This window comes from Panthera pardus, unplaced genomic scaffold, assembly GCF_024362965.1.
Source record: "Panthera pardus isolate Hobbes unplaced genomic scaffold, ASM2436296v1 HiC_scaffold_3, whole genome shotgun sequence".
NCBI lineage: Eukaryota > Metazoa > Chordata > Mammalia > Carnivora > Felidae > Panthera > Panthera pardus.
In genome coordinates this window covers 55,501,820-55,645,809 of record NW_026526876.1, presented here as the reverse complement: position 1 = coordinate 55,645,809, position 143,990 = coordinate 55,501,820, and the positions used below count along the sequence as shown (strand labels likewise).

The window sequence follows — 143,990 nt, the reverse complement described above, 5'->3', positions numbered from 1 at the left end:
GGCCTTTGATTCTTTCTCTTCCCCAGAACTGGCTGAGTTCCCAGGGTTGAAGTTGCCTTGAAGTCTGACTGCTGAAGGAGAAAGGGAGTTTCTGTCCATTTTGTTGTCAACTCAATCCAGAGTCTGAGCTGGTGGCATAAAGATTTCAAACATCCTGGATAGGATTTCCTCAACTAGATTGTTTTCGCAAATACAAACATGAAACTGGGGAGAACAGCTACTGAAGAAGTCCCGATTCCAGGCTCGAGGTGTGTCGAATGTTGGGCACCCAGAAGAGGCCCAAACTTTAGGGGGGCCACAAACCAGAAACATCTCCCCTGGATTTGGGGGCTGGTGTGCAGTTACCCACATTTTTATTTTGCCAAGTAAGAATATAAAATCTGGGGCACCTGGGTGGCTTACTCAGTTGAGGGTCCGACTTTGGATCAGATCATGATAATTTTGTGAGTTCGAGCCCCACATCAGGCTCTGTGTTGACAGAGCTTGGAGCCTGTTTTGGATTCTGTGTCTCCCTCTCTCTCTGCCCCTCCCCCACTCATTCTCTGTCTCTGTCTCTCTCTCTCAAAAATAAATAAACATTTAAAATTTTTTTAAAAAAAATCAGAACCACCAGGGACAGCTCAATGGCTCAGTAGGTTAAGTGTCCGACTTCTGCTCAGGTCATGAGTTTGAGCCTCGCGTTGGGCTCTGTGCTTACAGCTCAGAGCCTGGAGCCTGTTTCTGATTCTGTGTCTCCCTCTCTCTCTGCCCCTCCCCTGCTCTCTCTCTCTCTCTCTCTCTCTCACTCTCTATCATTTTTTAAACATTAAAAAAAATTTTTTTTTAAATCAGAACCACCATATAAGACCATTCTCATTTCAGAAAAAGATCACAAAAAAGGCCATCTTTTTCCAATTAAGTGGATTTAACTTTGTATAAAACTCACCGTGTTGTCCTCTGCTTTTCCTATTCTGCCATGGCTGGGGTAAAGCTTCGTCACGAACCTGTCAGCTTACCAGCCCATGTAAAGCACCAGCCAGGATCCAGACTCAGGAGCTAGATGTCAGAACTCCTGGGTTCAGGTTCGGGTTTGGAGCAGCTGCTGTTGCATGGGATGGGGCTGGGGATCCCCGGGCCAGCTGGGGCAGAGACACAGCCTGGCTTTGCATCCAGAGCCCGCCTCTCACTAATTGTAGGGTCCTGCAGAAGGCCCACGTGCCTCGGTCTCTCCCACCTAAAATGGCAGGGACCACCACACGCACCCCCTCGTGGGTCTGTCATGAGGACGTGTACCCAGCACCCAGAGGCTTGCTCACTCAGTGAGCAAACTGGCTCCCCACCGTTCCTTGCAGGTCTGTGTATGTTCAAATAAGTCCTGGGGCCAGGAATGACCCTTGGGGACGGGAAGATCCAGGCCGGGGAGCAGAGACATAGTGGACGGGACTCCTGGCAGCGCAAGGTCGGGCTGACCCTACGGCTCCAGCAGCCCAGCGAAGTCCCAGAAATCATACCCCAGCCCGTTTCCCCTGCGCTGAAACCTGACTTAACAAAGGCCCTCCAGCCGGCACCTGGACAGAAGAGAGGAGTGTGGGTAGGGGTGGGGGGGGCTAAAACCCCTCCCCCCCACACACACACTGACATTCTCTGTCCTCTGAGCAACAAAGGACCTCTGAACACTGACTCCGGTCCTTTGAGCATGCATGCACTGCACACGAGGGCACGAACATGAATGTGTCCACCTGCACAGGTATGTGCAGATGTGTGTACACGCGTGTGCATGCGTGTGGTCACGGGTGCAAGTGTGGCTGCGCATGCACAGGTGCTGTATAGAAGTGTGTTTGTGGAGACCTGCATGAGCACAAAAGAACTTAAAAGTTGGTTCTGACCTGTCTCTCTCTCTCTCTCTCTCCCTTTCCACTCATTCTTCCCTTCCTTTTTTTCCCCTTCTCCCTTTGCTGGGAATAAAAAAAGAAAAGCCGCAGAGGGGACTAGAAGAGGGCCGGGGGACCTGGGGGTCACACAGACCTGGGACTGAATCCCAGCTCCGCCATTTCCCATCCCAGGGACACCAAGCCTCAGTGTCCCATCACGGGATACGGGTGTTTGCCTGACACCAGCGCACCACAGGCAGATTCGTGCATTCAGGTGGTGGGACCGAAGCGTCGCAGGCTCTGGGGTCAGGAGGCCGGGTTCGCAGCGCATTCTGTAGGTTTCTAGCAAGGTGACCTCGGGTGGTTTCTCACCCTCTCTGTGCCCAGTGTCATTGTCTCTAAGAGAGCTCAACTTACGCAGGGGCTGTGAGGGTTAAGTGAGCCGTGTGTGTACGGAATGCTGTCAGAACAGCGCTAGGCACGCAGTAGGAGCTTTGTGATGGCAGTTCTTAAAATGTGTATCGAGAAGCATTTAGAGAAAAAGAGAAAACAAAAAAAAAAAACACTTAGACTTTTTAGGAGGCACGGAACTGTTCTAAAATTGGATTGTGCTGATGGTTGCACAACCCTGTAAATTTACTCAAAATCATTAAATCGTACACTTACCATGGTCGTTTTTAGAGTGTATAAATTATACCTCAATAAAGCTGTTTTTTAATAAAGCATTTAGAGCCAAGTTGCAGAATAATACATGCCGTATTGGTGCCATTTATAAAAAGTTTTAAACTCTATAAAACAATACTTCTTGAATATAAATATGCATAATAAAAATATCAAAGGCAGCCCCAGGCAGACCCACATCAGCTGCATAATTAAGCTTGCCCCTGGGGCGCTCATGGGACCCAGGAAGGGGAAGTTATATCTGTGATATTTTACAGTGTTGATATTTTTATTTATTTTACTTTTTATCTTATTTTGGAGAGAGAGAGATCAGGCTGGGGAGAATGGCAGAGAGTGAGAGAGAGAAAGAGAGAGAGAGAGAGAGAGAGAGAGAGAGACTCAAGCTGGCTGCCTGCTCAGTGCAGAACCAGACTGGGGGCTCCATCCCGCAACCTTGGGATCATGACCTGAGCTGAAACCAAGTGTCAACACTTTAACGGACTGAGCCACCCAGGTGGCCCTTATAGTTCACTTTAAGTTAAAAACCCTCTCCAAAAAAAAAAAAAAAGAAATGTTCATTTTGTTGAGGATGGTTTTGGGGTTTGTTATGTTAATCTCTACACTCTTATGTATTGAAATTCTAAATACTGAGGGTTGTATAAGTAATTAGGCTGGGGGGGGTCAACACACTGAAGCATGCAGGAGGGGGGCAGGGCATGGAGCATCCCTTGGTCCTCTCTCCTCAACCAGGGAGGTCCTGTGGTTGTCTTGGCTGTCCTCAGTCCCCATGGGGGCAGCTGGGACGAAGGGGCCCCTCAGCCTGTCCCCCAGGCTCCCAGACGCCCTGGGTGCTGGCAGACAGTTGGCAAAAGGGCCTCAGACAGCCTCCCTGATTTACCAGGCTCTCCACGTCTCCCTGCTGATGGATGACCTGTGCTTTTCCTCTCTCCTCTCTCTAAATGCTGCTGTCTCCAAGGCCGCCCGCCCAGAGTGGGAGGGCACACAGGCAGGGAGGAGCTGGGCCGGCTGGCTGGCGGGGCCTCTGCTGGTCTTCCTGCCTCCTTCCGCTCAGCTGCCCTGCCTGGAACCCCAAGGTGTCGCCCACAGGCGGATCTGGGCCCGTTCGGCCAGGGCCACCTATGTGCTCAGACCCCTCCCTTCAGCCACTGTGAACTCCACCAGCCAGGGGCCAGGCACAGTGCTAGATGCCTGCCTACAAGGAGCTCCCTGACAATAAACAACAGGACCGGACCACAGAGGCTTTGGTAGAGGCTCTCTAGGAGACCGTCTTGAGCCAAGATCTAAAAGGTGAGAATGAGCCCCCCATGAAGTGATTTGGTGCAAGGATATTTTGGAAGAGGAACTGGCTAGTGCAAATGTCCTGAGGCAAACCCACACTCAATGTCAGCGGGCCTGTTCAGCAGAGGGTAGGATGAAGGAAACTAAATGGATTTCTCCTCAAGACTAAGTGCCCTCTGCCAAGGCCCTGTGGGAGGGGGTCAAGGTATAGTCACCATCAGGGCCACCAGAACCCAGGCAGGGCCAAGGGAAGAGCCTCAGGAAAACTCCACTGGCTTAATGGGTGGGCTTCGAGCCCTGAGCCCGAGGCTGGGCCTAAAGGGACCCCAGGTAGGGGTGCTTGGGTGGCTCAGTCGGTTAGGCATCTGCCTCTTGATTTCAGCTCAGGTCATGACCTCACACTTCATGGGATCGAGCCCTGTGTCAGGCTCAGCACTGGGAGCATAGAGCCTGCTTGGGATTCTCAGTCTCTTTCTCTGCCTCTCTAAATAAATAAATAAATGAATAAACTTAAGGAGAAGAAAAAAAAAAGCAAAGTAATATGAATGAATGAATGAATGAATGACCCAGATGGCAGGAGAGGGGAGACCCATGCTCCCAGCCCCTCAGGCAAGGGGAAGTGCAGAGCCTCAAGCCCTGTCCCTGACTCAAAGTTACTGTATGACCTTGGACGGGTCAGGTTAGCCTCTCAGGCCCTCAGGTTCCCTGTTAGTAAAGACGTGCCGTGCTTGTGGAAGTCTTACCTGCCCCCCAGCTTCAGAACCCTGGGAACATGATTGATTCCCAGGCCCCACTCTGGGCCTGCAGCCTGGGCTCCCTAAGGGTGGGTCCTGAGACTCTCCCAGAGGGTTCCAAGTCACATCAATCAACACCGCCTCACCTCGAGGACCACAAAGATGGAGCCGTCCCCTCCAGCTCCTCAAGAAATTCGACACCGCTGGGGAGACCGACTCTTAAACCCAAATCACGCGATGTGTGATAAGCTCGGTAACATGTCACAGGCACGGCCACAAGGGGGTATCGTGGAAAGAACACCTGCGTCGGCTTCAGGGATGAACAACACCTGAGCAGGGCATTGAAGGCAGCATAGGAGCGTGCCGAGTGATCGGGGAGGGGTGAGGGCAGCGGGCAGAGGCACGGCAGCCCCGCCGATGGGTATGTTTGGGTGCCAGACCGTGCAGCGGGAGAGGCGCTGGGCGAGCCGGAAGAAGCACTTCATTTGTCCCAGACTGTGGCTCTACATACATGTGCCACGAAGTGCTCCCCACACTTGCCCAGAAGCAGGCGGAACTGGCGGGTCAGCAGCATCCAGGGGCAGTGTGACACTCAGCAGGGCATCCACCCCTGTAGGGCCCCCCTGCACACCCCAAGCTCCAGCTGACTCAACCACAAACAGTTGTGCAAACAGCCACACTCTCCCACAGCGACGACGTTAGTGCAGACCGGGCCTCCTGCGAAGACAAACTTCTGCTTCCTCCACCCCCTTTGCTGAACTCTTTCTCAGCCTTGGGTTTCAGGGACCCAGCAGGTGGGGGCAGGGGAGGCGGGGCGGCCGTTGCCGACCCCACTCCCCCACTCAGACCCTGGGCTCTCTGGGTGAGCCCCAAGGCCTGCCCTACAGTAGTGCGGGCCCCAGGGCAGTTGTCCCACGAAAGGGGAGGATGGACCCAGAGCTGGTAGATACCATATGGAGGATGTGAAACAAACCTCATTCTGACTCGAGACCCCCCCCTAACACGTGCAAAGAGCTGGGTTATCTTCAGCTTAAATATGTGTGGCAAATTTGGCCTGTCGATGGGTGTTGTAACTGTCACAGCCCGGGGTGACAGGGCTGAACACATAGGGGCTGGTGATGGTCAAGGGCATGGATTCTGGAGCCAAACCAGCCTGGGCTCAACTGTTGGTCCTGCCTCTTTTTAGCTGTGAGACCTTGGGCAATTGACTTAACCTCATATGCTTAATGAGAAGTATTTTATTGTAGTAATTATATGTTTATTTCGATGCGCAGTAGAGAAATGTAACCAGCACATCAGTTTCCATCACAGACACTGTTGTGAGGACAAAGCACGGCTGAATATTTAAAGCACTTTTTAAGCAAATTGATTTTTTTAATGTTTATTTATTTATTTTGAGAGAGAGATCATGTTCACAAGTATGGGAGGGGTGGGGGGGGGGGGGGCGGGGAGAGAGAATCCCAAGCAGGCTCCACGCTGTCATCCTAGAGCCTGACTCAGGGCTCAGTCCCACAACCTGTGAGATCAGGACCTGAGCTGAAACCGAGAGTCGGACTCTTAACTGACTGAGCCACCCAGGTGCCCCGAAGCAAGTTGGTGTTTAAAGAAAAATGTAAACAACGCAGGCCCCAGCTGAGAAGCTGTCTCACAGGTGACAGAGCTTAGGGAACGCCAGTTTAGGGGACCGCTTGGCTCTGTGTGGGACTCTCACAGGGCACCAAGGGTTTTCAAACTGTTCTTCAGACCTGGAGACCCCAGAAGGCTGGGACAGGTGGAGATGCATGGCCTGTCAGGTGACAGAGTAGTCAGGAGCAGCAGGGGAGCGTGGAGGATGCTACTGTGTCCTGTGAGAACAGGACCAGCGCCCCGCCTCTGGTGTCTGATCCCTGGGCTGCACATGTGATTTAGGAACTGACGTGACCACAGGGCATGGCAGGGCCCAGGGTGTGGCCATGGGGGAGTGTGGCCGAAATGAAGCCGCCGGGAAGGTGGTTGGCCGTCGAGGGGTCCAGGACTGGGTCCATTGTGTTGCCAGGCAAGGGCATCAGGAGCCATCAGAATGACAAGGGAGGGCAGTGTGTGTATCAGTGGAGGCTGGGATGCAGCCTGTTGGCAGGAGCCTCAGAAGGATTTGGGGGACTCCACTGCCAAGGGATGGAAGAGGGCAGTGAAATGGTTGGGGAGGCCTGGTCATCCGAAGTCTTGTTTAGAGAAAAGCAAGAATCTTTGAGACACAGGGACAGGGCTGAGAGGGAAGCCAGCAGTGGGAGGGAGCCTGGGGCTAGGGAAGCTCAGAGATGCTTGAGCACCCAGGCCCCAGGCTGATGGGGACAGTCCCGCTGGGGAGTTAGGCGGTACTCAGCCAAGGCCTCAGGAGCCGCGGCCTCTGCCCAGAAGAGCCCCTTCCCCCCACCCCCTGCCCCGGAAGTCACAGTGCCCTCCTGTGGCGAGTCTTGCCTCGGTTGGTCCTGGTGCCAGCTCCAGTCTCCCACTGTCCGGCCATGGAGCCAGGATCAGGATTTGTCTCAGGGGATGGAGACACAGGCAGTGATGTTTTCAATAATTATAATTGGTTTATTGAGGTGTAATTGACATATATTCATGCAGGGGTACAATGTCATGATTTGCTATTTGTATATATTGTGAGATGATCACCACAGGAAATCTAGTTAAGATGTAGTTAGAATTTTTTTTCAAAAAGAAAAAGGATTTTTTTTCTCGTGATGAGAACTTTTAAGATCTACTCTCTTAGCATCATTATTTTTTAATGGTGCCATTAAAAAAAAGTTTACATTGTGGGCTTATTTTTTTCCTACCTTTTTTATTGTGGTAAAATATACGTAACATAAAGCCTACCATTTTCACCATTGTTAAGTGTATGATCAGTGGGTTAAGTATATATTCACAATGTTGTAACTATTTCTAGAACTGTTTCGTCTTCCCAAAGAGAAGCTCCATACTCATTAAATAATAACCCCCCGAGCCTCTGGTAACTTCTATCTACTTTCTGTCTCTCTTAATTCACCTATTTCAGGCTGATTTTTTTTGGGGGGGGCGGGGAATTAGTAATGCATGTAGGTAGCAAAAATGCACAGAGCAGAAAAGTTTCCCTGCCCCCCAGTTCCCTTCCCAGATGAACTATTTTATCAATTTCTTTGCTCTTTCGGGGGTATCTTAGGCATATATGAAAATATACATGTGTTATATATCCTTTTATTTGCATGCTGTTTATGCCTCTTTTTATTTAACCATACTTCTGAGATGTAAAGTTTTCTAGCACATCAGAATATCAATATAGCTCCCATATCAGTGTGCACACAGCTGCCCTGTCCTTCTTGATGGCTGTACATTATCCCACCATATGGGGGACCCATTCTGCATTCAACCTACCCTGCTATTGATGGAAACTGTTCAATTCTGGGGACACCTGTGTGGTTCAGTCAGTTAAGCATCTCTTTTTTTAATTTTTAATATTTATTTAGTTTGAAGGAGAGAGAGACAGAGCATGAGCAGGTAGAGGGGCAGAGAGGGAGGGAGACACAGAATCGGAAACAGGCTCCAGGCTCCGAGCTGTCAGCACAGAGCCCGACGCGGGGCTGGAACTCAAGAGCCACGAGATCGGGACCTGAGCCAGACGGAGTCGGAGGCTTAACGGACAGAGCCACCCAGGCACCCCAAGCATCTGACTCTTGATCTCAGCTCAGGTCACCATCTCACAGTTCGAGCCCCGTGTCAGGCTCTGCACAGACAGTGCAGAGCCTGCTTGGAGTCTCTCTCCCTCTCTGCCCCTCCCCCCTCGTCCCACTCATTCTCTCTCTTTCTCAAAATGCGTAAATAAACTTTTTAAACGTTAAAGAAAAAACTCTTCAATTTTCAATTTGCTCCATTTATCTGTTGACAACACACACCCACCCTTCATAGCAAAGGTTCGACAGTAAAAGCCAGAAGAAGAAATTAAATACAATGAGATGCCCTCTCTCACCAGTCAGACCAACAAAAACTCGAGTCTGGCAACACCGAGTGTTGATGCGGATGCAGGGGAAGCAGAACTCTCACACACAGCGGGTGGAAACGGAGATGGCCACTTTGCACTACTTGGTCAAGCCAGGGATACGTATGTGCTTCTGCCCAGCAATTCCCTCTCCAGGAAACGGTTAACGACACTGTCACAGGTGGGCCAGGAGACAAGAATAGCCACCATAACAGGTGTAGAGTAATAGCAAAGCATGGGATTCCACCTAAATGTCCAGCGATAGGAAAACAGAAACAAGTTGTGGTGTGTTCACAGAGTGGAATATTGCACTGTGATGAAAATTAAGTATAGACAGCCACATGCATCGGCAGGACTAAATCTCACAAACAATGGCACATGATAAAATCAGTTGAATGAGGATACATACCATATGATCCATTTATATGAAGTTTTTAAAATTTTTTTAATGTTTATTTTTGAGAGAGAGCGAGCGGGGGAGGGGCAGAGAGCGAGGTAACACAGAATCCGAAGCAGGCTCCAGGCTCTGAGCTGTCAGCACAGAGCCCGATGCAGAGCTCGAACTCACAGACCGTGAGATCACGACCTGAGCTGAAGTCAGACGCTTAACCGACTGAGCCACCCAGGCGCCCCTGAAGTTTTAAAACATGTAAAACAATACCACGTATTGTTTACGGATGCATATGTCTTTAGTAAAGGTAAAAATGTGTGCATGGGGCGATGATTATCGAATTCCAGATAGTGACTGCCTCTGGAGAGAGCAGCAGGATCAAGGAGGACTATCGGGGCATTTCAAATGCATCTGTAATTTTTTTTTAATGTTCATTTATTTTCGAGGGAGAGAGAGAGACAGAGTGAGGACAAGCAAGGGAAGGGCAGAGAGAGAGGGGAGACACAGAATCCGAAGCAGGCTCCAGGCTCCGAGCTGTCAGCACAGAGCCCGACCCGGGGCTCGAACTCACAGACCTTGAGATCATGACCTGAGCCGAAGTCCGACGCTTAACCAACTGAGCCGTCCGGGTGCCCCTATAATTTTTGTTTTGATTGTGCTAATTCTATTTTAGCTTCTTTGAGGAGCCTGTAATGTTTCGCTTGTAAGCTGGCTGGTAGTTCGGGCAGTCTTTACATTATCCTCCAGGCCTTTTTCGTACAACTGAAATATTTCATACATTTTAAAAGTAGAATGAGTTAAAATTGGAAGCCACCATTTGCACTGTTAATACCTTTTGGATCGCATCATTAATATAAAGCTGTTTGAGGGAACATTTGTGGCTGTTGACCTGGGTTTCAAAATTGCCAGTTAGGGCTCCTGCCCATTCTAACCCACTATAATGCTGAGATAGCCACCACCCCACCCCACCCCCCGTCCTAAAGACATTCAGACAAGACCCTGGGCTCCAGCGACCCCCAGGCCTCTGGGGGCAGGGTGGTGAGGGCACTGCCTTGTCTTCAGGCTATACCCCTTTTCCTCCCGCAGGTCATTTCCGGAGCAACCCCTGAGGATTCAGCGTTATCCTTTGCTGGCATCTGATCTCCTCCCACAGGCAGCATGATCCCAGACTAAGCCCCTCCTGGCAGGTGAGCTCTCACTAGGTCTGGTTGCCATCCGTCCGGCAGCACAGGCCACACCCTGCCGGGAGGGAACGTGTGAGTGTGAGTCCTGGCCCGGCCCCTTGTGACCTTGGACCAGGCCCTCCATTTCCACCAGCCTGTTTGCTCACATGGGACGCGAAGCGGGCGGGGGAGGGGCTCACAGATCTGTGGTCCGCACACCACTGCACAGGTGTCCCAGAAGGGGAAGACGATGACCGTCTCTGAGCCACTTAGCCCGTCACGACAGCTCCAGGAGCGTTTGACGTCTGCAAAACAACGTCACCAGGTGTCAGCTTTTCCTCACGGTAGACCTAGTCCTAGTAAATGTACTGTGACCAGTGTCATGTGTTTATGAGAATGGGCATAATAAATTATCACGTCAAGTTCGCCCCTCGGCAGCCACAGGCTACAACCGCTAACACTTCCGGTGACTCGTTTCCTCGGACTTCTACCAGGCTTCCTGAGCCGAGGCCACTGTGTGGGGCAAGGAGGAGGCAGCGATGGGCCAGAGTGGATGGCTCCCACGTCCCTTCCCGATCTGCCCTCCATCCCTGGAATCTAAAGAAAAGGGGGGCTTCATTCATCACCAGGCGCCCTGCAGCACGTAGCACGGGGCCTGTCACAGAGTGGGTGCTCAATAGATACTTGGTAAACAGTGGATTCTCAGGAGCCCCTGGAAGGCCTCTCCATCAACCAGCCACTGTGCTTAGAAGTCCTCCATCAGCCCCTCCTCTGGGTAAAAAATTCCTATGAATATAGAGAAGGTTCTTTTAGCACAACCTTCTCCTCTTCCAGTAATCAGAGGAGAGTGGCAATTGGGGGTACACGTTAGGCCAGGCCAGGGAGGGCCCTTCCTTCCAGGGCACGTGGATACCAGCCAGAGATGCCAACCAAGGACATGTGGCCGAGTGCCGAGTCATTTCCTCTAAAATGCCCATCGCCTGCTGGAAGGAAAGGCTTTAACTGGTCATTCTCAGCCAGGAAAGAAGCCCCAGTGCCCAAAGTGGTGTGTGTGGGACTTTGCCAAAGCACTCTAGAAATTCCAACACCCACCCCCGCCTGGGTGTTGCACAGTGAACAGCGTGGAGGTAGCAAACCAGGTTGAGAATCACTGTATTAAACCTTAGCACCTTCTCACCCAGCGATTCCCACAAAAATAACTGTGAATAAAAATAATCCAGGGGCGCTGGTTAAGATGCAGCCTGAGTCTTCACGTACATGCGTATCTGAGTCAGGGGGTGTGAGATAGGGGCCTGGAATCTGCGTTATTAAGATGCATCCTGCCGGTACAGATGGCTGGGCCATCCTTCGAGGAACCCGCTTCTACTTCATCGCACAGGGGCCTTTGGGGGGAGAGGGGGTGCTCAGAAGCCTGTTGGGAGAAGCAGGTGGAGAGGAAGCGTGGGCCCAGGATTCCTGAGAGCTGTGACCAAGGGCAGACGGTCCCACTTAACTTTGCTAAGGGCCGGTCCAGCTGCCACCATGGAAGGCAACATGATTGATGGGGCCTGGACATGTCCAGCCACCTCAAGATCCCCATTCATGCCAGCCAGCAAGTACATTCGCCTCTGCCTGCACTTCCCCCCATAGCCTCACCTGGTCCGGCAGCAGACAGGAAGAGGGCGGCCAACTGCACTTCACTGGCAGAGAAACTGAGGCAGGCACAGGGCATATGGAGATGGTTTGCACCAGGAAGGCAGGGGCAAAAGAATTACGGCGGACTGAGTGCCTGTTGCGTGCCATCCATCCCCATCAGCATTTCTCACACACTTGTTCGTGGCCTCCCCCACTCCACCACTGAGGGGCCTAAGTTAAGCAACTTGACCAAAGTCAGACACAGTTAGGGGCCAGGAGACACTGGCTTTTGAGTCCAAATTTGCCTGACTCCCCAGCCCATACTCTTTGTAGAAAAATGGTCACCTGCCCGGATAACACCAATTCTGTCCCTCCAGGGGGACCCTGCCCCTTCTCGGTGGGGCTCATAGCTGGATGAACTCAGACCGTGGAGTGGCTCTCCACTCTGCCACCTGCCAGAGGCTGGTCCCACACACTCCTCCCCTTTCTCCAGCGGGCATCCCGGGGTTCCCCAACTCAGTGCTTTGGAGGCTGGGCTTTCCACCCCACTTCTTCCCAGACTCTCCAAGAGCCAGCACCTGCAGGGCCAAAAGCTGTGAGCTGATCCTCCAAAAAGCCACACCCACAGAAGGTCAAGAGGCCAGAGGGAGAGGTCAGCCCCCTTCTGTCCCCACTCCCAGTGAACACAGGGGTATACCTTTGATGTCAAAAGGGCACAGGGTCAGGGGTCAGGATATCCACTCTCATTCCCAGACCCTTGACTTCCTGAAGCCTCAGTTTCCCCGGATGTAAACAGGGGACAATACTCTCTTGCTCCTCAAGTGAAGGACTTATGAAATGATGGCTCAGTGTCTGTACTTTAATACCCGTATCATTACATAATCACTTTATGATGCAGCTACCTCTGGCATAGAAGTCACTCTGTGCCTATTTAAGAACTAATCCCCTTAAGCATTCCCAGAAATGAGAAACCCACTGTGTTAGGCTTCCAGGCTTTCCTGGCCTTCCCTTGGCCTCTGATTCTTGGAAGGTTGATTTTTTTCTCCTACCGGGTTCCCAGATCGTCCTTAGGGAGCCCCCAGGCTGGTTCATTCCTATTGTAACCACTGAGGCTTGGCCACCTCTCCCCGCCCCCGCCCCCGTAACTCTGGGAAACGAGGTTTTACCTGTGTTTCCAGCTCTGCTCGGACCCCTCAAGCTTCACAGGGGTGGAGAGGAAGACGCAGAGGAGGGGGTGCGTGGAAGCTTCAAAAAAGTCAGAACACCTGGGTTCTACTCCCAGCTCTGCTACAAGCCAGCAGTCACTGTGGGTAAGTCATTGTGCCTGAGCTTTAATCTCTTCGCCTGAACATGGTAACAGTATGCCCTGTCTACACCATGGGGTAATGTAAGGGATCAAAGCGATGGCAGCTGGAAACGGTCTTGATATAGTCATGCCGACTATCACCACCCAGTGCAGAACTTACCACAAAACAGCGTATGGTTCTCCATCATTTCTCACCAGTGAGTCTTGTCTCTCAAGGGAAGGGAGAAGAGAAAGCCAACCCTGTCGAGCACCTCTGATCTGTCATGTTCTATGCTGGAAGGGGCCTCCCCATAATGCTGTGAGGTTGGAATTAGCCCCATTTCCCAGATGAGGAAACTGAGGTTCAAAAAGTTCAGATGATCCATCAGGATGTAGCAGCTGGATGTGATGAGAAAGAGCCTCCTCTCTCTTCTCTCTGTTCCCCCCACCTCTTTCAGTGGGTTATGGTGGAGGGAGGGACACAGGCTTGGGGCTCTCCTCATTCAGACTCATGGAGGGGACCCAGTCAAGAAGATAAGCATTTCTGATATGTCAGAAGCCAGGCAGTAAACAGGATTCTGCCCAGGCCCAGGGCTCTCTGGAGACACACCTGTATAAGCAGCAGCCATTCCCAACAGAGCTCTGTTCCCGGAAAGTTCTGGGCTGGGCTGCCGAGATTTGTTTGGTTATCTGACCATGTGGGAGGCTTGAGCAGGTGGGCAGGCCACGCCCTGCCTCCCCACTTCTGCCTCATCCATCATCACGGGGCAGGTGTCTTCTGCCCAGGCCATGTCTGCCCTCCCCCCTCGGGACCAGTCTGTGGTCAAGGTTCTCACCCATCCTATCCCCATGGGGAGAGCGGGGCGAGTTCCTCAAACTATTCACTAACCAAGTGAGGGACTGACTCCGGGTTACGGAGAGTGTGTGCTTGTATGTGACCCGAGAGGAATTGTGAACAGCAATGACCTTGGGCCACTGAGGATGTACGTGCCCTACCAGCGTGTGAGCAACACACGTTGCTCACACACATTCCTAGGAGCGTGGCTGTGTGTCCTGCTAGATGGGGGTGGAGGGGGATGCCCCGAGTCCCGTGATCACTTCTCTGGGTGTGTCTGTGTGTGTCCTGTTAGGCAGGTGTGTATCGGGGGGTGAACGGCACCCGCAACCAACTCTGTGTGGGTACATAACGTTTGCGGATGTGTCCTGCAGGTGTGAGCCAGCGGACGCTTCTGCCAAGCGTCTGCACACGCTTCTGTGTGCTTAGAGTGACTTGGCACCCCCGCGTGTGTCCTGTGGGAGGGAACGGAACCCCACAAGGGCTGGGACAAGCGGGAACGTGCGAGTGTGCGTCCTGCGGCTCCCTGCTCAGCCTCCCGGCGGTCCTGCCCGTGTGCGCGAGTGGAAGGCGCCCGGGGCCCGCGGGTGTGCGCGCGCCGGTGCCAGTGCGAGTGAGTGCGGCGCCGTTCGCTCGCTCCGCTCCGCGCCCGCCCGCGCAGCCCGCACACTCACACTGCTTGGTTGCTGCCGGGTGACGCGGGCTGGGCCCGCCCCCCGCCTGCCGGCCCCTGGCACTCACTCGCCGGCCGCCGCCGAGCAGGCAGCAGCCGCGTCAGGGCCGTCCGGGGGGCGCCGCCGGCGATGCCCGCAGCCCTCGCCGCGCCCCGCCGGGCCTGCTGAGCCGCCCCCCACCCCCCGGGCCGGGGCCGCGCCGGGCCGGGCCGGGCCGCGCCCGGGCGGGGCCGCGCTGCCTGCATGACCCTCCGGCGGCGCGGGGAGAAGGCGACCATCAGCATCCAGGAGCATATGGCCATCGACGTGTGCCCCGGCCCCATCCGGCCCATCAAGCAGATCTCCGACTACTTCCCCCGCTTCCCGCGGGGCCTGCCCCCGGACGCCGGGCCCCGCGCCGCTGCGCCCCCGGACGCCCCCGCGCGCCCCGCCGCGGCCAGCGCGGGCCGCCGCAGCCCCTCCGACGGCGCCCGCGACGACGACGAGGATGTCGACCAGCTCTTCGGAGCCTACGGCGCCAGCCCGGGCCCTAGCCCCGGCCCCAGCCCGGCTCGGCCGCCCGCCAAGCCGCCCGAGGACGAGCCGGACGCCGACGGCTACGAATCCGACGACTGCAGTAAGTTTCCAACTCGCCGACTTCCCGCCCCCTCCCCCGGCCCGGCCTCTCGCTCGCTCCCCGACCTCGCGGGTGCCCCGGCCCCCTGCGGTCTCCCCTTTCGCCGGCATCCACCCCCGCCGGTGGCGGCCCCTCGCCCGCTCCGTGCGCTCTCCGCGCGCCCTACAGAGGCAGCCCCGAACCCCTCCCTGACCCGCACTGGAGAGGTGGGAAGTTTGGGGGCGCCCCCTGGGGGTGTCCCATTTCCGGGGCCCGGTTCTCGGAGCCCGCGCCGCGCCCCCTCTCGGCCCGCTGGCGGGGAGCTCCGGCGCGGGCGGCGGCTTTTGTTCCGGGGAAGGGCGGAGCTGCGCCCCGGGGAGACACCAGTTGCTGCCTGCCGCGCGGTCCTCCCCGCTTGGGAACCCGTTGCGGGGCCGGCCCCGCAGCCGAGGGGCCGGGCTGGGGCGGGAGGTGGAGGGGCCCGGGGCCGGGCCGGCCTCCCGAGTGGGCCCGGCGGCCCGCAGAGCGCGGCGGCTTCGCTGGCGCCCGGGCCGAGCACCAAAGGACCGCGGGGCCGCTTGTCCTTTGGAAAAACCTTGGCGGTTCTTCCTCCTGTGTCCGTGGACCCTGCCGCGGAGCTCTCCCGGGCCGCCGACCTTCGCCCACCTGTTACGCCCGCTTTCCACCACCAGGAAGGGTCACCCAGCACGCGCCTCCTCCTCCCGGGGCTGAGCCTCGAGCCCCAGGGAGTGGGCAAGCGCGGGGGTCCCCGGGCCGAGGCCCGGCCGGGGGGAGCTCCTCGCCTTTCCCGTCTCTGACGGTGCCTGCCGCGCCCGACCCGGGACCTTAGGGGAAACCGAGGTGGAAGAGGTCGCCGCCTGGTTCGGAAGGGGTTGGCACGAGACCGGGGTGGGGCTGGGGGGCAGCGCTGCTCGCTAGGGTCCCCAGCCGAGCTGTAGCCCCAGTCGCGTCACTGTGAGACCTGCCACACCAGCCCTGCCAGGGATGTGGACCTTTCCACGCAGGGGTCGCTCGCAGGCTTCGCCAAGGCCCGCTCAGCTGAGTCCCCCCAACAACCGCGTGCTGCGCCCGCGAAGGTGGCTGCGCCTGGTTTGGGCGCTCACAAGGGCCTAGGGCCGGCGGCCTGGAGTTTCCCCAAGCATAAAATGTGCCTCTGGAAGCTGAATGTGGAGGTCGTCAGCACCACTGGGGGAGGTGGCCCACCGCTCATTGTCCTACCTAGGGAGGCCCTGGAGGAGAGAGCTGGAGGAGGCCCCACCTCCATCCTCCAAGGGGAGGAAAGTGCTAGGTACTTTCAGTGGGCCTGGACCGCAGCACTCTGGTCGGAACCTGGTGTATTGAGGCCTTGCTGTGGGGCATGGACGTGGGAAGCAGTCCTCTCCCCCTCCCCTTCCCTGCCAGCTTGGGGAAATTGGGTCGTGGGAGTTGATTGTCCTCAGGGCTGTGCCCTGGATCTTCCCCACCCTCAGCTCCTGGCACCCTGGGCAAATCGCAACCCCTTACTTGCCATGCATCTGGGAAGGACCTAACTGGGACCCAAGTCACCCCTTTGGATGCCATGAATCCAAAGCCACCTCCAGAAGAAGGGTTAGGGAACCTGTTGCCCTTCCAACATCTTTCCTGCTGTGCCAAGGGAGTGAGCTGGCAGGGCAGGGCTTCCCCATGAACTTCAGGGAACCCTCCTGGTGCCACCAAGGGCCCTCTGGATGACAGACTATTATGAGGTGAGAAATCTTGTCATTTTTTTGGGCTCTCCCTAAGCCCCCAGGCAAGGTGGCCCAAAAGTCCCAAACTCAGGCCAGCTGCCTCATCTCCAGTCCATCAACTCAGCAGCCTGTCACTGAGCACTGTCCCAGCAGCAGAGAGTGGGGCAAAGGGAAACAGGACGGGGTCATGGGAACCAGGGAGCTCACGTGTCCCAGCAGGGGACAGACTCAGTTGAGGTGGGCAATGCGAGGCCATCCTGAACACAGCCTTGCCAGCCTGAACTGTGGGCTGGCCACACCCATGACACCAGGCAGTCTGTTGAAAAGAGCTAAGGAGGAGGGCATATGGCTGAGCCACAGCCAGCTTGGGCCCCCTTGTCCCCTTCCAGGAGCAGCCCACCCCAGACTTGGATCCCGTCAGTGGCCGAGCAAACATCCTAGGCATGGGAACACAGAAAACTCGGCTCCTTCCTGTGGTGGGACCAGGCTGGGGGTGGAATCGCTCTTCAGCAGATACCCCAGGCCGAGGCCCTCTCTCAGCCCTACCAGCCAGATCCCTAGAATAAGCCTAAGTGATTCAAGCCAGATGGTTCATTAGGGCTTTAGCCAGGGTTATGCTATTTGCTGCCCTAATTATTGGATTATCTCTGTTCTAACAAAAAGAAATTAGGGCGGTTGCTCTGTTGTCCAAGGCTGAGAATGAAGTGCTGTGTATTTATTCAGCCTTTCCCCCTCTTCTCTTTAAAGCCCATCCTTTATTAAGGCACCTCCAGGCACAAGCACAAAATTCACATGTTCCAAACTGATCTAATAGGGGGCGATGGTGGGGAGAAAACGCAGTGCACGTTGGAGTTACAATCTCCCTTCCTCCCACGGGTCCGAGGTGTGGCCTGGCCAAGCTGGGCTGGGCTGCCTGCTGCCCTGGAGAAGGGCCCCGGGCCCCGCCCTCTGCATGTGCTTCTCCCCTGCCGACGCCCTCCCACCCACTCTCCACCTGGGAGACCCAGGCCCTTCTTCAAAACTATAAAGACTAGAATGTCCAGGTTGCAAGTAACAGCAAACTCAAAGTGCCTTAAACAGTGAGGACAGTTGAGATCGTGGGACCCGCAGGTAGGTTTACACAGTGTCCCATCAGCAACCTTGGAGGTGATGGTTCTGCCCCCCTTTCCACTCGGCCATGCTCTTCTCTTCGTAGGCTGACCTCCCTCCCGGTGCAAGGCGGCCACTTCAGGTCCAGGTGTCACATGTAACAAGAAGATCCTAAATTTGACAAGGGCGAGTTTCCTTGCCCATATCTCGGTTCGAGGGTGAGGACAGCTCTCCCAGAGTCCCCAGGAGACCTGTCCTTCTGTCTCATTGGCCAGAATTGCATCACATGCCCGTGCTCACACCTGCCCCTGCATGATTCGCCCTGGTCTGGGTCAGGAGCGATGCCCCTGGAGGCCTGGAGCGAGGATGCAGTGGAGGAATCGCTGTCCCGAAGGCCCTCAGCTGGCAGCGTTTCCTGGTCCCTGCTGGCTGTGACTCCCCTTCCTTTGAGCCCAGTCATGTCCTGCTCGCACCATATTTCTATGGATTCAACGTTACAAGACCAACTGTACGGCCGGCACTGTGCTGAGATTCACGAATGCCCGAGACACAATCTCTGACATGAGGGATTTCACGGAAACCGAGATGCACAAGTAGCCCCGCAGTGACAACAGGGAGGCAGGAACCCGAACGAGAAACGCTAGCATGCACAGAGTTTACCCACAGAGAAGGCTCTGCTCTGAGGCTGGGAGAAGGGAAGAAGCAGGCTGGCAGAGTGGAAGGAGAAAAGAGAGATGCTCCTGGCAGAGGGAGTGCCGTGTGCACAGGTAGAGAGGGGTAGGAAACACAGCCCGGCACAGGTGCCTGTCAAGTGGCTCAGGACAAGGTGGTCATATCACAGAGGGCCTTCAGTGCTACACCAAGGAGGTTAAACTGAGTCCAGGAGGCAGTGGTGAACCTTTGAATAATTTAAAGCAGGAGAATGATTAGACTTATAAAGGTCCTAAAGTTCTAATCCTCTGCCCCAGAGCTGCTGGGAAACAGAGACTATGGCTCATTCTTCTTTCTACTTCCTGAAGTTCTTGGCTCAGTGCCTCAGTTTTCCCAACTAGGAAATGCTTTCAACTCGGGCTTGACCATTTTTCTGTGGTTCTTGCAATAGTTTTTTTTTTTTTTAATTTATTTATTTTTGAGAGACAGAGTGCACGCAGGGGAGGGGCAGAGAGAGAGAGGAGACAGATCCAAAGTAGGCTCCAGGCTCTGAGCTGTCAGCACAGAGCCTGACATGGGGCTCTAACCCACAAACCGTGAAGTCATGACCTGAGCCAAAGTCAGACGCTCAACTGACTGAGCCACCCAGGTGCCCCTTGCCATAGTTTTTTAAAACTATTTGAGAGGCTGACATTTTTCTTCAAAAAGAAAAAAAAAAAAGAACAACCAGGGCAGATTTCCTATCCCCAAGGGTGTACGGGTGAGGAAAGTCCAGGTGCAAACCAAGGTCAAAATGATGCTGTCAGTCTCCATCAGCAGAGCAAAGGGATGTTTGGCCTTAGAGGAACTGACAGGGGCTTGAGCCTGATTTTCTCTGAATTAGCCCCATTAAAGCTCTATAATTATCGACAGGCGGGTGACAACTCTCAAGGGCCCATTAGTGACCAACCCTCATTATTTTTCCAAGGATGTAAACTTTAGCCAGGACACGTGATTTGAGTGGGTGGAGGGCAGGACCCAGCGGCTCACACAGACGAGCACCTTCACCTGCCCTTAGGGCCCTCCTCACCTGCACCGTGAGTCGGCTCCTGGACGGCAGCCCAGCCCTCCCTCGTCCCCGAGAGCGACTTGGCTTTTCTCTCTCTGTTTCTCTGTTGCGTCCTCCTAAGGTTTCAGCCACGCAAAGTGGCAGACAGAAAAATTGGGGGAAACCATTAGGCTTTAATTTTTTTTTTTAACGTTTATTTTATTTTTGAGACAGAGAGAGCATGAATGGGGGAGAGGCATAGAGAGAGGGAGACACAGAATCTGAAACAGGCTCCAGGCTCTGAGCTGTCAGCACAGAGTCCGACGCGGGGCTCGAACTCATGGACCGTGAGATCATGACCTGAGCCGAGGTCAGACGCTTAACCGACTGAGCCACCCAGGCGCCCCACCACTAGGTTTTAAGAAAGGAACTATCAGGATGGAAGTGAAGAGGCCTGGATTCTGCTTCCAATTCTGCTGTGCAACCCTGACCAGGTCACCTCCCCTCTCTGAGCCTCATTTCCCTGAATGGGAAATGAAGACTTTGGACGATAAGATCCCTGCCCAAGAGATCTCCACCACCAGCAAGTTTCTACCAATGGTGACCACGCTTCTATTTACAAACTATTCTTTTTAAAAAAAAAACATTTATTTATTGTGAGAGAGAGAGAAAAAGAGTGCATGTGAGCAGGGGAGCAGCAGAGAGAGAGGGAGAGAGAACCCAAGCAGGCTTGACTCGGGGCTCAATCCCACAAACCCTGAGACCACGACCTGAGCCGAAATCAAGAGTCGGACGTTTAACCGACTGAGCCACCCAGGCGCCCCTAAAAACTATTATTTCTTACAAAGCTTCCGTTGGAGTTCAAAAAAATTCATCAATCCTGCAGCCGTGGGGGAGGGGGGACCGCACTGGGTGCGCTGTTCCTTCCTGGGCATTGATAACAGGTGCTGGTTTCCCCGGGCAGCGTCAGCTGTCCCTAAACAGGGATGTCTGGAGAGCCGGTGAAAGGGGCTCTTCTCTTCTGGACCTAAGTTCCCCAGTGGGGAGCAGGTAGCCCCACCGTCTGGCTGGCTGTCCTTCTCTGAGAGTGGGCAACGGGCAGAGATCGTGGGGTGTGCATTTTAACACGTGGGCATCACACCCAATCCCCGCTCCCTTGAACAGCTGGAGAGCAAGTTGGTTGGAACGGACCGGCCATGTGGATTGAACATCTGCTCCCTGCCGGTGTCACCGGCATGGCTGAGGCAATGGTCCCTCCTCTCTGGAAGCTCATGTCTGGCGGGAGACTGGACCTGGGGAGGCCTGAACCGAACAGCAGACTGATTTCCTGTCACGTAGAGCCAACAGCGTTGGAGAATATTCTAAAAGCAGGGACCTGGAGAATCCGGGGCCCGTGGCTGTGTGCGCTGTTACAGGCGTGGTGATACGAACCTCGCTCACAGCACCCCCACCCGCCCAGCTGCACAGATGGGAGCCAGGATCCAGGCCGCAGCCAGATACAGTTAGCGCTGAAGCACACGGACTCTACTGACGAAAGCGCCTTAGGCGCCACTCAAGCCCTGTTGACTCATAGTTTGGACACAATTCTAGTATAGATTCTCCCCTGGTTTCGTGGAACAGACAGGGGACTATTGAAAAGGAGGGAGAGCTGTGTGTGCACCAGAGGCAAGTATTCTAAGAGGAGTTTCAGGCTGATGGCCAAGGAGGAGGCAGAAAAACGAAGAAAACGGTATCTGTGGCCATTTGTATATCCTGTCCACAAAGGCCGGGAGGGGAGTGATCCAGTTTGGAACGAGTTCATTCCAGAAGGCGTCTCGGAGGGGCAAGTACAGTTATCTAGAAAGATCGCCAAAATAGATCTGCTCTTTCTATAATTACATACTGAGCATTTCCGGTCCCCCAGGGGCTGCGTTAAGGCACAATGCTGTGAGGTGGGCTCTGTTGTGTCTCCATTTTGCACATGAGGAAACTGAGGCACAGAGAGGCAAGAAAAGCTATCTAAAGTCACACCGCAAAGAAGCACAGTACAGCCAGGACTTGAACCCGAGGTCCAGCGTCAGAGGGTGGGTCTCCTACCCCACGTGCGCCCCTCCCAGGCAAGGACAGAGACTGGGCTGGGTGCCTTGCCCTGTGTTAGGAGCTAGGGGGCAAGACTAATGCGACTCAGTGCCATCACCTCAAAATGAAGGGCAGCTGCACACGCATGGCCCTTAAGTTGCCCGTTTCTCTGCCAAGCCAAACTTAGCCATGCCCCGGCCCCTGCACGAGCCCAGGGGTCTGCAGGCATACGGTCCCTGTGGATCCACTCCACTCTGCCACCATAGTGCCAAAGGAGCCGTGGACAAGATGTGAAGAGATGAGCCTGGCTGGACTAGGCCAGTGGGCCATAGTTCGATCTAGAACCGTGTTGGGTGCCGCTGGCCGGAAGAACAGAGCCCCGCCCTCCCCCTAGCCTCACTCCACCCACTCAGCCCCCCGGACCCCGGTCGGCCTGTGGTTGGAATGCCTTTCCCCCAGCGCCACTGTGTACAGCCAACCCCTAATCATCTTATATGGCTCAGGTGAAGCATCACCTCCTCCAGGGAGCCTTCCCTGGTGGCCCCAGTTCACATCCTTAGACCCCTATTGCTCCTCGCTCACCAGACTCTGTTAGGGTAGATTCTTTCCATCTGTTTCTCCTATTAAGCTCCGCTTTCCTTGGGGCAGGAGCACCGCCTTATTGATACCCTCATCCCTAGAAACCAGCTTATCGTAATACTGTTTGGTAAAGAATGAATGAATGAATGAATGAATGAATGAATGAATGGCGTGCCAGTTGACCGGCCCGTGTCTGGGTTTCTAAAGACATCCTGTGAATTTGCATCTTACTGTCCAGAGACTCACCCCTGGAGGCCTGCTGCTCACCCACAACCCCCGCTTTCGTGCCAGGAGCCACGTCAACACGGGAGGCCACAGCTGCTGTGTGTGATTGTCCCCCAGGGTTGCAGCTGCACCCAATTATTGCCAAATGCTCTGCCCAGCCCTAGAGAGTTGCCTGCTGCCTTTAAAAGGCTTGCAGCTCAGCAGCGCGAGGACCTAGGTGGCTCCTTACTCCTTCGCAGGGCCCCCCAGCGGACCAGAGAGAGGGGGGAGCTGCGGCCCCAGGTGTTGCTGGGGAGTGGGGGGGGGTCAGCCAGTCAGCCTGGCCAGGACCCACAGCCTCTCAAAGCCGTGTCTCCTCTGACTTCTCCCACAGTCCTCGTGACCCTTCACGGGTGAGAGAAACTGACGCACAGAGCCAAGACTGGCAGTTGCACGAGGACGGCAGGAGGACAGGAACCTTTAGCTGAGTGCCCTGTACCCTGGGCACACTGGGCCCAACGCCGGACCAGCCCCAGGCCCAGCACCACAGCACGGGGGTCTGGGCTGTGGGGCCTGCCACCTGGGTTTGACTCCTGGGCCGCTACTCGTGGTGACCGGGGCTGACGTAGCCTCACTGAACCTCGGCTCCTCTGTCCTCTGGAATGTGAGGAGGACATTGCTCGCTTCCTAGGGCTGATGGGGCTAAGAGGCTGGGTGGAGAGATTGGATGCAGTAGGTTCTTGGTCGATGGCAGTCACTGTGGGCACCTGGTCCCACCACCCAGGGGTGGATGATGCTCCGCCACTGTGTGGCCAGTGCGTGACCCGAGCCCCCTGTCCGCAGCTGCCCTGGGCACGCTGGACTTCAGCCTGCTCTACGACCAGGAGAACAACGCCCTGCACTGCACCATCAGCAAGGCCAAGGTAGGCCCCCGCCGGCTCCCGCGGTCCCCGGGGTCTGGGGCCCTGGCTGGAGTTGGGGGGCGGGGGCGGCTGAGATCCAGAGGCCCATCCTCCCCACTGTTTCCTGACTGGGCCCTGTGGCACCTGCATCGTGGGTGCAGGGCAGGGAGGGAATTCTGGCCTAAATCCTCTCCGCTGCCCCAGAAGGCCTTGCCGGGCCAGGCACTCAGGGAAGGAGTAGAACAAGGAAGCAGAAAGCGAATGAGAGAAGGAAGGCACAGGTTGGGGGCGGAGCTGGGGAGGGGCTGTGGAGGGAAGCAGGGGAAGCGGAGAGATGACAGGTATGTCCTGCTAGACCGAGAGGGTTTGAATTGGTTGCCTGTGGCCCCTGAAGTTCCCAACACCTGGGCAGCCCGAGAGTGGGTGGGCACCCATGCCCTGCTCCAGGCAGGGGATTCATCTCCCATGGGCTCAGCGCCCAGCCTTGCTCTCCGGTCTCTGGGTTGGGGCTGGGGGCGTCTCCCGCCTCCGGCTGGCAGGCATCAGCTCTCTTCTTAGCCATGCTGTTCCCTCCACCCCCCGCATCGATTCCTCTGGGAGGAAGGTGCCAAAGTTGATGTTCTCCCGCAAGGTAAGGGTGGTAGTACAGCCTAGTGGGACTCCCAGTAGAACCGTGGAGGGGCCTGGGCCCAGACCCCTCCCTCAGTCCCAGCCCGGGAGCTCCTCTGCCCCTCAGCACCTTCACCCGTGGCTCTGCCCACCCCGAGGGACAGGCTGCCTGTCTCAGCTGTCACCTGGCCTGAGCCAGCACCCTTAGACTGCCATGCAGGGGGAGTAGTGTCCACTTTGGGCCCGGGGCCCTGATTGGACACCTAGAAGCCGGCATGTGCCATCCTGGCCCCGACCCCCCTCGGGAGCTGCCCGGGCTGAGATGCAGGGGCTCCAGACCTGCCCTTAGGAAAGGAGCTGAGAACCTGGTGATCCGCAGCCACGCCAACGTGGGGTGCCAGCTGCAGGGCCCGGGCAGGTCCCTTTCCCTCTCCTTCCACCCAGCTTTGTAGAGGTGGTCCGGGCTTGGGAACTGGGAGCAGGCACCTGCTGCCAGGCCACTCTGGTCAGAGCCACCTAGTCTCTTCTCCCTCCCAGACACCAGCCCCTCCTGTGCCGTGTGCCCTGCCTTCTCTACCAGGGGGGAGAGGGGTGATTGGAAGCCCTGACCTCTAATCTCAGCCCCCCTCCTCCCCAGCTCTCCAACCCAAACCGGGGGGGTGGGGGTGAGAGCCTCCATCCTCCTTGGAGGTGGGCCTGGTCGTGAACGGCCGTTCATCTGTGATGCCACGGGGTTGCGAGCTCAGCCCCACACAGGCCACGGCTGCCTCCCTCCATGCCCAGGTGCCACCGCGGAAGAAAAAAAATACAATTTCCAGAAACCAGAGCAGTCATGAGGTCTGCTAAGACCCTGTCCGCTTATGGTTCCATTGGTTCCCTGGCTGTGCACACTTGACTGAAGGCTCAAAGTTAGCGAGGGATGCCATCTTGTGGAAGGACCCTCCAGGGCCAGCCAGGACGTGTGGCCTCCTTGGATTCAGGCGGGCAGGGAGCGGTGGCAAATCTGGAGCAAAACCGAACCTGGTCTCCAGGACCCAGAACGTTTTCCCGTGGGAAAGAGGGAAGCCTATAGATGAGCAGATAGAGGGTCACGTGGGCAGAGGGTCAGTGAGGGAAGCCGTGGGTTCAGGGAGCAGGAGAAGAGGCATCCGGAAGAAGGAAGGGCCTCACCAAAGCAGGATAATGAGGCCCTCATTCAGAGAAGGGTGAGTCACCTGGCCTCCATGATCTGGAGGAGAGAAAAGCTGGTCTGACGAAGACTGCCCGTGACGCCTGCCCTGGGCCAGGACGTGTAGGGGGAGGGGCGATTGCTCTGGCGCTGAGCCATCCTCCCAGTTCTGAGGGCGTGGGCTCAGGGGTCTCTGCAAAGAGGGTGGTGAGGGGACCCAGCCAGGAGGCCTGGGCAGGAGGGATGCCTGCCGACCCCGTGCCCCGAGGCCCTGGCTGCTCTGTGTCTCCAGCTCCCGCTTCACACCTTTGGCTGTACCCCCTCCACTCAGGGCCTGAAGCCGATGGACCACAACGGGCTGGCGGACCCCTACGTCAAGCTGCATCTGCTGCCAGGAGCCAGTAAGGTGAGGGGGTCCACCCCAAGGCTGCCAGCCGGCTCCCCCTGCTGCGACAGGGGCCCACGCTGGGCTTGGAGCACCCAGTGAGGCGTAGAGCTCCCCTGCCCCCTCACAGCCCAAGCAAGTTGATGGGACCTCAGTCACTTCCCTCCACCCAGAGCCCCCAGTCAGCCCCACAGCTTCGTGGTGCACCTAGGAAAAGGGAACTCTTTCTGGAAAAGACTTGCTATTAAGCCCAAAGCTCAAGGTGACCCTCCGCACTAGATAGAAGGTCTAGACTTTCTTACGTCTTACAGTTCAGTGTCTTGTTTTTAATTTCACGGGAGAGAGGGTTAGATAATCTTTTCAGAGTTGGGTGTGGGACCCACAGACTTTTCAGGGGCAGGCTGTGTGGACCCCATTGCTGGTGGGGGGGGTAGGTTGACAGGAGACTAGCTCTGCTTCTAAGAGGACACCAGCGGGAGGCTGGGGCACACAGGACACGGGGCACCAGAGCACGAGCAGCAGAGCCCGAGGGCTGGTGGTCTTGTCCTGGCCTCTGCTCTAAGAAACCAAGAGTTTGGAAAGGACTTCCTGGCGTTCAAGTGGCCTGCTAGGAAGAGACTGTGATGGAAATGCCCTCCGGGGGAGAGGGCTGCCCTCGCCCCTGACTCTTCCCAGGCCAACTAAGCAGGGAAGAGGCTGAAGAGCCATGGGCTGCTAGGGCCCGAGTTGGGTCTGAGGCCCAAACCCCCTATGCCAGCGTGTAAGGGCTGAGGCTCCCCAACCAGTCCAGGAGGGCCACCTGGCAGAGGCGATTAGTCCCGATTCAGGAAAGCAGGGCTGCAGGGGAGACAGCAGTGACCAACCACCTGTGCCTGGAGGCGCTGGGCCACCACTCCAGGCCTCAGTGTCCTCCTGTTACAGGTAGGGCCTTGTGACCAGGGGAATGTCCCCAACTCAGAAGTGCGATGGCTGTGAGTCCCTAGACTCACAGGAGCTAGAATCAGCGGTACCAGGAGGCTGAGTCGTAAGGACCTTCCCACACACACAGGAGCTCCCGCGTAGGGCAGTGTTTTATAAAAAGCCGTTGCCTGATCAAGAAGTCTCCTGAAAACCATGCTGAGAAAGAGGTTTTATTATGCCCTATTTTGCAGTGGGAACTTGACGCTCCCAGGGGGCAAGTAACCTGCTGGGCTCCACAGAGCTTGGGCAAGGACAGCTGGGATTGGAGCCCGGGCCCGCCTGACCTCCTAGCCTGGCTGCGGTGGCCAACCTCAGGGGGAGCCCGTCGTGGGGCTGAGTCCCAGGTGGGCAGGACAGATAAGGAGTATAAAAGAACCAAGAGCTATGGGAAGCAGAGGGAGGAGTGGAGGCGATGGGGCAGCCCGGACCTGCCGCCCCACGGGCATTTTCTAGGAGATGGTGTTCCAGGTACAGGGAAGGGCCTGACCCAGGCAAGGAGGTGGGTGGGAGAGAAGCCGGCCCCGTCGCCAGGCTTCTCGGCAGCCCAGTGCCAGCACCTCCTGCAGAAACACAAGCTCGGGGCCTGGATGCCGGGAGCCCCCGTTTTAGTTTCCTAGGGCTGCCCTAGCCATTTGCCACCGACTTCCTCGCTTGCAGCACGCATTTCTTCTCCCCCAGGGCTGCGGCTCCCATGGGGGTGACACCCAGCATGGCAGGGCTGCAGGAGAGGCCATTTCCACCCTTTTCCAGCAGCGAGAGGCCGCCCACCCGCCCTCCATTCCTCCCTCCACCTCCCACACCGGCGTCTGCCTGTGACTTCTTCCCTCCTCGAGTGTTGTTCCCCCTGCCTCCCCCTGCCTCCCCCTGCCTCCCCCTGCCTCCCCCTGCCTCCCCCTGCCTCCCCCTGCCTCCCCCTGCCTCCCCCTGCCTCCCCCTGCCTCCCCCTGCCTCCCCCTGCCTCCCCCTGCCTCCCCCTGCCTCCCCCTGCCTCCCCCTGCCTCCCCCTGCCTCCCCCTGCCTCCCCCTGCCTCCCCCTGCCTCCCCCTGCCTCCCCCTGCCTCCCCCTGCCTCCCCCTGCCTCCCCCTGCCTCCCCCTTCTGCTTTCAAGGGCCCTGTAATCACATTGCATTGAGCCTGCCCGGATCACCTGGAAAATCTCCATGTTTTATTTTTTATTTCTAAAGCTTATTTTTTGAGAGAGAGCTTGTGTGTGCACATGCACACATGAGAAGGGGAGGGGCGGAGAGAGGAGGAGGGAGAATCCCAAGCAGGCTCCGCGATGTCCTCACAGAGCCCAGAGCGGGGCTTGACCCCACAAACCGTGAGGTCCTGACCTCCCCCCACTGAGCCACCCAGGCGCCCCAACCTCCATGTTTTAGCCAGCCAATTTAACAGCCTTCTTCCCCTAGGCCTACTCAGTGTTGGGGACCCAGCAGGCCTGGACTCCCTGACACTCACAGCCTCGTTTCTGCTCTCACCAGGCAAATAAACTTCGAACGAAAACTCTCCGAAACACTCTGAACCCCACATGGAATGAGACCCTCACTTACTACGGGATCACAGACGAAGACATGATCCGGAAGACCCTGCGGTGGGTGAGGGCCCCAGGCCCCTTCCTCACCCACGCCCTGCCCCAGCCTCCCCCTCGGGCTGGCCCTGCCGCCCACGTCCCCAACCACCCTGCACATCCCTACGACTTTGAAAGCGAACGGAGAGTACCGCCCACCCGGCCCCCACCTCATATCTGAAGAGCTGGCTTCTTGTCCTCCAGGATCTCCGTGTGTGACGAGGACAAATTCCGCCACAATGAGTTCATCGGGGAGACGCGCGTGCCCCTGAAGAAGCTGAAGCCCAATCACACTAAGACATTCAGCATCTGCCTGGAGAAGCAGCTGCCGGTGAGTGGGGGATGGGGCTCCACAGGCTATCTGGGCTCCCCCCCCTGCTTGGCAGCTCAGGGCCAGTGGCATTTATTGAGCACCTACTATATGCCTGACCTGGCTTCAGGTGCTGGGGAAGCAGACAAAAATCCCAGCCTTCGTGGAGCTTGGACAGGAGCTGGATTCAAAATGAGGGGAGTTACCCAACAGAGTCTAGGTTAGACAGTGCTCAGGGTCACAAAGGAAAGCACGAGTGGTCAGTGGTTTAGATGGAGGTTTGGGGAATATTCCTGGCAGAGGGAATAGCAGGTGCCGGGTCTGTTAGAGGCACAAGCAAGAGGCTCACTGCGTAGATCAGGGAGAACAATGGGACTGGGTCCTAGGAGGGGAGATCAGAGGTTGGTGGGGGAGGAAGCTGGGAGGGACTCTTCACCGTGAGCGAGATGGGCCGGGGTGGGGGGGGGGGGGGGGATGCCACGCAGGGGCTAAAGCCTCTGTTTTAACAGGCTCCCGGGGCGCAGGCTCGGAGGGAGAGGGGCTGAGGGTGGGAAGAGCCGTGGGGGGATGAGTATGACCCAGTGGCGGGGCGGGTGGGGTGCACAGGGGAGGGAGGAGTGGGTGTGCTGGTAGATCAAGCATCCCTGACATCGGGGGGTCGAGCGCCTGGAAAGATCAGAGGTCACTGTGATGTGGAGGGCCATGGGAAGAGCCACTGGGGATGCTCCGGGAGCACGACAGGCGTGAGGTGCCTGTGAGACACCTAGAGGAGCCTAAAATTAATCCTTTCCTAGAAATGGTCAAAACCAACTTTGCCCCCTGCTGTCCGCTGCAGCTGAGCCCTCCCAACCTCCGTCCATCTGTGTCTCCCTTTCCCTCTCCTCCCTCACCGCCCCCCCAATCCCCTTCCCAGCTCTTGGAGGCCTGGCCTTCACCCTGTTCAGAAGAGCTGGTGGGAGGCATTGGCCAGGGGGCCCCAGGACCCTGAGACCCTCCAGCAGCCTAGTGTTGAGGGCACAACCCTCCTTTTAGGGCATTTTCCCCCCAGAGGCCTGGGCAAGGGGAAGGCTCGTCCCTGGTAGGGCCCGGGCCCTGGGACAAATGCTCCGTGCAGGCTCGCCCTAGTCCAGCCCTGGAAAAAAAAAGTCAGCCCGAGGCCAAGATCCCAACTCTGCCTTTTTGCATAACCTGATCAAATTTTATTCCCTCGTCACATTCTTTCCAACTCCTAGACATTTGAATGATGGATGGAAATAACCTTTTTTATTTGATTACGAGTCACTAGCCCAAACCCACTTTTTCCGAATGATCTATGTCACTTCTAAAAGGCAACATCAACCCCTAGTATGGCTGTGTTCCTGAATTGTGAACCCTGGCATGACAAACCGCTGTGTGGGGATGGGAGCGCGCAGGGATGTGGGTGCGTGTGCAAGTGTGTGTGGGCACGTTCTCAAGTAGGTGGAGCACATGCGTGTGTTCACGCACGTGGATGCGTGAGAGTACGCGCGTGCCTGTGCTTGGGGCGTGATCAGGGTGTCGCCAAGCCTCGCTTGGATTTGCTAGTCGCTCGCTGGTCCGGTCTCAGGCACGCGGTAACCAAGGAATGCGGTTTAAAATCAGTGCTCTGGCAGTAAAGACACGCTTTGATGGCACATCTTAGGTTTTACGTGGTCTGTGAACATTATTCGTTCTCAGTAAGTACTGAACAATACCCGATCCAATGGTCTTCCTATGAAACAACCCAGTGTATAATGAACCCCGCCCCCCCCCAAAAGCAGCTGAAAATCTGCTTATCTATATCATTTCATGTTCACCCGTCACCCAAACTAGCACAAGTCCTCTGTTTACTGAGCCCATCACACACAAAGCACCAGGCCCGAGTGGCAGACGGTTAAAACCCCCGGGGCCTGGTCTGGGCCGTTAATAATGGCCATCCAGCGCTGTGTCGAGAAAGATGCTGAGGCCTCTTCTGAGCTTAGAGTAAATTCGGTGGCCAATTAGTCCTGTCTGCTCTGGGTGTGGGAGTTAGGGGAGGTGGCCCTTCCCTCACCTCACGGGAGTCCCATCTCCGGAAAGGTGTAGGCATGAACCCCTGCCAATGAGGAGCCACACGGGACGTCACTTGAGTGACAGGTAGAGGACCGTCGTGGGCAAAGGGATGTGGCTGGGACTTCAGTGAGAGGAGCCTACCAGAGAGGCCCAAGGAGGGACCCTGGGGCCTCTAGCTGGGTGTGTCCAGGTGGATGGAGGGTCGGGAGAAGAAGTTCCAGAAGAGCGGGAGCCGGACAGTGGGAACCGTGCTCTCAGGAGGGTGGGGAGTGGAAACCCTCAGGCTAGTCGGGGCGGGGGTGGGGGGGGCAGATGGGGAGACCTACGGTTGAGGTCTGATCCCTGAGGCAGCCCCGGGCAGGGGCCAGGGCAAAGGAAGGGACCCCTGTTCCGCTTGGGGTCGGGAATATGTCGAAGCTGTATGCGGGCTCTCCCCAAGGGGGCTTCCCCCTGCACCCTGAAGGCTCCAGGAAGTACCTTCGGGGGGGGCTGAGGCCAGGGTGACCCCTCCCCACCCACCGGGCCAGCGGACCGCTTCAGTAGCCCCTGGCTGCGGGAGAGAGTGGGAGCGCGTGAGGACGGCCAGGTGACTGCCTGCCCCGCAGGTGGACAAGACAGAAGACAAGTCCCTGGAGGAGCGGGGCCGCATCCTGATCTCCCTCAAGTACAGCTCGCAGAAGCAGGGCCTGCTGGTCGGCATCGTGCGCTGTGCACACCTGGCTGCCATGGACGCCAACGGCTACTCGGACCCCTACGTGAAGACGTGAGTGAACGGCCTGGGCCAGCCATCTCCTTCCCCCTTCACCTCACGGGACGGGAGCGCGGCGTGGCAAGCGCTAGAGCGTCTCCCGAGGCAGGGTGGGCACCACACCCCCAGGAGTGTGTTCTCTTCTTGGCCACTCTGTGGGTTAAGTCTGACCAGCCCTGTCTCCCAGATGAGGAAGCCGAGGCCTGGAGAATCTGAATGGCTTCCCGGGTCACGCAGAGAGAGCATGGTTGTCTCCTGACACCCCATTCGGGCTTGCCCTTGACTGCGGCCTCAGGAGGGGCCGTTAGCAGGTTGGAGGAGGGGCCGGGCCTGGCACGGGCATGGAGATCCAGAGCAGGAGCTCTGCCAGGACTAAGGGCTGCCCGTGTGTGCCCAGCCCCGTGCCCATCAGGGTCCACCCCGCCCTGCCAGGGGGCCCATGGCAGTGCTGGAGAGAAACTGTAACTCGGGGCGGGGGGGGGCGTGCAAGGCCATCATGCATCTGTGCCAGGCTATACAGTGACCCTAGCTTGGAGGGGAAGGCAGGAGCTGGTGGCCCTGCAGACAGGGAGGAAGCGGGACACACAGCGAGCACCGTCCGTGCTTTGGGCCTGCTACAAATAAATGACGGATGTTTGCTTTCACAGTGAGAATTTCTGGAAGGGTGGGACGCGGGCAGGAATTTGGCTCAGCAGAGGGGAGGCATTCCTGTTTAGGCAGAGGAATAGAGGAGCTAAACCTAGAAGAGGGATGAGCCTTGCCTGAGGGGATAGTGAGGAGCCCCAAGGGCCATGGGGTGCCTTGACACCATAGGGAGGCCAGGCCTGCCACAGGCACAACTCTGGGGCCGCCTACCATTCCCATCGGCCTCCATTCTATTTCTGTCACTTTTAAGGTCCTATTATAGGGATGCCTGGCTAGCTCAGCCAGTGAAGCGTGTGACTCTTGATCTTAGGGTTGTGAGTTCGAGCCCCACGTTGGATGTAGAGATTACTTTTAAAGATTTTAGGGGCAAAAAAAAAAAAAAAAAAAGATTTTAGGGGCGCCTGGGTGACTCAGTTGGTTAAGCATCCCACTGTTGATTTCGGCTCAGGTCACGCGTGATCTCATGTTTCATGGGATCGAGCCCCGCTTTGGGCTCTGTGCTGACACAGGGGAGGCAGCTTGGGATATTCTCTCTCCCCCTCCCTCCCCCCTCCCTCCCCCCTCCCACATAGTCTCTTGCTCTCAAAAATAAGCAAGTAAAATGGGGCACCTGGGTGGCTCAGTCAGTTAAGCATCCGATTTCAGCTCAGGTCATGATCTCACGGTTTGTGAGTTCAAGCCCCGCGTCGGGCTCTGTGCTGACGGCTCAGAGCCTGGAGCCTGCTTTGGATTCTGTGTCTGCCCCTCCCCTGCTCATGCTCTGTCTCTGTCTCAAAAATAAATAAAACATTAAAAAAAAAAAAAAGTAAGCTTAGGTTAAAAAAAACTAAGATTTTAAAGTAAGTAGGATTTTCTTTATTATAAAATGTGGTACAGCCACTCTAGGAAACCATCTGCAGTTCCTCAGAAGTTAAACATGGAGTCACCACGTGATCCAGCAAGTCCCCTCGAGAGCTGGAAACACACGTGCACACGAACACTGGTACATGAATGCTCACAGCAGCATCAGTCACAGGGGACAAAAGGAAACCACCTAAATGTCCGTCCGCTGATGAGTGGATAGACCAACAGTGGCATAGCTACACAGAGCGACGGGATTCAGCCATAAAACTATGGCTCTGCTAGAACCTGTACAAACCTTGAAAAGACCGTGCAAAGATTATGCTAAGGGAGAGAAGCCAAACACAAAAGAAGCCACACGTTGTAAAACTTCATTTATACGAAAGCCTTAAATAGGCAAATATGGGAGCTCCTGGGTGGCTCAGTCCATTAAGCGTCGGACACTTGATTTCAGTTCAGGTCGTGATCTCACAGTTTGGGAGTTTGAGACCTGCATCGGGCTCTGTACTGACAGCGCAGAGCCTGCTTGGGATTCTCTCTCTGCCCCTCCCCTGCTTGTGATCTCTCTCTGTCTCAAAATAAATAAACTATGTATATATATAGGCAAATCCACGGAGACAGCGAACAGATTAGATTGGTAGTTGGCGGGGCTGGAAGGAGGTTGGGGGGAGATGGGGAGTGACTGCTAACAGGTACTGCATTTCTTTCCCAGGTGACGAAAATGTTCTAAAATTGACTGTGATGGTTGCCCAGCTCTGAATATACTAAAAACCATCTTTTGTACTTTATTTTTTTTAAGTAGGCACCATACCCGACATGGATCTCACGACCCTGAGATCAAGTCCTCTGTTCCACTGACTGAGCCAGCCAGGCGCTCCCAATTGTATGTTTTAAAACAGCACGTTATATAACGTGTGGATCATATTTTTTTTTTCGAGAGAGAGAGAGCACGAGCAGGGGAGGGGCAGAGAGTGAGAATCTTAAGCAGGCGTCACGTATAGCACAGAGCCTGACAATGGGGCTCGATCTCGACTGTGAGATCATGACCCGAGCCGAGATCGAGAGTCGGACACTTAACTGACTGAGCCACCCAGGCGCCCCTGAATCATATTTTAGTAGAGCAACTATTTAAAACTTCAATGCCATCAGGCCCAGCAGCAGGGCCAGGTATAATGGGAAGCTGACCTGGGTCACATGGTACAGGGGCTACTGGTTTTCCACATAAACAGTGATTTGAGGGGTGCTGGACTCTTGATTTCTGCTCAGGCCGTGATCTCACGGTTCATGAGTTCGAGCCCTGTGTCAGGCTCCATACTGACCATGCTGAACCTGCTTTAGATTCTCTCTTTCCCTCTCTCTCTGCACGCCCCCGCCCAAGGCTGTGCCTCTCCATCTCTCAAAATAAATAAGAAAATAAGGAAAAAAACCAGTGATTTGGATCCCCACCTCACTCATTAGCAAAACCGTGATTTCCAGTAGATTAAAGACTACTGTGAGAGGAAATACCATAACCATCCAGAAGATAATCAGGAGACTCTCCATAACCACTGGAGGAAAAGTCAGCCATATCCAGTCAACTAGGCAAATGTGGGCCCCCTGTGGCTGCATTATCTCCCTCCCAGGTTTGTATCCTAGAAACCCACGTACGGGTGAGAGGCTGATTTTTGCAGCATTGCTCGGCATAGCAGTACACTCGAAATAGCCACGCGTTCATCAGCAGAAGAATAGATTAATAAAATGCGGCATATGCGTGTAATGAAGTAGCGTGCAGTTAAAATGAATAAATTCAGGCTAGATAAATTAACATGGACAGCTATCCAAACATGCTGATCCCCAAAGCAAACTTGAGAACAGTGTTTCTGAACATCTGTAGATCTCAAATATACAGCGCGATACTGTTTCTGGACATTTGTAGATCTCCAGCCCTGCAGAGAATGTCCTAGCAGCGGTGGTCTCTGGGGAGGCAGGGAGAAGGGGGAAGGGACTGGGGAGGGCAACAAAGTGCCTTCACTTGTATCTGGGGTGCTAGAGCTCCGGTACGGGAGGAAAGCCAATCCAAAGCCAAAGTGGCGTGAAATCTGAAAATCTGGCTCTGTGTCTACCTGCCAAGTTGACAGGAATTCCGGGTTCCTATGATGGATTAAAAGTCAGATTTAGTGAGGTATAATTTACACGCTGTAAGTTTCTCCCCTTTTGAAGTTTAACTGCTACATACAATCTTGTTCTCACCACCGCAGTCAAGATAGGGAATACCTCTGTCACCCCAGAAAGTTCCCCCAGCCCTAGGCAACCACGGATTTGTTTTTATTCCCAACAGTTTTGCCTTTTCCAGACTCTTTTTTAAAGTGCATTTATATTCATTTTGAGAGAGAGAGCGCGAGCGAGCACATGCATACACAGGAGGGGCAGAGAGAGAGGGACAGACGGAGTCTCAAGCTGTCTCGGTGTTGTCAGCACAGAGCCTGATGCGGGGCTCGAAGCCACAAACGGTGAGATCATGACCTGAGCTGAGATCAAGAGTCGGATGCTTAACTGACTGAGCCACCCAGGCGCCCCTCCACACTTTCTTTTAAAGGTAACCTTTCAGCATGTTGCCTTTTAAACCTAACTTCTCTCATGTAGCATAACGCATTGGAGATTCACCCACATGATCACGAGCACCCGTAGTTTGGTCTTTCTTATTACCAGATAGTCATTCATCACCTAGAGAAACCACAAGTTGTTGCTCAGTTCCCCTTTACGTTGAAGCACGTTTCGGTTTCCTTTTTTTTTTTTTTTTTTTTTTTTTTTGAGTGTAATTGACCCACAACGTTACCCTGTCACCATACAATGCTATTACAATACCTTTGAGTATATTCCCTATGCTGTGCCTTTTGTCCCTGTACACATTCCATACCTGGAAACCTGTGTCTCCCACATCCCTTCCCCAGTTTTGCCCGAACCCCCACCCCCACCCCTCTGGCAGCCACTGGTTTGTTCTCTGTGTTTATGGGTCTGTTTCTTTGTTCACTTGTTTTATTCTTTAGATTTCACATGAGTGACTTCACATGGTTTTTGTCTTTCTCTGACCTATTTCATTTAGCTTCGTACTCTCTAGGTCCATCTATGTTGTTGCAAATGGCAAGATCTCCTTCTTTTTTATGGCCGAGTGATATTCGTGCGTGTCTGTGTCACCTCTTTATCCATTCATCTATCCATATCTTGACTGTTGTAAATAATGCTGCAATGAACACACAGGTACACGCATCTTTTAAAATTAGCGTTTTCATTTTCTTTGGATAAATACCCAGTAGTGGAATTACTGGATCATCTACTATTTTTTTTTTTCCACATTCTATTTATTCGCTATTGAGGGATAGTTGACACAGGATGTTACGTGAGTTTCAGGTGTGCAACACAGTGATTCAACACGTGTATATATTATGCTTTGCCCACCACAACTGTAGCTACCCTCTGTCACCATACAACGCTATTACAATATCGCTGATTATATTCCCTATGTCGTGTCTTTTATTCTCGTGACTTACTCGTTTTACTGGAAGCCTGTATTTCCCCCTCCCCTGGGTATTTTCTGAGGAACCTCCATACAATTTTCCACAGTGGCTGCACCAATTTACATTCCCACCAATGTGCATGAGAGTTGCTTTTTCTCCACATCCTTGTCAATACTTGTTATTTCTTGTCTTTTTTATACTAGTCATTCTGACAGGTGTGATGGTATCTCGTGGGTTTGATTTGCATCTTTCTGATGATGACTGATGTTGAGCATCTTCCCGTGTTTCTGTTAGCTAGCTGTGTGTCTTCTTTGAAATAAAAAAACAATCTATTCTACCCACTTTTAATCGGCTTTTTTTTTAGTGTTGCACAAATTCTTCATATATTTTGGATTTAACCGTGATAATGGATATATCTTTTGCAAATTTCTTCCTTTCAGTAGGTTGTCTTTTCATTTTGTTGATGATTTCCTTTACTGTGCAAATAATCTTTATTTTGATGTAGTCCCTATAGTTTATTTTTGCTTTTGTTTCCCTTGCCTGAGGGGACATTTCTAGAAAAATGTGATGGAGGCTGACGTCCGAGAGATTACTACTTCTGTTTTCTTCCAGGAGTTTTATGGTTGCAGGTCTTATATTTAAGTCTTTAATCAATTTTGAGTTTATTTTTGTACAGGGTGTTAAAAAAAAAAAAAGTGGTCCAGTTTTCCCACTATCACTTATTGAAGAGACTATCTTTTCCCCACTATATATTCTTGCCTCCTTTGTTGTATATTAATTGACCATATAAGCATGGGTTTAACTATGGGCTCTTCAAGGGCACCTGGGTGGTTCAGTTGGTTAAGCATCAGACCCTTGATTTCACCTCAGGTCATGATCTCACAGTTTGTGAGTTTGAGCCCCATGTTGGGCTCTGCACTGACCGTGCAGAAACTGCTTGGGACTCTCTGTCTCCTTCTCTCTCTGTACCCTTCCCCTGCTCGCTCACTTGCTTTCAAAATATTTCAAAAAAAGAAAGAATTATGGGCTCTCTGTTCAGGTGCTTAACTGACTGAGCCACCCAGGTGCCCCTGTTTATCTTTTTAAACAACAGCCCTTAGTTTCACTGGTATTTTCCTGTTTTTAAGTCTTTACTTCATTTATTCTACTCTGATCTTTATTATTTCCTTCTTTTAACTTTAGGCTTTGTTTGTTCTTTTTCTAGTTACTTTGGGTGTAAGGTTAGATTGTTTGAGATTTTTCTTGTTTCTTGAGGTAGGACTGTATCTCTGTCAATTTCTCTTAGAACTACTTTCACTGCATCGCAAAGATTTTGGACCATTGTGTTTTCATTTTTGTCTCCATGTATTTTTTTAATGTTTGTTTATTTTTGAGAGAGAAACTCAGAGCATGAGCAGGGGAGAGACAGAGAGAGGGAGACCCAGAATCCAAAGCAGGCTCTAGACTCTAAGGTGTCAGCACAGAGCCCCACACGGGGCTCGAACTCCTAAACCGTGAGATCATGACCTGAGCTGAAGTTGGATGCTCAACCAACTGAGCCACCCAGGTGCCCTGTCTCCATGTATTTTTAAATTTTGTCTGATTTCTTTGTTAACCCACTTGTTGTTTAGTAGCATGTTGTTTATCCTCCATGTGTTTGTGGGTTTTTCCAGTTCTTTCTTTTAATTGATTTTTAGTTTCTTATTGTTGGGAAAAAATGTCTGGTGTGATTTCAGTCTTCTTAAATAGAGAGATTTGTTTTGTGGTCTAACAGGTGATCAATCTTGGAGAATGTTCCAGCTGGTCTAATGTGCCATTCAAAGACAGTTTCCTTATTGATTTTCTGCCTGGATGGTCTATCCACTGATGTAATTGTTGGGGTATTAGTCACCTACTATTATATTACTGTCAGTTGTGTTCTTTATGTCTGTTAGTATTTATGTCTTTATGTATTTAGATGCTACAATGTTGGGTGTATACATATTTATAACTCATAATTTCTTGTAGGACTGATCCCCTTATCATTATATACTGCCCTTCTTTGTCTCTGTTTTAAAGTCTGTTTTGTCTGATGCAAGTATTGCTACCCCAGCTTTCCCCCCACCCCCACTTCCATTTGAATGTAATTTCTTTTTCCATCCCCTCATTTTCAGTCTGTGTCTTTAAGTCTGAACTGAGTCCCTTCTAGGCAGCTTATAGATAAGTCTTTTTTTTTCCTTTTTTTATCCATTCTGTAACCCCATGCCTTGTAAGCATTTAGACCATGTAAATTTATTTATTTTTTAACATTTATTTATTTTTGAGACAGAGAGAGAACATGAATGGGGGAGGGTCAGAGAGAGGAAGACACAGAATCTGAAACAGGCTCCAAGCTCTGAGCTGTCAGCACAGAGCCCGACGTGGGGCTCGAACTCATGGACCGCGAGATCATGACCTGAGCCGAAGTCGGCCGCTTAACCGACTGAGCCACCCAGACGCCCCTAGACCATGTAGATTTAAAGTAATTATTGATAGGTGTGTACTTACTTGCATTTTGTTCATTGTTTCCTGCTGGGTTTTGTGAGTTTCCAGTTATTGATAAACTGCATAGCACTGCTAAACAGGTTTTTGTGTGGATCTACGTCTTCATTTCTCTTTCCCACCTCCAACTTTCTTCAGTACGTATCTTCTAGTGTTCCTATAACGAACTAGTGTTTTTTATGTAATAAAAACCACAACTGAAAAAGCCAACAGTGATATATCACACTTGCTGCCTTTCAAGCCAGCAAGGATTTTTGTTTTTTTTAAATAACTGGAAATCTGTACCTCTTAATTCCCTTCACCGGTTTTACCTGTCCCTTCCTTCCTGTCCCTCCCCTCTGGCAACTACCAGTTTGTTTCGGTTTATGAGGATGTTTCTGGTTTTTTACTCATTTGCTTTGGTTTTCAGATTTTGCATGTAAGGGAAATCATATGGTGCTTCTCTCTCTGACTTATTTCACTTAGTATAATACTCTCTAGGTCTATCCATGTTGCACAAATGAAAAGCTCTCATTTTTTTAGGGTTAATATTCCCTTGTGTATATATAGAATATATACATACATACACACACACCCATATACATACATATACCACATTTTCTTTATCCATTCTTCTATCAGTGAATACTCGTGTTGCTTCCATAATTTGGCTATTGTAAATAATGCTTCAGTAAACACGGGAATATCCATACCTTTTTGAATTAGTGTTTTTGTTTTCTTTGGGTAACTACTCAGTAATGGAATTACCAGATCACATGGTATTTCTACTTTTACTCTTTTGAGTAACGTCCATACTGTTTTCCACAGTGGCTGCACCAGTTTGCATTCCCACCAACAAGGAATGGGTTCCTCATCACATCTTCAGCAACACTTACTTCTTGTCTATTTGACGCTAGCCATTTCTGACAGGTGTAAGGTGGTATCTCCCGGTGGTTTTGATTTATACTCCCATGATGATTATTGATTTCATGTATCTGTTGGCCATCTGTATACTTGCTTTAGAAAAATGTCTACTTAGGGGCGCCTGGGTGGCTTTGTTGGTTAAGCATCCAACTCTTGATTTCTGCTCAGGTCATGATCTCATGGTTCGTGAGTCCAAGCCCTGCATCAGGCTCGGCGCTGACAGTGCAGAGCCTGCTTGGGATTCTCTTTCCCTCTCTCCCTGCATCTCTCACTCATGTGCTCCCTCTCTCTCAAAATAAATAAACTTTACAGGTTTTTTTAAATCTTATTTTTAAAGAAAAATGTCTGTTCAGGTTCCCTGCCCATGTTTTAATCAGATTATTTGGGGGATTTTGGTGTTGAGCGTGTAAGTTCTTTATATATTTTGGGTATTAAGGGCACCTGGGTGACTCGGTTAAGCATCCGGCTTGGGCTCAGGTCATGATCTCATGGTTTGTGAGTTTGAGCCCCACATTGGGCTCTCTGCTATCAGTGAAGAGCCCACTTCTGATCCTCTGTCTTCCTCTCTCTCTGCCCCTTCCCTGCTCTGTCTTTCAAAAATAAATGTTAAAAAATTTTTAATATATTTTGGGTATTAACCCCTTCTCAGATCTATCATTTGCAAGTATTTTCTCTCTTTCAGTAAGTTGTCTTTTTCATTTTACTAATGGTTTCCTTTGTGTGTACAAGCTTTTTATTTTGGTATGGTCCCAGTAGTTTATTTTTGCTTCTGTTTCCCTTGCCTGAGGAGACCCATCCATAAATATGTTGCTAAGACTGATGTCCAAGAGATGATTGCAAACCAGCAAGGGGTTTTAAGGCAGCCATACTCAGCTTTGTTGAGGGTACGATGCATCATCCATACAGCCTTTCCAGAGGACAGTTTGGCACAATGAAGCAAGAAACTTGATATGTGTGTACCTTTGGGCGGGTAATGTCACTTCTAGGAATTCATGCATTCATTCAGCAGGTGTTTGTTGACCTACCCAGTGTACTGAGCCCCAAGCAGGGTGCCAGGAAGCTGGTGGTGAGTGAGACAGATGTAGTCCTCACGCCCAAAGAACTCTCAGCAGGGGAAGGACAGTTCTCACTCAAGTGTCTATGCAGGGACAGGGTGAGCAGTTCTGCAAAGGAACTCCTGTCCTGGGTTGTGAGCACCAGCCCTGTGCTGAGCAGCTGTGTGGCCTGGCAAGTCCCTCTACCTCTCTGAGCCTGATGAAAGCAGTCCTTCTGTATCAAAGTCTAGGTATTAGTTCCTTATAAAGGAACTGGCTCCTATGCCAGGCTTCACTCTCCCTACAGAAAGCACTGTTGTAACTTCCTCAAAGCTCCAGTGAGGCAGAGGCAATGGTTGTATAATCTGGGAATAGACTATTATGTTGTATACTATATATAGCACCTGTATAATTATATACTATACTTCACATACTTTAGAAAGATGATATTCATAGTATGTGAATTGTATCTTGATAAATCTGCTATTTAAACTAACAAGGGACCAATGCTGCTAAAAATGTTTTTTTTTTTTTTTCTGGTGAGAAATGTAAGCTTTATGAACATTAGACTTCCAGAAACCAGGAAAAACCTCTAGGGGAGAAGGGGACTCTGTGGTTAACTTCCGAAATGGGCGTGGGGACAGAAGTCTAGGTGACAAAGGAACCGTTTGCTTCTCCTCCCACGGCAGAGGACCACTAACCTTGGCCACAAAGTAGTGCTGGGGTGTCCCACGGTTAGTATGAATGGGGGGCCCAGGGATGTCTCTCCAGAACAAAAGGCTTTTCCAAGCCCTGCTGGCTCTGTCTCCTTAGCTTCTCCCCACCCTCTGCCCATTTGTTGGTTCTAATTCCAGATACCTGAAGCCAGATGTGGACAAGAAATCCAAACACAAGACAGCAGTAAAGAAGAAGACCCTGAACCCCGAGTTCAACGAGGTATGAGGGGCTGGTGAAGCTGCTGGGAAGCTGCTTGCTCTCCCTCAGGGCAGGGTTTGCCGGAGAGACTGGCTTTTCCAAGGGTTACTGTGGAAACTGAGGGGTGGAGAGGGGCCGACAGGAGAGCCCCTAACCATGAGAGGTGGGGGAGAGGCAAGGCCAGGCTGGACCAGGCTAAGGTGGTGCAGGTGGAGATGCAAGGAATCCCGGAAAGCTCTTCAGAGGATCCAGCTGATTGGGACTGTGGCCATGAGGATGTGGAGGTGGAAGGGGGGGACCTGACAACAAGAGGGGAGGTACAAGCGAGATGGAGGAAGCTCTGGTGGGTGTGAGGATTTGAGATGTCCCAGGGCCTTGAGAAGTTCTGCTCCGGGTGGATCCCAAGGTCTTCAGCTCGGGGGCAGGGGTATATGGAGAGGAGCAGAGGGGCCTAGGGAAGAGCCCGCGTGACTGAGGGGCAGGAGGAGACCAAGGAGATGCTTTCAGAGAGTGAAGGGGATACCAGATGTCAGATGATCCCGGAAGCTGTGGGGGAGAGACTTTCACAAGGCAGGGAGTGGTCAATAGAGCCAGACCCAAGAGCGGTCAAGCATGCTAAGGTCGCCAAGTGTGTGTTGATTTGGTGATGAGGCTCCTGGGGATCTGGAGAGAGCAGCTTCAGTGACATTGGACCAGGCAGGTTGGAGAGCAGGGGACCTTGAGGACCCCAGCCAGGTTCTCGGGCAGAAGTGGGTGGAATGGGTGAGGATCTGCCACCATCTACCACTGAGCACTGATCACCCTCCCATCCACCCCTCCCCCCTCTCCCTTCCTTTCTCCCTCCATTCATTCACCCCTCACCGCACCCCAGAGCCTTCCTGGCCACTGGCCAGGTTCCAGGCCCCGTGGTGTTGGCCCTGACTCTTCTTCTGACCACCAGGAATTCTGTTATGAGATTAAGCATGGGGACCTGGCGAAGAAGACCCTGGAAGTCACTGTTTGGGATTATGACATTGGAAAATCCAACGATTTCATTGGTAAGAGGACACAATGAGAATGTCCTTTAGCCACATGCCTGTTCTGGGTTCGCAGAGGACAGCGGCCCTGAATCCAGGCCACAGCCTCTGCTTCCTAGCCTCTATGGGCCCGGCTTTCCCCAGACTATCTGGCCCCAGGCACAAGGGGCCTCAGACTTTATCCAGCCTGACTCCATGTGACAGAGGATTAGATAGGCCCAGAGAGGGAAAGGGGTCTGGGAGGGTCACACACCAGCCTGTGTGGAGCAGTGGTGAGAGGTGAAGATGGTCAGTGCTTTGGGCTGGACTCGGAGCCCTTGGGGGCGTCGGCATCAGCGTCTTGGCTGTGCATAGTGGAGCTGCCTCCATCCCTCGGCTAAGATGTGACCACACCTTACCCCCAGCACTGCTCTGGCCCTAGAGAGGGGAAGGACAGGATCCCAGGGCTCTGGTTTCGCAGTGGGGATGGGGGTCAGGCTGAGTGTGGTGTGGTAGTCAAACCACTGCTCACCCTCAGAGCCCAGTGGGCAGGGTGGAGGGTCCAGCCCTGGAGGGGGTGGTTTTGGGGTGGGGGGCACTGGTTCAAGAGGGTTAGTCTTATGGGAACCCCTGCCCCCAGGCCCTTGGGAGTCAGAAGGTCACCATGTCCCTCGCTACTCCTTTGGCTCCCTTCTTGCAGGAGGCGTGGTTCTGGGCATCAATGCTAAGGGCGAGCGCCTGAAGCACTGGTTCGACTGCCTGAAGAACAAGGACAAGCGGATCGAGCGCTGGCACACGCTCACCAATGAACTCCCAGGGGCTGTGCTCAGCGACTGACCAGCCCCCACCTGCTGCCGCACCCGCCCCTGCCTGTCACCTGGCCCAGCACCAGCCTGGCCCTGGGCTTCCTCAGCTGCCACCAAGGGCCTTGGCCCTCATCTTGGGGGAGATCCAGGATGCTGCTCAGACACAGAGCCACTGCAGCCCCCGCTTGGAGGCTGTGGAGGACCTAGCCACTCCAAGGGAGAGCAAGGCCAGAAAGCTGGGCCTGCTTCCAGCCCCCTGGGGCCCAAGAGAGCAGGAGATGGGAGAGGACCTTGGCCTCAGCACCCACCCCAGGGAAGGGAAGGGGGCCACCCAGGGGCTGAGGACCCTATTTGAGGTCAGTAGTAAGTCATGGGGACCCCAGGTGGAGAGAACAGGAGTGCAGGGGCGCCTTGGCCTTGGTGGGGCCAGGGAGAACTCCTGAGGGACATTAGGGAGAAAGGGGCATGAGGGGAAGAGTTGGAGAAGTTTATTCCCAAAAGGAAGCTCTTACTGCAACCGTTCGCCTCTGGCATTACTGGGCAGATGGAGAAAAGTTGACCTGAGAGCAAGAATGGTCAAGTTCCTACAAGCTCACTGAACATGGGCAATTGGCAAGCACTTCAATGATTCCACGAGCCGCTGGAGAAGAATGAGAACCAGGGCCTACCCTCAGAGTTCCTGGTCTAATCAGGGAGCTAGAAACCATTACAACAGGGAGTGAGGAGTGCCAAAGCCAGGTTGACATAACTGGTGAGTGCCATGGATTTTGACTCTGCTGGGAGGTTGGGAGGGCTTCCTGGAGGAGGTGATGCCTCAGCAAGGCCTTGAAGGATGAATGGGTTTCTAGGCAGATAGAGGAAAGGCAGTGTGTGCAGTGGAAGTGATCTACAAAGGCCTGGAGGGGAGAGTATGGTGATTGGGTCAAGGATCACTGTGCAAGACGTGGGGTCTCACTCTGGAGACAGGGTTAGGACAGGCATGGGGGTAGGGGTGATGTCACCCAGCCCTGCTCTCACCCCGCCCTGCTCTCACCCCATCCCTTCCTGCCAGGCTTACCCCAGTTCATAGGGGGGAAGTGATGGGTCAGGGTCAAGTTCAGTCCTCAGACCCAGTTCTCCTACCTTTAATCTTTCTCCTAAGAACCTGGAGGATGGATCCAGCCTCTCATTATTACCAGCTTAAGCATGAGGCCAGCTCTAGTCCAGAAGAGTCCCTCTTCCCTTTTTCACGAAGCAAAAAGTCCCCATCCTCACCCTCTTCCTTCACCCACCCCCCACTTCTGAGTTCAGGGCTAGGGAGTGAGAGGCCCAGATGAGTGCCCTACATCTTGGCCCTACTTTGGCCACTGATGTTCCTTTCAGAGTGCTGGGTGGCAGTCCAGGGCCTCATTTCTGGGAAGACCTGTGAGGCTGGCTCCTCTCCCTCCAAGGGCTGAGACACCCTGCTTGGTGGGCCTTGCACGCTGAGTCAGGTTGAGGGCATTGGAATCTTGGGGCCCAGGTATGAAGCCCCAAACTTTTCCTGCCTACCCAGGGGCCTTCAAGGCTGCTGTATGAACTAATGCAAAACCAAGGAATTTGTGTTTGTCCCATCACTGCGCTGATGGAGGAAACGGAGGCCCAGAGAGGGAAAGTGACCTGCCTGAGGCCTTCCTGCCCTACCACAGCTAGCAAAGGCCGGGCTTCATGGCCCCTGCCTCACCCCCAGCCCAGAGCTATGGACACAATGGAAGTAGGGTGCTGGACTCCTACACAAGAGGTCCATCCTGTAAGCTGCCTGCCTAGGGCTCACTCTTGCCTGCTGCAGACACAAAGCACATCACCATCTGAGGCCTGAGGTGATGATTCGAATTCCACCAAGTGCCCATCAGCCCTTTCCCACTTTGCAGGTTGAACAGGATTCCAGCCCCCAAACAGTAGCTGGAAAACTTGCTGGTCACGGAGCCTTGGTTTTCCTGTCTTTAAGGTAGCTTTGTGTATGTTAAGGGTTTTATGTGCACTGTCGTAATGAATCCTCACACTTCTATGGGGTGGGTTTGTCGTCCTCATTTGACAGACGAAGAAGCTGAGATTCAGAGAGGCTGTGTAGTCTGTCAGTGGCACACAGCTGGGAAAGGGCAAACCAGGACTCAGCCCAGGTCCTGTGACTGCCACGTCGTCTGGTTGTCTGGGAGATCGTATTCTCTAGGCCTCTGCCTCCGGGCTTCTGGAGGGTTCAGCAGATAGCAGACTCAGTAGGGTCTGGTGCATGGTGAAGGGGTAGGACCACGGCAGTCCTGCTGCCTCAGCTGCTAGATAGCTTTGAAATCACTTCTGCCATTCAGAGCTTCCCCAGAGGTCCCCACAGTCCAGGCCGAGAGCTCAGCTATCCATCCCTCCCTGGGCTCTGAGTCCATGGGCCAGGCCGTGCTCCTCACAGGGGCTCAGGCAAGGGTTCCTCTTTTAACCACAAGGCTGGCGTGGGAGAACCTTTGGGGAGCAAGCAAAGAGATGGCCTATTTTGGAGGGGCCTCCTGTCTGGGTGAGCCCTGGGTATCTTCTTAAGCTTTTTCTTAGCTTTGCCTCTTGGAGGGCCTCATTCAGAAAAGAACCCCACAGACTTTCTGTGAAGATACTGAACGGCAAGGCTAGAAGGGGCTAGGAGTCTCAACAACTACTTTATTAGACAGTGGGAAAACAGAGGCCCAGCAAATGCGAGGAGCCCACCTGGGGCTCTTTACTGCCCCAGGCTGTACAAGGGTAGACTTGGTCCTGAAAGATGGTCCCTCGTGACCAGGGACAGTCAGGATAAAAGATGGATATTCTGGACAGACAGCCCCAATGGAGGGTGGGGTGCTTAGGAAGGAGCCCCCCTCCCCCCCCCCCCCCCCCCCCCCCCCAGGGAGGAGTGAATCTTCACCAGGACCCTGGCACTGCTCTGGACCCCTCGCAGTTTGTATCTGCTGAAGAAAAAGCTCTTTGGGAAGCTGCAGTATCATCTCTGCCTTTGGCCCCAAACTGGCATCTTTCCTCTGGTCTAAGACTGGAAAGTTGACGCCCCTCCCTACCAACCACCACCACAAAGTCATTCCAAAGTTTGGTGTCAGTAACCAGGAAGTCGCCCGACAGCACGCTGCATCCTCCTCCACCCCCACCGCCACCACTAGCCAATCAATCCCAGACGGGCCCCGTCTTCCAACCCTGAAGCGGTAACCTCCTGACCCCTAGCGGCAAGAGCGAGGAACTGCACCTCCCGGCCCGTGCATGTCCTACTGTTTGTTTCTTCTCAAACCGAGAGAACCTCCCGATGCATGGACTCTGGCTGTCGTCGACGCAGACTCTCGTGCACTGCTTAACACCGTTTTGCTACCATGTGGTGGCTGCAGAAAAGGTCCTTAAACTGCAGCCCCACACACACAATTTTTGTACTTTCGTCTGACCTACTCGAAGGTGTCCTTTTTAAGTCTTATTTGTTAATATTTATAACGACCTATAATCCAAAGTAAATGAAAACGTTCACTGCAATTCAATTGGCTTGGGAGACTCCTTTAAATAGAGTTGATAGGACCGGAAAGAATGAGAGAATGGCAACTGAGGCTCATTCAGCACATTGTCTCCTTTAACTCTTCACAAAGAACTCATGAGAGGTAGGTCTCAGGTTACAGACGGGAAAACTAAGGCTCAGGTTAAAATGTACTGAATCACACAGCTTGTAAGTGACACAACTAGGATTCATCTCATGCCTCCCAAGACTTTACAGCAGGATCGGCATGCCATGCTGTCACCCACTCATTCAACAAACAGTTGTGAAGTATTAACTCCACCACCAGGCACTGGTGGGTCAGATTCATCATCAAGACAGCCAACAAACAGTAAACATAGCATGTTCAAAGATGACAATAGGGGCATCTGGCTGGCTCGGTGGAGCACACAACTCGATCTCAGGCTCATGAGTTTGAGCCCCACAGTGAGAGTACAGATTACTTTTTTTTTTTTTTTAATGACAAAAAGGACATAAAAGGAGTAAGGTGGGATGGGAGGGAGAGGTTGGGCTTAAATAAGGTGAGGTGGCCCTCTAAAGAAGGTGACTTTTGAGCTAAAATTTGGAGGGGGCTGAGGGAGGGAACTATGGAGATACTCAAAATGGAATGAGGGTATTTTATTTTTAAGATTTAAGTGATCTCCACACCCAAAGTCGGGCTTGACCTCACAACCCCAAGATCGAGTCTCCCGCTTCACCGACAGAACCAGGCAGGTGGCAACAGGAATGGAATATTTTGGGTGGAGGAAGTGGCCAGTATCCCTCGGGGTGGGGGCAGGTGTGGCAGGAATGAGAATAGCAAGGAGACCAATAGGGCCAGAGCAGGGTGGGGCAAGGGAAGAGCAGTAAATGGGAGCACAGGACAGAGGACCAAGTAGGACTGAAAAACTGTGTGAGATGGGAGCTTATTTCATTTCTAACAGGCCACCTACTCAGAACAAACCTACAGTCTCTCCTTCTAGATACTCCAGCACAATGAAGGTAGCAAACCCCACACAAACCCTCGGCACAAAGGAAGATAGAAAGGTCATGGGAGGAAAGACAATTAATTCTTGTGCTATTTCAGGAGGGGAGTCCTTAAGAACTCTAGGAAAATAATAGGGACCAGAGAGAAGGTGCCAGAACTATAATAGCAGCAGCAATAATACCCATATAGAGAGCTCTCACAAAGTGTTGTACTCATTTAATCCTCATAATTATGAAACTGTTTCCTCATTTTATAGATGGGAAAACTGGGGAACAAAGGATAATTAAAGGGTAGAGCTGGATTTGGACCCAAGCCTTATGGCTCCAGAATCCATACTCCTAATCTCTACACTATGCTGCTGTAAGAAGCAAATGGTGTTGCCAGGTCTGGTGGAAGATGCCCAGGTCCCACTAGGTTTCTTGTAGGTTCAGCCTTATTCACGCCCACCCCAGCAGGGTTCTGCTCTGCTGGGAAAGATTTTCTAGGGCTCACTCTCAGGGTCCTGTAATGCTCACCTTTGCCCAGTGGGTTCCTGTCATAGGCCCCCAATTCCCTTCTGTGTGTCTCCTGACCACAGGCAGGCAAGATCTCTTCCTGGAGAACATGTTGAACTGGGAAGCACTTATGTGGCTTTGAACCAATGAAATTACCTTATAAGAATCAGAAAACTGAGAAACCAAGATTTTGCTGAGCCTCCTGCACTGCACCTTCCTCCACCCTGTCAACACACATGGATTTATCAGTTAATGAATGATGCAAAATTGTGGCCTCAGCCCCAAGTCGGGGTGGCTTTTGAGCTGAGCTACCCAGAAATATTTTCTGACTCTTATTTAGCTTCTCAGGAGAGAAATGGTTCAGATTAGAACTCACCTCCTTAGATCAAAGGGCCAGGGGATAAAACCATGGCTATGGGCAAGGAGACAAGGGACACCGGGTCAAGCATCATCTGACTCTTGAGTTTGGCTCAGGTCACAATTTCATGGTTCATGAGATGGAGCCCCATGTCAGGCTGCTCCAGGCTGATGGCACAGAGCCTGCTTGGATTCTCTCTCTCTTCTCTCTGCCCCTCCTCCCGTACTGTCTCTCAAACATTAAAAAAAAAAAAAAAAAAAAAAAGACTGGTAAACAACCAAAACACTAAAGAAACAAGGAAATAAGCTAAATTCCATTATAACCTAAATTCCATTATAGCCTATCTGAAAGCTAGAGAGTCATGCAGTCATTTCCATTTTTAAATATAAACATGGTGAGAGCTTGGAAATGTAGGAAAGTGAAGGAACAAAGCAAAATTGAGTGTAGAGGGCAGTTCTTTTCAATTATCTCACTGTGGCAAAATATAAATAAAAATTTTCAGTTTAGGACGTGGGGGCAACCTGGCTGTGCCATCTCTCACCTTACTGATCACCAAGGTTGATTCAGTTGACCTGCCTGGGTAGGCAGGTGTCCCCTTCCTCCATCACCACTCCATGTGTATCCCTCCCAAAGCTGTGCACCCAAAGACGACAACCTTCCCTGATGGAAGAGGACCATTCTCTGTCAAGGGTATAGGAGTAGCCACACTCACTAGAACCTTCAAACAAGTTTTCAAGGTCCATTTGCAGGAAAACATAAGGTAGTCAAGCTTCCAAGACTCCAGACACAGCCAAATGAAGCACTCCATGTGGCAGTCTGCCTTTTTTTAGAAAAAAAAAAAAAATCATTTTAACCATTTTTAAGTTGGCAATACACTGGCGTTAAGTACATTCCCAATCTGGTGCAACCATCACCACTATTTCCAGAAGTTTTTCATCAGCCCAGACATTGCATACTCATTGAACAATGTAACTCCCCATTTCCTCCATACTCAGACCCTGGTATGCTCTATTTTACGATCTTTACGAATTGCCTGTTCCAGGTACTTTACATAATTGGAATCCTGTATCTGTCTTGTTATGACTGGCTTATCTCATTCAGCATATTTCAAGTCTCCTCCATGTTGTAGTCTATACCAGAATTTTGTTCCTTTTATGGCTGAATAACATGAATATATGTTTTATCTTTTCATCTGTGCTTTAAGTATATTCTAAGCCCCAAGTGGCACTTGAACCCTTGACCCCAAGATTGAGTCACATGCTCTGCCAGCCAGGTACCCCATCCATTCATCTGCTGACGAATACTTGGGTTGTTTCCATCTTTGGGTTCATACAAATAATGCTGCTAGGAATATTGTTGTACAGATTATCTTTAAGTCCCTGCTCATACCTCGGAGTGGAATTGTTGGGACATATGTTTGCGGAACCACCAAGCTGTTTTCCACAGTGGCTGAAACGTTATACATTCATTCCTACCAGACATGCACAAGGGCTCCATTTTCTTCACGTCCTCACCAAACCTTATTTTGTCTTTGTAATAATTATCCTAATGGGTGTGGAGTGGTATCTTACTCTGGCTTTCATTTTCATGTACCTAATGATTGGGGATGTTGAAGCATCTTTTCACATGCTTATTGGACATTTGTGTACTTTCTCTGCAGAGATGTGCATTTAAGTCCTTTGCCCATTTTTGAATTAAGTTTACATTGTTCAATTGTAGGAGATCTGTGTTCTGGATACTAATCCCTTATCAGATGTATGCTTTGCAAATATTTCCCTTCATTCCATGGGTTGTCTTTTCACTTTCAATTGTCCTTTGATGCACAAGGAGTTCATTTTGATTAAGACCAATTTATTTTGTTGCTTGTGGTTTTGTGGTCATTATCTAAGAGTTCATTGCCAAACCCAATGTCATGAAGGTTTTCCCTTAGGTTTTCTTCTAAGAGTTTTATAGTTGTAGCTCTTGAGTTTGTTTTCAACTCATTTTAACTTTTCTGTGTATGGTAAAGGTCTTAACTTTATTCTTCTGCATGTGGTTGGATACCCAGTTTTCCTACCATTTCTTCAAATTCATTGATCCTTTCTTCTGCCTGCTCACAGCTTGTTGAACCCCTCCAGTGTTTCAGTTATTTGTACTTGTTATAGTTGCCATGTTTCACCATCTGTAAGCTATTAACCCCAAAATACAGTGGTATAAATTTGCTTTAAACAAGTGATATGCTCTTCTAAAGATATCAAAAGAGGGGTGCCTGGGTGGCCCAGTCAGTTAAGCATCCAACTCTTGACTTCAGATCAGGCCATGACCTCAGTGTTTGTGAGTTCAAGCTCGCGTGGGGCTCCACACTGACAGCACAGAACCTGCTTGGGACTCTCCCTCTCCTCTCTTTCTCAAAATAAACTTATCCTCTCATTTAAAAATATATATATATCAAAAAATATTTACTTCCACTCTTCACTCCTTCCTAAACATCTACATTTCTATCTGGTTATCATTTCTTCTCAGCCTGAAGAACTTTCTTCAGCATTCTCTGTTGTGAAATCTTGTAACTAATTCTTCATTCTCTTTTACCTGAAAATGTCTTTATTTCACTTTCATTCTTAAGGATGTTTTCACTGTAGAATTCTGGATTGGCTGTTTTTCTTAGAACACTGTGTTCCGTGGTCTTCTGGCTTCTGTTGTTTCTAATGGAAAGTCAATTGTTTAAATTATTCCCTTGTATATAATTTATCTATTTGTTGATAAGTATGTATGCTATTTCCAGTATTTTTATTTTCAGCAGTTTCACTATAATGTGCCTGTTTTCTTTGTATTTATTTTGCTTAATTTTCCCTGGGTTTCTTGAATTGCAAATCTATCTTCTACAAAATAGGAGCAAATTTTAGTCATATTTCATTTTTCTCCATTCTGTTTTGCTTTCTTCTCTCCTTCTAGAACTATACTTACATGTATGCTAGCCCTTTTCATATGATCTCACAAGTGCTCTAAAAGCCATGCTCATTTTTTAAAATATTTTTTCTCTCCTTCAGATTGAATAATCTCTATTGAGCTAACTTCAAATTCACTGATCCTTCCATCATTTTCATTTCTTATTCTCCTGTTAAGCCCATCCAGTGAATCTTTATTTCAAATCTACTTTTCAGTTCCAAATGCCCATTTGGTTCTTCATTATAGTTGCAGTATCTGTAGGAATTTCTTCTTTTCATTGGTCACAAACATATTTCCCTTTCCTTCTTGAACATAATCATATCAGCTTTAAAATCCTTGTTTGCTATGGTAGGACAATAAAACTGCTAATTTACATATCTAGGTCATCTCAGGGATAATCTCCATTGGTTGTCTCGAGTATGTGTCACATTTTTCTGATTCTTCATATGCGGAGTTTTGGATTATATCCAAGTTTATTGTAAATGATTTGACTCTAGATTCTGTTACGCTCCTCTGAAGACTTAATTTTTATCAGTTACTTGGCTGAAATCATACTGTAAATTCTGTATCAGCAGTGGGTGGCAGCTGAAATGTCAGTGCAGTAAACAAAGAGATTTTTAGATGAGGAAATTATTTGGGCATATTTTTTAATGTTGACTTTGTTTCAAAAAGCACAACATGGCATAATCTGCATACTATTCTATAAATTGCTCAGAGGAGTCATTTCAAAATGCCAACACTGTTGAGAAGTTTCCAGCCATCAAAAACAAAGAACACAAGTTCCCAGCTGTCAAAATTAATTCTTATTGAGTTTTCAATCTCTCCTAGAGAGAAGATTGGGCAGCACAAATGCTATTGTCCCCTCCTGCCTTCTTTTGGATTAAATGAATACTTTTTAGGATTACATTTTAGTTTATCTACAGATTTTTAGATATACCTCTTTGCATTATTTGCATGTAGCACTTGCATTTAAGTATTACCATATATCCTTAATCTTTCAAGGTCTTAGAGTTAATAGTATCAAGTAAAATGGAAGAAATTTGCATTCAAATGGCTCCATTTACCACGCCCTGGCCGCCTTTTATGCTATAGTAACCATATGTATGATGTACCTACATGTTATAAATCCCACAAAATTTTTGCCTTAAACACATTATGAGATTTTTTAAAGATCCTGAGAAAAATAAGTCTTATATTACCTTCATATTTACCATTTATAGCGTTCTTCCATTCCTTCATGCAGATCCATTGTGAATGTCAGCTGTTCTTTCCTGTCTACAGTGCCACAGAAGATAAAACTTTTGGTGCTATTAACATTCACTTCATCACCCCAGAACTTTCAGGTATGGGTTCATGAACATAAATGCAATAAACAAAACTCTAGCAAATCAAATCTAAAAATATTTTTATAAAAATATGTAACAACTGGAGTTTATCCCAGGAGTGAAGGGCTGGTTTAATATTCAAAGAGCAATCAATATAATTCATTATATTAACAAACTAGAAAAGAAAACCCACACGATCACCTAAATAGATGCAGAAAAGGCATCTGACAAACCCAACTTACATTCTTAATAAGCGAGCAAGTTTAGTAGGTTGTAAACTCAACCTACTAAAGAGCACCTATGAAAAACTTAGAACTAACATTGTACTTAATGGTGAAACACTGAATGCTTTCTAGGAACAATACAAGGATGTCTACTCTTACCACTTCCATTCGGCATGGTACTGGAGGTTCCAGCCAATGCAATGAGGCAAAATAAACAGTCTCCAGACCGGAGCAAAAAAGTGAAAACTTTATATTCACGGACAATATGATTATCTATGAAAAAAGTCTGAGATCTTAAAAACAAAAACCCTGCTAGAATAAGGGAGTTTTAGCAAGGTTACAGGATATATATCAATACACAAATATCAAATTTTATTTCTAAATAATGGCAATGAGCAATCAAAAATTGAATTTTCAAAGGCAGTCACTTACAAAAACATCTGTAATTATTAAATATTTAGAAATGAACCTGACAAAAGAAGTGCAAAGTCGTATACTCTGAACAGTACAAAATATTGCTGAAGTTAAAGGATGCCTAAACTATTAGATATACCTTGCTCATGGATCAGAAGACTCAGTATTATTAGAAAAGACACTTCACCAAAGATATACAGATGGCAAATGAGCACATAAAAAGATGCTCAACTTCGTTAGTTATTAGGAAAATTTTAAACACACACACACACACACACACACAAAGATGCCACTACACACCCATAAGAATGGAAAAGTTAAAGACTGACAATACCAAGTTCTGGAAAGAATGTGGAAAACAGCTTTCAGACACTGCTGGTGGAAATGTAAAATGGTATAATCACTTTATAAAACAGTTTGAGTTTCTTAAAAAGCTAAATATACACCTACCATGCCATCCAACCATTCCACTCCTACTTACCCACAAAAAGGGAAATATATGCCCACATAAAGACTTGTACACAAACATTCACAGCAGCTTTATTTGTAACAAAAACTGGGAATAACCAAATTGTCCATGAATAGGTGAATAAACAAATTGTGGTATATCATATAACAATGGAATGCTTCTCGGCAATAAAAGGAATGAACTGATGCATGCAACACGGATGAATCTCAAAACAATTATGCTGAACTGAAGAAGCCAGACACTCCCTCTAAAAAGAAAAGAGAGTACATACTATAGGATTCAATTTATACAAAATTCTAAAAAACGCAAACTAATGTAACAGAAAGCAGGTTAGTGGTTGATTGGGAATAGAGGCAAGGAAATTACAAAGTAACAACAGACACTTGTAAAGGTGAAGGCTATACTGACTATCTTGATTGTGATGATGGTTTTACAGGGGCAAACATATGCCAAAGCTTATCAACCTGTAGTTTAGTACATGCACTTTATGTCAATTATACCTCAATAAAGCTGGAGTTTTTTTACTTAAAAAGTTGTATCTTTCAGAAATTTTCTAAAGATAGGCAAGTACACATACAGCATATTCTTCATTTTACACACAAGATTATACAGGTTAGGTATCTTCCTTTTCTCAGTTAACATATGCAGACATCAGACATCTTTCTGTATTAGAAGAAATGGTTTATCTTTTAAAAAAAAAAAAACAACATGGTGTACATAGTAAGGATATACCATGATTGATGGGCATTTAGGTTATTTCTAATATGCTACTATAATGCTGAAATGAACATTTTTGCATATACTTGTGACCATACACACACAAGCAAAGGATGCAGGTGTTTAAAACTTTCATTTATACTGTCAGATAATCCTCTAAAAAAACATCTCAGGGGGCACCTGGCTGGCTCAATCAGTAGAGCATGTGATTCTTTCAAGCCCCACTACTGGGTGTAGAGATTACTTAAAACTAAAATCTTAAAACAAACAAAAAAACGGTCTCAGAATCTACATCAAACTGTTGGAATTAATAAATTAATTTAACAAGGTCATGGACTATGAGATAGTATACAATAGTCAATATTAAGCAGCAACAATATGAAAATGAAAAAAATTAAATACTATTTACAATAACATAAAAAAAACAAAAACAAAAACAAAAACACCTAGGAATAAGGCCAGTAAAAGATATCAGACCTCTACAAAGAAAACTACAGAATTGGAAAAAAAAAAAAAAAAAATTAAAGAAATGGAGGAATATACTCTGTTCATGAATCAAAAGACATAATTTTGTAAGGATGTTAATTCTCTGAGCACGTATTTATGGAATAAAATGCTTACCAAAATCACAACAGGTTTTGTTATTGCTGTTCTACTACTGAAATTGCCAAGCCGATTCTAAAATATATATGGAAATGCAAAGAGCCAAGAATAACCAATACAGTCTTGAAGAGCAAAAAACTGGAGGATTCATGTTACCAGATACTGAACATAAGTGTACTGGCACTAAGACAAATAGACCAACGCTGGCGCTTTTGAATATCCATACAGGAAAATATTACTTTTAACATCTCCCTATTACCATATACAAAACAAATTCTAGGCGATTCCAGATCTAGATGTGATAGATCAAAACTTCTAGAAAAAACACATAAAAGATTAATGATCTTGAGGTTTGCAAACATTTCTTAAATAAAACCTACAAAGCACTTACCTTAAAGGAAAATATGGATAAATTAGACTAAATTAAGATCCCGTTTGTCAGAAGACATCAATATAATGAAAAGGCAAGGCATAGAATGATAGAAGGTAACTGCAGTAACAACCCCAAAAACATACCCTATTCCTAAATATACAGATTTCTTACAAATCAATAAGAAAATGACAACCCAACAGAAAAACAGGCAAAAGGTATTTAAGAAAAGAGGATATCCAAATGTCCAGTAAACAGATTTTAGTGCTCAGTCTCATTAGTCATCAGGAAAATGCCATTACAACCAGAATGACCACTACATATCCACCAGAAGACTACAACTAAAACCAGTGACCATACCAAATGCCACTGGCCATGTGGAGCAACTAGGACTCTCACACTGCTGGTAGGACTGAAAACAGCACAACTACTTTGGAAAACTGTTTTTGCAGTATCTACCTACAAAAGCTGAACATACGTATTCCCCATAACCCAGTAATTCCATTCTCAAGTATATATGCTACATTGATGCATACATGTAAATGCCAAAAGAGATGTACAATGTCCATAACATCATCACTAGTAACATCCCCAAATTGAAAATAATCCAATGTCCATCCATAAAATACATAATGGTATACTAATACAACAGAAAACACTATTATTCAGGATATTATATTACTATTATTACATGGAGTAATCTCACAGAATGTTGAGAGGGGGAAAAATGCTGTATGATTCCATTTACATCAAGTTCAAAAACAGGCAAAACCAAACAAAGGCTATGATCAAGACACTGGTTTCACTTGGAGTAAGGGGGGAACTATATGACTGAGAAGGGGGCATGAGGGAGTCTTCCAGGATGCTGGTTTTGTTCTATTTCTTGATGTGAGTGATGGTTAAACAGTGTATTCCCTTTGTGGAAATTCATTAAGCTGTAGGCTTTTGATCTATTTTCTTTATACTTGAATATGAAATTTGCTTTAAAAGAATGCCGACAGTATAGGAGAATGTTTCTCTACATACAATTTACATATAGATTATTCTAGAAATCTAATCATCTTTGCCAATTATAATCTTTACCAAAGGAAAATTAGCATCTCTTACATGTTTTGACTAACATTTTAAAGAGGAACAAGGTTGGGGGCGGTGGGGAGGGATGCTCTTAAAGTTGTTTCTTCCTAGAATTCCATCAAAAGCAAATGCTGAGGGGGCTCAGCAGTTGCTAAGACCTGTTACCAAGGCTACAAATGTGCTATTAATGGGAAGGAAGACTTAGGTTCTGAAATAAGCCCTATCCCAAACCTGTAAGCACCAGAATTTTAAATAGCAAAAAAAGGGTCTTTGTGAAAGACCTAGAAACAAGCAATATAGGGTGGAAGCAGGACTGCCAAGAGTTTCAACACAACTGGAAACATGGTCAATGGCAGCTTTAGAAGAAAGTAGCCCCCGAACAGGATTCATACTGCCTGGGTTGTACAAGTACACATTACTTCAATTATGAAGGAAAGTAAATGTCCAAAGAGCAAGGCACTTTTATTTAAGAGTAACAGTTTTCAGCCCTCCCTTATACATAGCAGGCCTGTACCTACAACCTGGCACAGTCAGCTGATCATACAAGAGTGCCAACCCAGGGTCTTCCCTAAAGTAGTAACTGAGACAGCACAGGGCTCACCTCTTTATATATTACAGCTTTTGAAAGGCGTTTATCAACTGAAAAACAAATGATCTCAGGAAGGTTAAAATGTATTTTTTAAATGATCACTGTAAAATAGAGAAAACACAGTATTTCAATAAAACATTAAGAGTTTTGATAAAGAGCAAAAAGATAGAATGGCTTAATGGTTAAGAACACAGCCTCTGTAGTCATACAGACCTAACTATTAATCCTGTTTGAATACAGTTAGCTGTGTGGCTTTGGGCAAGTTCAACTTTTCCCTGGTTTACTATTTGCAAAACGCAGGTGACAACTCACCAAACTATTGAGTATTTATGTGCTAGATCACAGACACTGTTTAATAATGAGCACAGTGCCTGCATACGGCCAATACTAAACACTAACTACATATTATGTACCAACTACAAGATTAGTACCTCAAATGACATATATATAGCAAGACAGGGTTAATAATTACCATTTCCCAAACAAAGCAAGATTCACCTTTAAAATGCCATTTTTCAGGGCGCCTGGGTGGCTTAGTTGGCTAAGCACCCGACTTCAGCTCAGGTCATGATCTCACAGTTCAGGAGTTCAAGCCCCACAATGGGCTCTTGCTGTCAGCTCAGAGTCTACAGCCTGCTTCAGATTCTGTGTCTCCTCTCTGCCCCTCCCCAGCTCATGCTCCTCCTTTCTCTCTCCCTCTCTCCCCAAAATAAAAAATAAATGAAAACGCCATTTTTCAGCATGCTCCAGCTCCTACAGTCCTACTACAATCATTAGTATAGCAGCCAACTTGGGGTCTTCCTTATTAATAGCTCTCAAAGTGGCATTTGTCTGAGGCAGAAGCCAAGTTAGATGTTTTTACATTTATCCCATCACCTTCCCCTTACTATGATCTCACTTAAAATTCATGCTTATCTTCCTAGAAGCAAAATATAACTCTGGAGGATTTGCTTTTCTGGCCATCGGTTCCAGAACCCAAGCACAGATACATTCATTGGTGCTCCCAACACTTTAAAAAAGCTTTGGGTTTAAAACATCTTTTTCAAACCCAAGCATGGATATAGACACATATTAAAAAAAACAAAAAAACAAACAAACAAAAAAACACTTTGGGTTTAAAACATCTTTTTTCAAAGCAAAGCACTAAGAATTATAATTGAAACAAATTGCACTTGAATTGTAATGGTAACTCAAGTTTCTCTTGAAACCAATTGATCCTCAGAGCATTCAACCAAGAGCTGAAACAACTCCACCTTTCCAGACCACAGAAGTGGAAGCGATACTGTCCTTACAAGGGCTGTCCCCTTTCTGCAGTCTTCCCTGTCTTCCAACTTCTGACAGAGATCCAAAGACCTGTACCCATCACCACAATCCTTCCCAAGTGCTTTCATTGGTTTTTCTCTCCGTATCAAGATCACCATATTCTTGAGCATGCTCCTGGCATCCTAAGTTTGTGGACTAAATTATATAATGAAGTCCATCCACAGAACCAACTAGAGAACCCTTTTAACTAAACAAACTCATGTGATGATTGATCTAAGTTGACAAACATCACCTCCACAAGCCATGCCATGTTGTAAAATATTACCTATGTGTTTGACTCAAATCCAGGCATTTGTGCATTCGTGTTTAGTATGGGAACAGACTACAAAATGCTGAATGCCATTATCTTTAACAATGTGTAATAGAGGGGTGCCTGGGTGGTTCAGTCGGTTAAGCATCCAACTTCAGCTCAGGTCATGATCTCACAGTTCGTGAGTTTGAGCCCTGCGTCAGGTTCTGTGCTGACAGAGCCTGGAGCCTGCTTCAGATTGTCTCCTTCTCTCTCTCTCTCTCTCTCTCTCTCTCTCAAAAATAAACATTAAAAAACTTTTTTTAAAAATGTGTAATACAATTTTATGAATTCCTTCAGTTTTGATCTAGATGCAGCAGGCATTTGGCCACTTTGCCGCTGGAAAAAAACAAAAAAATCAACCTGAAAATCTCTTGGACGTAACCCCAAATGTCTCCAACTATCTAATGGAGGAGCATTAACACAAAAATCTTAATTACTTATTCTAATTATGGGCATACACATATATTTTCATAAGATAAAAACTACTAAGACACATCACTATCCTGTTAATTTCCTAAGTCTTCTCTACCGAGAAGCTAGGATATATACACTTGTTGTGTCAACACCTCATTTAGTAGCAACAAATCAAGTGTGATGATGGAGCGGATATTCTTATACTGCTGATGGGGAAGAGGGGGGCTATGAAGTGGAACGACCCCTTTTGGAGGGAAATGGACAATATTTACCAGTTGAAAAGTTAATGTTCTCGGACACAGGAAACCTAGAAATGTATCATACAAATACACATGCAAATATTTAAGTGCAGTTACAAGGATATTTAATGCAGCACCATTTATAATAGCAATGCTGGAAACAATCTGAATGTCCAAAGGGAGTCAACTAGTTAAGAAAAGAAAAGATCAGGAGTACATCCATGTTACACTGTCATTCAAATTAGATCTAAATGCGGAATACAGAATGATCTGTATTAGCTAAATACCTATCCACGCTGTATAGACTATTTTTCAAAAAAAACTACTTAACACTGTCTCTAGTAAGGGGAACGGCTACAGAGTTCTACCACGTGTACATGTACTACTGAGAATGAAAGTATTCTTTTCTGCTTCTGCCACTGACCTTTGGAGTGGTAGTGGGGGCTAAGGTAATTTTACTTCAGACTAAGTAAGGAGGATTATTAAGGACACATTCAGCCTTATTTAGTTGTATAACCCAAAATTCCATGCTAGAAAATGATCCATAATTACACCTTAAGTATGAATTTGTACTTTTATGATTAAAATAAATACCGTGTTACTACCTGGTTGAGAGGACAGTAATGAAGTGACTTGGTGTTTCTTAGTGTTCTTCACAACCAGGTTACAAGTAAAAAAAAATTCTTTTTCTAAAAATACACATCATCTTTGGGGAAACAGACAAGTGATTTACAAAGAAAAGGGAGGGGAGATCTTTCCACATTCAGGAAAACAATACTGTCAATGTGTTTGGACTAGAGATTTTATTTTAGAAAGATAAAGGATGGAGGCGCAATAATATTTGGCATTTTTAATTTAGGTTTGTTTTATTTAAGTTTAATGTTAATTCCATGCTGTGTTTCAGTAAGAACAATACAGATTCTGTATCTGTGGCTCCAGTCAGATATCCAGTAGTACAAATTAGCTTCAAGTTACACATACTGAACAAAAGAGGTTGAGCGAGCGAAGTAGGGAAGGGGGGGCCCCGGGGGGGAGAGGGAAGGAGAAGAAACAAAGAATTGAACACGCATGCAGGCTTTTCCATACCACCTTCAATGCTAACCTGCTTTAGAGGGAGAGTAAAAGTAGGCAAGAATGAGCAGCCACGGATTGTTGAACTGTTACCAGCACCATGCTTTTCAGCAACATTTCAGCAGAGTTTGAAACACTTTTTACAGCAAAACCATTACAACTCTCCGAACAACTTTTAACCACCTCAAGCTAACACCCAATTAATTTTAAACATTGGTATAAAATTCAATTTAAACAATTAGAAAAAGGAAAAATAATACCACAATGCCTCATAGTGTGATTAACCTCTCTCTTAGATGCTCGCGTCACCTAGAAGTCTAATAGCTTTCAAATATCATTTCCATTTCTAATGGTGATCTTGCCCCACCTGGCAGGAGACAATACAGTAATGCTGAAAAAGCCTCTATGCAGTCCTGTTAGTGTCTTAAAGAACCTAAAAGCTGGGACCAGTAAAATCCACAGAAATTCACTCTTGCCTTTAAGAACTTTTGAAAACGGTTTAAAAAAAAAAAAAAATAACCAACAGGGCAGGAACCTAAATTCTGAGACCAAATGTAAAAGTCAGATTTGGTGGTTCTCAGTGACAATGGGGGAATTTCCAATGGGGGTGGGATGGGAAGGAATGGGGTGGTCAGAGATGGTTTCTCTTGTTGGCTTTTATGTCTCACTGATTTTCATCTTCCACATCCTGCAGCGCTTCTTTATTCTGCTCTTCACCTACAAAGAAGAATGAGTTAATTATTGCATACTGACTAGTCAGGCTGTTGTGGTCACAAACAAAGGCATCATTCCAAGCATAAAGACTCCTTCTATTTGCTACAACTGGTATTAACCACAGACAGGCAAAGGACTTCTACCACCCTTAACACCTGAGACGCCTAAGCCAAGAGGTGCTGCTGGACCATGGTCCTGAATGGTAAACAGGATGAAAAAACTGATGCGCACAGTAAAACTAGTTTTATGCTAAAATAAGCTCTTGAAAGTAGACAGCCAAGGTAACCATAACTATTAAATGATTTTCAAGCTTTCATGTATATCTTGGGTCAAAATACTCTTTCTCAATAACCTCACCTCTTCAAGAGACTCAACAGTACTTTATAGTTGTTGGTTTTTTTGTTTTTTGTTTTGTAAAATCTACCCACAAGCTCCATGAGAAATGCTTCAATAAAGAGAACTGAGCAGTAAAATGCTCCAAAGGAGGTCTATAGTTTTAGAGGGAGAGTTTTGCTTTTTAAGGTATCTTACATTTTGTATCTTAGCCAGTCACACCAAACCATAAACCAAATTCCTTACTCCAAAGTGAAACAGCATGCTCAAAGTAAACCAGACCACTGAGGTTATTAAAGAAGGGCATTTGGACCAGTTCTCTCATGCCATTTTTCTCTTCCCTTAAAACATGATGATCGGCCTCGGGAGTTTCAACTGCACTATGACATGCAATAAAAAGCCAGCCTATTCACTGGAGAATCATCTACCTATTAATAAGCATTAAATAAGTCACAGCCATACTAAAGAGAACATGCAAGTTTTTGCTAAAATAAAATAATAATAATAATAAAAAAACAGGTAAAAGTTACATTCTTTTGTGCTTTAACAAACCACTACAATTCCTATGTAGTTACTAGTTTGAATCAAATTTCAACAGGAAAAAATAAATACCAATTAACTAATCCAATAATCACTCCAGTTCAGACAATCCATCCATTCCCATTGCTTGCTAAATTAGTCAGGATGGATAAACGACACTAAGACCGGCTGAATACCAACATGAAGCATTTACCCTGAAGAGTGTTTTTAAACAGCCCTTGATATGATAAACAATAAATGCTGTCATGGCAACAAGGATTAGGTGAATGTAGTTTTAGAACATTTACAATTTTCTTCTCTAACAGAAATGTTTGATACTGATATGTGACTCTTAAAAAGTACTTAAGGTACATAAATATTTTTGACTCATATATAGAAAATGGACATGCAAAGACAAAAAAACATTTACCAAGGAAAGAAATGATGGACCACCCAATCAATCGTTCCCAAAACAATGTATTCAAACTTAGAAATGATAGGAACATTCACGCTCATTTTTAACAGCAATACACTGCCAAAATATGGTTAACATACAACAACAGAACACACTCTAATTCACTTATAAGCAACCATTAGATTTGCCAAGAGTTCCAAGTAACTTTGGCATAGAATATTGTCAGGTGAGTCACACCCAACCAGAGGTAGACAAGGGTAGCAGATCATAAATGTCTTAGAAGATTTCACATCCTAGAATGTAGAACAGGCAGTTTTGTAAGCAAAAGGATGATAATATATGCAGGCATGATTAGTGAAGAACCAAAACTAAAAAGCAGAATTTGCTGTGCCATGATAATGACTTACAAAGTAGAGTTTTTAGGAAAGGAAGAGTTGGATTTTCCTTTAGGAATCTATATTGTAAGGAGAAAGGGAGGGAGAACAATCATATGAAAGCAACATTACAAGAAAAATAAACCAAGACAGCAGGACAAAAGAAAACATCAATGATTTAGGGGAATCAGATTTTGGTCTTTTTACTTTGTATAAACTTCATTCTACAAAGTTATCTGTTCCTTTTACCTTTAAAAGGATGAAACAATATCCTCTTAAAAGGTATACAGAAGAGGAAAAAATGTTACTTTGGGTATGTATTTCTTTGCCCATTGTTTCTTGATTTTGAGGGAAGACAGGAATAAGGCAGAGAACACACATTTTTTCTATAGACTTGTGTATGAAACGTCCTCTGAACATAGATTAAAAGGACTTAATGAGAAAAAGTGGTCTGTTTACAAAGATGTTCCAACACAGAAGTTAACATATTCTGCAGTTAAGAAAGTATAAAAGCGTCTCAATAAAAGCTTGTGAAACACATACATTTCTTCCTTCATAAAAAAATTAAAAAGGAGAAAACTAACTGATGGTCCGCTAAATCTAACATCCTAGAAAACTGCCAATTCCATGACTGCAATTCTGCATGGATTAAGTCACAAAACCAATTTAATAAAACATGTAATACTATACCTTTTAGGAAAATGGCAAATAAATTACTAGTACCCACAACAATTTGTAAATTCAGATAATTTGTTAATTTTACTAAAAATGTCACGAGACTACTAGAATTTTTTGCTGTTAAACTAGCAAGTTTCATCATTTCAAATACTGTCTTTAACGAAAATTAAATGAAATCTCTTAAATGTAAATTAGTCTGTCACAACCAAATTTAATCAATTATTCAGTTTACAAAGGGGTAAGAATTGAAGCAACTGGATTTAACTAAGATATACATAAACCTGTTTTAGGATTAAAGAGAAATCTATGCTGAAATGTAATAAAACATCTCTGTACAAAGAACCTTTGCAACTATGAAAAGTAAGTAGTTTCAAGAAAATATCCTATTGTAAAAAGTGATCTATTTCATAAAATGCCTGATAACCAAGGAAGAGAGTATCTTTGGTTTTATATAAAAACAGAATGGGAAAACATAGTTTACTTTGATTTATCAATTACTGGTTATCAATGATAAAGAACAGTAGTACTAGAAAATATAAAGTTCAGGGGAGCTTGGATGGCTCAGTTGGTTAAGTATTCGACTCTCGGTTTTGGCTCAGGTCATGATCTCATGGTTTGTGGGTTCAAGTGTAGATCCTGCTTGGGATTCTCTCTCCCTCTCCCCTGCTGTGCTCTCTCTCTCCCTCTCTCAAAGTAATTAAACTTAAAAAAAAATTTTTTTAGAGAAAATATAAAACTTTATTTCTGTTTAATTTTGTAATCTAGCAAGCTTAGTTATAAAAGCTGGCATAAAATGTCTTTTAAAAAGCAATGTTTCAACCCAGGTCACCTTGTTTGTTATTTTCACCCTCAGAAAAATGTCCCCAGAGGTATATACCTTACTTGGGTCAACACCGCTTACCAAACTCTCCACGTTTCCTTTTATCCCCTCAAACAGATACTAGTCTTCTCTGAGCTGAGGGTGACTATGAAGAGTCCACAGCTGTTTGGCCATTCTTCTGAGTAGTTATTGTTTAGAATACAACAGAATTTTAAAGCTGGAAGGAACCTCAAGTCATTAGTTCAGAGATGGTAAATTGGTTTTGAGTCCCAAAGACTGGTAGCAGTTGCCTGAAGTGCTGTGTTAAAAAGTAATCTGTGGCACTGTCTGGCTTTGCTGGAAAAGTGTGCAAGCAGGTCACACGTGCCACACATCTCAAGCCAACCCTAATCAAATATCTAAATATTTCACAGACCTAGTGAGCTTTAAAGCTGAGTCACCTAATTCTCACTTTAGTACCTAAGGTAAGTCTAAAATCTCACTCTATCCTTCCATAGTAAGGACATTTAAAACGAAAACCCATTTTCAGAGGCACTTTTAAAGAAATATAATGCTTCCAAAGACAGTACAGCATGCTGGTGTGACCAACAGACTACAGTTAGCCTCAAGCAATGCAACCTGTATGTTTCATTTTGGTAATATACTCTTATAGGATCTGCAGTTGATATTGACAAACTTTCTTTTCCCCATACCACCACCAACTGTAAAGCTATCTCATAAAATGGTCATGTCACACTGGTTTTTGCACCCTGTGCCCTCCTCCCCCTGACTCTTCAGTGATCTATCATGGATAAAATGGATTCTCTGGAATAAGCACAACAAAATCTCCTTTAAAATCAACAATTATGACAAATTTTGGCATTAGAATTTTAACCCCCTGGCCCAATCACAAAAGTAAGTTTTGTAAAATACTATTTATAACTGAAAACTAAAACCAGACATCTTAAATAAGGACTAATGGCAAGACAGGACGTTCCATTTGCTCTAGAAAATCTTCTTTAGATGAAAGATTTCCACACAGAGAAGACGCTTCATAAATATTTACTGACACCATCCAGTTTTAACCTGAGGATACCAGTCGGCCAAAGTAGTGATCAGGACATTCAAATACAATTATCTTCGATCTCTAAAATTGAATCTGAGGAAGATAAAATGAACTGCTTCCTCCCTCAATCTTCCACAACAGTGAGAGAAGTTACCGAACATTAGAGGCAAAATTTTTAAATCTTCGAATACAAAAAAAGATCCCCTTTTCCAAACAAGTCTTTTACATTATCATACAGCCCAAAACGGAAAACTGTACTTTTGAGATCGTTTGCTGTAAAGGCAATAATTAAAATTTGATACTTTGTGGACGATAGGCTGAGTCTAAATTGCAGCTTAATGTGAAAAAATGCCAAGAAATGTCTAAGAGTAAAAAGACCCAACAACTCAAAAAGATGCATTCATTAACTTCCAAGTTTCCTTACCATCACCCTGCATGTCTGAAGTCCATAGTGTCAGATTATCACGTAACAACTGCATGATAAGTGTAGAGTCCTTATAGCTTTCTTCACTCAGCGTATCCAGTTCTGCAATTGCATCATCAAAAGCTGCTTTTGCCAACCTAAAAGCATTTACATAAATGTATTACAAAAATAAGCCCAAAAACAGAATTAGAAATAACATGTTAGAAATCAATCTTTTTCTTTAGTTATCCCACAGTATGTAATAGTGACACTGAGTAACTTGGGTTTAAATACCAAAATAAAAGAAAAGCAAGTGTAACTGATAAAAATTAACTTTCTATTTTATTTTGTAATGTAGCAAATTTGGAGGTAGAAAACTTTTTGGAGCACTACTTATTCTTTTTTTTTTTTTTTTTAAACATACTCTCCCCTCAATGTGGGGCTCAAACTCATGACCCTGAGATCAAGAGTCATCTTCTCTACCAGCCGAGCCAACCACATGCCCCTGGAGCACTGCTTCTTACTATGCTTAACAAGCCTATCAGTAAACAGAATACACAAACCAAATTCTATCCTAAACCACCGCCAAAATACATGCAATATAAAGGTATTACCAAGTTCTAGTCAACAACTCACTTAGACAGTATCTCAGTTTAATTTCAATAGAATTTAATGTTAACAGAAGCGGGGGGGGGGGGGGCAGTATAGAACCCACAGAAATGTGATCATATAAGCCATCTGCTGCAATTTAAAAGAAATAAAATCAACATTTACTGAGTATGGTATATAATGAGCACCAAGTAAAGCAGGACACTGGTGGAGAAACTGAAGAAAAAGGCAATCTCAGTCCACAATGAACTTAAAACATCTAGGAATAGAGGACTGACACATAAAACTATTATAAAAGAAGTATGCTACTCTGGAGAAAGTGCTTCGGAAACCCTAGAGGATGAGGAAATGGGGATGGGAAGACAAATCTGAACTCATCTTCAAAGTAGGAAAAGAGCATGAATGGCACGCTTAAGACTAAAGCAAATGCGTAATAGCAAAGACATGGATAAGACTTAAATCAAAGTGATGTGTGGGACAGCCTAAACTAGAGAATAACAATGAAAGAGCACAATACTATTAGCTGACAGATAGCTATAACTTCTTCATTAAAACCTGTATATGTTTGGACAAATTCAACTAGGCATTTAGAATGCTTTTAGATGAATAAATAACGGTTTGCATTTAAATGAATCTACCTCCCATCAGGAAAATCTCTCATGGAATATCTATCTGATTCCTATATACTCAAGAATACTCTAAGTTACAAACAACAAATACATTATTCCAATTATGAGGTACCTAAAATAGGCAAATTCACAAAGACAGAGAGCAGACACTGTGAAGGGGCAATAGTGGGGGGGATATGGAGAATTAGTGGTTAGAGTTTGTTTCTAGTGATGAAGTTTTAGAAACAGTAGTGACAGTTACACAATACTGTAAGTGTACTTAATGCCATCCAATTATACAACAAAATGGTTAGAATAACCTTCATGTTGTATTTTGTAGTAATTTTTACAAGTAAAAAGCCACGTACATAAAGATATCCTTTAAATTTCTATGTTTCAAAAATTGCGGGGCGCCTGGGCGGCTCAGTTGGTTGAGCATCTGACTCTTGGTTTCGGTTCAGATCGTGATCCTACAGTACATGAGTTTGAGCCCCACATCAGGCTCTGCTCCCACACTCACAGTGTTGGAGCCTGCTTAGGATTCTCTCTCTTCCCCTTGCCCCTACCCCACTCGCCCTCTGTCTCTCTCAAAATAAGTAAATAAATTTAGGGAAAAAATTGGGAACAATCTGAAATACAAATGGGCGAATTGTTAACATACAAAGCTGGAGAACTGTTCATATTAAAATAGAAATTACAAAATATGTACAACTAAGAGCATACCTATATTAAAAAGCATGCCTACAAGGACTAACAGCTAATAAAAACATTAAAATAACTCTACTGCAACTCCTCTCATTTCACTCTATCACTAACAAGTTAAAAAATTTTTTCAACCTATCAACAAAATATTTCCACATCAACATCCAAAACTGCTATCCTAGCAAACTAGGTAAGGTCTGTCCTAAATCATCCAAAGCAGTTTCATTAAGAGCCAAAAGAATTCTTTAGTACATGGCCAAGGATACAAAGGCAGTCCCAGGAAACAAAACAGAAACAATTGTCCTTTGTAACTTTTTCACTTTCATAGTGAGAGCTTTTGTTTCTCTTCCATAACTTACCTGCAGGCACGGTCAGGGGAATTAAGAATTTCATAGTAGAATACGGAGAAATTGAGAGCAAGACCTAAGCGAATAGGATGCGTCGGTGGAAGTTCTGTCATTGCAATATCACTAGCAGCTTTATAAGCCACTAGGCTGTTCTCCGCAGCCTCCTTCCTGTCATTTCCTGTGGCAAATTCAGCCAGATACCTGTGGTAGTCCCCTTTCCTAAAACAAAACAAAATAAAACAAACAGAATTAAGAAAAATGCTTTTTAAATGAAAGTAGACTGTTACAATTTTTCTATATTCTATAAAATGAAGTATGTGACAAAAATATATCAATAATTAACAAGTATACTTCAGTAATTTCACAAAGTCTCTTTCAGGAAAGACTGACTAGTCTATCTAGTTTTCCCCCTCAGAGTTCATATTACCAAACAGAAGCAAAACACTAGAGAAATCAACTGAAAAGCCTCAAAAATGAACAAATTTGTCAATGACTAGAATTAAAAATGAGAAGTGGTTCCCCCAAAAATGGCATGACAGTTTGTTAATCATGAAATAAAACTTGTACATAAAATGTTAAAATTGAGCTATGTAATAATGTATTACTATACAGCTGGGGGCTAATTCCACACAAAAATGCAAACAGGTAAAATAAAACCTAGTACTTTCACAGTAGTCTGACCATCTTAAACTCAACAATTGTTCACTAGCAGTGAATCTGCAAACGATTACTCAAAAATTAAGTTTTGAAAATCATTCTTCCCGTGTAACTATTCTTCTAACAAGCTATTATTAAAGTTGAACACCTACACAGAGAAAGTGATAATTCTAAGGGAGCCAACATTTAATCTCACATTTTCCCTTCTAGTATAGAACCTACATTTTATAATAGAAAACCTTGGACTCGCCAGTGTTAGCTGCTGGAATGAGGTGTTTGTCCAGTACATCCAGAATGTCACAACAGATTAACTTTAGCTCAGTCTCAACCTGGAAAAAAAAGTCAAAAATTGTTTAAGTCTAAGAGATTGCATAAATTATGACACATTCTCCCTCTGGTTTTAAGGAAGAGAGCCATAGTAAACAGAATATACATCTTTCTCCAAACCTTCTTCCTCTCTCTTGATTAAAAAAAAAAAAACAAACAGAAAAGTTATCTCCCAAGTTACAGAAATTACCTTCTTTCTTTCTCCATGCTGTTAAGTACTTAAAAAAAAAAAGGGGGGGGGGGGGCAGGAGTGCCTGGCTGACACAGACCATGGAGCATGGGACTCTCAATCTCCGGCTTGTGAGTTCAAGCCCCAGGTTGGGTATGGATACTACATAAAAATAAAAATCTTGGGGCGCCTGGGTGGCTCAGTCGGTTAAGCATCCGACTTCAGCTCAGGTCACAATCTCGCGGTCCGTGGGTTCAAGCCCCGCGTCGGGCTCTGGGCTGATGGCTCAGAGCTCAGAGCCTGGAGCCTGCTTCCGATTCTGTGTCTCCCTCTCTTTCTGCCCCTCCCCCGTTCATGCTCTGTCTCTCTCTGTCTCAAAAATAAATAAAAAACGTTAAAAAAAATTAAAAAAAATAAATAAATAAAATAAAAAATAAAAATCTTGAGGCACCTGGGGGAGCTCAGTCTACTGAGCATACAACTTTGGCTCAGGTCATGATCTGGAGGTTCATGGGTTCCAGCCCTGTGTCAGGCTCTGCACTGACAGCTCAGAGCATGTAGCCTGCTTGAGATTTTGTGTCTCCCTTTCTCTCTGCCCTTCCCCTGCCTGTACTGTCTGTCTCTCTCTCAAAAATAAACAAACATTAAAACAAGAGACAGAGCTATGATGTGAACACAAGCAGGCTAGAAAACCTAAGGTCATGGTTTATAAGGGATGGAATAAAAATTCAATCCCAGGCAACTGGCCTCCAGTGCTCACATTCCTAACCACTACTGTGCTCAACAGCCATAAGTGGCAGAGATCCACAGCCAAATTATAGCACTAAAACTCTGTATACCAAAGTAAATATTGCCACTCATCTCAATTTATCATACCAAAGATGAATATCCCAAATGAACATACATATATCTTAGTCTCTATTTTCTATTAATTCATGGTGACACTGGTGAACCTCTCCAAGTTCTTCTTATGCCCTCTGGAACCTCCTTTCCATTGTAAAGAATCCTCCCACTCTCTCTTCTCCTATAATCTCATCCAGATCCTAAATTAAACTAGCTCTTTCCTGAATGAACTACCTCCCTCATGGCTTTTCAAGTAGCAATTATTCTAAGAGAAAAAATTTCTGAATTCTCTTAGCTCCCCACTAACTCAGTATGACTGGCTGCTGTTACTCCAAACAGCTCCTCTCTGGAAGCTCATCCTCTGTGACCTAATTTTTCAGTATCTGTTATCAGTGGATCTCTACAGGCCTTCCAACCACATTCACAGGCTACCTCTCCAATTCCTGGTATCACACCAAGGTATTATCACCCATGTTCCTTTTAATACAGTTCCCTGATCTCAACTCCATGACCTATTTGTCAACATCTCTAACTGAGCTGCTTTATCCAAGAAGTCTTAAATTCTATTTCACTACTACATTGTAACTTCCTTCCTTACTTCTTTATTCCTGTTATTCCTAATTAGAGACACATCAAGACCTCCAGCCTCTTGAATCTTTCATCTTCCCCCAATTTATCAGTCCCTCTCTTTGCTTCCTGCTTCCTTTCCTACTTAGCCCAAATCCCACAATTTAGCACAGAATTCTGCCACTTAAGCTTAACTTTCTCATTTCATCATTCCTCTGAGACACCAAACTTTTCTACTGACAATCCATACTCTTGTTGCAATATATTTGACATTAATGGGCACACTGATATCAGCTTACCACCTGTTTTTAAAAATTATTTTAAGTTTATTTATTTATTTTTTTTTTAATTTTTTTTTCAACGTTTTTTATTTATTTTTGGGACAGAGAGAGACAGAGCATGAACGGGGGAGGGGCAGAGAGAGAGAGGGAGACACAGAATCGGAAACAGGCTCCGAGCCATCAGCCCAGAGCCCGACGCGGGGCTCGAACTCACGGACCGCGAGATCGTGACCTGGCTGAAGTCGGACGCTTAACCGACTGCGCCACCCAGGCGCCCAAGTTTATTTATTTTTGACAGAGTGAGAGCATGAGCTGGGGAGGGGCAGAGAGAGAGGGAGACACAGAACCCGAAGCAGGCCCCAAGCTCCAAGCTGTCAGCACAGAGCCCGACACGGGGCTCAAACTCACGAACTGTGAGATCATGACCTGGGCCGAAGTCAGATGCTTAACTGACTGAGCCACCCAGGCGTGCCCCTATATCAGCTTACCACCTCTTAAGTCACTCAAAACCTCAGTCTTCCCATCTATGAAGTAGACTAATACCTATTCTTTACAGGGTAATTTAAATAAATACCCTATGTTGCACAATTATGTGTATTAATAAATATCTCCCCACTCAAGAACAGCGTCCAACAAAGGTGGAGATAATAAATGTAGTTGCCCTTTTCCCTCTCCCTACCAAATTCATTCCCCATGCTACTTTTTGAGTGTTCCTGTAATTTCCCTCGCTGTACTCAAAATGTGTTTATATGCCTTTCTCTTCCACAAGAATCACTTTCTCAATAGTAGCCTGACATTTTGGACTAGATCATTCTTTGCTATAGGGGGCTGTTCTATGCACAGGGTATTCAGCAAACAGCATCCTTGTCTCTACCCACTGGATGCCAACAGCACCCTCCAAGTTGTGACAACCAAAAATGTCTTCAGAAATTGCCAAATGCCCTCTGAGCAGTAGAATCACCTCTGGTTGAAAACCACTGACCTAGATCAATGGCTATGGTACTTTTTTGACCAAAACTCACAGTATGAAAAATTCCATTTATATATAAAATACATGAAACAATAACTTCAAGAAATAATGTCCAATGCCTTTAACATTTCCTACTCAATTAAGAAAACAATGACTAGACTGAACCTCCATATGCAAAGTAACCTGAATTTGTCTCCTCTTTACACCCATAGCACCTAGCAAATTGTGCAGCACATAAGAGGCACAAAAATACTTGTTACATTGTCCTGAATGGTTCTTTCAAGTCACTCAATGAAGTATTTTGCAGTTAACTACAATAAAAACAAGATTAAATTAGTTTCTACTTGTTGGTGCTCAAAAGTGAGCACCTTCTATAGCTTCCAGAGAAAAGTTCTTCACCTCTGTCCTGAAATACTGTATGACCTATAATCTGGGTTAAGTAAAATATGCAAATCCATTCAAGTATAAAATTTATATTACACATGTGTACTACAGTGTGACCTAAAATGTTCAGGGGCACCTGGGTGGCTCAGTCAGTTAAGTGTCCGACTCTTGATTTTGGCTCAGGAGATGATCTCACCGTTCATGAGTTCATGACCCATTATCAGGCTCTGCACTGTAAATGCAGAGCCTGCTTGGGATTCTCTCTCTCTCTGTTCCTCCCCTGCTTTTATGCTCACTCACTCTCTCTCAAGATAAATGAACTTTTTAAAAATTCTTAAAAAATTAATAAAATAAAATGTTCAAAACCTGGGACGCCGGACTGGCTCAGTCGGAAGAGTATGTGACAATCTCAGAATCATGAGTTCAAGCCCCACACCGGGTTTAGAGACTACTTAAATAAAATTTTACTAAATTTTTTAATGTTTATTTCTGAGAGACAGAGCACAAGCGGGGGAGGGGCAAGAAAAACAGAGACAGAATCCGAAGCAGGCTCCAGGCTCTGAGCTGTCAGCACACAGAGCCCGAAGTGGGGTTCAAACTCACAAGCCATGAGATCATGACCTGAGCATGACATTGGACGCTTAACTGACTGAGTCACCCAGATGCCCCGAGCTTTAAAATAAAATATCCAAAACATGAGGCATCTTTCTTTAAAGAAGCCTAGGATATGATAATCTCACCATTTGCCGGTATTCCCGAATCATTTTTAGTTTGTCTTCTCCTCCCTTGTTTTCTTCTTTCTGTTCAATGCTGCTGATTATTCTCCAGGAAGCTCTTCTGGCTCCAATCACATTTTTATATGCAACAGATAGGAGGTTTCTTTCTTCAACTGTCAACTCCACATCCATCCCTGCTACTTTCTTCATCGATTCCACCATTTCTATAAGGGAAAAGTGAAATCAGACCTTACAAAGTAAGTTTTGTTGATACAAAATCCCTTCACAACAGGTCTTTTTTTCTGTCAATCTAGTATAAAAAGGTAAGAATTTTAACAAAAATAACTAGAATCATTAAACCTGAAAGGAGTAAAAAACCAAAAATCATGTAAAAGAAAGTACACTAAGAGCCTAGAACAAGAGAATCTGTAATAAAAGATCTATGGAATCAAAACCTCATATACCACCTAACTCAATACAGCTTAGAAGCATCTGTCTCATTAAATAAGGGAACTAGGAAAGCACATCTGCCCATTTCCCAGTAAAAATAATTGAGCTGGCAGTTTAAGACAAAGATTAAAAATCTGTAGGCTCTAGGGGTACCTGGGTGGCTCAGTCGGTCAAGCCCCCAACTTTGGCTTAGACGATGAACTCACAGCTTGTGGGTTCAAGCCCCACATCAGGCTCTGTGCTGACAACTCAGAACCTGGAGCTTGCTTCAGATTATGTCTCCCTCTCTCTGCCCCTCCCCCACTCATGGGCGTGCTCTCTCAAAAATAAGCATTAAGAAAATTTGTTTTAATTTACAGGCTCTAAAATATTTTTTCTTACAAATAAATTCTATTTCAAAAAATGTCATGGGAGAAAAGAATATTCATTCATATAGCAAACATACACATTTGACCATTTGGTTAAATCACAAACACAAACCAAACGTAACTTTGGATGTTTCCATCCTTCCACCTTTAGAAAGAAATTGTCCATCTCCTACACATTCATTAGCAAAACTTTTGATGGTTCCTATTTGTTACCACTAGGTGGCGGGCTAAGAAAGGGGCCCAGATAAACCTTAGGAGATCCCCAAGTTTAAAGAAAAACACAGGGAACAACAATGCAGAGAAATGCAAAGAACCAAAAACAGCTCAATGAATACTAACCCAATAAATATATTTACTAAAACTATGCTTTTAAATAGAAAAGACTAAATGCCATATCACCATGTGGCTCTTTACTGATTCAAAATCTTTGGTCATAAGACCCCAAGAATCTACATTTTAACAAATACCCTTAGCATACATTAACACTCTAAGCATAAGCATATTCTAAAATATGATGCAGATGGTAACTTTATGAAACACTCCTTAACAGTTAAATTATGTGCTGTCCCAGGAAAATAAGTTTTAAAAAATTACACTTTAGGGAGGACCAGAAAATTAATAGAAACATTAAGATAGTAAGGTCTTTGAAAAGTTTGGTAGTTCTTATAGTTAGAAAACCCTGTTAAGACTCAGTAATTCCACTACTAGAGATTTCCCAAAAGAAATTAAAATGTATCTTAACAAAGACCTTCACACAAATAAATGGTCACAGCAACTTTATTCAAAACGCTAAGGTGAAAACAACCCAAAAGTCTAAGTATACAATGGAGTACTACTCAAGAATAAAAAAATAAACTACGGATACAAATAACAACATGTAGGGGGCGCCTGGGTGGCTCAGCCTTTTAAGTCTGTTAATTTCAGCGTGGGTCATGACCTCACAGTTCTTGGGACTGACAAGAAGCCTGCATGGGGTTCTCTCTCTCCCTCTGCCCATTCCTTGCTCGCACACGTATGTGGGCACATGCACTTCCTTCTCCCCAACCCGCACAAAAACAAATTTTAAAACAAAAAGTCACAAGATAGATGAATTACAAAATCATTCTAACTGAAAAAAGCCAGACCAAAAAAGACTATATAATTCACTCAAGCCAAGTCACAGAAATTGCAAAACTATAAAGACAACAAATAAGTGGTTATATCAAGGTATAGGGGTGAAGTGACGGGCTTGTGTGTAAAGGAAATTTGGGGAGTAAGAAAATTGCTCCACTGTGGTGGTTACACTTATCTAAACACTAAATTGTACAATATAAACCCTTGAATCACACAAGAGTAGGGCACCAAGCACAGTCAGAAATCCAAGTATACCTTGTAGCTCCCCAAAAACTTTACTAATAGCCGAATGCTGACCAAAAGCCTTGCTGATAATTAACACATATTTCTGTATGCTATATCTATTATATACTGCATTCCACAATAAAGTAAGCTAGAGAAAAAGTTATAAAGAAAATTCCATAAGAGAAAATACATTCACAGTACTGTACTGGTTCATTGAAAAAAAAAATCCACATGTAAGTAGACCTGCTCAGTTCAAGCCCATGTTGTTGTTCAAGAGTCAACTGTATATGTAAAAGGGGTATATTTTATCATATATAAATTATACTTTAAGTAATTTTTTAATGTAATTCTGAAGCATGAAAGAAATAGTAGGGAGCACAGTAATAAAACCATTAATTCATTTGTGGAAGCCTGAAAGCATTCTTTTTTTTTTTTTTTTTTTTAATTCAGTAGGCTCCATGCCCAACACAGGGCTTGAACTCACCACCTTGAGATCAAGAGTCACATGCTATAAGGACTGAGCCAGCCAAGTGCCCCAGAACATTTTTTTTTTTAACTACAGTCATTAAAAAAGGGGGGGGGGGGCGCCTGGGTAGCTCAGTCAGTTGAGCGTCTGACTTCGGCTCAGGTCATGATCTTGTGGTCTGTGAGTTACAGCGTTGGGCTCTGTGCTGACAGCTCAGAGCCTGGAGCCTGTTTCCATTTTTGTGTCTCCCTCTCTCTCTGCCCCTCCCCCGCTCATGTGCGCGCACGCGCGCGCGCTCTCTCTCTCTCTCAAAAATAAACAAACATTTAGGGAAAAAAGGGGCTAAATTCAGGGCCAGTGGAGTCAGAGGGTAATTTCAAGATCACTTCCATACAAGTTTATTTTCAAAAAACTAACAAATTAAACATTCCTCAGAAGTGAATCAGTAATTAGTTTTCTATATTGGCCCCAACAAAGCAATTTAAAAATTAATCTAGCCACACCAAAAGACAATTGTTTTAAATTGTAGGACTCTGCAACTATATGGAAAAACTATACACAAAATACCACCAAAAATTTAACAATGATAGGTCTGAGTACTGTTCCAGATAATTTGCATTTCCTTCACTTTCTATGCTTTAAAATTTTCAACATTTTAACAATATTTTTACAGTAAGAAGAGGGAAATAGATTTTTAAAAATTTTTGAGAGAAAGGGAGAACGTGAACAGTGGAGAGAGGCAGAGGGGGAGAGAGAGAATCCCAAGCAGGATCAAGGCTCAGCATGGAGCCCGTTGCAGAGCTTGATCACAACCTGAGCCAAAATCAAGAGTCCAACATTCAACCAACTGAGCCACCCAAGGGCCCTAGGGAAATGGAATTAAAGGACTCAGTGATAGTCTACAATCCGATTCAATTAAGTATATCACTCCTTTCATTTTAGAAAGCCACAAACTATGCACAAAAGACTATGGTACAATTACAGAAGCAGCAGTTACCCAGTGTTATTAAACAACAGCTTCATTGATCTTCACCTATATGATTCACTCATTTAAAATGTACAATGTATGGGAATGCAAGCTGGTGCAGCCACTCTGGAAAACAGTATGAAGGTGCCTCAAAAAACTAAAAATAGAACTACCCTATGACCCAGCAATTGCGCTACTAGGTATTTATCCAAGGAATACAGGTGTGCTGTTTCAAAGGGACACAGGCACCCCAATGTTTATAGCAGCACCATCAACAATAGCCAAAGTATGGAAAGAGCCCAAATGTCCATCAGTGGATGAATGGATAAAGAAGATGTGGGGTGTGTGTGTGTGTGTATACATACACACAATGGAGTATTACTTGGCAATCAAAAAGAATGAAATCTTACCATCTGCAACTACGTGGATGGAACTGGAAGTATTAGGCTAAGTGAAATTAGTCAGAGAAAGACAAATATCATTATGACTTCACCCATATGAGGACTTTTAATCTTCAAAACAGATGAACATAAGGGAAGGAAAACAAAAATATAAAAACAGGGAGGAGAACAAAACATAAGAGACTCATAAATATGGAGAACAAACAGAGGGTTACTAGAGGGGGTGTGGGAGGAGGGATGGGCTAAAATGGGTAAGGGGCACTAAGGAATCTATTCCTGGAATCATTGTTGTACTATATGCTAACTAATTTGGATGTAAATTTTTAAAAAACACAACTTTTAAAAATAAATAAAATGCACAATGTAGTGGTTTTTAGTATATTCACAAAGTGGTGCAACGATGACCACAATCAGTTTTAGAACAGTTTCATCTCACCTGAAAAAGAAACACTCCATACCCATTAGCCATCACTCCCCACATATACCCCAATTCTCTCAACCCTAGGTAACCACCAATCTCCTTTCCATCTCTACGGATTTACCATTCCGGACATTCCATATAAATGCAACCATGTTATGTAGGCATACCTTGTTTTACAACTGCATTGTTTACAAATTGAAGATTTGTAGCCACTTTGTACTAAGCAAGTCCTCAGCACCGTATTTCCAACAGCATCAGTTCATGTTTCTGTGTCACACTTCAACAATTCTCGTAATATTTCAAACTGATTTTTCATTATTATTACATTTGTTATGGCGATCTATAATCAGTGATCTTTGATGTTACAATTGTTTTGGGGCACCACAAACCGCACCCATATAAAATGGCAAACAATAAATGATGTGTTCTATCCCACCAACCTGCTATTCATCTTCAGTACCATGTCCTGTCACCCCACACTCCACTATCTCTCCCTCTCTCCTCAAGCCTCTCTACTCTCTGAGACACTACAATATTGAAATTAGGCCAGTTAATAACCCTAAAATGGTCCCTAAGTGTTCAAGTAAAAGGAAGTCACACAACTCTCACTGTAAATCAAAAGCTAGCAATGATTAAGTTTAGTAAGGAAGGTATGGTGAAAGTTGAGGCAGGCCAAAAGCTAGGCCTCTTATGCCAAACAATATGCCAAACTGTGAATACAAAGGAAAAGTTCTTGAAGTTGAAATGAAAAGCACTACTCCAGTTAACACATGAATAGTAAGAAAGCAAAAAAGACTTATCCCTGATACAGAGAAGTTTTAGTGGTCTGAATAGAAGATCAAACTAGCCACAACATTCCCTTAAGCCAAAACCTAATCCAGATCAAGGCCCTAACTTTCTTCTATTATATGAAGGCTGAGAGAGGGGAAGAAACTACAGAAGAAAAGTCAGGCCAGCAAAGGTTCGTTCATGAGGTTTAAGGAAAGAAAGTCCTCTCCACAACAAGGTGAAGCAGCAAGTGCTGTGGTACAAGCTACAACAAGTTATCCAGATCTAGCTAACATAATTAATGAAGGTGGCTACACTCAACAGATTTTCAGTGTTGATAAAACAGCTTTATATTATTAGATGCCATCTAAGATTTTCCCAGCTAAAGAGAAGTCAATGCCTGGTTTCAAAATTTCAAAGGATAGGGTGACTCTCATGTTAGGTAGGGCTAAAGCAGCTGGTGATTTTAAGTTGAAGCCAATATTCACTGACGATTCTGAAAATCCTCAGCCCTTAAGAATTATGCTAAATTTGGGTGCCTGGCGAGCATAGTCGGTACAGCATGCAACTCTTGATCTCAGGGTTTGAGTTCAAGCCCCTCACTGGTTGTACAGATTACTAAAAATATAATCTTCAAAAAAATTACGCTAAATCTACTCTGCCTGTACAGTGTAAGAGAACAAAAGCCTAATGATAGCACATCTGTTTACAACACAGTTCACTATTTTTAGCCTACTATTGAGACCTACTGCTCAGGAAAAAAGATTCCTTTTCAAAATATTACTGCTCAATGACAATGGACCTGGCCACCCTAGAGCTCTGATGGAGATGGACAAGATTAAGGTTTTCACATGCCTGCTAACACAATATCAATTCTGCATCCCAAGAATCAAGGATAATTTCAACTTTCACTATTATTAACAAATACATTTCAGAAAGAAAAAAAAAAAAAAGAAATACATTTCAGGGGTGCCTGGCTGGCTCAATCAGTACAGCATGCCACTCTTGATCTTGGGATCATGAGTTCAAGACCCATGTTGGGTGGACATTACGTAAATAAACTTTAAAAAAAGTGGACTTAATCAAAACGAGGTATCACCTGTCAGAATGGCTACTGTCAAAAAGACAAAAAATAAGAAGTGTTGGTGAACATGTGGACAGAAAGGAACCCTAATGCACTACTGGTGGGAATGTAAATTCGTGCAGCCACTGTAGAAAACAGTATGGAGATTCCTCAAAAAATTAAAAATAGACGGGGCGCCTGGGTGGCTCCGTCGGTTGAGCTGGACAACTTCAGCTCGGGTCATGATCGCACAGTTCATGGGTTCAAGCCCCACGTCGGGCTCTGCTGACAGAGCCTGGAGCCTGCTTCGGGTTCTGTCTGTCTGTGTCTGTCTGTCTGTCTCTCTCTCTCTCTGCTCTTCTCCCACTCATGCTCCGTCTCTCTCTCTCAAAAATAAAAAAATAAACATAAAAAATTTTTTAAAAATTAAAAATAGAAATACCATAGGATCCAGTAATTCCACTACTGAGTATTTAACTCAATGAAAATAAAAACACTAATTTGAAAAGATATATGCATCTCCACTTACCACAGTATTATTTACAATAACCAAGATATGGAAGCAATCTAAGTGTCGATCAAGAGATGAATGGATAAAGATATAGTGTGTACACATACATTCCATGGAATACTACTCAGCCACGAAAAAGAATGACCTCTTGTCATTTGCAATAATATGGACGGACACAGAAGATATTCTGCCAAGTGAAATAAGACAGAGAAAGACAAATACTGTATTTCACCTATATATGAAATCTAAAGAACAAAATAAAAGAACAAAAAAGCAGGAACAGACCCCTAAGTACAGAGAACTGGTAGCTGCCAGAGGAAAGGGAGGTAGGGGATGGACAAAAGTGTGAAAGAGAGTGGGAGGTATGGGCTTCCAGTTATGGAATAAGTCAGAGGGATGAAAGGTACAGCACAGGGAATACAGTCAGTGGTGTTGTGATAATGCTGTATAGTGACAGAAGTAGCTACACTTGTGGTGAGCATTGTATAATCCATACAGTTGCTCAATCAATGCTGTAAACCTGCAATTAATGTAACACTGTGTGTAAACTCTAAGAGCCAATAAAAAAAATAAATAACATAACAGGGGCTCCTGTTTGACAGGATTGACAGGGAGGGGCTCAGTCAGTTAAAGGCCCAACTCTTCATTTCTCTTGATTTCTGTTCAGGTCATGATCTCACAGTTCGTGAGATCAAGCCCCGCATCAGGCTCTGAACTGACAGTACAGAGCCTGTTTGGGATTCTCTCTCTCTGCCCCTCCCTCGCATGCACGCTCTCTCCCTCTCTCAAAATAAATAAATCAACTAAAATAATAAAATAATAAAATAACAAAGTAGGCCTGAAGGTTGACTCAACTGCTGCAATCTCAACTGCTGCAATCTCCTGATAAAACTGACAAATAAGGGAGTTAGGTTGCTTCTTATGAATGGAGCAAAGAAAATGGTTTATTTTTTTTAATGTTCATTTATCTTTGCGAGAGTGTCAGTGGAGGAAGGGCAGGGAGGGGGACAGATAATCCAACGCAAGCCTGATACGGGGCTCAAACACACGAACTGCAAGACCATGACCTGAGCCAAAGTTGGGACACTCAACCGACTGAGCCACCCAGGCACCCCAGAAAATGGTTTTTTGAGATGGAATTTACTTCTGGTTAAGACTGCTGAAATGAATCCAAAATCTATAAAGAACTTATCAAAATCAACACCCAAAAACCAAATAATCCAGTGAAGAAATGGGCAAAAGACATGAATAGACACTTCTCCCAAAGAAGACATCCAGATGGCTAACAGACACATGAAAACATACTCAACATCACTTATCATCAAGGAAATACAAATCAAAACCACAATGAGATACCACCTCACCTGTCAGAATGGCTACAAATTAACAACTCAGACAACAAAAGATGTTGGCAAGGATGTGGAAAAAAAAAAAAGCACCCTTTTTCACTGTTAGTGGGATGCAAACTGGTGCAGCCACTCTGGAAAACGGTATGGAGTTTCCTCAAAATATTTAAAAATAGAACTACCTTACAACCCAGCAACTACACTACTACGTATTTATCCAAAGGATACAGGCATGCTGTTTCAAAGGGGCACATGCACCCCAATGTTTATAACAGTGTTATCCACAACAGCCAAAGTATGGAAAGAGCCCAAATGTCCATCGACAGAGGAATGGATAAAGATGTGAAATACACACACACACACACACACACACACACACACAATGGAGTATTATTACTCAGCAATCAAAAAGAATGAAACCTTGCCATTTCAAACAATATGTATGGAACTAGAGTGTATCATGCTAAGCAAAATTAGAGAAAGACAAATAGGACTTCACTCATATCTGGAATTTAAGACACAAAACAGATGAACATAATGGAAAGGAAGCAAAAAACCATAAAAACAGGGAGGGGAACAAAACATAACATACTCTTAAATATAGAGAACAAACAGGGTTGCTGAAGGGGTTGTGGGTGGGGGTATGGGCTAAATGGGCAAGGGGCATTAAGCATGACACTTGTTGGGATGAGCACTCGATGTTATATGAAGAGGATGAATCACTGGATTTGACTCCTGCAATCAGTATTGTACTATATGCTAACTAACTTGGATGTAAATTTAAGAAAAAAATTTTAATTGGAAAAAAGACTTCTGAAATGACATTAAAGCATTTAAAATAGTACTTAGACTTAGTTGATAAAGCATTAGCAGGATTTAAGAGGCTTGACATTGACTCCCAATTTTGAAAGACATTCTACCATGGGCAAAATGCTATCAAACAGCACCCCTTGCTCCTGAAAGGAAATCAATCAATGCAGAAAACCTCACTGTTGTCTTTTTTTTTTTTTTTTTTTTAAATGTTTATTTTTGAGACAGAGAGAGACAGAGCATGAACAGGGGAGGGTCAGAGAGAGGGAGACATAGAATCTGAAACAGGCTCCAGGCTCTGAGCTGTCAGCACAGAGCCCAACGCGGGGCTCGAACTCACAGACTATGAGATCATGACCTGAGCTGAAGTCGGACGCTTAACCGACTGAGCCACCCAGGCGCCCCACTGTTGTCTTTTTTAAGACACTGCCCCAACCGTCCCTACCTTCAGCAACCACCACCCTGATCCGTTAGCAGCCATCAACAAGGCAAGACATTCCAGCACCAAAAAGATGACTCACTGAAAGTTCAGACACAGCATTTTTTAGCAATAAAGTATTTTTAACTAAGGTATATAATTTTTTTTGACATGATGCTACTGCATACTTAAGGACTACAGCATATTGTAAAAATAACTTTTATATGCACTAGCAAACCAAAAAATTCATCTGACTTGATTAGGATATTCGCTTCATTGGGATGTTCGCTTTACTGCAGCAGCCTGGAACTAAATCCACAATATCTCCAAGTATGCTTGTAATATGTTGTCTTTGTAACTGGCTTCTTTCAGTTAGCATGTCTCAGGGTTCACCCAGAATGCAGCACCTAACAATATAGTTCACAAACTATATGGATATACCACATTTTATTTATACATTTACCAGTTAGTGGACATGTGAGTTGAATTTTCACTTTTTGGCCACCATGACTAACGCTGCTATGAATATTCACAGAAGTATGCTTTCAGGTCTCTTGCCTATATTACCTAGCAGTGGAACTGCAGGGACATCATAGTAACTTTCTGAAGGAACTGCCAAACTTTTTCCCAGGGGCTGCACTATTTTTACATTCCTACTGGCAATATAGGAAGATTCTAATTCCTCCAAACTCTCACCAATATTTGTTAGTTTCTTTTAAAAAAAAAAGTTACCTCAGTGTGGGCAAAGTCGTACACATCATGGTTTTTATTTCTTTAATGGCTAATGATGTTGAGCATCTTTTCATGTGCTTACTGGCCATCTGCGTACTTTCTCTGGAAAATATTCAGATGCTTTGCCAATCTTTTAATTGGCTTGTCTTTTTATAATGGAGTTGCAGATGTTATTTACTTTTAAGACCCCAACTCTTCCCTCTTAGCCCCTCAACTTCCAGAATCTGTCCATTCCTGAAGGTAGTAGATTAAGGGAGAGTAGTAGCCATGAGTCAGAAAAGCACTTCCTACTACCCCTAGGTGTTCTATACAACCAGCGCTTTGTACCAATTTGCAAATTATGACTATAATGAAGCTCTCGTGAAAACCTTGGTGTCATCCTCACCCTTTTAACACCAGCAACAGAAACATGATCCTACCTATAAAGTACCCCAAAACTTTACGTGAAAACTGATTTATCCAAAACTGGCCACACCTTCAAAACCACCATGAGCAGGATTAGTGCAATTATATTCACATAAAATGCTCAATTTAACTAGTATTTCACAAAGTCTCCTCTGCAATAACTATTTTCTCAATGTGATCTAAGCACTTCTGGGATGGGGGATGGCTGTCAAATCTGTTTGCAGCAGGTATGATCAAAACTTATGAACCAGTGAATAGAGTGTCACTGTCAAAGACTACGTGTGGATGCAGAGGCAATTTGGTACAAAAACTCTGGACAAAATTTGGGAGACTTCCAAGTAGCTTGGGGACAATAGATAGGTGACTGAAAATCATCAAAGAAACTGAAATTTAGAATACTAGCAACAGAAAGGGCACAGTAATCAAACATACTAATAAATGCCTGTTTGGGGGCACCTGGGTGGCTTAGTCAGTTAAAAGCATCTGACTTTGTCTCAGGTCATGATCTCACAGTTCGTGAGTTCGAGTTCTGCTTTGGGTGAACTCGAGCCCTGCTTCGGTCTGTCTCTCTCTCTCTCTCTGCCCCTCGATCATTTGTGCCCTTTTTCTCTCAAAAATAGTAATAATAATTTATAAAGTTAAAAAAAAAAAAAAAAGCCTGTTTGGTTCCAGGCCATTTCCCCTTTACTGTGTAGTAATAGCCTAGTTAGACAGCAATTACTTTAAACCAGCTTGCCTGTATTTGTTATGGGACTATCCTGCCAAAAGAAGTTCCCTATTTTTCACCCTGACTTTAATTTAGCTTTATTTCTTAGTTTTGCTCTTTGAAGTATTTGTGTAAATATATTCATTCAATAAACCATTCACAAATAAAACACCTCATGCCAGGCACTGTTCCAAATGCTTTGCAGGTATTAATGCATTTAATCTTCTCAACAAACCTTTGAAGTAGGTAGCAGTATTATCCCCATTTTATAAGGAAATTGAAGAACAGGGAAGTTAAACTTGATCAAAATCACAAAGTCAGTAGATTATAAACCCAGGCAATCAGACTCCAGAGCTGTACTTTCCTTTAATCATACTACCTCAGATTTGAATATTCATTTGAATTCATCTGGATGGGGATCCTTTGGTCTTTTCCTCCCCACCCCCCAACCCGGTCTTTTTTTTGTTTGTTTTAATTGAAGTAAGAACAGATGCAATAAATGGATGCAGTGACAAGAGACACAAGCTTAATACATTAAACTTTGGCTTATTCTTGCTTAAAGCACATCCTTTTCCACCAAGTTAACCCTCCAGAACACTATCTCCAAAAAGCTTAATGCCCATGCCTAGCAGAATAACTCCCATGCCACTAAGATTTCTACATCAACGTCCCAGTAAACATGATTATCCCAAGATGTCCCCAACAGCTGGTAAAGCAAGTTTCTGCTGAGATTCAATAGCCCTGTAATCTTATAAAGACAAAGTACAAATCTACAAGGGGGCATGTTTCCACCTATTAAACTGACTAAAAATTACCACAATGCCTAATTCTACAGTTCCTAATGAGATCCAGGATCAGAACAGAAGCAAACTGTTCAGCATCCGTCATGGAAAAATGAGCAGGCACTGTACTAGCTGACAGAATTAATGTACCTTGTACTGAAGCATACAGGGTCATAACCATAATTATTCCCAAAACGGAAAAAATACTTGCCAGTGGTTACAAAACATAATCCTGACTTTAAAACACAAAAACAGGGGCGCCTGGGTGGCTTAGTCACTTAAAGCAACTGACTTGGGCTCAGGTCAATGATCTCACAGTTCATGGGTTAGAACCCCGTGTCGGGCTGTGCTGACAGCTCAGAGCCTGGAGCCTGCTTAAGATTCTGGGTCTCCTTCTCTCTCTGCCCCTCCCCCACTTGTGCTCTGTCTCTATCAAAAATAAATAAATGTAAAAAAAAAAATTTTTTTTTTTAATTCAAAACCAGACAATTTAACTTAAGTGCCTAAACTCTCAAACACCACATTCAACGAACTTTCCAAGTTAAATGCTCATAGAAACAAGAAATTCTTAAGTCCAAGAACACTGAAAGTAATCATCCCAAGAAAAGAAAAAGGCCATAATAGCATCAGACACTGCCTTACAAAGGTTCTGTCACTCAAGGTTCTGGAGAGGTACTGGGTTTGCTTTATGTAAAGGTCGATCAGTTGGCCCATGACTGTTCTTCTTTGCCTAGGAAATTATTCACTCTGAATCAAACTCAAACATCTCATTCTATAAAGCCTTCCTGTGCTTCCCAATCCATGTACACATTTCTCTGTACTGAAGATCAGTGTTTTTCTCCCCATCAAATATAACCTCCCAGTCAATCAATAATTTAGAAAATTCCCTTCCTGGGGTGCCTGGGTGGCTCAGCTGATTAAGCATAGACTTCAACTTCAGCTCAGGCCATGACCTGACAGTTCATGAGTTCGAGCCCCACAGCCCCACATCGGGCTCTCCTGTCAGTGTAGAGCCCACTTAGGATCCGCTGTCCCCGCCGCCCTCTGCACCTCTCCTGCTCACACTCTCTCAAAAATAAACACTTAAAAAGTAATTTTTAAAAAAATTACTTTCCTAAAAGGTCAAGAAATGTGTTTTTATCTATGTATTTCCAGAAGAGCATAGTATCTAATGCCACAAAAGGAACACAAACATGTGATGAAAGAATAAAGACAGTAAGACAAGCTATATTAAATAAAAAGACAGAAATAGGCTCTGGTGGGCTTGACTGAGTATGTCAGAGGTAAATGAAATCTTTAAGGATTCCTTCTAGATAGGACCAAAGATTCTGTAATCATCTGTCAGCAGTATTATTTGGTAGAAAACTTACTTATACCTGTCCCTAAAGAGGTCCCTGAGACCCAAGGTATCATCATCCTGAAAATCTGAGGTCTGTTCTTTAAATATATAAAGGGAAATTTAGTATAGTGTCTTATGTTATCTCACTTTGGTAAAGTGCCTATACATTCAAATAATATTCCCAACTAACAAGACTATGGTATCTTCAGGGATCCTATATTGAATCCTGTACACGAAATGACCAAAGGAGAACCAACACCATTGCACATTACAAGAGTCAAAGCATTTAGGGATATTGTGAGAACCTGGTCTAGAAGCTCCACTACTTATCATCAAGAGAAGACAAACAGAATGAGTAGGACTATAACATGTTTTAAATGGAAAAGTGACTGGTTGGTGTAAAAAACAAGGGTGGGTGGGAAATAAACTCATCAATGCAATCTATAAAAGACGGTTAAAAAAAAATGCCACTTTTCCCAGTCAAGAGCTCCTAGGGTGCATTTAAGAGGACAGTGAAAGAAAAATCCTAGCTCTGTCCTTTATCTATTTAAAAAATAGTCACACTGGGACGCCTGGGTAGCTCAGTCGGTTAAACGTCAGCTCAGGTCATGATCCCACAGTTCGTGAGTTCAAGCCCTGCATCGGGCTCTGTGCTGACAGCTCAGAGCCTGAAGCCTACTTCAAATTCTATGTCTCCCTCTGTCTGCCCCTCCGCCGCTTGCACTCTGTCTCTAGCACTGTCTCAAAAATAAATAAACATTAAAAAAAATTTTTTAAAGATAATCACACTACTAGGTATTTACCCAAAGAATATAAAAATATTAACTCAAAGGGATACATGCACCCCTATGTTTATAGCAGCATTATCTACATTAGCCAAATTATGGAAACAGCCCAAGTAACCATAGATTGATGAACAGGGAGGGGGAGAGGGGGGAGAGGGGGAGAGGGGGAGAGGGGGAGAGGGGGAGAGGGGGAGAAGGGGGAGGAGGGGGAGAGGGGGAGAGGGGAGAGGGGGAGAGGGGGAGAGGGGGAGAGGGGGAGAGGGGGAGAGGGGGAGAGGGGGAGAGGGGGAGAGGGGGAGAGGGGGAGAGGGGGAGAGGGGGAGAGGGAGGGGGAGAGAGAGGGAGGAAGGGAGGGAGAGAGGGAGAGGGGCAAAGAAACTAAGTGTGTGTGTTTATATTAGTCATAAAAAAGAATGAAATCCATGGGACACCTAGGTGGCTCAGTCAGTTGAGCATCTGACTTCAGCTCAGTCATGATCTAGTAGTTTGGGAGTTCAAGCCCCGTGTCGGGCTCTGTGCTGACAGCTCCTAGCCTGGAGCCTGCTTCAGATTCTTTGTCTCCCCCTCTCTCTGCCACTCCCATGCTCATGCTTATGGTCTCCCAATAATTTAAAAAAAAAAAAAAAAGTTAAAAAAAAAAAGGGAATGAAATCTTGCCCATTTCCAACAACATGGATGGCACTAGAGAGTATTTATGCTAAGTGAAGTCAGTCAGAGGAAGACAAATACCATATGATTTCACTCATATATGCAATTTAGGAAACAAAAGAGCAAAGGGGGTAAAAAAAAAGAAGAGGCAAACCAAGAAACAGACTCTCAGCTATAGAAAACAAACTTGGGGTGCCTGGGTGGCTCAAGTTGGTTAAGCGTCCGACTTCAGCTCAGGTCATGATCCTGTGTTTCTTGAGTTTGAGCCCCGCATAGGGCTCTGTGTTGTCAGCAGAGGCTGCTTCAGATCCTCTGTTGGCCTCTCTGCCCCTCCCCCACTCTGTCTCAAAAAATAAACATTTAAAAGATTTAAAAAAATAAACCAATGGTTACCAGAAAGGAGGTGGGGGTTGGGGGGACAGGTTACATAGGTGATGAGGATTAAGGAGTGCACTTGTGATGAGCACCAGGTGATGTATGGAACTGTCAAATCACTATATTGTACACCTGAAACTAACATTACACTGTATGGTAACTGGAATTTAAATAAAAGCTTTTAAAAAAATTAAAAAAAATAAAAGATAAGGATGGCTACCACCAAAAACGCAGGAAAGAAGTGCTGATGAGGCTGTGGAGAATTAGACCCTGCACTGTTGGTGGGCATGAAAAATGGTATAGTTGTTGTGTGAAAGAGTAAAACATTTCCTTCCACAAAACTTGTTAAATACAATTACCATATAACCCAACAATTTTACTTCTGGGAATATACCAAAAAGAATTGAAAGCAGGGTCTTGAAAACATTTGTACACACATGTTCACAGCAGCATTATTCACAATAGCTAAAACATGGAAACAACCCAAGTGTCCATCAGTGGATGAATGGATAAGCAAAATGTAATATATACATACAATAAAATATTATTCAGCCTTAAAAAGGGAAGGAAAGGGGCACCTGGGTGGCTCAACTGGTTAAGGGTCCGACTCTTGATTCTGGCTCAGGTCATGATCTAAGGGTTCTAAGATTGGGCCCCTAGTCCGTGCTAGGCATGGAACCTGCTTAAGATTCCCTCTACCTCTCCCCCTCTCTCTCTGTCCCTCTACTGCTCCTGCTGGCCTGCATGAAGGCAAGTTTCCCAAATCACTATGTCACATGGAAAGAATGCAAAGTTATCTTAGGGATGACTCAGAACTATAATGGGGATGGGGGAAGATCAGGAAAAAAAGGTACCTCTGTAAACTGTAAAACTCTCTAAAATTCACATTGGTGTAATTATAAAAATCATCTCAGTAAACCTCTCTCTCTAGACTAATTATTAGTTCTCAGGAATGGTTGTTTGAAACTGTTTGGGACCTATCAAAATATATTTTATATGCATATATCTGGACTGATCAATAGAGAAGTTATTACTTCCTGAGATAAAAATATTTTAATGTTTATTTATTTTTGAGAGAGAGCGAGCATGCAAGCATGCGCGTGGTCGGGGGAGGGGCAGAGAAAGAAGTGGGAAAGAGAATCTGAAACAGGCTCCCTGCTGACAGCAGAGAGCCCAACACTGGGCTCAAAAACCTGTGAATCGTGAGATCAAGACCTGAGCCAAGTCAGGCGCTTAACCTGCCCCTATAGTTCTTTTTGCTAAATAATATTCTATTCAATAATAGTACATCTACCAAAAGAGGTAAATCTACTGTACAATTATAAATGACAGTGTAAGACCTGTACATTCCAATAAAATGCCACTATCTTTCCCTTACCTTGAATATTCTTTCATCACATGACTATTATCTTACAGACACTTATTTTTAAAAATCTAAAAATAAGGATAAATACCACAGAAAAGACTTACCATCATGGAAAGCCACTTGCACTAGAAGAGAACAGCAAGAAGAGAACAAAACATCCTGCAGCATTTTCCCAGCTGCTGCGAAAAAGTATTTTATCCTTTGATGATAAAAAGAGGTAAACTTATTAGGAGTGTGTCAACAGCTTAAATTTTAGGAATGTCCCCATCTTATGATTATCAGAGATATTAACACTGAGGGGAGAGACCCCTGTATGAACATGAATGACTCTTGCACCATATGTAAAAAATATATATATTTGCGTCTTCTGGGCTCAAAAAGGAGGAAGTACAGCAGCAAAGAAAAACCTGATGTCTGCATGGGGGGGGGGGGGGGGGGACGGACACCCAAGTGAATAAAAACCAAAAACCCAGACCTGCTTCAGCAAATACATTGGAAGAATAGCTAAATTAAGGACCAAAGGGAGAGAACTAAAAGACCTAAAATAAACGCCAGAGAACTTAATGTAACAAATTAAACAAACCTCAGTAGTTAGGAGGCACCTGGGTGGCTCAGTCAGTTGAGCATCCTAATCAGGTCATGATCCTGGGGGTCATGGAATGGAGCCCAAGTCTGGCTCTATGCTGAGCGTGGGGCATGCTTAAAATATTCTCTCTCTCTCTCTCTCTCTCTCTCTCTCCCTCCCTCCCTCCCTCCCTCCCTCTGCCCCTCTTCCCTGCTTGTTCCAGTATGTGCTGCACGCTCACACACGAGCTCTCTCTCTTAAAACAAATTTCTAATGTAAATCTCCACACTTAATTTTAAAAAGATGCAGTTTAGAAATAAAGGAATGAAGAGAAGGAACTCCACCAGAGAATCAGTCTACACAGAAATGGTGAAATATCACGCCTCTTTATTCATTCATATTCTGAAGCTACCAGAGAAGTAAAATGTCCTTCATTTGGCATGCACATATTTAAGATAACAAAGGATGATTTTACTCATCTTCAGAAAAGTTAGCATATAAATTTTAAACAATCCCCTAGAATTCTAGAAAGCAGAGTAGCCTGGATGAAATCTACTTAGCATCTCAATTTGAAAACACAAAAGAGGCTGTAAACAGGTTTAAACCTTTTCTAAAGAATCAATAGCCTGGGGGGGAGGATTATGCTTGGGAACAAAATTACTCCCCAAATTTCAGAGACTTCACACAAGGTTTCTTTAGTGAGGAACTATGCCTTTTGATAGTTGAGGATTCCTGGTCAAAGCAGAAAAAGGAAAAACAAAAAATCAGGAAAGGGATTTTCACTGCCTCTACAGTTACGCACGTAAGTGCTGCTCACATTTCACCGATAAACAGCTCACATGGCCCTTCTGTCTAAGTACAGAAGTTGTGAAAAGAGGGGAGGAAGCACTAGTGTATCAATATAAAAGAAAAAGAAAAGCCAATGAAACCACACTAAAATTAAAAAAAAAAAAAAAAGGCTGTCAAGTCAAAGCAGACATTATTTTTAAAAGATACACATAGTGGGGTGCCTGGGTGACTCAGTGAGCTAAGCATCTGACTCTTGATTTCTACTCAGATCATGATCTCACGGTTCATGGGTTCCAACTCTGTGTCAGGCTTACAGCTGACAGCACAGAGCCTGATTGGGATTCTCAAAATTAATAAATACACCTTAAAAAAAATTATATATGTCAAAGTTCAGGTATTATGCTTCTTTTAGAACTGATGGACTTACACAATATCCAAGGAATGGCTGAAATTATCAGCCAAACGAAATTTGGACAATCTCTAAACAGCCAATTCATAGATAATTCAATGACAATCAATACTCTGCCTTACAGATTTATAAAAGATCCAAATAACTTGGTAGCAAAGACTCTGCTGTTAATACTTAGGAATACACCAGGGTGCCTAGGTGGTTCAGTCAGTTGAGCACCAAACTTCAGCTAAGGTCATGATCTCGTTCATGGTTCCTGGGTTTGAGTCCTGCATCGGTGCAGAGCCTGCTTCTGAGCCCCTGTCCCCCTCTCTCTCTGCACCTCCCCTGCTTGTGTTCTCTCTCAGAAATAAACTTTTAAAAATGAAAGAAAAAAACATTTAGGAATACATAGATACACAGATATTTCTAAATACCATGCACTTTATCACATCGACAAATACTCCATTGGAGGTACCAGTTCTGTACCATAAAGCATGGAAAATAAATTTTCATTTGACAATCTTAAGGGAGAGTACAGTATCAGTTAACCATACAACAAATTCAGTATAATCCCTATGGAACATGATTTTTGACATAACTACACTCTAATAAACCTATGAGATTAAATTGGTTACAAAACATTCTTAGCTAAACTAACTTATAATGGTTGTTAAACATTAAATCCCTGCCAAATTTGACAATTTTAACTTTATCATAAATAATTCGACTGCTTAAGTCTACTCAAAGTTTGTGGTGCCATCATTTTAAAGTCTATTTGCACCTGAGTGGGCTTCCAAATCACTAAGGAATTCTAGGAGATGCTAAAACATAGTTTAAGATTTTGCATTACTCAAAACTGTAATTCAATCTATAAAAAAAAAAGTCTTGGTGCACCTGGGTGGCTCACTTGGTGAAGTGACCAACTCTTGATTTCAGCTCACGTCACGATCTCGCAGTTTGTGGGTTCAAGCCTCGTATCTGGCTCTGCGCTCAGTGCAAAGAGCCTGCTTGGGATTCTCTCTCCTCCCCACCCCCCCCCCCCCCCCGCTCCTCCCCAGCTTGCACGCTCTCTCTCAAAAATAAATACTTTTAAAAAATAAATTTTTAGAAGTTATAAAGGAAGGAAATTTGAAGTAAATAATTTTGCAAGATTTGAAGCGTCTCCTGGGATTTTTAAGCAAGAGTTTAAACGGCTTCAAGTGGACAGAATTAATAAATTAACTTAGAAGTCAATAGAAGTATACTTTGTGTTGGAGGAAATAGGATTTTTAAAATAGAAAATATGTCTGGGAAGCCTCTCTAAAGAGGTCCTATTCAATTCTAGTAACACTTCCACAATTCTCACTTGTACTCTTAGTAAGTGGACCAAAACACACACACACACTTTGAGAAACATAGCATGCTAGGAAAACACCACCTTTACAGCCAGAAAGACTCAGATGAGACTTTCTTCCTGCCGTACATATTTATTTACAAGCTATTTAACCTATGTCAGGTAATCTCTATAAGACTGCTTCCTGATCAGAGATACCCACCTCTCACTAGGTTCTGAGAGTTAAAAGGAAGACTGCATAGGCAAATTCTGTAGCAAGTAACAGAACTCAACAGCATCTTAAAAATCCTTTTCTTTGCTTGCCTGTCTTCCAAGATTTAAAAAAGGGGGGACAGAGGAATCCAGGAGGATGTAAGCCCTCAGAGGAATGTTAACAATGTGCTTGATGCAGTAATGAGCTAAATAAAGAACACGGTTTAGAATCTAGCCTAATAAATAGAACCTTTTGCATCATCTAACTCCATCTCCTCTTTCTAGCCCAGATAACTCCATTCTTAGGCCTCACATGCTTAAATTCCAATACTGCACTCTTGATTACATATCTGAAAGAACCTTCCTCTCTCACTACCCAAATCTTATCCACTGGATAGCTCGCCTATTACTCAAGCTTTCCCTAATAATTATTCACAATGCTATCCTCAATTCCCCTTTTCTCAAATTCCTGTATCACATAAGCTAGCAAAATCATTTTGTTTTTAGCCACAATTCTCCTTAAAGGGGGACCGTAAGATCCTTTACGTTGAGTATTATAGTACATTCTTTTATCATTCACAAGGGGAAACTCATTCTCAAAACTCACTAAATACCTATTGATTAAAAAGCCCAAGAATGGATTTACAGGAGAAATCCTTAGGAATGCTTTTGAAGGTACCAAGAGAGGAATTCCTAATTATATCAAATGATCAAAATGTAATATAAAAATAGATGTTGATACAGGGGAAAATGATAGAAATCAACAAATGAAGGGAAGAAACATTAAGAAGCCCATAAGGTATGCAGTGCCAACTCTAAAACAAGATAAATAGTATTTTTTAAGTCAGATTAAATATGATTATTAGCATTTACAGCTAAATTTAAATCTAAAGTTATGCTACATATTCTATCATCTGCAAGACAGAAAGTAATCCTTTATTACTGCACTTGGGCAAATATACCCACATAACTAACCATTACTCATTGTTCAAAGCTGGACAAAAATTAGACAAAAAAAGCTATGCAGTACTGCTACATAGCTTCCAATATTCTCAAACTCAAGATCCCTGACAATTACTTAACTGCTGAAAAAAACAGTTGAGACAGCCTCTCTCTAGAAGGGAACGTTACAGGTCATCTAGTCAAAAGCAGCCGTATACCCCGAGATACGCATTAGGTTTCGAGTACAGACCAAATGTCTGAATTTTTTTTTTAATTTTTTTTTTTTTTAACATTTATTTATTTTTGAGACAGACAGAGAGAGAGAGCATGAACAGGGGAGGGGCAGAGAAAGAGGGAGACACAGAATGGGAAGCAGGCTCCAGGCTCTGAGCCATCAGCCCAGAGCCCGACGCGGGGCTCGAACTCACGGACCGCAAGATCGTGACCTGAGCCAAAGTCAGACGCCCAACCGACTGAGCCACCCAGGCGCCCCCAAATGCCTGAATTTTTAATAAGCACACTCAGTTACTCTAATTCAGTCAGGCATATGAGAAACAATGATCGATTCCAGTGGTTCTCAATGCTGTTTGCACACTGAAATTCTTTAAGGAGTTTTTCTTTTGGGGCACCTGGGTGGCTCAGTGGGTTGAGCGTCCAACTCTTCGCTCAGGTCATGACTTCGCTCAGGTCATGATCTCAGTCTGTGAAACTAAGCCCTGCTGTGGGCTCCTTGCTGAGAGCTAGGATTCTCTCTTCTCACCCCCTCTCTCTGCCCCTCCACCACTGGCCCACGAGTGCTCGCTCGCTCTCGCTCTCTCTCTGTCACTCAAAATAAATAAACTTTAGAGATGCCTAGGTGGTTCAGTCTGTTGGACATCAGACTTTGGCTCCGGTCATGATCTCATGGTTCATAAGTTCGTGAGTTCGAGCCCCGCATCGGGCTGTGCTCTCAGTGCAGAACCTGCTTCAGATCCTGTCTCCCTCCTCTCTCTCTGCCCTCAAGCTCTCTGTCAAAAATAAAACATTTAAAAAATAAACAAACTTTTTTAAAAAAATGTTTGAAGGGGAACCTGAGTGGCTCAGTTCGTGAAGCCTCCAACTCGTGATCTCCCGGTTTCTGAGACTGAGCCCTGCATGGGGCTTTGCACTGACAGTGGGGAGGCAGCTTGGGATTTTCTCTCTCCCTCTCTGCCCCTCCCCCACTCTCTCAAAAACAAACCGTAAGAAAAATGAAAAAACATTAAAAAAATAAAAATCCTTCTTAAAAAATGTTGAACATTTCTGTAATTTAACAAAAAGAAAAAAAAATTTTAAGTTTATTTATTTTTAGAGAGGGAGAGAGGAGTGAGCAGGGAAGGGACAGAGAGAGAAGGAAAGAGAGAATCTCAAGCAGGTTCTACACTGCCAACTTGGACAAGAGTGACCAGGGGCTGAAACCCACGAACCCTCAAATCATGACCTGAGCCAAAACCAACAGTCAGACATTTAACTGACTGAGCCACCCAGGCACTCCAGACGTTTTTGTTTTAGTCGTTAGACTGACCTAGAGTAACACACCATTTTTTAAATTTTCATGTTAGTCTGGCTAAACCCATCATCCAATTGGTTTCTAAAGTATTTTTTAATATCTACAATGTTTTGGTGAGAAAAAGGTATGTTGCTAAATGATATGTATGTTTCCATGAAAAAATGTAATACAGATGTGTACATCCACTCTTTTAGGAAACTTTCCATATTAACATCCATACGATCCAGATTTTTCTTAGTGATGTATCAATGGTGGAATTGGCAGCATTTTTCTTTATTGGTGTTATACAAAGTAATAATGTATGTCAAATCAATAGCATGTTGGGGTCTATAAAATGGAAGTATCTTCCTGTGTTTGTACGTGCATGGACACTTGAGCAAAGACAAAATTCTCGAAGTATATTCAAACCATTAACAATAACAATAATTACTTCTGGCAGTACAGAGAAGCTGTATCTATTTGACAGGGCTGTACTATTGGACTTTATAACATTTAATTTTAGCTTTTGTAATTAAAACAGACATGCGTTTCACATTTTAAGTAATGTTTAAAATATTTAAATACATGAGTTCTTGTAGCGAAAACATTATATGCACTGAGCATTCATGAACTCGTTGTACTGTAAAATGAAAAGCTCCTTTCAGAAAAGGATGGTACAGAAGCCAAAGGCCTCAGGTTTATTTACCTTTTTTTATAATGTTTATTTTTGAGGGAGGGAGAGAGGGCATGCAAGCAAGTGGAGGAGGAGTAAAGAGAGGGAGACACAGAATCCAAGGGAAGCTCCAGGCTCTGAGCAGTCAGCATAGAGCCGGGAGGAAGGGCTCGAACTCATGAACCATGAGATCATGACCTGAGCCAAAGTCAAACACTTAACTGACTGAGCCATGGGCACCCCAGGTTTGTTTACTTAGACCAGCAAATTCCACTCCTCAAAATCTCTCCTAAGCAAATAACCCAAATTACAGAAAATGCTACATTGAATGTAAGTATTTCATTGCAGTATTACTAGCAATATACTAGCCAAAAACGTTTGTTACTGGATGTTACACAGCCAATAAGAATATTTACAAAATAGTTCGTGATATGAGAAAAATGTCCATAATACAAAACTGTGCAAAACGAGATAAAAAGGTATATAAAAAACAGGCTCCGGGGGCGCCTGGGTGGCTCAGTCGGTTAAGCAACCGACTTCGGCTCAGGTCATAATCTCGCGGTCCATGAGTTCAAGCCCCGCGTCGGGCTCTGTGCTGACCGCTGAGAGCCTGGAGCCTGTTTCAGATTCTGTGTCTCCCTCTTTCTCTGACCCTCCCCCGTTCATGCTCTGTCTCTGTCTCAAAAAAATAAATAAACGTTAAAAAAAAAAAACAACAAAAAAAAAACAGGCTCCTCGCTGGCTCAGCTGGAAGAACGTGCAACTCTTCATCTCAAGGTCTTGAGTTTGAGCTCCAGACTGGATGTACAGATTACTAAAAAAAAATTTTTTAAAGACATATATAAAAAAGATATATAAAAAACAATGAAATAGTGAAACAAAACAAAATCTGCACAGAACACATCAGTTAATACAAGTTTTCTTCCCACCTTTGGTTTTTCAAATTTTCCACAAATATACATCTACACTGAAAAAAAATACAGAAAATATACTAGATAGAGGCTTTAGCTGGAAAATATCCAAGTTACTCAAGTCAATTTTAATGCACTTTAGCCAGCTACTATTTTTAGTAATGATTGTCCTCAATTCCTCTCTGCTTCACAAGTGTCAGTAAATTTAAAAAAACACTTTCAGATTTTTAAGCTTAAATACTTGATGTCAAATAAAAATAAGAGAAAAAAGTAATTTTAATTATTTAAATCACATCTTGATTAGTCAAATAAGTCTACTTGATAATCAATCAAGACTTGATGTGAAGACCTCTACAATAGGCCATTCTCTTAATCTATTATCTTCAAAGTCATACAGAACTAAAATAAAATACACTGCTTTACATATTACTACTAGTATTCCAAAACTTTCAGCTTTTAAAAGCGTAGGAAAGAGGGGCGCCTGGGTGGCTCAGTCGGTTAAGCATCCAACTTCGGCTCAGGTCATGATCTCGCGGTCCGTGAGTTCGAGCCCCGCGTCAGGCTCTGCGCTGACAGCTCAGAGCCTGGAGCCTGTTTCAGATTCTGTGTCTCCCTCTCTCTCTGACCCTCCCCCATTAATACTGTCTCTATCTCAAAAATAAATAAACGTTTAAAAAAAAATTTTAAGGCATAGGAAAGAAAACTGGGTAACAATATTAGTGCAGTCTGATAGACAAGAATAAAAAGTAAAGACAAAATGACTAAAGAAATGTTGGCAAATAACATTCTGAATGGAGGAAAACTAAATCAAGAAAGTCATAAGCAAGTTGTAGCAATGACGAATAAAAGACAAAGGCATAAAGGACCATGTTAATGGTTATCTGTTAACTGTCAGGAAGAGGAAAAACCAATTTAACAGCAAATAGTCTAGAGAAAAAAACCAACGTCTCCTGTGGCCGTTCCCCAGTGCCCCCAAATTACATGCCTTACAAATCACACACTGAAAAGATACATAAAGAAAAAGAAAAGGGGCACCTGGGTGACTCAGTTGTTGAGCATCGACTCTTGATTTCTGCTCAGGTTACGATCCCAGGGTCGTGGGATCGAGCCCCGCGTCAGGCTCTGCACTCAACACGGAGCCTGTTTGGAATTCCCTCTGCCCCTCTCCCCATCTCGCTCTCTAAAACTGAAAAATAAAGAATAAAAAGAAAAAGAAAGAAAAAGGAAAATAGAGGGCCGTATTACTGTCTCATTAAGTTCCTACAGCTTCTTTCCTATCCAGCCCTTTATAAAGTGTTAGTCTAGCAAGAGGTTACAAACAGTTATTTTTCTTATGCTCAGCATTGTTTTATTTGCTCTATTCCTTGATTAAATAACAGTTGAGGGCACCTGGGTGGTTCAGTCTGTTAAGCATCCGACTTCCTCTCAGGTCATGATCTCTCAGTTAGTGAGTTCAAGCCCCATATGAGCTCCCGTGCTGACAGCTTGGAGCCCGGAGCCTGCTTCAGATTCTGTCTCCCTCTCTCTCTGCTCCTCCCCTGCTTGCCTTCAGTCTCTCACTCTCAAAAACAAACATTAAAAAAAAAAATTTTTTTTTAAGTAACATTTGAACATGTTCAATGGCCATATTAAAAAGTAGAAGGTTGGTGGTGGTGCCTGGGTGGCTCAATCAGTTAAGCGTTCAACTTCGGCTCAGGTCATGATCTCACGGTTTGTGGGTTCAAGCCCTGCATCCGGCTGTGTGCTGACAGCTCAGAGCCTGGAGCCTGCTTCAGATTCTGGGTCTCCCTCTCTCTCTGCCCCTCCCCTACTCACACTCTCTCTCAAAAATAAATACTAAAAAAAAAATTTTTTTTAAAAGGTAGAAGGCTGAACAGTAAGTTAAGGGTTTGTTAGATTCCAAAGCTAGAAAGAAACAGAAGAATCTCACAATGAGGGAGGGGAAAGAGGGAGGATATCAGTTCTTTAAAATAAATACAGAATTATAAGAAAAATTCCACATTTATAAATGGGATTCTACTGGCTACAGGTGAGGAACATATTACTACCATATAATCTAATAAATCCGAACATTTTCTTATAACTATATCAAGACCAATTCTCTTCTGGAAAGAAAAGTGAGCATAGTGGCCTTTTCCATTCTCTTCATTCAAACAACTAGCCAAAAAAAAAAAAAAAAAAAAAAAAATGGGGGTGGGGGATAAATCCCAAGGCACCTAGCTGGCTCAATCAGTTAAGCATCCAATTCTTGGTTTCAGCTCAGGTTATGATCTCATGATACTTGAATGTGAACCCCTCATCTGGCTCCATGCTTACAGCACAGGGCCTGCTTGGGATTCTCCCTCCCTCCCTCCCTCCCTCCCTCTCTCTCTCACTCTCTCTCCCCCCTCTCTCCCCTTCCCCTGCTCGTGCTCTCTCTCAAGATAGTAAGAAAACTTTAAGAAAAAAATGTTTTAATAAAAAAAGGGTAAATTCCACTCATTTTGTTTGAGGGAGGGGGAAAATGTTTGCCACCTTTCCTCCAAAATTTTCTAAATTTATCTGCAGTACCTATGTTGCACAGTTTCAGAAGTTATACTATCCAGTGACCCTTAAAATGCTGCATTAAAAGAACTGCAAACAGGGATGCCTGGGTGGCTCAGTCGGTTAAGTGTCCGACTTCAGCTGAAGTCATGATCTCATGGTTCCTGGGTTCGAGCCCCTGCATCAGGTTCTGTGCTCAGGGCCTGGAGCCTGCTTCAGATTCTGTCTCCCTCTCTCTCTCTGCCCCTCCCCCGCTTGTGCTCTGTCTCTAAAATAAACATTAAAAACAAACAAACAAAAAGCTGCAAACAGCAAATTTGAATCAATTATTGAGAGAAAAAAAGACCTAGAAAATTAAAATAGGTAAAATCTATTTAAGTACGTACAAAAAGCAAAAACAACCTCAGAAAATATTCATGTACAATACCTCAGTAACCCTGGTACTTCCTTAAAACGTGATGCCTCTTTGGGTATATTAAGAGCTCACCTTCCAGACCTTCCAACCACCACTTAACTTAGGTTGTACCACATGAAATGATCATTTTTACAGGTGAAAAATGATTGAAATTGAGGTACAAACTACCAATTATAAAATAAATAAGTCATGGGGCACCTGTGTGGCTCAGTTGATTTCTGCTCAGGTCATGAGTTCAGGGTCATGAAATCAAGCCCAGCGTCGGGCTCCTGTCCCTCCCTCTCCCTCTGTCTTTACTTTGCTTATATGCATGAGTATGCTCACTCTCTCAAATAAAAACAAAAAGGGGCGGGGGGGGGGGGGGGGGGGGAGCCTGGGTGGCTCAGTCAGTTAAGCATTTGACTTCGACTCAGGTCATGATCTCGCAGTTTGTGGGTTCAAGACCCATGTTGGGCTCTGTGCTGACAGCTCAGAGCCTGGAGCCTGCTTCGGATTCTGTGTCTCCCTCGCTCTCTGCCCCCCCCCCCCCCCGCCCACTCTTGCTCTGTGTCTCAAATAAACATTTAAAAAAACTGTAAAATAAATAAGTCACAATGCTATAAAGTACATACAGCATAAGAAATATTGTCAATAATATAACTTGGTATGGTGACAAACTACACTTATTGTGGTGAGCACTGCACAATGTACAGAATTACTGAATCACAACGTTGTACACCCAAACTAGTATCCCATGCATGTTCACTATACTTCAACTAAAAATTGACTGAAATTGGCAATTTCATATAGTTCAACCTCATAATTCATTCAACACAAGCAGAAATATAAATGCAAATTTGTCCTCCCTGGGCTTGGACGTAGTTTGCGGTGACATGGCTACACGCACCAACAAAGTCGGAATTGTCAATAAACATGGGACATGTTATGGTGCCTCCCTCAGGAAAATGGTGAAGACTGAAATGAGCCAGCACATGGGGCGCCTGGGTGGCTCAGTTGGTTGAGCGTCCAACTCCGGCTTGGGCCATAATTTCACATTTGTGGGTTCAAGCCCCACATCAGGCTCTGTGCTGACAGCTTGAAGCCTGGAGCCTGCTTTGGATTCCTTGTCTCCCTCTCTTTCTCTGCCTTTCCCCTGCGTGCACTCTGTCTCTCTCTCTCTCAAAATATAAAAATAAAAAACATTAAAAAAAAAGGTTTGGGGAGGGGTGCCTGGGTGGCTCAGTCAGTTGAGCGCCTGTCAGTTGTGCTTCAGATTCTGTCTCTCCCTCTCTCTCTGCTCCTACCCCACTTGCACTCTGGTCTCTCAAAAATAAAATAAATTTTTTAAAAAGAAACAAGCCAGCACACAAGTACACTTGCTCCTTGTGTGGCAAAACCAAGATGAAAAGATGAGCTGTGGGGATCTGGCATTGTGGTTCCTGCATGCAAACCATAGCGAGCGGGTGGTGCCTGGAACTACAACACCACATCTGCTGTCACAGCAAAGTCAATCATGAGAAGACTGAAGGAGCTGAAAGAAGCTCCACCATTTGAAACATTGCTAGCCTATAATAAATGGGGCAATTTATACAACAAAATTTAAATAAATAATTTATGTAGAAATGCAAATTTTGAGAATGGAAGTTTTCTATTCAATGAAATCAGTAGCTAAGATGGCTGGATCAAAAAACCAAAGTTGTAGATGTAATCTAGATCTGAATTTAGATTCATTTCCTAGCTCTCCATCCACTTGTCACAAGGCAAAGATTTTAAAAGTTGCAGGGGCGCCTGGGTGGCTCAGAAGCGTGCAACTTCGGCTCAGGTCAGGATCTCAGTTTGTGGGTTCGAGCCCTGCCTCAGGCTCTGTGTCGACAGCTCAGAGCCTGGAGCCTGCTTCCGATTCTGTCTCATTCTCTCTCTGCCCCTCCCCCACTCACTCTCTGTGTCTCAAAAATAAATAAATGCAAAAAACAAAAAAAATATTTTTTTTTAATAAGCTGCAGCCTCAGAGGCCCCAGCTGAGCTTCTGACTTCAGCTCAGGTCGTGATCTCACAGTTTGTGAGTTCGAGCCCTGTATCGGGGTCTCTGCTGTCAGCGTGGAAGCCGGCCTCCAATCCCCTGTTCCCCTCTCTCTGCCCCTCCCCTGCTTGCACTCACTCTCCTCAAAAGTAAACATTTAAATATATATAACAAATAAATAAATCAACAAAATAAGTAGTTTCAGCCTGCAAATTCATTAAATAACTTTCAGAAAAGAAATCTCTCAGGGTGCCTGGGTGGCTCAGTTGGTTGAGTGTCACACTCTTGATTCTGGCTCGGCTTGTGATCCCAGCCAGGGTCGTGGGATCAATCCCCAAGTCGGGCTCCACACTATCTGTGGAGCCTGCTTAAGATTTCCTCTCAGGGTGTCTGGGGTGGCTCAGTCAGTTAAGTGTCCAACTTGGATTTCAGCTCAGAACAGGATCTCCTAGCTTGTGAGATCGCCCCTTGTTGGGCTCTGCAGACAGCAGGAAGCTGGCTAGGGATGCTCTCTGCCCCTCCCCCCACTCACTGTCACTCTCACAGACACACACATGTGCTCTCTCTCTCTCTCTCTCTCCCTCAAAATAAATAATACACTAAAAAAGGTTAAAAAAAAGAAAGAAAGAAAGAAAAGACTCACTCTCTCCCCACTAGCTCGCACACATACTCTCATAAATACTAAAAAAATAAAATAAAATAAAATCTCTCATTATACAGATGATAAAAACAGGCCTTGAAAGTAACCATGTCTCAAGAGAGTGATCCACATAAAATCTGAACGTAACAAACCTCCCCCTAAATTTAATGACTTCTTGTCCAGTGCTTGTTCTACTATCTCTTGTTGCCTCTCCACTGGAAAATATACTCGACCTCCACACCCCTGTCTCCTTCATATGAAAGAAAATGCTAGGGGCGCCCAGGGTGGCTCAGAAAAGTTAAGCATCCAACTCTTGGTTTCTGCTCAGGTCATAATCTCACAACTAGTGGGTTTGGGTCCACCATCAGGCTCTGCACTGGCAGTTTGGGGCCTGCTTGGGATTATCCCTCTGTCTCTCTGCCCCTCCCCAACTCACGGGCAGGCACTCTCAAAATTAAACAAACTTTTTTTTTTTTTTTTTTTAATTTTTTACAAACGGGCGCCTGGGTGGCTCAGTCAGTTGGATGTCCAACTCTTGATCTCAGCTCAGGTCATGATCTCACGGTTCGTGGGTTTAAGTCCCACTTTGGGAGAGCCTGCGTGGGATTCTGTCTCTCCCTCTCTCTCTGCCCCTCCCCACTCTCCCTCTCAAAAGAAAAAAATGCTAAACAGAGAAATTAAGTCAAAAGACTCTTCAAAGGAACTTCTAAGTTACAAAATTAAAATCTATGGAACAGAAATAAGAGCTTCAAGGAGACTGGACTAATGTTTACATACAAGCACAGAAGCTATCAGCCTGGGAGTGCAACATCCGTCCCAGTGATGTTACCTATTTACTGCCACCTTTCCTAATGTTCTTAATCCTTACCTGTAAAATAAGTGGCATATCTACTTTGCAGGGGTTTTTTTTGAGGATTGAGAAAAATAATAAGTACCTGGCATAATTAATAGATGTTATTAGAGAATTTTATTATCACAGAGTCAATGAAAACTTTTTAAAGCTTTTCAGTTTGTTAGCACTACTTGACCATAGCAGTCAATAAAGTACATTTGTAGTTTTCTAGTCCTTGATACAGGACAGGGACCAGCAATAGGTATGGTGCCTTTATTAAACATCACTGTTGTTACTAATTCAAATTAACTCAATTACACATACTAACAGAAGAAATAATTCTAAAAACGTTTATACATTCACTGCAATATAAACTCCTTGAAGAGACCCTTTGTCTATTTTGTTTAATGATGAATCCCAAGTGTCTAGAACAGTGCCTGGTACATAGTTGGATCTCATTATGTATTTGTCAAATGCCTTTGGAACTTACTTTTAACACTCTGAATACTAAGGCTTTCAAAACACAATAATCTTGGCATTCAAGTACAATTTTTTTCTTCTTGTTCCAGCCTAAAGAGAAGCACCTCTCACTCTAGAATTAACTCCTATCTTCCCTAGAAACAGGCAAAAAAAAAAAAAAAATCTTGTGTAAGCCTTCTGAAGAACTTTAAAACGTTCCCAACTAGCTTCTGTTAGGTAGAAACAGGACAACTTTGGGGTGCCTGGGTAGCACAGTGTGTTAAGCGTCAGGACCCCTGGTCTCAGCTCGCATCATGATCTCACTGAGCCCAGCACTGGGCTCTGCACCGCTGGCACGGAGCCTGCTTGGGATTCTCTCTTCTCTGCCCCTTCCCCACTTGTGCGTTTTCTCTCTCTCTCTCTCAAAATAAATTAACTTTAAAAAAAATTTTTTTTTTAAACAGGACAACCTTCTACCCAGATTCTACAATTTTGACTGCAAAGAAGTACCACTCTCATTAGTCTCACGATTGGGGGAAGTGGGAAATTCCCTCTGACTCCATCAAACAGGAGTTTTCTCTTCCAAGAGTTTAAGAGGATATCCCCTCAGGCAGCCAAAAATGTTAAGCCTTGGTAGAATCAAAAAGATGAGGTGCAGAGAAAACAGAGGTAGAAAATAAGAGATTTAAAAAGAAAAGGGGCGCCTGGGTGGCTCAGTTGGTTAAGCGTCCGACTTCGGCTCAGGTCACGATCTCACAGTCTGTGAGTTCGAGCCCCGCGTCGGGCTCTGTGCTGACAGCTCAGAGCCTGGAGCCTGCTTCAGATTCTGTGTCTCCCTCTCTCTCTGCCCCTTCCCCGCTCATGCTCTGTCTCTCTCTGTCTCAAACATAAATAAAAACATTTAAAAAAAAAAAAAAAAAAAAAGAAAAGAGAGGGGTGCCTGGGTAGCTCAGTCGGTTAAGCATTCAACTTCAGCTCAGGTCATGATCCCACAAGTTCGTGAGTTCGAGCCCCGCATCAGGCTCTGTGCTGACAGCTCAGAGCCTGAAGCCTGCTTCAAATTCTATGTCTCCCTCTCTCTCTGCTCCTCCCCCACTCATGCTCTGTCTCTCTTTCAAAAATAAATAAAAACATTAAAAAAAACTTTTTTAAATAAAAAGAAAAGAGATTGGCAAGATAAGCGACCTAAGACACTGACATATGGGGAAAAAAGGAAAAAAAAGGTCAAGGTCTAAATCTTTTGTCATATGTTTGCAGAATTAGAAGACACATTTGTTTTAGAATACATCAGGGGAAAAAAGCACCAAAAATAACCCTTGTACTGATACAGCTTAAAAGAAAGGTTACACCATTCAAATTTATTACTAATTTCACTTATTCTTCTAAGTCTCTGAACAGCCAAGAAACCTTCACCAAAATTTCAGCAGTTTTAAAGCTGTGAAACCTATTCTGCAGATTTTGTATTAATGAATTCCTTTTGGAAATTCTAAAAACAAAGTCATAACTGGGGCACCTGGGTGGCTCAGTTGGTTAAGCGTCCAACTCTTGATTTCGGCTTAGGTCATGATCTCAGGGCTCATAAGTTTGAGCCCTCTGTGCTGACAGCGTGAAGCCTGCTTGGAATTCTCTCAGCCCCTCCCCCACTCACACACACATGGGCTCTCTCAAAACACACATTTAAAAAAATAAAATCATAACTGTCAGTGATATTTCCTAGTCAAAGAACACACAGTGTTTTGAAATTTTCATGATATTCTTCTCATAAAGTTTTACTACTTAAAACAACACATTATAACAAATAAATACAATGACTAACCACCAAGGTACAAGTAGTATTAATTGGTAGCATTTTATTAATCAGAACCCATTCACTGCCCAAGGCTTACATTAAGCCTTTAGAATCACATTTCACAAAACTGGTTATAGGTAGTATATACACTATATGTACCTACTATAGATAGTATCAGTATGTTCCTAGTGAGTAATCTTGAGACTGCTAGCAAAAATATTTTAATCCTAAATTATATTTTTATTCTATGGAATCTTTCATTCCAGATCTACCTACAACAGGTGTTTTATTTGTCAGAGAGACATGAACATTCTCTTGAATATTAACCTGGAATTAGTATCAAAAGAACTACAGACCAGCTCAACATGGCCAAATTATGTATTATATTGCTTCGGAATAATTTGGACAACCTTCACTTTTAGGATATGCAAATGTTCAGATTTGAGTTACAATTAAGGATTTTCAGAACTAATTTCTCTTTATGCAAATGTAACTTAGAGACTAACACCACAAGAGTACACTTGCTAGGAAAAACTCAAAAGAGATAATTCATCTTATAATATGACCACAGTATACCCACAGCAAAATTTTACTTCATCTTTCACACCGGAAAACAGGAATACTCTGCCCTTTAATGAACCCACAATTTCATAACCCTGTAAATTAGCAGGCAAGGCAAGTAATCATTAATTGCCCTTCTACAGACAAGGAATGCAAGGGTTCCAAGGCCTTTGCACTATACCACATCTGCCAAAATATGAAAATAGTCATAAATTTCAATGCAACGTGTCTCTTTGAAATTTCACAAATGAACGTTAAACATATTTCATATTGCTTTAGCTGGATAAAATCCTGACCTGATCACAAATCAAGCTTACCAATGACAGATCTGCCCAGCTATTGTGCTAAATCGTTGGAAGAAGGGCTACAAATTGAAGATTAAATTTAAAACAAGATAAACCAGGATCATGGTCATGTTTTCTAAACTAAACAATTCAGTGTTCTAAACAGAATGGTCATAACAAGGTATGGGATTAGACTATAGAAGCGTACTTGGGGAAAATCTTCCAAGCTTAGGACAGACACTGCTACTAACACCTAAGTCAAGTATTTTTAAAGACTTTTTTAATGTTTTTTTTTTTTTTTTGGGGGGGGGGGGAGGAAGAGAGAGATGGAGAGATAGAGAACAAGTGGGGGGGGGGGTGTGTGAGGGGGGCAGAGAGAGAGAGAGACAGAGGATCCAAAGCAGGTTCTGAGCTGACACAAACTGACATCATGACCTGAGCTTAACCACTGCATTCATCAAAAACACAGATCTACTCAAGACAGACAGACATAAAACTAACATATTTGGCTTTGACACTATCAGTCAGGTCCACCGGTTGGTGGTTTGTATGAATCTAAATGAGATGAGTAAGAACAAATGGTCTTAAGTACAATAACCGTAAGGCAAGTTTGCATCTCCGAACAATCCTAGTTTATGCTTACGGTCTTAGCACTATTATGAATTGCTACCCCTTCGTTTCAAGGTACCCTGATTTGAATGATAAATTATGATGGCCCTTTAATTATTATGGCAGTTTTTATGACCCAATTATTATGTAGTCTAACATGAATATTTAGTTAATGAATTCAAACCACAGAATTATGTTGGCAAACCAATTTGCTGTTAACTGACCATTTCAGAAACAGTATAACTTTTTGCTACTGTTCCTCACTACCCCTTAATGGATTCTGTATGACAGCTCTCTAGGCTAGTATCTGGAACATTTGCAAATCATTTGTCAACCTCTCCCCCTCCTAAAAGTGTTATGACTAAATCATTAACTTAAAGGCTGCATCCATCAAGACAAAAGGGGGGGGGGGTGGACAGAGGTTTTAAATAAAAGCAATTTGCAGAAATGCCTGGCCATACCCCAGCAGACTCTACAAACCGAGGAAACCAAGGAAACCGTATGCAAACACAAATTTTGAGATTACCTAAAATCCGTCATTCTAACTTCATTCACTGTCCCTTAAAATGAGATTTTTTTAAAGTTTATTAATTTTTTTTTAATAATCTCTCCACCCAATGTGGGGCTCAAACTCATGACCCCAAGATCAAGAATCGCACACTATGGGGCACCTGCATCGCTTACTGGGTTAAGCGTTTAAGAATCCAACTTCGGCTCAGGTCACGACCTCACGGTTTGTGGGTTCGAGCCCCATGTCGGGCTCTGTGCTGACAGCTCAGAGACTGGGGCCTGCTTCAGATTCTGTGTCTCCCTCTCCCTCAAAAATAAATAAACGTTGGGGAGCCTGGGTGGCTCAGTCAGTTAAGCGACCCACTTCAGCTCAGGTCATGATCTCACGATTCGTGGGTTAGAGCTCCATATCGGGCTCTGTGCTGACAGCTCAGAGCCAGAAGCCTGCTTCAGATTCTGTGTCTCCCTCTCTCTGCTCCTCCCCCTCTCTCAAAAATAAACATTAAAAAATATTTTTAGTAAGTAAATGTTAAAAAAAATTAAAGAGGGGCGCCTGGGTGGCTCAGTCGGTTGAACGTCCGACTTCGGCTCAGGTCATGATCTCGCGGTCTGTGAGTCTGAGCCCCGCGTCGGGCTCTGTGCTGACAGCTCGGAGCCTGGAGCCTGGAGCCTGCTTTGGATTCTGTGTCTCCCTCTCTCTCTGACCCTCCTCCACTCACACCTGTCTCTCTCTCTCCTTCAAAAATAAATAAACATTAAAAAAAAAAAAAATTAAAGAATCGCACGCTTTTCGGACTGAGCCAGGGAGGTGTCCTAAGATGGAATTGTTTTGAAAACACGAGGTTTCTTTAGAAAAGCGTGAAGATGTTTTATCTACTATTTATGACAGATACAAGTCAAGCACCAAGACACATTATTTGAACTACTAAAAAAGTAAGTATACAGCATTCCCAGCTTACTACCTTAATTAGTTACACACAGGTCTCTTTTGTGGCTTAGAAGTGGCTTAGAAGAAATGAGAGTACTGGTCTAAAGATCAGCAGACAAGTTCTGGCTTTGCCATTTACTAGCCAACCAGTCATGTGGTAGAAAAAAAAAAAAAACATTGAATCTCAAATTCACTTTCCTGAACCATAAAATGGAAGCAACATTATCTAGTTCACTGATACATGATATAAGTAAAAAAGTTTGTGAAAGAAGTTTGTGAAATGTGAAATTCTAGATAAATGTGTTCTATTCTAAAAGTTTAACCTTTACCCTACTCCTGTCATTGCTGTTTAAATACACACTCGTCTTAAATATAAAGCAAAAAAAAAAAAAAATTGCTGCAAAATCAGCCTTACAGCCTTCTTTTTTAAAAATTATGCTTTGGGTTAGGGGCACCCGGGTGGCTCAGATGAGCGTCTGACTTCGGTGCAGGTCATGATCTCACGTTTCATGGGTTTGAGCCCAGAGTCGGGCTCTGTGCTGACAGCTCGGAGACCGGAGCCTGCTTCACATTGTGTCTCCCCCTCTCTCTGCCCCTCCCCTGTTCACGCTCTGTCTCTCTCTGTCTCTCAATAATAAATAAACGTTAAAAAAAAAATTAAAAAAAAAAAATGCTTTGGGTGGCTCAGTCGGCTAAGCATCTGACTTCAGCTCAGGTCATGATCTCGGAGTTCGTGAGTTTGGCCCCCCACAGAGTCTGGAGCTTGCTTCCGATTCTGTGTCTGCCCCATCACTGCTCATGCTCGCGCTCTCTCAAAAAAAATAAAATAAATAAAATAAAATTTATTTTTTTATTTTTTTTTTTGAATTATGCTTTTGGGGGCACCTCAGTGGCTCAGTCAGTTAAGCATCCCTCTTCGGCTGAGGTCATGATGTGGCTTCTCATGAGTTCCAGTGCCCCATCAGGCTCTAAGCTGACAACTTGGAGACCGCGTCTCCCTCTCTGTCTCTGCCCCTCCCCCGGTCACACTCTCTCTCCCAAAAGTAAATAAACATTTAAAAAATTAAAATAAATAAATAAATAAATCACCAAAACTTTCAAAAAAATTATGCTTTTGGGGCATCTGGGTGGCTCAATGCGTTAAGCGTCTGACTTCAGTTCAGGTCATGATCTCGCAGTTTGTGAATTCGAGCCCCACACTGGGCTGTCACCACAGAGCCTGCTTCAGATCCTCTGTTCCCCCCCACCCCTCCCCCACTCGTTCTCTATCAAAATAAATAAACTTTAAAAAATGAAAAAAAAAAGTTTTTTTAATTATGCTTTCAGGGGTACCTGGGTGGCTCAGCTGGGTTAAGTGTCCAACTCTTTTTTTTTTTTTTTTTTAATTTTTTTTTTCAACGTTTTTTATTTATTTTTGGGACAGAGAGAGACAGAGCATGAACGGGGGAGGGGCAGAGAGAGAGGGAGACACAGAATCGGAAACAGGCTCCAGGCTCCGAGCCATCAGCCCAGAGCCTGACGCGGGGCTCGAACTCACGGACCGCGAGATCGTGACCTGGCTGAAGTCGGACGCTTAACCGACTGCGCCACCCAGGCGCCCCCACCAACTCTTGATAACAGCTCAGGTCACGATCTCACGGTTTCCTGAGCTCAAGCTCCATATCAGGCTCTGTGCTAAGCCTGCTTAGGAATCTGTCTCTCCCTTTCTCTGCATCCGTGCTCTCTCAAAATAAATAAATTTTAAGAAAATAAAAATAGGGGCGCCTGGATGGCTCAGTTGGTTAAGCGTCCAACTTCGGCTCAGGTCATCATCTCACAGTCCGTGAGTTCGAGCCCCGCATCAGGATCTGTGCTGCTATCAGTTCAGAGCCTGGAGCTTGCTTCGGATTCTGTGTCTCCCCCTCTCTCTGCCCCTCCCCCATTCACGCTCGTCTCTGTGTCTCAAAAAATGAATAAACATTAAAAAAAAATTTTTTAAAGAAAATAAAAATAAATAAAAATAATGTTCTCAGATCTTCTTAAAGTATTGGTAACTCATTTGTAAAATTAGATACATTAAATTACCAGACTGAAATTTCACTTTCTATATTTCACTTGCTATATATACCAGGTTAAAGTCTAGGAGTGTTTTAAATATTTCATATTCCTTTGAACAAGCTTATTAGACAATTATGAAAACTCTGCTTGTTTGCACAGACTCTTCAACGTGTTTGTTTGTACTTACTGAATCCAAATTTTGCTCAGATTATGTGTTCTAGACCATACTAGAATTCAAATTGAGACCTTTTCAAATAAAGGTGAAAAGGATGCCTAGGAATGTCCGCAATAGTAAGAATTTACTCCCATCATCTCAAATTACAATGATTTCATTATATTCCATAGTTTGGGAAGCCAACAAAATAAACTGAAATTTGCCCACTGTGCACAATACTGTACAAAAGCCTAAAGTAGGGGTGCCTGGCTGGTTCAGTTGGTGGAGCATGCGACTCTTGATCTTGGGATCATGAATTCCTGCCCCATGTGGGGTGTACAGTTTACTTAAAAAAGTATTTTAAATGTTAAAGTAAACACAAAAGAGCATCCGATTTAATTAAATATGAAGGCTAGGGCACCTGGGTGGCTCAGTCAGTTAAGCATCTGACTTCGGCTCAGGTCATCTCATGGTCTGTGAGTTCAAGCCCCTAGCTGGCTGGACTCTGTGAAGACAGCTGGGAACCTGGAGCCTGCTTCAGATTCTGTGTCTCCCCCCCTCTCTCTGCCCCTCCCCCGCCTGGAGCCTGCTTCAGAGTCTGTGTCCCCCCCGCCACCCCTCCCCATTTGGGCTCTCGCTCACTCTTGAAAATAAACATTCAAAAAAAATTTTTTTAATGTTTATTTATTTTTGAGACAGGGAGAGATAGCATGAACGGGGGAGGGGCAGAGAAAGAAGACGACACAGAATCTGAAGCAGGCTCCAGGCTCTGAGCTGTCAGCACAGAGCTCGATGCGGGGCTCAAACTCACAAACCGTGAGATCACGACCTGAGCCGAAGTCGGAGGCTCAACCGACTGAGCCACCCAGGCGCCCCACAAAAAAAAAAAAAAAAAAAAGAAATTTTGTTTTAAAATTAAGGCTAAAGGTTACCTGCAGAAGGGATTTTTTTAATTGCGTTATCCAACTCTGCTTATATTTAGGCAGGGGGAAAAAAACATTCAATAAAGTTAACTCCCATTAACTGAAATAGCAATAATAAAAATTATTATTGCCCTACGTAGAATTGATAGTAACCTGCTTTAAACTCGTTACTAAAGTTACTCTTTATCCGTTTTTCTCTCCCTAACATCTATTAAGGAGTTTATTCACAACATGTTCCCACCTTCACTGACTATAGAATAAGCTAGAGATGAGGCTCTGGTATTTTAAAAAGGACTGCGCTCAAGTAAATAACTCAGAATAGATGCATTCATTCACACAGAGAATGAATCACAAGTGACCATCTAAACTTTACCCCTACCCCACAAGGAGCCAATCATCACAGGGAAAAGGTAAGAAAGGACAAAACCAGCAACTACCCCACAAACCCAATGTAGTTTATGCTGACCCCTCTACTCTGAAAAATGTGAAAAGCACTTTTTCCGCTTTTATTTTTCCTTTTCTGTACTACTGTGGTTTGTGTATATGGGAATGTTAAGACTTGGTTCAGAAATGCTTAAAGGTAACAGGCTTGCTTAAAACTGCTACAAATGTTAGAAAACCTATGTCGTAGACTACTAAGTGATGCCGCTAGATTTAATCTCCAAGGTGAACACTCCTACCCCAAACTTCAATATTTCCTATCTGCAACCGCCAAGTGTCCTTTTCCTGAACACAGCTTAGCTCTTCCTCCAGTACCATTAAATAATCCATATAAATTGATTCCAATTCCCCAGAATATAATTAAATGATGCTACAAAAAAGTATTAGGTTCAACAGAGTATGCAACATAACAGATACTGCAGGAACCAGAAAAGCCAGTATTTACTTCCAACCCAAAAACAAATCATTTAAATGCACTCTTCTTCTACTCCCCACACCACATATTGTTCAGTGACTAAAACTATGAGGAATTTTTATCACCACAAAACTGAATTATTGCACTCAACAAAGGAGTGGACACAGGTAGAGGCTACTTCCTGATGACTGCTTTCCTCTTCTTCCCAATGAATTCCTCCCTATCTTGTGCCCAGCAGTCACAGGAGTTCCTTCCCACCTGGTAGATCCTATTTCCTTCCCCCTTTATATCCTGAAGGAGACACTTAACGTTTAAATAACTTAATGAAGTGGCTCTCTCTAGATAACACTATGTTCAATAACCAACAGGGCTGTGGTTAAAACTCCTCACCACCCAGCTCCAATATTATCACTAAACCATCACTTGCTTGGAAGCTACAATCATGAGCTTCCAAAATCAGTTTTAAAACAAATTAAAAACAAAAAGCTTCTTCCACACCCTTTTTGGTTTTGGCAAAACCTAAATCCTAACTTGAGAATGAGCCTAAATCCTTACAGAGCAGAGAGCATTCAAATATAATTTCAAGTTTCCCCCCAAGGACACTAATAGATTGAGAGCAACCTATCTGGTGCCTAAGGGGGATGAAGAAAAACTTCCACAAGGAGCACACCTACATTGTTTCACTTTTAAACACGGAAATAAAGACAAATCTGACCTTGAGCTGTACTTCCCCATCTTATTTCCCTCTCCCTCCCAACAAAAACCTTGTTCAATACAAATAGGTATGTAAGAATTTATGAAATGCAATTGGAGTTCCTGACCTTTTCTAATTTTCAAATTCTTGAATCCTAATATATGATGATATACTGAGACTACCCCTGAGGCTATTCACATGACCAACCTGGCATTCAAGGAAAGCATGGGCCCTACATAACATTTTGAAAAATAAGTGGCTTCAGTAATTATGAAAAAATCTGAAGATCAATGGTTGTTTCCAACCTTGTCTCACCCCTGAACAGAATTAAAACCACAGAAACCACATATAAGGTTTTTTGTTTTTATAATACTACAGGTTTAACGGATGTGGGGTAATTCAAGTTACCTAGGTCCAAAATGGAGGAGGTAAGGGCAATTTTAAAGAGCAGCACCCTTTGACGACTAAACAGACACAATGGACATTTCGATCAAGTTCTAAAAAAATGACTCAAGAACCTTTAGGGGCAAAGGAGCAATGAACAAAGAACTGTTCAAATCTGTACACAAAGCCATTTCTTTAAAATAGAAAAGAGAAAATACGATCTGCTGGGATGCCCTATGTTCAAAATCCAATAACCAAACCCTCAGCTGAGGGCTTCGGGTAGGTTACGACCTCCCCATTAAATACAAACACGCATTCCAAGCCGGGGGAGTCAACCAAAATACAGTTATTAAACGTTATTTGAAATAACTTTATTTTCCAACAGGTCTTTTCGTTTGTCATAATGGTAACTGTAAACAGTAAAGTCATCATTTTTACAAACTGGTAAACTGAGGCACGGGCATTTAAAGGACTAAGAATCATGGTCTCCTTATTTCCTGTTCAATGCTTTATCCACCAGAACCTGCCCCCCCGCCCCCGCCGTCCCCAGCTAACGATGCCAGAAAATGATTACAGGAACTTGCGAGCTCTCCAGGATAAGTCCGAGGAAAGGGACCGTGAGCGAGGTTTTTCTAGACCTCCCCAGAAGAAAGCAAGGTTGATTGAACGTAAAGTCTAAAAATCACTCAATACAAGGTGTGCCGGCCTACGGAAAGGAAATCCGATCGCAGCATCTCGGCTGGCCTCCGCTCAAGGATGAACTGCAGTGATTCCCACTCTGTCCTTCCCCACCCCTCACCCAAGACGGCCCTCCACCACAAACCCAAAGCCCTCCGCTCGCAAGGATTCTCCTTTGTGAGACTCCACAGCCGCCGCCCCACATTGGGCCTCCGGGGAAAAGCCACCGCCCCCACCCGCCATATTTCCCTCAAAGGCGCCCGCGCTGCAGCTCCTGGTGCCACTCTCCCCCATGTGACGGGTGTTTCTTCTCCCATCACCCCACCCAATTGTTCGCCACATCCCAAGATGGCCCAGAGGTTCCCCTGGGGATTGCTCGCGCGGAGACAGCACCCGCCATCTCCTCCCCCTCCCCCGCCCCGGGACTCGCCCTCCCCCCCCCCAGCCGCCATTTTACAACCAACTCCTCCACCCTCTCGCCTCGGCCTCCAGGCCCGCGAGTGTCTGCAACTGAGGACACCAAAGGGGTCAAATTCCTGGGCCTGGAGCCTCCCACCGCTCCGGGAGCCCACAGGCCATTTCCTGCTTCCCGAATCCACGTCCCCGGCCAGGTTCGGAGACGATGCCGCCATTTTGTCTCCTGCTCCCGGCCTCTGTGGGCGGCGGCAGAGGGTCCGAGAATTCCAGCCCCCCGTAACCCCCCCAACTCACCGTCGTATCGCTCAGCCTGCTCGGCCAGCTTCGCCTGGTACACCAGATCCTCCCGATCATCCATAGCGGCAGCGGCTCCGGCAGGGTCTGCGCGACGGATGGAAGCGGATAGTGTCTCCGACTCTCTCAGCCTCCCGCTCCGTGTCTGGGCAGCAAAAATGGCGGCGCCTCAATCCGGGACTTCCGCCTGCGCACGCGGACAACTGCTCAGCTCTATGGCAACCGCTCCCTGGCAACTGGCGCGGGGGGGGGGGGGGGCGGGTCCAGGAGCTCAAAGCCCGAAGAGGCTGGAACCAGCCAGAAGCCCCTCCTCCGTGGGCTCCGCAGGCGTTGGAACGTTGAGGCGGGAACTGCGACGGCTGGGAGGGAGAACTATCCCGAGAGATTGAGGGAAGAGAGAGACAGCGCGGGGGAGGCCGCCTGGACGGCTCCTGAAGCGAGTGAGCGAGGGAGCCTGGGCTGTGACCTAAGGCCGACGCCTGGACGTGCGGGAAGAGAGCCAGAGGCTGTAACGGTTTTTATAATGGCAGGCCTTCCTCACTGAAACCAACTTCTGTCCTACCTGCTCCTTTTTCAGCCAAACCCAGTCCTGGGACATTTTCACACCCTTTTGACACCAGGGTTAAGAGTGGGATTCTGCTATAATTGGTAGGGGAAAGAGGCCTGCAGATTTCACACCTCAACTTCATCCTTGCCTTTTGCAGTCTTTTTCTTCTTCCTTTTTAGTCTTCTTTTTCTCCTTAGGCCCACTGTGGATAGGAGAGGGAAGTTGTTAGAGAAATCCGGTCTGGAGTGCAAGGTGCAGAAGAGTGGGACCAATATTAAATCGAGATGGAGGAGGCAAGACTGGGAAAGAACCTGGCCTGTGTTTCTTCCCAATGGATTCCCAGCACCTTGTACTCAATAACATATTAGTTGCATGACTGAAGCTCAGGTCAGAATACAAACTCTGTGGTGGGATATGCAATAGATGTGGAATAAAAAGTAGATTGGAAACAAATTATGAAGAGTCTTGTATGGTAAACTAGGAAGTTTGCACCTTTTTTTTTTTAATTTTTTTTTTAACGTTTATTTATTTTTTGAGACAGAGAGAGAGCATGAACAGGGGAGGGGCAGAGAGAGAGGGAGACACAGAATCGGAAACAGGCTCCAGGCTCTGAGCTGTCAGCACAGAGCCCGACGCGGGGCTCGAACTCACGGACCGTGAGATCATGACCTGAGCCGAAGTCGGACGCTCAACCGACCAAGCCACCCAGGCGCCCCTGCACCTTATTTCGTGGGCACAAGGGAGTTATTTTTTGATGATTTTACGTGGAGGATGATGCCATCATGGATGCACTTTGGAAAGATTAATAGAGATTGCATGGCAGGCCTTGCAGTCCCCATGATCCCAAAACCACCTGCACTGCCCAGCCATGATCAACCCCACCATGTTCTTCCACCTCGCTGTGGGTGGGGAGCCATTGGGCCACGACGCCTTCCAGCTGTTTGCAGACAAAAGTTCCAAAGACAGCAAGCAAACTTTTGTGCTCTGAGCACAGAGGAGAAAAGATTTGGTTATAAAGATTCCTGCTTTCACAGGATTATTTGGGATTCATGGGCCAGGGTGGTGACTTCCCATGCCAAAATGGCAGTGGTGGCAAGTCCATCTGTGGGGAGAAATCTGATGATGAGAATTTCATCCTGAAGCATACAAGTGTTGGCATCTGTCCATGGCAAGTGCAGGACCCAACACAAAGTTTTTCATCTACATTGCCAAGACTGGATGGCAAGCATGCGGTCTTTTGCAAAGTGAAAGAGAGCATGAGTATTATGGAAGCCATGGAAGTGCTTTGGGGCCAGGAATGACAAGACCAGTAAGAAGATCACCATTGCTGACTGTGGACAAATCTAATAAATTTAACTTGTGTTTTATCTTTTTTGGTTTTGATTTGTGTTTTATCTTAACGACCAGACCATTCATTCTATAGCTCAGGAGAGCACCCCTTCACCCCCATCTGCTCCAAAAATCCCGTAATCTTTGTGCTCTCACCACAGTTCTATGGGTTCCATATTTTCCTTACTCCTCTCCATGTCTAGCTGGATTGCTAAGTTAAGTTTATGATGATGAGGGGCTCCTGGCTGGCTCAGTAGGAAGGACATGCAACTCTTGATCTTGGATTGTGAGCTAAAGCTCCACATTGTATGTAGAGATTACTCAAAAATAAAAAATCTTTTTAAAAGGTTTATGGGGTGCCTGGGTGGCTCAGTCAGTTAAGCTTCCGACTCTTGATTTTGGCTCAGGTCATGATCTCACAGTTCATGAGTTCAAGCCCCACATCAGGCTCTGTGCTGACATCGCCAATCCTGCTTGGGATTCTGTATCCTTCCCTCTCTCTGCCCCTCCTCCGCTCACTCTCTATCTCTCACTCTCTCTCAAAATAAATAAAAATAAATTTTAAAAATAAGTTTATGAGGGGTGCCTGGGTGACTCAGTTGGTTAAGCATCCAACTTGGGCTCAGGTCATGATCTCATGGTGTGTGAGTTTGAGCCCCACATCAGGCTCTCTGCTGTCAGCACAGAGCCCACTTCAGATCCTCTGTTCTCCTCTGTCTCTGCCCCCTCTCCCCGGCTCATTCTTCCTCTCTCTCTCTCTCTCAAAATAAAAACTTAAACAAATTTTTTAAAACATAACTTTATGATTATGAAATAAAAATTAAAACAAAAAATGTTGCACAGCTGTTATTAAAGAAAGGCTACAATAATACAGGTAAGAGTAATAGATGGTTGCAGTAAAGATAGGAAGGAAAGGACAGATAGAAATAGTCCTACAGAGAAAAGCCTCAAGAGTTCATAGCTGGGGGCACCTGGCTGGCTCAGTTGGTAGAGCATGCAACTCTTGACCTCAGGGTTGTGAGTTTGAGCCCCACATTGGGTGTAGAGATTACTTAAAAATAAGATTTAAAAAAAAAAAAAGTTTGTAGCTGTTCGGATGTGTCAATTTTGTGAAGAGAAAAAAAAATTAAAATTGACGGGTAGGGAAAGCTGCTGACGGAATGAACGGAACATAAATGAACAGAGACGTGACGGAATGAACAGAGACATGAATTCCTTTTTGTACATGTTCTAAGGTTCTCACAGATCATCAGGTAAAAATTACCAGCATGGAATTGGGAGGCTGCCACGGAAGCAACTAGAGAATGTGTGCAGGTAGAAGACCAGAGAAACCTTGAAGAAGACCTGCTTTTAAGAGATATTTGAAAGCAGGAGACCCAACGAAAGAGATTGGGTAGCTCCTTATTGCCTTCGAAACGAAGCCCCTTTACACTTTAAACATACTTATCAGGGGCACGCCTGGGGGACTCAGTCAGGTAAGCCTCTGACTATTGATTTCTGCTCAGGTCCTGATCCCAGGGTCGTGAAATCAAGCCCCGAGTTGATCTACACACTGAGCTTGAAGCCTCATGCTTAAGATTCTCTCTCTCTCTCCCTCTGCCCTTCTTTCCATCTCTTTCTCTCTCTAAAAAAATAAAAATAAAAATAAAAAACAAACAAACAAAAAAAACAACTTATCAATCTAAATGGTAAACGTGAAAATCAAAAAGACCTACTAGGTTCCAGTCCCAATTCTGTAAATAAATAAACATGTGACCTTCAGCAAACATCATGTTCTTCTGTAAGTTAAGGAACTGGAGATCGTATGATAGGCCACAAAAGCAGTCTTTTTGTTTTTAATATTTATTTATTTTTGAGAGACAGAGACAGAGTGCAAGTGGGGGAGGGGCAGAGAGAGAGGGAGACACAGAATCCAAAGCAGGCTCCAGGCTCTGAGCTGTCAGCACAGAGTGGGATGCGGGGATCGAACCCACGAACCATGAGATCATGACCTGAGCCAAATCAGATGCCCAACCAAATGAGCCACCCAAGCACACCACAAAATGAGTTTTAATAAATGCTGAAAGATTGAGGGGCGCCTGGGTGGTGTAGTCAGTTAAGCGTCCGACTCGCTCTCAGCTCAGGTCATGATCTCATCATTTGTGAGTTCGAGCCCTCCATCGGGCTTTGCACCCTGCACTGATGGTGCGGAAACTGCTTGGGATTCTGTTTCTCCTTCTCTCTGCTCCTACCCTACGGGTGCTCTCTCTCTCTCTCTCTCTCTTTCTCAAAAAGAAATATATAAACTTAAAAAAAAAGTTAAAAGAATGCAATCATACAAAATATCTTTTCCTATCACAATGGAATGAAACTAAAAATCAATAATAAAAAGAAAACTGGAAAATTAACAAATATGTGGAAATGAAGTAACACTTTAAATATTTTTTTTAAGTTCATATATTTATTTTGAGAGACAGAAAGAGTGCATGTGCTTAGCAGAGGGGCAGAGAGAGGGGGAGAGAGAGAATCCCAAGCAGGCCCCATGCTGTCAGCGCAGAGCCAGATTGGGGGCTCAATCCCAAGAACTACGAGCTCATGACCAGAGCCAAAATCAAGAGTCAGACACTCAACCAACTGAGCCACCCAGGCGCCCCTGAAATAACACTTTTAAATAACTAATGGCCCAGGAAGAAATCACCAGGGAAATTTAAAAATACCTTGAGATGAATAAAAACAAGCACACAGTATACCAAAACATGAGATAACTAAAAATAGTGCTAAGAGGGAAATTTGTAGCTGTAAATGCCTACATTAAAAAAGGAAGATCTTTTGGGGTGTCTGGGTGGCTCGGTGGGTTGAGCAACCGACTTTAGCTCAGGTCATGATCTCGCAGTTCATGAGTTTGAGCCCCGCGTTGGGCTAGCTGCTATCAATGTGGAGCCCACTTCTTCCCATCTTCTGTCCCCCTCGCTCTCTGCCCCTCCCCCATTCGCGTTATCTCCCTCCCTCTCTCTCTCTCTCTCTTTCAAAAATAAATAAACATTTAAAAAAAGGAAGATCTCGGGGCGCCTGGGTGGCTCAGTCGGTTAAGCGTCCGACTTCAGCTCAGGTCATGATCTCGTGGTCCGTGAGTTCGAGCCCCACGTCGGGCTCTGTGCTGACCGCTCAGAACCTGGAGCCTGTTTCAGGTTCTGTGTCTCCCTCTCTCTCTGACCCTCCCCTGTTCATGCTCTGTCTCTCTCTGTCTCAAAAATAAATAAACGTTAAAAAAATTTAAAAAAAAATAAAAAAATAAAAAAAGGAAGATCTCAAATTAATAACTGTACATCTTAAGGAACTACAAAAAGAAGAATCAACTAAACCGAAAATTAGCGGAATAAAGATTAAAGTGGACATAAATAAAATAGAAAATAACAAAAACTAGATTGGCTAAGAAGAAAAGAAGTCTCAAAATTAAAATCAGAAATGAAAGTAGGGACATTACTATAAACCTTACAGAAAGAAGGATTGTATTATGAACACTGCTATGCCGATAAACTGGATAACAAATGAAATGGACAAATTCCTAGAAACATAATGTGATATCATGATATAGTAAAAAGTACATGTTTGGCCTTTGTCCTTAGTTCCTTGAACAGAGCTCCTAAAACTCTTGTAACTTCCCAAATAATCCCTGTGAAGAGCTTCTGTTATTTGTTTTTTTTTTTAAATGTTTATTTATTTTTGAGAGAGAGAGAGAGAGAGACAGAGCACAAGAAGGGGAGGGACAGAGAAAGAAGGAGAGACACAGAATCCGAAGCAGGCTCCAGGCTCCGAGCTGTCAGCCTGTTAGCACAGAGCCCAACGCGGGGCTCGAACTCACAAACCGTGAGATCATGACCTGAGCCGAAGTTGGCTGCTTAACCAACTGAGCGACCCAGGCACCTCCCTCTCTCAAAAATAAATAAACATTAAAAACATTTTTTTAAATAATGAAGTGGGGAACTGTCCTATGGAACTGAGCCCTTAACCTCAGTCCCCGGGGTCTGTAGTAACTCTGGGTAGTGTCAGAATTGAATTAAAATTTAGGATACCCAGTTGGTGTCCACAGATAATTGGAAAATTGCTTGGTGTGGGAACCCACACATTTGGTATAAGAAATATTGTATGTAGAACCAGATCATACTACGTGCAAACTACCAAAACTGACTCAAGAAGAAATAGAAAATAATCTTCCAACAAATAAAATCCCAAGACTAGATGCCTTCACTGGTGAATTCTGCCAAGCATTTAAAAAAAAAAATTTTTTTAATGTTTATTTATTTTTGTAGGAGAGAGACAGAGCATGAGCAGGGGAGGGGCAGAGAGAGAGGGAGACACAGAATCCGAAGCAGGCTCCAGGCTCTGGGCTGTCAGCACAGAGCCCGATGAGGGGCTTGAACTCACAAGGTGTGAAATCATGACCTGAGCTGAAGTCGGACGCCCAACTGACTGAGCCACCCGGATGCCCCTTTTTTTCTTTTCTTTTCTTTTCTTTTTTTTTTTTTTTCTGCCAAGCATTTAAAGAATTAACACCAAACCCTTTGAAATTCTTCCGAAAAATTAGCTGAGAGAGCACGTCCTACCTCATTTTGTTAGACCAGCTTTACCTGGCTCTCTAATACCAAATCTGGACAAAGACATTACAAGAAAACTACAGACCAAAGTCTTTTATAAATAGGTGCAAACCTCTTCAACAAAATAATAGCAAACCTACCACAGCAGCATAGGGGCTCCTGGCTGGCTCAGTTGATGGAACATGGACTCTTCTGGATCTTGGGGTTGTGAGTTCGAGCCCCACATTAGGTGTACAGATTACTAAATACATAAACTTTGGGAAAAAAAGATTAGCAATGAGGAAAAGCCATTGGATATAGGAATTAGGTCATTACTGACCTTCAAGAGCAGCTTCTAAAGGATGTTGGAGGCCACACTGCATTTGACTAAAGCATAAAGAAGGCAAGAAAGTGAGAGCAGTAAGTTTGGGGTTCTCTTGAGAAGAAAAGCAGTGAAAAGATAGAGAGTGGTCATTTTACAGAAATAGTAGCCAACAGGGGTGGCCAATTGGCCCCCCTTTTTCACCCTACAAAGCCAGCTGTGCTCCCAGGATGCTACAGGGCTATCATGGACATGCAGAGGTTTGGGGGGACCTCATTGTCACCACTTGGTACTCTCTCCTGAGCAGTGTCTCCCAAGACTGGCTGAAGTCTATCTGAAGGTGCCTCTTCCTAAGAAACTGCTGAGAAGGTGGAAATCTTAAACCTAGATGGATTCTTTGACTGTACTGCCTGTCCTCTCAACAAACAGAACTAAGAGAGACAGAAATTATTGACAAGGTAACAAACATATAAAGAAGTATTTTTAAACTTAATTTCAGCATAGTTAATATATAAGGTTATATTAGTTTCAGTTGTACAATATAATGATTCAACAATTGTTACAGCTCAGTGCTCACCTTGATAAGTATACTCTTCTTTTTTAATTTTGTATTCACTTTTTGAGAGAGAGAGAGAGAGAGAGAGAGAGAGACAGTGTGAGGGGGGAGGGGCAAAGAGAGAGGGAGACAGAATCGGAAGCAGGCTCCAGGCTGTTGGCAGACAGAGCCCGATGTGGGGCTTGAACCCACGAACCATGAGATCATGACCTGAGCCAAAGTCAGACACTTAACCGACTGAGCCACCCAGGCACCCCTGGTAAGTGTACTCTTAATGCTTAATCCGTTTTACCTATTTCACCCATCTCCCTACCCACCTCCCCTCTGGTAACCTTCAGTTTGTTCTCTACAGACAATTTTGTTTCCTAAATTGCATCTATGAATGAGATCATATAGTGTTTGTCTTTCTCTGACTGGTTACTTTACTTCGCATTATATTCTCTAGATCTATCCATGTTGTAACAAACGGCAAGATTTTATTATTTTTATGGCTGAATAATATTCCATCCGGTATATATACCACATCTTGTCATTCATCTATCGATGAACACTTGTGCTGCTTCCATAATTTGGCCATTGTAAATATCGCCGCAATAAACAAAGGGGTGCATATAGCTTTTTGAATTAGTGTTTTGGTATTCTTGGGTAAATATCCAGTAGTGGAATTACTGGATCACATGGTAGTTCTATTTTTAATTTCTGTGAGGAAGCTCCATACTGTTTTTCACAGTGGCTACACGAGTTTGCATTCCCACCAACAGGGAAAGAGAGTTCCTTTTTCTCCTCATCCTCACCGACACTTGTTTCTCGTGTTTTTATTTTAGGCATTCTGACAAGGGTGAGGCGATATCTCATTGTGGTTTCCCTGATGATGAATGATGTTGAGCATCCTTTCATGTGGCTGTTGGCCACCTGTCTTCTTTGGAGAAATGTGTGTTAATGTCTTCTGCCCATTTTTTTATTGGATTATTTGGGATGTTTGGGTGTTGAGTTGGTACAAGTTCTTTCTGTGTTTTGGATACAAACCCTTTATTGGGTATGCCATTTGCAAATATCTTATCCCATTCAATAGATTGTTATTTCATTTTGATGGTTGGTTGCTGTGCAGACCAATTTTTGATGTAGTTCCAATAGTTCACTTTTGCTTTTGTTTCCCTTGCTTCAGGAGACATATCCAGAAAAATGTTGCTACAGCCAATGTCAGATAAATTACCACCTATGATCTTTTACTAGGATTTTATGATTTTAGGGGCATAGGGGCTCCTGGGTGGCTCAGTCAGCTGAGCATCTGGCTCTTGATTTCAGCTCAGGTCATGATCCCAGGATTGTAGGATAGAGCCTGCTCAGGATTCTCTTTCTCTCTCTCTCTCTCTCTCTCTCTGCCCACCCCACCCCACCCCCAAAATGAATAAGTAAACTTTTTAAAAAAAGGATTTTTATGGTTTTAGATCTCACTTTTTTTTTAAGGTCTCACATTTTTTAAATGGTTTCAGGTCTTACATTTAGTTCTTTAATCCATTTTGGATTTATTTTTGTTTATGGTGTTAGAAAGTGATCCAGTTTCATTCTTTTGCATGTTTCTCTAACATTCCCAACACCATTTGTTGAAGGGACTGTTTTTTTCCCACTGAATATTCTTGTCTCCATTGTCAAAGATTAATTGACCATATAATCACGGTTTGTTACTGGACTCTCTATTCTGTTCCATTGATATATGTGCCTATTTTTGTGCCAGTACCATTCTGTTTTGATTAGTACAGTCTTGTAGTGTATCTTGAAATCTGGATTGATTACTACAGTCTTGTAGTGTATCTTGAAATCTGGATTGTGATACCTCCACCTTTGCTCTTCTTTCTCAAGATTGCTTTGGCTCTCCTGGGTCTTTTGTGGTTCCATACAAATTTAGGATTATTTGTTCCAGTTCAGTGAAAAATACTGTCGCCATTTTGATAGGGATTGCATTAAATCTGTAGAATGCTTTGGGTGGCATGGACATTTTAACAATATTTGTTCTTCCAACCCATGAGCATGGAACGTCTTTCCATTTGTTTGTATCATCTTCAATTTCTTTCATCTATGTTTCATGATCTTCAGAGTACAAAGTTTTTCACCTCCTTGGTTCTGTTTATTCCTAGGTATTTTATTACTTTTGACGCAATTATACATGGTATTATTTTCCTAATTTGTCTTTCTACTACTTCATTATTAGTGTGGAGAATGCAATGGATTTCTGTATATTGATTTTGTGTCCTATGTGTGACCTTACTGAATTCATTTATCAGTTTTAGTAGTTGTTGGTGGAGTTTTTAGGGTTTTCTATATATACAGTATCATGTCTTCTGAAAATAATGAAAGTTTAAAGGTAGAATGTGAAGGGGCACCTGGGTGACTCGGTTGGGCATCCGACTTTGGCTCAGGTCGTGCTCCCCTGGTTTGTGAGTTTCAGGCTCACACCAGGCTCTTCGCTGTCAGCACGGAGCCCACTTTGGATCCTCTGTCCCTCTCTCTGCCCCTCCCCCACTGGTTCATGTGTTTTCTCTCTCTCTCTCTCTCTCTCTCTCTCAGAATAAATAAATAAATAGGGGGCACCTGGGTGGCTCAGGTCATGATCTCACGGCTCGTGAGTTCGAGCCCCACATCGGGCTCTGTGCTGACAGCTCAGAGCCTGGAACCTGTTTCAGATTCTGTGTCTCCCTCTCTCTAACCCTCCCCTGTTCATGCTCTGTCTCTCTCTGTCTCAAAAATAATAAAACATTAAAGAAAATTTTAAAAAAAATAGTGAGTTTTACTTTTTCCTTACTACTTTGGATGCCTTTCATTTCTTTTTCTTTTTCTTTTTTTTTATTTGTTTGTTTTTGGTTTTTTTGTTTTTGTTTGATTGCTGTGGTTAGGACTTCCAGTACTATGTAAAAAAAAAAAAAAAAAAGGAGAAACATTTTTGATATAGCATCTGGGACTATATATACAAAACAGATATAAAAAAATCATGGTGCATGCATGGGGGCGCCTGGCTAGCTCAGTTGGTAGGGCATATGACTTTTTTTTTAATGTTTATTTATTTATTTGAAAGAGAGAGAGAATGCAGGGGAGGGGCAGGGGCAAAAAGAGGGGAAAAGAGAATCCCATGCAGGCTTCGTGCTGTCAGCACAGAGTCCTGTTGGGTCTCAGTCTCACGATTCCCTGAGATCATGACCTGAGCTGAAACCTAGAGTTGGACTCTCAACCAACTGAGCCAACCGCTCAGGCGCCCCAGTAAAGCATGTGACTCTTGATTTCAGGATGAGGAGTTCAAGCACTATCTTGGGTGGAGAGATTAATACTTACAGAAAATCATGGTGCTGTATTGAGGTGGTTCTCAGAGTGTAATACTGAACTTCACACAGCTGCTGTGTTAACGGATACTTCATACTCCATTGAAAATCCTTTAAAACAATCACCAGGTCATTAAATCACACCCTTAAGTATGAGTCTCCCAACTTTATTGAAATATTTCCTTTAATGGAAACAAGACCTCACTTGACTTGTCTTGAGTAGTGTATCCATACATGGCAGTGTGCTAAGCACTACAAGAAGGAAATAGGACATTAAAAAATATGATTAGTCATTGCCTCCGGGAGCTTGCAGTTTAGTTGTTTTGTTTTTTTTTAAGTTAACATTGTGTTTTTACTTGTAAAAATAGGCTAATTATTTTATTTTGAACTTTTTAAAATTTGTTTAAATTTTTTAAATGTGTGTACTACCTTAAAATTTACAATTTAATTTTTAAAAATTATTTTTTTTTAATTTACAATATAAAATTTATGAAGATACCCATGAAAAACTCTCACAATGTAGGATTAAGTATAAAAGCAATGAAATCACATATTTAGTATCATTGCATTGTTAAAAATACAATTATATTTAGAAAACAATAAAAATACACTAATAGAATGTTGAAATCAGTTTTTAAAAAAATTTTTATGTATAGGGGCACCTGGATGGCTCAGTCGGTTAAGCATCCGACTTTGGCTCAGGTCATGATCTCGTGGTTTGTGAGTTCCAGCCCAGCGTCGGGCTCTGTGCTGACAGCTAGGAGCCTGGAGCCTGCTTCAGATTCTGTGTCTCCCTCTCTCTCTGCCCCTCCCCTGCTCAGGCTCTGTCTCTCTCTGTCTCCAAAATAAATTTAAAAACATTAAAAAAATTTTTTTACGTTTAATTATTTTTGAGTGAGAGAGAGAGAGAGAGAACGCCAGCTGGGGAGGGGCAGAGGGAGACAGAGACGCAGAATCTGAAGCAGTCTCCAGGCTCTGAGTTGTCAGCACAGAGTCCAACATAGGGCTGGAACTCACAAACCACAAAATCATGACCTGAGCCGAAGTCGGACGCTTAACCGACTGAGCCCCCCAGGTGCCCCAAGAAGGTTAAAATCAGTTTTTTAGGGATTACAGGTGTTTTATTTTCAGCTTTTGCTTTCATTTTTTGTTGTATTTTCATAAATATCTTTAATTATGTATTGCTTTTATTTTTTTTAACTTTTTGAAATTTATTTGTTTTGAGAGAATGAGAGAGTGCAAGCAGAGGAGGTCAGAGAGAGAGGGAGAGAATCACAAGTAGGCTCCGTCCTGACAGTGCACCACCCAAGTGCCCTGGATTACGTACTACTTTTAAAGAGTAGAAAGGTGAGGGCACCTGGGTGGCTCAGTTGGTTAAGCCTCCGACTCTTGATCTCAGCTTAGGTCTTGATCTCAGGGTGGGGAGTTCAAGGCCCTTGTTGGACTCTGACTGGGCATGGAGCCTACTTAGAAACAAAAATAAATAAATAAATAAATAAGTGAACCAAAAGAAATAAAAATTACTTTCTGCCATAATATTGTTCTGCAGACTCAGACTGCTTTTTCCATTCAATATATCATATATATGTATATATATATATACATATATATATATATATATATATATGATATATATACACACATACCTTTTTTTTTTTTTTTTGTAAACTGTATGCCCAACATGGGGCTCAAACTCACCACCTTGACATCAAGAGTTGTGTGCAACACTGACTGAGCCAGCATGGTGCCCTTCAAGAATATTTTTTCAATAGTACCTATAAAGCTACTTTTCTCTTTTTAACACCTATGATATTCTCTTGTATGGGTGTTACATTATTTAATCAATCTTCTACTGATAAATATCTAAGCTCTTTAAAATTTATTGCTGTTACAGGGGCACCTGGGTGTCTCAGTCAGTTAACCATCTGACTATGATTTCGTGGTTTGTGAGCTCGAGCCCCGAATTGGGCTCTGTGCTCACAGCTCAGAGCCCGGAGCCTATTTCAGATTCTGTGTCTCTCTTTCTTTCTCGGCCCTGCCTCTTCCCCACCCCTCAAAAGTAAATAAACATTTAAAAAAATTTTTTTAAATTACTGCTGTTACAAATAATACTGTAACAAACCCCTTTATTTATTTACATATATATATATATATATATGGGTATGTTTACATATATATAAGGGTATTTACATATTTACATATTTACATACATATAAGGGTATTTCTAGGAAAGAAAATTGTTTTATTTATTTGTTTGTTTGTTTGTTTGTTTGTTTATTTATTTATTTATAAGCAATCTCTACACCCAATGTAGGGCTCTAACTCACGACCCCAAGATTAAGAGTTGCATGCTCTATCGACTGAGCCAGCCAGGCTCCCCTAGAAGGAAAAGTTATTATTATTATTTTCTAAAGGTTAATTTGTAAGTAATCTCTACACCCGATATGGGACTGGAACTCACAGCTCCAAGATCAAGAGTATCATGCTACCAACTAAGCCAGCCAGGTGCTCGTTTGTCTATCCTTATTTCAACATGACATTATTTATTACAATAGGTTTACAGCACAATATCATGTTGGTACAGTAAACATTTTTTTCAAAATTTCACTCATTTTGTATTATAAGTCTCCCAGATGAACTGGAGAATCAACCTGAAACATTCTCTCAAGATCCGTTTTGAGGGGCGCCTGGGTGGCTCAGTCCGTTAAGCGTCTGACTTCGGCTCAGGTCACGATCTCACGGTCCGTGAGTTCGAGCCCCACGTCGGGCTCTGTGCTGACAGCTCAGAGCCTGGAACCTGTTTCAGATTCTGCATCTCCCTCTCTCTCTGCGCCTCCCCTATTCACGCTCTGTCTTTCTCTGTCTCAAAATAAATAAATATTTAAAAAAAGAAAGATCCGTTTTGAATTTTTTTCTTTATTTTAGAGAGGGAGAAGAGAAAGTGTGTACAAGTTGGGGAGAGGGGCAGAAGGAGACAGTGAAAGAGAGAGAGAGAATCCCAAACAGGCTCTACACTTGGCCTGACGCACAGCTTGATCCCAGGGAGATCATGACCAGACTGAATTCAATAGTTGGATGCTCAACCTACTGAGCCACCTAGGCGCCCCTCCCAAGATCCATTTTGATTTTGATTGGGGTTCCCCTGAATTTATAGATTAATTAGGGGAAAGTTGGGAATCTTTTTTTTTAATGTTTATTTACTTATTTTTGAGAGAGAGAGGGAGAGAGAGAGAGGAGATAACAAGTGGGGGAGGGGCAGAGAGAGAGAGAGACAGAGAGAATCCCAAGCAGGCTCTGCACTGTCAGCACAGAGCTGGATGTGGGGCTCAAACCCACGAACCATGAGATCATGACCTGAGCTGAAGTCTGAGGCTTAACCGACTGAGCCACCCTGGCTTTCCCTCTCGCTTTCCCTCTCTCTTTCCCCCTGGCTTGGGTTTTCAGAGTGAACTACTAAAATTTTTGTTTCGTGGTACCTGGGTGGCTCAGTCGGTTAAGCGTCTCTTGGTTTCAGCTCAGGTCAGGATCTGGTGGTTCTTGAGTTCGAGCCCCACATTGGGCTCCGTGCTGACAGTGTGGAGTCTGTTTAGGATTCTCTCTCTTCCTCTCTCTCTGGCCCTTCCCTGCTCACTGTGTCAAAAATAAATAAATAAACTTTTTAAAAAATTTTAAAAAGATAAAATTTTTGTGTCTTCCTTTACAGTAAGATAGCTCCTATTTACTTCTCATTTCTCCATATCTATGTAGCTTCAGATAAATGTTGAATATGGGATCAAATTGGGCATTTGTTAAATTCCATATTTTAATGGGAATGTCTAATATTTCACCTTAATATTTAAGGTGAATTTAATATTTCACATTAAGAGTAATGTTTACTAATGGTTTGATAAATAGGCGTTTTTTTAAATCAAGTTAAAGAGATCCCTCTACTTCTAATTTGGTAAGACTGTTTATTAAACACTAAGTTAAGGGGCACCTGGGTGGCTCAGTCGGTTGAGCATCCGACTTCCGCGCAGGTCATAATCTCACAGTTTGTGAGTTCAAGCCCCACATCAGGCTCACTGCTGTCAGCCTGTCAGCACAGAGCCTGCTTCTATCTGCCCCTTTCCCACTTGTGCTCTCCCCAAAAATAAATAAATATTTTTTAAATAAATAAATAAAAACTGAGTTAAAAAGTGAATGTTGGGGCACCTGGCTGGCTCAGTCAGTAGAGCATGCTGTCTTGATCTCGGGGTTGTGAGTTTGAGCCTCACATTGGGTATAGAAATTATTTAAGGAAATAATCATAAAAAAAAAAGTTTTTACTTTATACTGGATGCTTTTTCAGGCTCAATTTTTATAAAGTATGGGTTTTTTTTCCTTTAATGAGTACGTATAGTTGGTTATATTAGATTTTCTAATGGACTCATATTTACATTGCTGGAATAATTTCTTAGTTATATATACATATGGCAGGCAGCCCGTGACTGGCTCTCTTCAGGACACCTGTGTAAATATGTTGGGAGTGTTCTTTTTTTTGTTGTTTTAATTATCATTTTTTTTTTTAGGAGAGAGAGAGAGTGCAAGCAAGGTAGAGGGGCAAAGGAAGAGAGAGAGAGAGAATCCCAAGCAGGCTCCATGCTCAGCACAGAGAGCTGGGCACGGGGCTGGATCCCATGGCCCTGGGATCAGGACCTGAGCCAAAATCAAGCATCAGATGCTCAATGGACTGAGCCACCCAGGTGACCCTGTTGGGAAGGTTCCGAAGGGCTTCCCCTCTTGGTAGGTTACAGGCAAGTAGTTTCAGCCCAGAAACTTATTGTCTGGTCCATTGACTCTCAGGAAAATACCCACGTTTATATTGTGCGGAAAGATGGGAGTACAGGTGGCTTCCATGGCACCTCCTCTCTATCCTGCCATCTCTCCTCAACCCTTTGGTCAGGTGCCCAGAGAGGCTTGGGCACATGAGCAATCCACCACATCACGTCCTTCTACATTTGTGGCTGATTTCACTCAAGATTCTGCTACCCTCCGGGGCACCTGGGTGGCTCAGTCAGTTGAGTGTCTGACTCTTGATTTCAGCTCAGGTCATGATCTCTAGATTCATGAGGTGGAGCCCCCCATCGGGTTCAGTCAGCATTGATAGCAGGGCCTGCTTGGAATTCTTTCTCTTTCCCCCTCTCTGCCCCTCCCCCGCCAAAATAAATACAGTTAAAAAAAAAAAAAAAGATTCTGCTATTCTCCAAATAACTAGTAAAATCTATCACTTCCAACCCTCACAAGATTGTATTATTTAGGAAGAAGAAAAGATTATCTTGTAAGTGGTTTGAGGACAGTAGCAAATTAGAAAGAAGTTAGGTCTACACTTTATGCCATTCACCAATTAGTTTTTAAATTTAATGAAGTAAGGTTAAGAACCAACTTCTATAAATATTAGTATAAAATATAATCAAATAACTGTCAGATCAATGGAAGAAGGTTTTTTAGCATTGAAAGTAAAAATTGACTATTTGAAGGGGATCCTGGGTGGCTCAGTTGGTTAAGCAACTGATTTTGGCTCAGGTCATGATCTCACGGTTCATGGGTTCAAGCCCTCATCGGGCTCTGTGCTGACAGCTCAGAGCCTGGAGCCTGCTTCCGATTCTGTGTCTCCCTCTCTCTCTGCCCCCCCCCCTCACTCTCTCTCTCTATCTCTTTCAAAAATAAACATTAAAAAAATGGACTATTTGAGGGGCGCCTGGGTGGCTCAGTCGGTTGAGCGTCTGACTTTGGCTCAGGTCATGATCTCGCAGTCTGTGAGTTCGAGCCCCGCGTCAGGCTCTGTGCTGACATCTTGGAGCCTGGAGCTTGTTTCAGATTCTGTGTCTCCCTCTTTCTCTGACCCTCCCCCGTTCATGCTCTGTCTCTCTCTGTCTCAAAAATAAATAAACATTAAAAAAAATTTTTTAAAAAAGGACTATTTGAATAAAGAGTAAATACAGTAAATAAAATATGAAAGGGGTATAACCTGGGACACCTGGGTAGCTCAATCAGCTGAGCATCCAACTCTTGATTTCTGCTCAGGTCATGATCTCAGGATCTGGGATCCTGCCCCATGTTAGGGCTCTGAGCTGAGCGTGGAGCCTGCTTAAGATTCCCTCACCTTCTCCCTCTGCCCCTCCCCCACATGGGTGTGTGGAAGCTAGCGCATGCACATTCTCTCTAAATTAAAAGTAGTAAGTAAGTAAAAACAAAAAAAATAAAAGGGTATAACCTGCTAATTCATACATGAGAAAAGTCAAAGAGTTAATAAAGAAATATATTCATTCTCACTAGTAATAAAATTTACAAATAAATTGAGTGAGTTATACTTTTTGAAAAGTTCATCAATTAATCTTTAATTCTTTTTTTAAATGTTTTCATTATTTATTTTGACATATATATATTTATATATTTATGTTTTATTTATTCTTGAGAAAGAGAGAGACAGAGCATGAGTGAGGGAGGGGCACAGCGAGAGAAGGGACACAGAATCCAAAGCAGACTCCAGGCTCTGAGCTGTCAGCACAGAGCCCGATGTGGGGCTTGAACTCATGAGTCGTGAGATCATGACCTGGGCCGAAGTCGGACACTCGACCGACTGAGCCACCCAGGCGCCCCTTCATTATTTATTTTGAAGGAGAGAGAAAGAGAGGGGGAGAGAGAGAGAGAGATAGTGAAGGAAGGGCAGAGAGAGAGAACGAGAGAGAATCCCAAGCAGGCTCCACCCTGTCAACACAGAGCCTGACACTGGTCTCAAATCCCCAAACCATGAAATTATGCCCTGAGCCAAAATCAAGAGTCAGACACTTAACTGAGCCACCCAGGTGCCTCAAGATTTTATTTTTTTTAAGTAATCTCTATACCCAACGCTGGGCTCAAACTCACAACCCAGAGATCAAGGGTTGCATACTCTACTGACTGAGCCAGCCAGGTGCTCCTCATTCATTTTTTTAATATCATTGAATATTCAGTCCGTGGTCAATTTCCCATGGTTGTCTCAAATGCTTTTTTTTTTTTTTTCAATTGGTATACCTGAATCAGGATACAAACTAAATTCACACAATACATCAGTGAGTAGAGCTCTTAAGTCTCTCTTTATCCATAACAGATATCCCTTCCTGTCCTTCTTCTTTTTCATGCCATTTATTTGAGAGAAACTGGGCCATTTGTCTTATAGAATATCTCACATCCTGGATACGTCCTCACTTCCTTATGGTGTTATTTAACTTATTCCTGTATTCCTCATATTTCCTGTAAACTGATAGCTGGATTAGAGTAAGGTCCTTTTTTTTTTTTTTTTTTTTTTTTTAATTTGAATGCCTCAGAGGTGGTGCTTGCTATGAGCTTCCTGTTGTATCACATCGGTGACACACAATGTCCTATTCACTTTTAGTGTGGCTATCACTGATAAGAGACAAATACTTTTATCATACTCAGAACAATGTTTTCTGTTTTTTAAATTTTTCTTTTTCATTGAAATATAATTGTTATACAACGTACAATGTTATGTTAGTAAAAAGACAACCACAAAAAACCCCCACCAATGTTATATTAGTTTCAGGTATGCAACGTAGTGATTTGACAATGCATTATTCATTGCTCGCCGCAGTGGGCGTTAATCACAATCTGTCACCGTACTGTGTTATTACAACATTATTTACTATACTGCCCATGCTGTACTTTTCATTATCATGACATTTCGTTTATTACTGGAAGTTTGTATCTCTTTTTTTTTTTTTTTGAAGTTTGTATTTCTTAATCCCCTTCACCTATTTTGTCCCTACCCTCCTCTCCTCTGGCAACTACCCGTTTGTTTTATGTATTTAAAAATGTGTTTCGGGGGGCACCTGGGTGGCTCAGTCAGTTGAGCATCCGACTCTTGATTTCAGCTCAGGTCATGATCCCTGGGTCGTGGGTTGAGTCCCACGTCGGCTCTGTGCTGTGCATGGAGCCTGCTGGAGATTCTCCTCTCTCTCCACATACCAGAAAATGTATAGCAAATATTAACAGTGGTTTTCCTTGTGTAATCACATAACTGGTGGACTTTTCATCCCTTCACGTATTACTATTTTTTATCATAAGCATGTATTAGTTAATAAATATAAAATAATAAAATACAGTGTACACTCAAAAAAAAAGATTATCCTCTCTCTCCCTCTGCCCCTCTCCCCTGCTCTCTGTCTCTCTAAAACAAACAAAAAAGTCTGTTTTTTTTGTTCGTTGATTTGTTTTTTAGATTCCATATATAAGTGAAATCTTTGTCTTTCTCTGCCTGACTTATTACCCTTAGCACAATACACTCTATCCATATATGTCACAAATGGCAAGATCTCATTCTTTTTTATGGCTGAGTAATATTCCACGGTGTATGTATACACCACATCTTCTTTATCCATTCATCTACTGATGGACACTTGGGCTGCTTCCATATACTGGCTATTGCAAATGATGCTGCCATAAACATAGGGGTGTGTATATCTTTTCAAATTAGTTTTTTCATTTTGAGGGGTATATAGTGAGTAATGGAATTACTGGATCATATGGTATTTCTGTTTTAATTTTTTTAGTGTTTACTTATTTTTGAGAGAGAGACAGAGTGCAAGTAGGAGAGGGGTAGAGAGAGAAGGAGACACAGAATCTGAAACAGGCTCTAGGCTCTGAGCTGTCAGCACGAAGCCCCACACGGGGCTTGAATTCACAAACCACGAGATCATGACCTGAGCTGAAGGCAGATGGTTAACGGACTGAGCCACCCAGGCACCCCTAGTTTGAATTTTTTTTAAAGATTTTATTTATGTAAAACTCAAACTCACAGCCCTGAGGTCAAGAGTTGCATGCTCCACTGACGGAGCCAGCCAGGTGTCCTTCCATTTTTAATTTTTTTGAGGAAACTCCATACTGTTTTCCACAGTGGCTGCACGAATTTACATTCCTACCAAGAGTGCAGGAGGGATCTGTGTTTCTACATCTTCACCAACACTCATTTCTTTTCTTTTCTTTAAAAAAAAATTTTTTTATGGGTGCGCCTGGGTGGCTCAGTCATTGAGCATTGATTTCAGCTCAGATCATGATCTTGCAGTTCATGGGTTCAAGCCCCACATCAGGCTCCTGTGCTGACAGTGAGGAGCCTGCGTGGGGTTCTCTGTTTCTCTGTCCCTCCCAACATGCGCTTTCTCTCTCTCTCTCAAAATAAATGAATAAACTTAAAAAAAAAATCTGGACAGCAATTAAAAAAAAAGATTTTATTTATGTATTTTTAAAATTTGTTTTATAAAAAATTTTTTAATGTTTTATTTATTTTTGAGAGAGAGCATGCGCGCAGGCAGGGGAGGGACTGAGGGAGAGGGGAACAGAAGATTCGAAGCAGGCTCCACACTGACATCAGCAATCCCAAAGTGGGGCTTGAACTCACAAACGGTGATATCATGACCTGAGCTGATGTCGAATGCTCAACCAACTGAGCCACCCAGGTGCCCCTATTTGTGTGTTTGTGAGTAATCTCTACGCCTAATGTGGGGCTTGCACTCGTAACCCCGAGATCAAGAATTGCATGCTGCACTGACTAAGCCAGCCTAGGCACCCCAACATTTGTTATCTCTTGCTGAGACAGATATTTTTATTTATTTATTTGTTTGTTTATTTTTATTGGAGACAAATATTTTCAAAGCGCTTTACTGAGATATAATATACACACCATAAAATCCATTAGTTTTCAGCGTAAAATTCAATTAATTTCAGTGTGTTAACAGAGTTATGTAGCTGTTGCCACAGTCTAATTTTAGAACACTTCCATCATGCTGAAATGAAACTTTGAGCCCATTTACAGTCAGTCCCCATTCCTTCTCCCAGCCCCGGGCAACCATTAATCTATTTTCTGTCTCATAGATTCACCCTATATAAAAACAAATCATGTTTGTGTGCTCCACTGTTTTCGTCTCTGTTAACTCTCAGTCGGTTTCAGAATTCGGTTCAGACATTTTATTTATAAAAAAAATTTTTGTAATGTTTTTATTTATTTTTGAGACAGAGAGAGACAGAGCATGAGCAGGGGAGGGACAGAGAGAGAGGGAGACACAGAATCGGAAGCAGGCTCCAGGTTCCAGGCTCCCAGCTGTCAGCACAGAGCCCAATGCGGGGCTCGAACTCACACACTGTGAGATCATGTCCTGAGCCGAAGTCGGACGCTCAACCGACTGAGCCACCCAGGCACCCCTGGTTCAGACATTTTAACCTCACTATGCCTTTTTCCTTCCCTTGCTCCTGTTTCTCTCAATCCCTCATTCGTTGACGTTGATTAATTTCTAAAAAAATTTCTTAAGTTTATTTATTTATTTTGACAAACAGAGAGAAAACACGAGTCAGGGAGGGGCAGAGACAGGAGAGAGCAAGTCCCAAGTGAGCTCCATGCTGTCAGCGCAGAGCCCAACATACAAACCGTGAGATCATGACGTAAGCCGAAATCAAGAGTTGGATGCTTAATTGACTGAGCCACCCAGGTGACCCTTTTTAAATATTTTTTAAAGCTTTTTTATTTATTTTGTGTATGTGTGCACACATGCACACAAGCGGAGGAGGGCCTGAAAGAAAGAGGGAGAAAGAATCCCAAGAAAGAATCCCAAGGCACGGGGCTCGATCTCATGAGCCCTGAGATCATAACCTGAGCTGAAATCAAGAGTTGGACACTTAACCGACTGAGCCACCCAGGCACCCCAATGTTGATCAATTTTTAAGAACAGTGTCTCTAGTTTTATGCTTAATTTCCTTGCTTTGTGCATTTTGTGTCGTCTTGTATCCCTCAGTAGCCAGCTCTGTGCTCCCCTAGATTACCAGGGCTGGCTGGGCTTGCCCAAAAGAACTGTTGTAAGATTTGTAAAATAGGTCCCCCTCCAACACACAGTCTTAAAGGCTTGCTGCTTAGCAGGCAAAAGGCTGCTATGTTTGAACTTAAAACTATGCCCCCTGCAGGCAGGCAAAGCCAGGAGCCAGGCCTGAATCTTGGCCATCAGAGCACAGATTGGATTTCAACTCCACTCCTCTGTGCCCCACAAGTCCTTCGTTAGGGCCTAACTTGTATATTCACATGCAGCAGCACTGCTAATAAGACTAGACATTTGGTTCTCCTTTACAGTAGTAAATAGAAGTTTACTATTAGTCATTTGACAAACATTTGCTGAGTGTTTCCCGTGTGGTAATTATGTGAGGCGCTACAGATAAAAGCGAATAAAATGGGCACAACCCCTGACGTTAAGAAGCCTGCTGTCAGAGTCTTTTCATTCCCAGTAATCTTTTTCCATGGGCCTTTCTTCTTAAACAGTTCCCAAGGCCCAGTTCCAAACACCCACTTTGGCAGGTGCTAAAAATCATGCTTGGGGTGCCTGGCCGGCTCAGTTGTTTGAACGTGTGACTCTTGATCTTGGGGTCATGAGCTCAAGCCCGATGTTGACTGTAGAGATTACTCAAAGAAATAAATATTTTTATTTATTTTATTTTTATAAAATAAAATAAAGGCAAGCTATTAAAAAATAAACACTATGGGGCACCTGGCTGGCTCAGTCTATAGCACATGCAACTCTTGATGTATTTACAGCTCAGCTCATCAAGAGGGGGAGTCTATTTCCTCACTCCTTGAAACCTGGCTGGCCTTGAGACTCACTTTGATCGATAGAATGCGGTGGAGTTGATATTGTGTCAGTTCTAAGGTTAGGCCTTAAGAGCCTCCATAGGATTCTTCCTGTTCTTTTGGAATTGTCAGTAGCTATGAGACCCGGTCCAGGCTACCCTGCTGGAGGATGGAAGGTCACACAAAGCAGAGATAAACTGTGTCGGCTGAGAGCCATCTAAGACCGGTCAGCCCCCAGTCAGTCAGAAGCTGAGCAGACCAGGGGCGCATGGGGGACTCAGTTGATTAAATGTCTGACTTCGTGTCAGGTCATAATCTCATGGTTCCTGGGTTTGAGCCCCACATTCACGGTTCGTGGGTTTGAGCCCTGCATAGGGCTCTGTGCTGACAGTTCAGAGCCTGGAGCCTGCTTCGGATTCTGTGTCTCCCTCTCTCTCTCTGCCCCTCCCCTGCTCGCATTCTATCTCTCTCTTTCAAAAATAAATAAATGTTAAAAAAAAAATTTTTTTATAGAACCTGAGCAGAACAGAACAGTCCAGCTGAGCCAACCTACACTGCAGAACTATAAGATAAATAAGTGATTGTTGTTTTAAGCCACTAAGTATTGACATGGTTTACTTTGCAGCAAAAGCTAACTGATACAGTAACTTTCTTAACGTCCATTGGATTATTACTACCCGCTGCTCCCACTTGGCTTTTGATGACCTCTGGCCTATCCTGCTTTCCATTATTTTGTCCAAAATAATGGTATCTGGGTGTGTACAAGATACCATTGGGTATCTGTTGTGTGTACAAGCAGAGCTGGGTACTGAAATACACCAATGAGCCACCTTGGTTATGCATCAGGCACGTACAAGTAGTTTCAGTTCAGTGTGATGCTACAAATGTAAATACATATTGCCAACAAAGGACCTGGGACAGACACCTAACTAGTCAGATAAGATAACTAGTCAGATAAGACTAGTAATTGAAGGTGAGAGAGAAAGTGAGTCAGAGAGAGGTATAGACTGTACACAAAAGCCTGGAGGGGCACAGAGGAGGGTCAGGTAAAGAAAGGTCAAGAAATTCAGTGTGGCTAGAGCCCAGAGTACAGGAGGGAGAGCAAGGAGAGGCAGGGCTGGAGAGAGAAGCAGGAACTAGAACACAAAGAGCTCTACCCGCCTTTACAGAGAGTTTAGCTATCTGCTGCAGGGGAATATAATCTAATATAATATGAATGTAGGAAGCTCACTAGGACTGCAATGTGACAGAGGGACTGGAGGGGTTGAAACTAGAGGCAGGAGACCATTTAGGCGGCTGTTGCGGTCATCTAGATGACAGAACGTGGCAGTTTGAACTAAGGTAGCAGTAGTGGGGATGAAGTTAAGTGGACTGATATTATAGATGCTTAGGAGTTAAGATTCCGTAACTGACTAGAAATGGGATGATGAACGAGAGGAAGGAATAAAGGGTGGTCCCAGATTTTTGGCTTGGCCAAATGGTGATAGAATTGAGGTTAAGAATGTGGGTGAGGAACAGGAACAGAAGGGGCAACTGTGTCCAGTTCAGTTGGTGGAGCATGTAACTCTTTTTTTTGTTTTTTAAGTTTATTTATTTTGAGAGAGAGAGAGAAAGTAGGGGAGGGAGAGAGAGCAAGTGGGGGAGGAGCAGAGAGAGGGAGAGAGAGAATCCCAGGCAGGCTCTGTACTGTCCATGCAGAACCTGATATGAGGCTCGAACTCACGAACCATGAGATTATGACCCAAGCCGAAGTTGGATGCTTAACCAAATGAGCCACCCAGGTGCCCCTGGAGCCTGCAACTCTTGATCTCAGGGTTATAAGTTTGAGCCCCACATTGGGTATAGAGATTACTTAAAAATAAAATCTTAAAAAAAAATAGGGGAAGAGATGAAGAATTCAGTTTAGAATATGTTAAGTCTGAGGTGCCTTCAGCACATCCAAATGGAGATGTCTAGTAGGCAGTTGGATATATCTAAGACCTGACAGACAATATTTTATATATTTGCTCATTATCTAACTTGAAAAAAAAAAAAAAAGATAGGAGGTATCTGATAGTTGAGGAGTTTAGGGACTAGAGGAAGAAGGGAAGAAGAGAGCTTTGGGAAAAGTGAGAGAACCGGAAGCCTAGAAGGTAGTGGTCAGAGAGTAAAATGTCTAGGATCCCAGGATGTAAAAGTACAAGATAATGAATTTGAAGTACTCGAAAAAAAAAAGAGAGAGAGAGAGGCCAAGGTGATGGATGGGTCACCCCAGATGACAGCAGGCCAGATGTCAAAACCTTTCATAAATGAGAGGAAGGTAAACCTTTCATAAATGAGCCACCTGGGTGGCTCAGTCAGTTAAGCGTTTGACTTTGGCTCAAGTCATGATCTCGCGGTTCGTGAATTCGAGCCCCGTGTGGGGTTCTGTGCTGACAGCTCAGAGCCTAGAGCCTGCTTTGGATTCTGTGTCTCCCTCTCTCTCACTGCCCCTCTCCCACTCACGCTCTCTCTCAAAAATAAATAAACATTAAAAATTAAAAAAAAAATGAGAGGAAGGTTGGTTGATGACAGTAAAGTGGGTAAGGGGCAGAACAGGATGGCAAGACCTTCAAAGATGGAGTGAAGTCCAAAACGGGGCACGTATGTTCAGAGAAGACTCGGCACAGCTTGAGGATGCCAGGAACAAAATGAAGGGTGACTGGGGGACTTACACTTGGGGCAATTAGCAAAATGACAAGAATGTGAAGTATGGTATGAGTGGGTTGGCCCCAGATGTCCAGGTACAGATTGTTCATGCTTTGGAAGGAATGCAATACCCCTTGAGGAAAGAGCAGCAGCCCGGCACAGTGTTTCTCTTTTAAAGGGCAGCCGGGGATAGAATTGCCAGGTTTAGCAAATGAAAATACGGATGCTCAGTTAAATTTTTTTTTTAATTTTTAAGTTTATTTATTTATTTTGAGAGAGAAAGGAGGTACTAGCAGGGGAGGGCCAGAGAAAGAGGCAGGGAGAGAGAATCCCAAACAGGCTCTGCACTGTCAGCGGGGCTCAAACTCGCAAACCGTGACATCATGACCAGAGTCGAGACCAAAAGCCGAACGCTTAACCGACTGAGCCACCCAGGCGCCCCGCTCAGTTAAATGTCAATTTCAGGTATTGCATGGGACATACTTAGACCAATTTCTACAAAGTTTTGGCATCATACAGTCGTAACAGCCTGCCAGCTGGTTAGCCTCTCAGCTATCCAATTCAACTCCTTTGTATTAGAGTAGGCTAACTGCTACAACTATTTGATCTTAAAACATAAAATGGGTTTTTAAAAAAGAATTATTTTTAATGTTTATTTATTTTTGAGAGACAGAGCGCAAGCAGAGAAGGGGTAGAGACAGATGGAGACACAGAATCTGAAGCAGGCTCCAGGCTCTGAGCTGTCAGCACAGAGCCCGACATGGAGCTCGAACCCACAAACCGCAAGATCATGACCTGAGCTGAAGTTGGACACTTAACCGACTGAGCCACTCAGGCGCCTCAGGTTTCTTGATTTTCGAAATTTATTTTTAAAAATTAAAAATATTTTTAAGATTTTATTTTCTTTTTAAAGATTTTATTTTTTCATTTTTTAAAATTTATTTGAGAGAGAGAGAGAGAGAGAGAGAGCACCAATGGGGGAGAGGGGCAGAGGGAGAGTGAGAATCATAAGCAGGCTCCATGCTCACCCAAGAGACCGATGCCACACCCCAGGTACCCCTGAAGATTTTATTTTTAAGTAATCTCTATTCCCAACATGGGCCTCAAACTCACAACCCTGAGATCGAGTCCCATGCTCCACCGACTGAGCCAGCCACGTGCCCCCATATAATGGTTGAACAAAGCTTATTTCCTACCTAGCTGGTAACGAAGCTGGAGAGGCCCTTCTACATGCAGTCATTTAGGGGTCAGGGGGATGAACTTTCTGCCCTGGGTGTCATCTCCATTCCAGCCGGGTGGAAATGGTGAGCATGGAGGAGCACCTGTAGGGGTTTATATAAGCCAGGCCCGAACGTGGCGTAGACACTCCTGCACACAGTCCGTTGGCTGATGTCAATCACATGGTCCTACGTAACAGCAAGGGAGTCCTGTTAATGTAGTCAGGCAGTGTGCATAGAAGAGAACACGGATTTGAGCGAGTAATCTCTGCCATACCCCTTAGGACGTTTATCTGTGGATCCCCTAGGGGGTCATTAAGATTCTGGTTCAATAACCATTGCTTTTGCAACAGGCCCCTCCTCTCCCTCTCAAAAACACACCAAGTCCTGATTGCTGCTGAAATGTGATTAAAGACAGAATGAAAGATTATCACATTCTTTCCTTTTTTTCCCAGATACGGTGGTACTTAGGATAGCCAAAAGTGGCACCTATCAAATAGATCTCACTAAAAGAAATAGGAAAAGTCTGTCTTGTTTTTCCAATTCTAGCTGCTAGCCTGTCAAGTTGGTGCTATATCTTTCCATTACGATGAAATTTACCACAAATCATTCCAAACAACAAATATTTTCCCCCAGTTCTTGCTTATGTAAATGTAGGTTGTCATGACAACAAGAAGACTGCCTTGATCATATGGCAGAGCTTGCTAAGAAACAAGAAGCAACTAGCTGGTTCAAACATAAACCTAATCCCATAGGCATGCTTAACAAGGGAAATGAAAAACTGGGGCAATTTTTTATTCAAAAGAAAAAGTGAAAGTAGAGGAAGAATTTGATTCTACTGAGAGAAAAGATGTGGTCAAAAAATTTAAATAAACCACTTCCTCTTGTTACATTCTTTCTTTGGGGATGGGATCTGGCTTTCTTCTTGTTTCTTGCTGTATCACAAGGCTCATAAAAGGATTTGGGCCCCAGACTCGGCCAATTTTCTCTTTACTTGCAATCCACCTTGACATTGGAATGGGGTCACGCCCTTTACTATATACTTTACAGAAAGAATTCACAGGGACCTCACCCATTAGCTGCTTTCTTGACTTGCTGCCTCTACGGTCTATGTTATTGAGACCTAAATGGCAAGATAAGAACTAATTACTTTGAATAATGTTTAGGATATATTAAGCTACTTTCATTAGAACTGGCATTTTAGAACAAAATAATTTGCACATAACCTTGACATTTTTGGTCATGGGATTCAGTCTTTTTGAAAGTATTGCTAAAACGAGATATTAAAAATAAGCTACAACTAGCGAGGAGCCCCCCCCTCCCCCCACGCCCTGCACTGCTTGGCAGGAATGCAGATTGGTGCAGCGACTATGGAAGATCTTATGAAGGTTCCTCAAAAAGTTAAAGGTGGGGGGCACCTGAGTGGCTCAGTCAGTGAAGTGTCGGCCTCTTGATTTTGGCTCAGGTCATGATCTCACAGTTTGTGAGTTTGAGCCCCGAGATGGGCTCTGGACTGGCAGCATAGAGCCTGCTTGGGATTCTCTCTCTCTCTCCCTCTCTGCCCCTCCCCCACTTGTGTTTTCTCTCTCCCTCTCTCTCAAATAAATAAACATTTTTTTAAAAGTTAAAGATGGAACTATCCTACAACCCAGTAATTGCACTACTGGGTATTTACCCAAAGAGTACAAAAACACTAATTTGAAGAGATATGTGCACCTCTACGCTTATTGCAACATTATTTACAATTAGCCAAGATATGGAAGCAGGACAAAACAAACAAGTGTCCATCAACAGATGAATGCATAAAGATGTAAGACATATATAATATATACACATACATATACATATATAACCACACAGGAATATTATTCAGCCATAGAAAATAATTAAATCTTGCCATTTGCAACAACATGGATGGATCCAGAGAGTATAATGCTAAGTAAAATAAGCCAGTCAGAGAAAGACAACCACCATATGATTTCACTCATATGGAACTTAAGAAACAAAACAAACAAGGGGGGGAAAAAGAGACAAACCAAAAAACAAACTCTTAAGTATAAAGTACAAACTGATGTTTACCAGAAGGGAGTGGGGGGGGGGGGCGTGGGGGAAATAGGTGAGTAGGATTAAGAATACACTTGTCTTGGGGCGCCTGGGTGGCGCAGTCGGTTAAGCGTCCGACTTCAGCCAGGTCACGATCTCGCGGTCCGTGAGTTCGAGCCCCGCGTCAGGCTCTGGGCTGATGGCTCGGAGCCTGGAGCCTGTTTCCGATTCTGTGTCTCCCTCTCTCTCTGACCCTCCCCCGTTCATGCTCTGTCTCTCTCTGTCCCAAAAATAAATAAAAAACGTTGAAAAAAAAAATTAAAAAAAAAAAAAAAAAAAGAATACACTTGTCTTGATGGGTTTTAGTCTAATATTAAAACGAACCTACAGTCTTTGAGCATACACAAGACCAGGGAAACCAGAGACAGCAGCTGAGAGGTAGTTGGCTGGGCCCCTATTCCCCAGCACTAAAAACTCTGCTGAAGGAAACATTCTTCGTTCAACAAACGTGTATTATCGGCTGTGAGCTAGGCTCTGTGCTGGGCTCTCAAGATGGAATGACCAAATCATGCATAGCTCCCACCCTGCTGGAGCTGACTTCTAGTCTAACAGAGGAGATGGAATGAAATGACCACAGAAATATACCACCACAATTTGAGATGAGCACTGTGAATGCGAATGATGTGATTGATTACAAGATTTGTGGGTTTGGGGAAGGCATCTCTGAGGAAGTGACATTTAAGCTGGAACCAAGAGAGTAATAGATCAGAGTTGGGGGAAGGGAGGTCCTAGAATGGGCAAAGGCTTCTTTATCCGAGCTGACTTGCTCCCCATCCCTTTTTAAGTAACCTCTATGGCCAGCGTGAGGCTCCACCTCAAGACTCCAAGATCAACAGTCACACACTCTACCAATTGAGCCAACCAGGTGCCCCTCATCTGAGAAGCTG

The 143,990-nt window shown here is 44.6% G+C and overlaps 2 protein-coding genes and 1 long non-coding RNA gene across 8 annotated transcripts; 1 reads left to right on the top strand and 2 right to left on the bottom strand.

Moving 5' to 3' along the window:
• The first annotated feature begins 14,156 nt into the window (after positions 1–14,156).
• On the top strand, positions 14,157–44,270 carry DOC2B (double C2 domain beta). Of its 4 annotated transcripts, none has more exons than XM_019429633.2 (10): positions 14,157–15,112; positions 23,270–23,349; positions 23,933–23,959; positions 25,437–25,511; positions 27,932–28,041; positions 28,222–28,348; positions 30,982–31,139; positions 41,394–41,475; positions 42,395–42,491; positions 43,090–44,270. In XM_019429633.2, exons 1-10 carry the CDS (start codon positions 14,740–14,742, stop codon positions 43,284–43,286), a joined length of 1,326 nt encoding a protein of 441 aa, XP_019285178.1. In that variant the 5' UTR covers positions 14,157–14,739; the 3' UTR covers positions 43,287–44,270. The 4 variants fall into 4 exon arrangements, with proteins under 4 accessions (XP_019285178.1, XP_019285179.1, XP_019285180.1 ...); XM_019429635.2 differs by having other exon boundaries at positions 14,165–15,112; positions 43,150–44,270; XM_019429634.2 differs by lacking the exon at positions 23,933–23,959 and having other exon boundaries at positions 14,161–15,112.
• Positions 44,271–60,356: 16,086 nt separating this feature from the next.
• Positions 60,357–115,061, bottom strand: YWHAE (tyrosine 3-monooxygenase/tryptophan 5-monooxygenase activation protein epsilon). 3 transcript variants are annotated; one of them, XM_019429632.2, is made up of 7 exons: positions 114,879–115,061; positions 73,149–73,348; positions 69,090–69,196; positions 68,223–68,429; positions 65,966–66,102; positions 63,032–63,078; positions 60,357–61,360 (listed from the first exon to the last, which is right to left on the bottom strand). In XM_019429632.2, exons 1-6 carry the CDS (start codon positions 114,940–114,942, stop codon positions 63,071–63,073), a joined length of 723 nt encoding a protein of 240 aa, XP_019285177.1. In that variant the 5' UTR covers positions 114,943–115,061; the 3' UTR covers positions 60,357–61,360; positions 63,032–63,070. The 3 variants fall into 3 exon arrangements, with proteins under 3 accessions (XP_019285177.1, XP_053749214.1, XP_019285176.1); XM_053893239.1 differs by lacking the exon at positions 63,032–63,078 and adding an exon at positions 89,694–89,788 and having other exon boundaries at positions 114,879–114,998; XM_019429631.2 differs by lacking the exon at positions 63,032–63,078 and having other exon boundaries at positions 114,879–115,059.
• Positions 115,062–132,780: 17,719 nt separating this feature from the next.
• LOC128774294 (uncharacterized) lies at positions 132,781–143,003 on the bottom strand. The gene is made up of 2 exons (XR_008418857.1): positions 140,980–143,003; positions 132,781–133,469 (listed from the first exon to the last, which is right to left on the bottom strand). It is a non-coding gene; the product is annotated as an uncharacterized LOC128774294 (long non-coding RNA).
• Between the last annotated feature and the right edge of the window lie 987 nt (positions 143,004–143,990).

Coding starts and splice junctions, on each gene's coding strand:
- DOC2B (XM_019429633.2), top strand. CDS start 14,740: ATGACCCTCCGGCGGCGCGGGGAGAAGGCGACCATCAGCATCCAGGAG. Junction 23,350..23,932: donor GCACCATCAGCAAGGCCAAG/GTAGGCCCCCGC, acceptor TCTGGGAGGAAG/GTGCCAAAGTTGATGTTCTC. Junction 31,140..41,393: donor TCGGACCCCTACGTGAAGAC/GTGAGTGAACGG, acceptor TTCTAATTCCAG/ATACCTGAAGCCAGATGTGG.
- YWHAE (XM_019429631.2), bottom strand. CDS start 114,942: ATGGATGATCGGGAGGATCTGGTGTACCAGGCGAAGCTGGCCGAGCAG. Junction 73,349..114,878: donor GCAGGCTGAGCGATACGACG/GTGAGTTGGGGG, acceptor TTTCCCTTATAG/AAATGGTGGAATCGATGAAG. Junction 66,103..68,222: donor TCCCCTGACCGTGCCTGCAG/GTAAGTTATGGA, acceptor AAATGCTTTTAG/GTTGGCAAAAGCAGCTTTTG.